Source organism: Pinus tabuliformis, chromosome 5_2, assembly GCF_031772625.1.
Source record: "Pinus tabuliformis cultivar Carrire ecotype Pingquan chromosome 5_2, CPIR1, whole genome shotgun sequence".
Classification (NCBI taxonomy): Eukaryota; Viridiplantae; Streptophyta; class Pinopsida; order Pinales; family Pinaceae; genus Pinus; species Pinus tabuliformis.
In genome coordinates this window covers 1,134,540,947-1,134,685,125 of record NC_142306.1, presented here as the reverse complement: position 1 = coordinate 1,134,685,125, position 144,179 = coordinate 1,134,540,947, and the positions used below count along the sequence as shown (strand labels likewise).

The following is a 144,179-nucleotide window of genomic DNA, read 5'->3' as shown; positions in this document are numbered from 1 at the left end:
AGCTCATACCAAGTTATAAGCATAATTTGAATTCTCTTGAAAATATGTGATCTTTGAGTCATCAAAGCAGAACAAATTTGGACCTTCCACAGCCAATCATGAAATATGAAACCTATTGGTATAGGTATCTAACACAGGGCAAGACATTTGACTTGGCTAGAATCAAAGGAAAACAAGTCCTTGTAGGGTTTGATGATATCTAAATTTAATCTTTCCATGATTGCTTTAGGCATTAGGTTATGGGATACCCCTGAATCTAACATAGCATTATGTAAGATTTTATCATGAACATTTAAGCTAATGTAGAATGGAGGGATACCCCCTTGTTTATGTTTGCCATTTACTTCTGGACCAAATAATAACTAAGGTTTATCATCATTAAGGTTGACAACATCTTCGCCTTCATCTATGTTTAGTATTTCAGTGATTTGTGCTTTGTATGATTCATTTTTCACTGGCTTTGTCAATGGAACTGATATTTTCAATTTGGCTATCTCAGTCTTAATGTTGAATGGCAATTGAGTTTTGCTTGATTGTATGAGATCTTCCTTAGCAATTGTGGTCTGTGTACTTTTATCTTCTTTATCAGCACTTGGTAACTCAGTTTGTGTACCAACAGTTTTGTTTTGAATTTTCTTATTTGGAATAGTTTGAGTAACAGTTGAAATTTGAGTTTCAGCTGAAGTTATGTCTATAATTTTTGGGCTGGAAGTCTCCTGAGTTCCTCTAGGGAGAATTTGTAGAACTTTGGTCATAGGAGCTTCTGCTATTTTTTTAGTTTGGGTTTGGACCGATTTCTTAGTGGGAACTTCTATATTCTTTTTTCTTCTAAGGATATATTGTTTGTGAACTTCATAGATAGTAGATTCATAGCCTTGTTTGTAGTCAAAGGACTCTCCAGATTCTAATTGTAATTGCTGTAACATATACAATTCCTGTTCTTCCTCAGTAAGAGAAACAACATCTTCATTTTTAATCCCCAATAGCTTTATCTGGGTGTCCTCTTCTTCATGGTTTTGTGAACCTTCAACATAATTTTCTTGGAAAGGTGGTCTAACCTGTTGATCAAGTATAACATCTCTTGTTTTTCCAGTATTAGGATTTTTCCTAAAGTTGGGGTTTCTAATTGGGAGTCCTTGTTGATTTTCCCACTGAGATTTTCTTTCCATATTTTCTAATCTATCCATTATTCTTTCTACACTTTTAGCTAAACTGTCTATCTTACCATCTGAAGTGGATGGTTCCTCTTTAATGGTAACTCTTTTCTCATTTCTCATCCTAGCTCTCTTAGCTAATAAATTGGCTTCTACACTAACAATATTACTTTGCATTTGTTCCAATGTTTCAGGGTTTCTTTATCTCAATTTGTAAGACATATCAGTGTCAAAACCATTAGGAAATTTGATTAGTGCCAATTCTGGTGGAGGTTTGATATTTGCAGGATTGCATTATAGACACTGTTGAACCTAGTACAATAGTCCTGAACAGATTCATTAGGAGCTCTTCTAATGTTTTCATATTCAGACAATATTTGCAAAGGGTTTTTTTTTTCTTTCCCATCCATTGATAAACAATCTATGTAAAGCAGTTAAATCAACAATATGATTAGCAGGTAAACCTTTAAACCATTTTTTGACATCTCCTGCTAATGCTTGGGCAAATAATCTCATTTGCACATCAGAGCCATCAATCTCATGTAACTCCAAATAATCAGTCATTTTATTCACATGTTGTTGAGCATTATATTAACCAGTAGCATCAAACATAAAGATTTTACTTTGGTAGTCTTGGGGCATGGCATGTAGTGACGCTGGTAAGACCAAAGGTGCATATTTGTCTGCCATGGCTAAGTCTTTGACTTGACTAGGAGGTAAAGTAGTGGTGCTTGAAGAAGAACTTGAGATGGCTGTAGATGAACTAGATGAACTTGAGATGTTTGGTTGGAAAGGAAGTTGAGGCATGAATGGTTTTGGGGAATGAACTGTAGTGGATATTATAGGTGAGGTGGTAGTAAATGAAGCTGTATTTACAGTTTTTGAAGACTCTGTAGAAATTTTAGGGGTAGCAGCAGTTAGGGCAGCTAATTCAACTGATTATTGAAGATAGGCTTCGTCTATATGCCTTATCAAAGTTGAGGTTAAAGCTTCTAGCTTGTCAAAAGTATCCAAAACATGTTGATCTAAATCAGGATGTATAGGAACCTTCTTTGATTCAATAAATTGAATAAAATTGGGGTCTATTACAGTATCATGAATTGAATTTTCAGATTTTGTACGAAACAAAGAAAGCTCAAATGATAAATCAAATTGAATATCCTCTAAACTTGATAAGTGTTTAGGAAATGAATTTGATTTAACTAACTCACTATTACTTTCTTGGCTTTCTACCTTTTTTGCTTTTCTCAAAATTCTGTCAAGATCATCAACTATTATAGCAGGTTTTGGATCTAGATGTGCCCTGGTATAGTGTGTTGTTTTGGAAGCCAGAATTTTAAGTTTTTGATGAAACTTTTTAACAACCCTAAAATGACCTTAAGACTAAGAGATTAGATTTTAAGATTTCCTTTAAGGTTTATTAGACTGAGGATTGTTCCCCAGTATGGTCGCCACTATGTTATCACTCTAAAATTTCCCTAGGGTTGTTATCTTGTGTCAAAAGAAATATTAGAGGTAACCACAAACCTACTTTTGAGATCAGGATCTAGCCTTCCTAATGCTCAGAGAGGGCTCTCTCTTTATGATTTAACTTTGTTGAGTTAATTGATTTTAGGCTAGTTATTTAAGCTTGATTGGGTTTTGACTTTGATTTGGTGGTGGAATTACTAACTTAGATGGATAGAGGGATGTCCTTTACCATTGGGCTATGGGGTCAAGTGTCAAGAAAACAGGACTGAATCAGGTTCTAAAGATAGTGTTCACAGGGCAAGGTAGCTGAGTAAATTCAGATCTTTTAGGCTGGATGGTGAAGTGGTTTTCAATCGGGGTCAAGGAGCAGTTAAGAATTCCTCAAACCGGATAATGAGGGAAATGATAGAAGTCAATCGAAACTAGGGAGCAATGAAGGATTCCCTACTCTGGATATCAGAAGAAAACATGAAAATGAATAATTGTTCAAGACAGAGTGTACTTAAACAAATTTTGTAATAATATTCCAGTTATTTCATTCAATTTAGATAACATGCAAGTATGTGAAACACTTAAGAAGATAACAATTTGAAAAACAGAAAATACTTCACTGAAGTGGCCCAACACATGAATCTTGTAATGCAATGCCTTTATTACTCAATCCAGTCTGCTGACTTGAAAAATGATACAATGAACCCTTAGGTTTCAGATCAATACAACTATAGAAATGTTTAGCAATCCACCTCCTATACTTCGAATTATGAAGTATTTATACAAAAAATTATTACAAAATATCCTAAACTATTTTAGGAATTATTCAAGGAAACATAAATATCTTCATGCAAGAAGATAGAGACAGATATGTAACTGATGCAAGCTGTCCCTCTTTTATTGTTTGCTACTGGGTCTTCTTTGATATTACGTCGCTTTTTCTCTTTAGTTGTTTGTCTTCCACGTTGACTGTTCTTTTACTTTGACTTTTGACTGATACTCTTTCATATGATACTCTTTGACTTAGCTGATCTATTTCTTTTCTTTCACTGCTCTGCATCCACTATTTACCTTGCATTTTCACAGTAAATCATTTAATTTTTCCCAAGTCTCTGTATCTGGTAATTTAATATTTACCATTGTTCTGTAGACTTCATCAGCTTCTGTGTATTTTTCAAAGGTGGGCTTGTTTACAAAAAGATGTTTTACCTCATGCTGGAGGTAAAAGAGGTTCTCAAAAGTCTGGTAAAGAACCTTTCATATAGGCATCCCTTTCATAGAGGAACTATTGGCTTGCTCCTTTGCCACTTCTCTAATTCTTTTATCATAGTCTTCATGTGGCATTAACTTGTCATTTATTACCAATGGATTAGGGAGACCTTTCTGCCTCAAAACATCAAATTTGAACATGAACCTGCCTATAGCTAGCTCCATGGTTTGGCATTTGTCCTCAAGCTGCATCATTAAGTTCCTCTTGGTGATTACCTTCTTCACCTCTAGTATAGTGCCAGTTCTGTCAGCTATGCCAAGTTCCTACAATTCATATTTATTCTTTGAGTTAAGAATTGGATTATCCTTGAAGCTTCTTCTGGCATATTTCCAAGTTCGGCCTTAACCCTTTGAATTGCTTCACCAGCCTCTTTGACTAAATCATTTTGTTCAAAAATAACTTGTATAGATGGCCAAATATCATTGACAAAGCCCATAGCTGCTCTTTTGCTTGGGCAAGTGGCTCCTTCAATGTTAATTCCTTTTCTAAGTTCTTTATCTTCTTAGTCAACCTGTTTGACTTCTGTACTTCATTTTTATGCATGATTTGAGCCAGTTTCTTCTCATCCTCTAGACTTTTCATTTGTTCTTTAAGTCTATTTATTTCAGTGGTCTGAATGGACATGTCCTCCATGGCTTTGACCAGTTTCGCTGCTTCATCACTAGGATGAATTGTTGTTGTTGTTGAATCTGTTGCTGATGTAGTTGTTGTTGCAGTTGGAAGTGTTGTAGCTAGTGGAGTTGTTGGGGCCAATGAAGCTGCCAAAGTTGAAGGAACTATTGTAGTAACTGTAGGAATAACAGTGGCAGTGGCTGTCTCAAGGCTGGCTTGTTTCAACTGTATTAACTCGTCCAATTCCTTCTCCATTTATTTTAATTGAGCATTTAGCTAGAGAATGAGGTCCATCATCTCATCTTTTTGGGTTTGGCTTTCTAGGACCTCCTTGGTTTGTGGATGTTCAGAAGAAGGTAACTTTAGTTGCTTCTTTAAAGCAGCAATATCCTCATTTTTCTTCTTTATTAGTTTTTCTGCAACCTTGATATCATTTGGATTATATCCAATTTCAATTACCAAGTCTTCTAATGACTTGATTATGTTATCTTTTTCCTGTGATGATGCTTTCTCTAGCTTAAATTGTGTTGTGATGTTGTCTAGAGAGTTTTGAAGCTTTTGAACACTTATGGCCTTGTTGGTCATTGTTGAGTATATCATTTCACCTGCCTACTTATGGAATTCAATTTGATCAATAGGGTGAACATCCTTGGCCAAAACTTCAAACTTTGTCTTCCTGTAATTTGCTAAGGTTTGGACTATAGGCTGCAAAAAGGTCATTAACATTTTACGAGTTTTAATGTCAAAGGATGACATTAATCTATTTTGATTGCCAAGTGTTTATTTGAAGTACTAGGCATATGTATCAGCCTTCAATGCCTCATTCCTCAACTTGATTTCTTTGTACTTCTTTTTTATATCTTTCTCTTTATCCATTGGTTTATTGGACGAAGAGACTTAAATACTAAGTTGTTTTTCAATAATCTGAGTATTTGAGGTGGAAGGTTGATGAGTTTCCTTTGAAACTGCTGGAGATGTATTATTTTTAACCACTGTGTCAGTATCAATGATTTTAACTGTTTCAATGGTCTCCTCTTGCCCATTTATAGGATTAAGCTTGGGATTCTTCCTGTACATGATTTCAAACCTGTCATATGTAGTATCCATTTCAGAGCTAGAGCCTTTTTCCCTGGTTCTTTTTACATTTATGTCCTGCATGGCTGGAGTCTGTAGAATGGGACTAATACACATCTGTTCATGTAGGGTTGGAACTTGCAGAAAGGAACTAGTATTTATCTGTTTTTCCACGTCCAATAAGGTATTTTCCAACCACTCTGACTGGTTGGCATATCTTTCAATGTCCGGCTTGAACTCATGCATAAAAGGGCTTAATTTGAACTTGAGTCTTAACTTGTTTATGATTCCATTAGGGTCATACTGCCACATAAAACTGTTGTTGAACTTCATTTGCTGTAAAATTTTATTTGCTTCTTGTTCATCTTCCCTATTATTACAAATAAAAGGGCCCAGTTGGTTTTTGATTTTGAACTGTGTTTTCTTCCTAGCTAACAGAAAATTGACCTCATCTGAGTTTATGATCTGCCTGAAATACTCTAATGCAAATATCCTCATGGGGAGGTATTTGGGGAGCTTGTAAGGAGTGAGCTAGCATCCATATATCCTGATTTTAGTGTGGTCCTAGTATAGATACCAGTCTCCTACTCTATTGTTCTTAGACGACTACAAAACTCTTTTTATCTCATCATTGATTCTGGGTTGATTGCTAGCGGTTAGCATGTTTACAACTAGATGAACAAAGGAATCAATGAACTCTTTATAACTGAAAACAGTGGAATATTTTTGGATTAAGGGTGTCCAAAAGATGACAGATCTTGGATGGCCCTTAGTGTCCAACTTTTGGATGCTAACTGGAAACTTGTCTGACTAGAAATACAGGAACATGTGGAACAATATTGAAGAGTATTTGAATACTCTTTCATTTGGCAGTCTGATCAATTGATCATGGATTCTATCTGCCAAGAACTAGGCAAAATTGAAAATTGCAGCTGGAGGCTTGCCTGGGAAAAAAATAGAGAGGAAAGCTAGTACAGGTTCATCTACAAACTCATCAGTAGTATACCCTAGGATACAAGACAACATGGTTACAATTTGTCTGGATTTTTCAGAGAAAATGGTGGCAGAGTATGGAGGACTGTCTGTAGGAGTATGAGACTCTTCTAGGATGAAAGTCTGAAAGATTTGAGCCCTCTTGGGAAGGTCCAGCTTGATGTAAAGTTCAAGTAAGGCTTCAATGGAAAATGGGGTCTCATTTGGGCTTCGCTGGATTTGCAACATTTGATTTATGGACTCAACAATGATTGTAAATAAAATTTGTTGGTCAGGAGAGACTATGGCTCTTTGAATTGGGATATAGCAAGCTTGGCAAAAGTGGATGATTTCTAGGAACAAGTATACTTGTGGGAAGAAGTATTTGGGCAAATTTGATTCCCATAGATGAATGTCATCATTTTGGTTTAGGTATTTATCTTTACTCTAGCAGTGGAACTTAAATAGGTGGCTAGAGGTAGATGTGTCTTTAATTTGGAAATCTTTGTCTGCTAATGGGAGGTGGTCAATGTCCAGGTGAGGGGTTTGCATGGGTTTTTTCACTCAGAATGCTTTGAAAATCCATAATTTGGTTTATTTTATTGAATTATTCTTTCTGTGGCTTAGGAACAAGCTTAGGCGCTCTGGAACAGTAGTAAGGGCGAATATAATCTGCAGAAATAGAGCCTTTGGATGCACAGTGGGTTTATTCTAGTTTGGCAGGGTCTTTTAATTAATTTAATCAATTAACCTTTCATTAATTATTGTGTAGAGCTTTAAACAAAGGGTCGTTCTGGTTCTTTCAAGAATACCTGGAAAACAAAGATTTGGTGTGCAATCAGGGTTGTATGGTAGCAGCAGAGGTTTCTGAAGCTTGAATTGTCTGTGTGCTACTTCAATTTGGAATCTGCAGGGTCTTCAGGTTGTAAATGGGTTGAAAACAGTTGAACAGGGTTTCCGGGTGTTGGAATTGGTTGACAGAGGCATTTGCAACGAAAAATCAGTGAAAAGAGTGAAAAGGGGGCTTTTTCAGCTTTTAACTAACAATGGTTAAATTTTGGTGCGGGATTAACGAATGAATAGTGAGTGGTTTTCTTTTACGTGGGGAGGCGGTTTTATGCCATATCGCACCGCTTTTGGGTGGAGGGCGGTATTTTTTGAGAGCACGCGATACAACGTGGTGCTGCCACGTAGCGAAACATGGTTTGCTTTTATGCGAGGAGGCGGTTTTATGCCATATCGCACCGCTTTTGGGTGGAGGGCAGTATTTTTCGAGAGCACATGATACAACGTGGTGCTACCACGTAGCGAAACAGTGATCGGCCAAAACCGCGAATCTCGCGTGCTTTTGGGATTTTAAGTGTCGGACAATGGGAGCGCGTGATATGGATATGGGCTGTCAAATCTAGAGGTGGGATATCGGAGGGCTATCATGCGATGGAGTTGTGAGGGCAGAGTTGGGGAGTGGGGTCGGTTTTAATTACAATGAAATGTAATTAATTAGAAAGTAATTAGGGGATTTTGATATATGAGATGGGTTAATAGGGTATCGGGGAATTATAAAAATGGGGGGTTAAATATATACAACGGGACTATGGGTTAGAAAATAACATAGGGGTTAAGTTTAAAGGGTATCGAGGAGGGTTTTTAATGGGGCCCGACACATTTAACCTTTCAAACTTAGGATAAAGGGGTTTTAGTGGGTTTTTAAGGGAAAAAGGGAAATTAATAAAGGGGGGGTATTATTTGTGATGGGAATGGGTTTCACACTAGGGAAAGGGGTTTTGGGAAGGGGAAATGGAATGAAATAAGGGGGAAGTGGAATGAAGGGGAGGGAATATTTTTACAAGGGAAAATACCTCTTTTGAAAATGAAAAATAATGAATGGAAAAATGAAGGGAAATTAATAAAGGGGTTTAGTGAAATGACCTTTGCCTTTAATAATTCCTCCTGAAAATGAAACATAGGATCAAGTATGATGAAGGTGCACTTGAGCTAGCAACCTTGTGCATTTCTAAAACTTCTTCTACCTACTCTTTATTTACCCTAGCATTTTCTCTTCATTCATTGGGTGCATTTGAGCTTGCTGACCCTTCATTTATTTTTATCTGATAAACAAACTATTTAATTCTAACCTTATAACTTCCAATGGCTCAAATTAAACTGATGAGCTCATTATTATTCTCTACCTAACTACTGATCTGCCAAGATTAAACAGTTTGGCTAGATCTTTATTTTTTATCTATTAACATGAAATTTAAAGCATGAATGAATCAAGTTTAAACTACTTTGACCATTATGGATTTGTGGCATTTTTGACAAACTGCACACAATATTATTTTGCAAAGTAAAGTAAAAAATGAGTGGCATTTGAATTTTCACACTTTTAGAATCTATTTTGATCTCTTTTTGTGGGGTTCGTATCTTTTACTTTTTTATTTTAGTCCTTTTATTATTCTTTTAGCACTTACCCTCTTTACATTTTTTATTTTTAATATGGGAAAACATTTTGCAGAAAGCAAAAGTATGTACAATATTACAAGACTAACCATAGCCAATTCAAAATTATGAATCCTATTATTATAGGACCCTAACAGCCAGGAAGCTTATTCGTTCACTGATGGGTTCTCTAGATACCATTAGATCAAAATCGCGCCAGAGGATAGGAGCAAGACAACCTTCGCAACTGAGTGGGCGTGTTTTCTGTACAGTGTAATGCCTTTTGGATTGAAGAATGTGCCTGCTATTTTCTCACGCGTAGTCGTTGCGCCGTTCAAGAAATTTATTCATAAGTTCCTGCAAGTGTACTTTGATGATTGGACTGTGTTTGGGCTGGTAAAACGACATGTCGCCAGTTTACGCCTGATGCTAGATACTTGTCGAAGATACTAGATCACGCTGAATCTGAAGAAGTGCCTATTTTGTGTTCCTTTTGAGACCCTTCTGAGTCATATGGTTTGTAGACAGGCACTGATGGTAGATCCCGCGAAGATCGCGGTGATAATTAACTTAGAAGTGTAGTGCCATGCTCTAGTTGACTAACAGTGATATGACACTAACATTCATTTAGCCCTAAGGCCCACTCATTATTCTTTGAGGACCTCAGGTTGAGGATCCAGGCACATGACTCTATTATTAGTGGTTGAGACGTTTATGTATGTTCTCCATTGATGTTATGATAAAGATAACATTAATGGTTATGTATGTTATCTATTGGTATTATGATGATTGTAGCATTAATGGTTATGCATGTTCTCTATTGATATTATGGTGATTGTAGCATAAATGGTTATGTTTGGTCTCTATTTAACTTATGATAATGATGGCAATAAAGGATATGTATGCTCTCTATTGATATCATGAGGATGATAAATTTGATGGATAGTTATATTTCTATTGATGTTACGATGTTGATAAATTGATGGATATGTAGGTTTCCATTGATATTTTGATGATGATAGCCATGATGGATGTATCCCCTATATTAGCTACTTACATTAGTTCTGGTTCACAATGAACAATGATGTGCATAACCAGGTGATGGTAATAATGCTATTATGACAATGACTAACACTGAAAAAAAAACCCGATTACTGATTATTATTGAGTATGGCAGGAAACCACCAGAGGCACTTGTAGAACCTCTATTTTACACCCATTTGTCTACCATTTTCCTCCACTTTTCCTTATCTTTCCTTCACTTTTGCCTCATTTCCACCATAAAACCTCTCAGATCATTACATTCAGTGTCAATAAGCATGATCAAGCAAGTTTTGCTAATGGATGACTATTTGTTTAGTTTTTGACTTACTTGCAGGAATCCCGCAGCTATCTGATGATCCCGCAGCTATCTGAAGATCCTGCAGCCTTTTTGTTAAATACTATGATCCACGTGTCGGTTTGCTAGATGGGCCACATGGGCACTCAGGTATCAGTGTGGTCGAGGTTCCTATCCTATTGTTCCAACCTTCCACGTCACTTTCATCCATGGTCAAAGCTGGTTTAACCACGGTCAACTCAAAGTGGTTTAACGGTGTTTGAAAGCTATTTGGTCACGTCATCTCCAATGGTGATTTGTCCAGGTTCTAAAGACGGCAGGGGACACAATCCAACAGGGATTTATTATCTATGATGACAGGAACCACCAAACTCGTCCACGCAACCGTGATGTGTCCAAGGACCATTAATACGCATACTGTTTTATTGTTTTTCTGTTAAATAGTTGTACGCGTAGGATAACTTAGAAGCTCCTATAAATTGATGCGTCTGCGTACGCTCAAAGAACTTTTGGATTAGTTGTATTTTGCGGCACTCGTGTTGAATTTAGAAGCGTTTGTGAACTCTGTTTTCTAGTGCTATTCCAGCACTCTGTTTGTAAACTTTTTGCAAATGGAGAAATCAATATAGCACTGTTTTGAAGTTTCCAGATCTTTGAGTTCTCTTGTGGCTGAATGAACAGAGGGCCCCTGCTCATCTCAGCCTTTGTAAAGTATTTCATGTGCAGCATTTCATTATTTTCTCATTTGTTTCCTTAAGCATGTATAGTTTTATTTACTTGTTTTCCTTTATTTTCAGCTGATCAGTGTTATTTCTTTGCAGGTTTCTTTTAGCCCGGGATTTATTTTCATATGTGTTGTGTTTGCTTTACAGCTAATGGTATTTGAAGTTGACAATTCAAGTGCTGCCTTTGTCTTTATAGTTAGTTTTTAATCTTATTTCTCAAAGAGCTGTTAACATACCTGAATGATCTTCATCATAAACTACTATCTTTTAAGATCAAAATATCACTAACTTGCAGCTTGTTTGGGTGCTTTTTGGACTGTTCTTAAGCTACTTTCTTTCCTTACTTTACACAGTACATGTGCTTTGAAGTATTGAGTTAGAAAGAGTAAATCATTACCACTAGTCTTTAAAGTAAAAGTTTTGATTTTAAAGTGTTTCCTAGACTATTTCCTCACTACTTTCTAATCATGCTTCCCATAGTACATATGGCTGAAGTAGAGTATTAGGAATAGCAAATTATTATCATTAGTCTTTCAAGCATATTTTTCTCACTTTTATAATTCCACTTAAGCTACTTTCTTTCCGTGCTTTACACAGTACATGTGCTTTGAGGCATTGAGTTAGGGAGAGATAATCTTCATTCTTGGGTTTTAAAAGTGACTCTCTTTTTCCTTTTATTAGCAGCAACTTGAACGGTGTCTAGTGCCATTGGTAGTGGTCATTTGCTTTCAAGTTTATTTCAAGTCATTTCAATTTCATTAATTCATTCCAAGCATTTCCTTTCAAGCAAATAGTTAGAAATCACTCAACACACACTTCCACTCATTTAGAATTCACTCTACACACACACCATCACTCACTTGTGTATAAATTCTCATTCCATCTAGGAACATAATTAAACCGCAACAACACCCCCCAACGATAAGAAAAACTCTAAGAGGATACTTAAGTACATATAGTACACCTTCACTTCATCAGCTTACGAGCCCCGGGTTGACAATAAATACTAGCAATTTAGATAACACTAAATTGACTAAACATTTTGGCGCCGTTGCCGGGGAAGTGAAATTAAGTAGCCATATTCTTAGAAGAAAAAAATATAAAAAAAAAAAACAACAACTTCAAGGAAAGAAGTTAATAACCTATCTAAGTATGCTCTCCTCTTGCACTTTGAAGTGATCTGGAGGATCAGAAAGGAGAAAGTTATTAATCTAATAGTTTCTTAAGTATGCTCTCTTCTTGCACCTAGAGTGAACTGGAAGATCAGAAAAGGAACTATTTAACTTGACTTGAGGATAAAATAAAAATGACATGCATAGAGCTAGAGATTCTAGGGGAAGGTTTTTAGCTAGAGCTCGAAGTTCAATTTTTACAAGTCCATCTGCTTCAAGAGATAGACAAGAGATACCTCCCTTATCTCCAACCGAAACTCCTAGTCCTGAAATTCAAGAACCAAGAGTTGACTCTCCTATACCTTCTATTGAGTTTGAACTAGGAAGAGACTCTTCTCTTTCCCCCACCAGACAACCAATTGTAATTGAGGAAATAGACTCACCTGAAGAGGAAGGAGAAATCTCTTCTCATTCACCCTTTGTAGAAGAACCAGAAGATTTTGAAATCCCTAGGAGAATCATCATGGCAGAGGAAGAAGGAGGCGGTAGAGGTAGAGGTAGAGGAGGAGGAGGAAATAACAATAACAATGGAGGAGGTAGAGGTCCCATTGGAGGAAATAGAGATGGGGATAACACATTTGGGTTTCCCATTGTTGATGAGGACTCCCGAGCCACCATGAAAAACATATCACCATCCGTCCTCCCAAATTTTCATGGATTAAGAACTGAGGACCCTGAAACATTCTTGTTTGAATTTGAAGTTGTGTGTCGAACTTATGACTATCTGGATGATACTCAGAAACTCAAACTGTTCCCATCAACATTAAAAGATCAAGCTTTGAAATGGTTCATGGGATTAGTTACTCAGTCCATTAGGACCTGGGATGAAATGAAACAAACCTTTTTGGATAGGTATTTGGACTATTGTATGCCTACTGATCATAAGGGTGAAGTTTTTAAAATGATGCAAAAAGAAGATGAGAGCTTAGAAGATTTACTTGAGAGATTTCAATATAATCTAAAAAGAGCAAAAATGAGCACCTTGGATGAAGAGACCTTAAAAGCCCTCTTATTAAAAGCCATTAGGGATGAGTGGATAGATATCTTAAACATGATGGGGAAAGGGGATATTTCTCAACTTCCTCTCAGTGAGATAGCAGAACTATGTACCCATCTCTCAAGAGGCAAATCAAAAACTCAAAAAGGGCCTAGAGATCCTTCTCTCCTTAGGGCAAATAAATCTGCAACAGGATCAGTGAGTAGGGCTGAAATCGGTAATATGCTAGATGAATTTAAAACTGACATCTTAGGGAGTCTTAGTGAACAAATTGATACCCTTAAGATTCAGAATAAACAAAAGGCAGAAGCCGAGGCTATGACCATTTTTTGCCCGAAGTGTAGAAAGAAGCATGCTTTAAGGGAATGTCCCTTGGAAGCACAAGTTGTGGAAACCTGTGTAATTTGCTCAGAAACCCATGAGACCAAGGAATGTCCTTCAATCCCTGGCCTCAAAGCAGTCTTTCAAGAAGATCCAAGTACGCTTGAATCTCTTTGTTTTGTTGCAAGGAAACCTTGGCAGGGGCAGCAAAATCAAGGGTCTAACAACTCTATGAATTTCCAGCCCCCACCAAATTGGAATCCTTGGCAACAACCTTGGTCACAACCACAAAATCCTTTCCAAGCATGGTTGCAAAGCATGCAAATGCAAAATCCTTATGGGAGATTTGCCCAATTCTATCAATATCCTCAATCCTTTCAGAATCAGCAAGCTCCCCAACTTCCAAATCAAGGTCAACAATTGTCATTACCATTCCTTCAACAACAATCTCCTCCACAAAATCAAAATTCTCAACTCTTGTTACAATCTCAGCAGAGGCCAAATCAACTTCCCTCTCAACCTCAACCAAACCCCAATAATAGGAATCCTCAAAATGCTTATGTGATGGAAGGTCAACCACTTATGGAAGGTCAACCATTCCCTACCTATATGGTTGTCCCTCTCAATGAGGTCCAACTCAGATCAGGTAGAATCTTAGACCAACCTTCTACAAGTACTCAACAACCAAGCATTTCTGAGGAAGAATCTCTCAAAGCCAATAAAGGTTCTGAAGTATCCCTTCAAAACCCAAGCATTAAAGAAAAAGAAAAAGAATCAATTCCCTTAGTAGAGCAACCTACATCTTCAACTATTCCTCCTTTTCCTGAAAGATTGCAAATTGATAAAGGAGTGGAGAAGCAGATTTGGTTGCCTGACTATAGCTTTCTAGATGAATTAAAAAATGTCTGTATCAAGATCCCCTTGTTAACAGCCATTAAGGAGATTCCCATTCTAGCAAAGACAATAAAGGAGATGAGTTTGAAAAAAACAATAAAAAGAACCAGAGACACAAAAAGGATACATCTAGTTGGAAAAATTGCAGACATTATGATGGGTAAAATTACCATGCAAAAATATGTAGATCCCGGTAGCCCTATTGTTAAAACTCATATTAATGGGGTTGAAATCCCAAATACTTTGATTGACTTAGGAGCCGCTATCAACATTATGAGTAGACAGACCATGGATCAGTTAAAACTTCCTAATCTTCTCTTTACACCTACTTTGCTGCAACTTGCAGACAGATCAATCATTAAACCTGATGGTGTATTGGAAGACATTCCAGTCTCACTAGACTCTTGGGAGTATCCAGTTGATTTTATGATTTTAACTCCCAAGAACAATCTAGGAGGACATCCTCTTATTTTAGGAAGACCTTGGCTGGCCACAGCTGATGCTTTCATAAGTTGTAGGTCGGGAGACATGTATATATCAGATGGTAATTCTACCAAGAAATTCAACTTGTATCCTCCCGCAAAGGCAATAACAGAAATAGGAGAAGATGAGTGGATTAATGATGAGGAAACTCTTCAACCTGTTCTAACCATCTCTGAAATCAGTGAGGACAGTCAAATTCTAAATACATTAGAAAATTTTGAGGCACCTTTAGAATATGACTCTTCACAATTCCAGTTAGATGCAGATATTGAATATCTCTCCTCTAGACAAATGTCTCTCTTCTCAATGGAAGAGTTTGGTAGTTCTTCAGTTGAAATCTTTCCAGGAAAAACATTAAACATTAACAAAAACTTGGAAAGACTACAACAAGAAGAATTAACTAAACTGTTGCAAAAACATTCCACTGCCTTTGCATGGGAATATACCGACATGAAAGGAATCGACCCTAAGACTTGTATTCATCATATTTACATTGAAGAAAACAGCAGACCTATTAGGCAGCCACAAAGACGGATGAATCCAAATCTTAGGGAAATTGTGAAAGAAGAACTTCAGAAATTGCTCAAGGTAAACTTCATTTACCCCATTTCAGATAGCCAATGGGTTTCTCCCTTGGTTATAGTACCCAAAAAGAATGGTAAATGGAGAGTTTGCATTGACTATCGAGAATTGAACAAGGCAACCTTAAAGGATCATTTTCCTCTACCTTTTATTGATCAGGTATTAGACACTTTAGCAGGTAAAAAGTATTTCTCATTCTTGGATGGTTTTAGTGGTTACAATCAGATTCAGGTAGCACCTGAAGATCAAGACAAAACCACCTTTACTTGTCCTTGGGGGACTTTTGCCTATCGAGTACTCCCTTTTGGTTTATGCAATGCACCAGCCACATTTCAAAGGGCTGTACTAGGAATTTTCTCAGATCTGATTCATGATTGTGTAGAGGTTTACATGGACGATTTCACAGTCTATGGTAATACATTTGAAGAAGCTTTGGCAAATTTGGAAAAAGTACTGGTAAGATGTAAGGAAACAAATCTTTCTTTAAGTCATGAAAAGTGTTTTATGATGTTTACTGAAGGGATTGTTTTAGGACATCATATTTCAGGAGATGGAATCAAAGTTGATAGATCTAAAGTAGAAGTCATCTCTAAGTTACCTGTTCCAAATTGCCAAAGAGATGTTAGAAGTTTTCTTGGGTTTACTGGTTACTACAGAAGATTTATTGAAAACTTCACGAAGATAGCATCCCCTCTTTTCAAATTACTTACCAAAGATTGTGAATTTAAGTGGGATCCTGAATGTCAATCTGCCTTTGAAGCTTTAAAATCTAGAATATCTGAAGCACCCATTTTAAGGGGTCCAAATTGGAAACTCCCTTTCCACATTTCTACTGATGCTTCAGATACAGCTTTAGGAGCTGTTTTGGGACAAAAGGATTTGATCCCTTATGCCATTTATTACACGAGTAAGAATTTGACTCCTACTGAGTTAAATTATACTGTTACTGAAAAGGAGTTTCTAGCCGTTGTTCATGCTATAAACAAGTTTAGACACTATATAACCGGCTATGAAACCTTTGTCCACACTGATCACTCTGCCATTAGATACCTCATGAACAAACCAGTCACTAATGGTAGAGTTACAAGATGGCTTTTGCTTTTACAAGAATTCAACATAACTGTGTTAGATCGACCAGGTAAGCAGAACACAGTAGCTGACTTCTTGTCTAGAATCCAAAACACTAATGAGGACTCTCCGGTAGAGGACAAATTTCCAGATGAGTATTTGTTTGCAGTAACTACCAAAACCCCTTGGTATGCTGATATTGCTAATTATTTAGTTACTGGAAAATTACCTTTACATTTATTTCCTAATGAGAAAAGGAAAATCATTCAGGATAGTTCACTTTATTCTTGGATCTCTAATGAATTGTTCAGAACAGGGCCAGATTTGATGATCAGAAGATGTGTACGAGAGGATGAGATGCCTGACATCCTTAAAGCATGTCATGACGAACCTTGTGGCGGACATTTTTCTGATAAGAGGACTGCCTATAAAATCCTTTCATCAGGATATTATTGGCCTTCTCTCTTTAAGGATGCAAAGCAATATGTTAAAAGGTGTGACAGTTGTCAGAGAACTGGGAGACCAACTCTTTCAAATGAAATGCCACTACAGCCACAGGTATGCATCGAACCTTTCGAGAAATGGGCTCTAGATTTTGTTGGACCAATTAATCCGCCATCCAAGCAAAATAGATATATACTGGTTTGTACTGATTATGTTACCAAGTGGGTAGAAGCTATAGCATTAACTTCTGCTACTGAAAATTCAGTTGTTCAATTTCTTTTCAAGGATATTTTCACTCGTTTTGGTGTCCCAAGAGAGATTGTAACAGATCAGGGAAGCCAGTTTACATCAAGGATGGTGGAAAAGCTGATGGAGGAATATAAGATTAAGCATAGAACATCTACTCCATACCATCCGCAAGCGAATGGTCAAGTAGAATCTACAAATAAAGTTCTTGAAAGCATCATCACAAAGACTGTTCATCTTCATAGAAGAGATTGGGCAGAAAGGCTTCCTGAAGCCTTATGGGCCTATAGAACTACATGGAGGAACACTACAGGACATTCTCCCTATGAACTTGTTTATGGGAAGGAAGTCCTGTTCCCCATTGAGTTCCAAATCAAGACCTTCAAGATGGCAGTTCAATTGGGGATGAGCTTAACAGAAGCCCAGAAGCACAGAATGGACCAGTTAAATGAACTAGATGAAATGAGACAAGATGCAATTCTAAGAACCGATCTAGTTCAGCACCAAAGAAGCAAATGGCATGATCGACATATCAAAGAAAAGAAGTTTCAAAAGGGTGATTGGGCACTATTGTTTGATTCAAAATTTAAAGACTTCAAAGGAAAATTTCAAACTCATTGGCTTGGGCCATATGAGATTGATGAAGTCTTTAGCAATAGAGCAGTTAGAGTGAAGACTATTGATGAACTTCAAACTCCCTTTATTGTGAATGGCCACCGGTTAAAAGTCTACCACAAGCCACTCTCAAGAGAGGAGTTTGTTAAGTTATTCCAAGGCGATTCTGAAATGAGGCTGGTGGAGAAGAATTCTTCTCCTCCATCAGCCTAATCTCTGTTTCAATTTCAATTCCAAAAAAAAAAAAAAAAAAAAAAAAAAAAAAAGAGAAAAAAAAAAGAAAAAAAAATGAATAAATGTATGAACCTGAAAACCAATCTCTGATTGGCAGTCTCATGCAGAAAACATAAGGTGAAAATCAGGATCACCTGACACCTCATGTTTTCCAAAAAAAATTCTCTCTCTTTCATTTCCATTTCATTTATTTCATCTCACCATTTTCTTTCATCTTACCATCTTCACTTCACCTCACTGCTTTTCACTCATTCATTCATTCATTCATTCCATTTCACTTCATTAATAAAGTTTTTTTTAGGCAACTAAAGTATTTTATGCAGCTAGAAGACTTCATTACAGTTTCTGCAGCCATTTGACAATCCTGCAGCCGATTAGCTTTCCTGCAGCCTTCTGTATCTGCACAAGAAACACAGTTTGTCTGAAGAAAATATTTACAGTTCAAAATCATCAAAGACAAGGAGAAAAGATCATGTGCTAGCAATAAAGTTAACAAAAGGTTAGTAAATCATCAGAAGCCAAATCGAATGTGATCCGAGGTATGTTCAAAACTCTAAACCTATGGTTGTTTCATTATGCGAACTTTCTGGGTTATGTTTTGTTGGCCACTAAACGTAATGATTACCCATTGTCTTTTTCCCATGCGACTACAAATCTCCGAATCCTCCACGTCTACCAGCTCATAATAACCACGATTTTTGAAATTACATGTGGCTGTTTCGGTCATTAAGGTCTTATACCCTAATGACGTAACCTACCGCATTACGTCTCTCAGCTCTCGTTCCGCAGCCATGTGTCACTCCACATCCGAAATTGGAGAATGTAGCCGTTCCGTTCGTCATTTCAAAACCCTCTATGTTCATAACACCCTATTCCTCGCCATTATCTCCCTTGTTCCGTTTTCACTCACTACGATTACCTCCATAAACCATCCTCTGTTTTCCCTCTGCCGTATAGCCGTAAACCTGTAATACAGTCGTATTACGACTGTTAGCCACTGTTTTTTACCGTGTCCACGCTAATTCCACCGCTTAACTCTAAATTCAAGCCGTGAATTCCCGGTGTCTGAGACTGTTTATGCACCGTATACCCTCTGTTCCACAGAGTCTGAACAGAGACCGAGAAGTTACTGTGTGAAGTTACGGAGTTACTGTGTAAGGTCACCATCAAATTTGTGTTTAAACAAAGCTGAAGAGTCGATGGGAAAGCTTCTGAGGGCTGAACCGGAAGGTTCGAAATTCTTGGAGGCATATCCACAGGTTGAGGAGGCACTACAAAGAGCCAATTGGTTACAATGTATCAGAAAGTTTAAGGGCTACCATAAGGAAGTAACCAAAGCCTTTGCAAGATCGTTTATGGATAAGGACAGCCAGGCAAAGGTGGGAGATTTAACAGTTACAGTCAGCGAAGGAAGCATAGCAAGGGCTACCTCTCTTCCACAAACCGGTGAACGTTGGTTCAAAAACCGGGCAGTCCAGGATCAACAATGGAAGCGGATTTTTAAAAACCCAGGTATGGACACAAGTGTTTTTACCAAAGGCATTCCAATTTCCCATGTTAAAGAAGAATGGAAAATTCTATTGTTATTAGTACAAAAGTTTTTCACCTGTGAAGGGAGATTTGGAGTGTTGTATGTCTATCATGGTAAAATTATGCTGCAGTTCCAAGGAGAGCATGATATAAACCTTCCTTATTTCCTATTTCAAAGCCTTAGGAAAATGTGTTCCATGGCTCAACGAAATCCACGAAATGTAGAAGCTTACCTCTGTCACCATGGTCTTGTAAAGTTATTGATAGAAGAACAGTTAAAAGAAAAACGAGACACATGGGAAAAATTCCTTGTAAGGAATCATTTTGCAGAGCCTGGAGAGTCTTCTATACCTAGAAAGAGCAGAAAGAAGAGAAGGGAAAGTATCTCTGAGACTGATGTCTTCGAAGGACAAACTATAGAAGAAATAGAAGTCCATCATCCTGAGCCTGAGATTGAACCCACTGAAGACAGTGCTCAAGAGGTCATCTCGGAAACCCTCGCTGAACTTGCTAAGGAAGCTGCCAAAAAGAAAAGAGAGGACAAAAAGAAACAAAAACAAGATAAGGGGAAATCCATAGTCCGAGAAACTGACCGGACCCCAGAGCATTCTAGTGGTGAAGAAAGAGATAACCAGCCTTTAGCACAGAGGATAACTAAACTCCATGAGAAAATTGCCCTCTCTGAGAAAGTAAAAGCTCAAAAACCAAAGGAAAAGGCACAAAAAGAAACACATAGTGCTACCACTGTAAGAAGGAGTAGTAGATTGCAGAATAAAAGGAAAACCACGAGGACACTCTTCGTTGATCTTAGCACACCTGAGAAGGGTGCTACACAAGCAGACCTTGAGGATAGTCCATCATCACGTGAGGCAGCTACTCCTCCAAGAGAAGACAGTCCGTTTCAGCCGGAGTTTACAACTGAAATTGAGCATGAATATAGTCCAAGGAGGTCACCAATTGTTGACCCAGTTCAACAAGAGGTGTACAACTATTATGAGACATTGGAGCAAAACACTGCTGGCCCAAGTAATGTCATACCTCATGAACAGCAAATAGATTTACTTAGACAAGAAATCTATGAACTGGAAGTGCTGAACCGTCACATTAAACAGAGAAATGAAGAAATGAAGCAGCAAGCTGATATTGCCAAGGCAATCCAAGATAATACCTATCTTCACATGAGCATGTGGCAGAAGAAACATAACAGACTCAAGAAGAGATGCAGAAGGCTGAACAGAGCCTTAATTAATTTGAAATTCAGATGCATGTTCAAGAGGCCAAAGGTTAATGTTTCTACACAAAGGAAGAGAAGGAGGTTGGATGTCCTAGCTGAGGCATCCCAGCAGATGGACTGAATTGTGTTTTCATTGCATGAGGACATGCAATACCCTCGGAGTGGGGGTATGTAGAACCTCTATTTTACACCCATTTGTCTACCATTTTCCTCCACTTTTCCTTATCTTTCCTTCACTTTTGCCTCATTTCCACCATAAAACCTCTCAGATCATTACATTCAGTGTCAATAAGCATGATCAAGCAAGTTTTGCTAATGGATGACTATTTGTTTAGTTTTTGACTTACTTGCAGGAATCCCGCAGCTATCTGATGATCCCGCAGCTATCTGAAGATCCTGCAGCCTTTTTGTTAAATACTATGATCCACGTGTCGGTTTGCTAGATGGGCCACATGGGCACTCAGGTATCAGTGTGGTCGAGGTTCCTATCCTATTGTTCCAACCTTCCACGTCACTTTCATCCATGGTCAAAGCTGGTTTAACCACGGTCAACTCAAAGTGGTTTAACGGTGTTTGAAAGCTATTTGGTCACGTCATCTCCAATGGTGATTTGTCCAGGTTCTAAAGACGGCAGGGGACGCAATCCAACAGGGATTTATTATCTATGATGACAGGAACCACCAAACTCGTCCACGCAACCGTGATGTGTCCAAGGACCATTAATACGCATACTGTTTTATTGTTTTTCTGTTAAATAGTTGTACGCGTAGGATAACTTAGAAGCTCCTATAAATTGATGCGTCTGCGTACGCTCAAAGAACTTTTGGATTAGTTGTATTTTGCGGCACTCGTGTTGAATTTAGAAGCGTTTGTGAACTCTGTTTTCTAGTGCTATTCCAGCACTCTGTTTGTAAACTTTTTGCAAATGGAGAAATCAATATAGCACTGTTTTGAAGTTTCCAGATCTTTGAGTTCTCTTGTGGCTGAATGAACAGAGGGCCCCTGCTCATCTCAGCCTTTGTAAAGTATTTCATGTGCAACATTTCATTATTTTCTCATTTGTTTCCTTAAGCATGTATAGTTTTATTTACTTGTTTTCCTTTATTTTCAGCTGATCAGTGTTATTTCTTTGCAGGTTTCTTTTAGCCCGGGATTTATTTTCATATGTGTTGTGTTTGCTTTACAGCTAATGGTATTTGAAGTTGACAATTCAAGTGCTGCCTTTGTCTTTATAGTTAGTTTTTAATCTTATTTCTCAAAGAGCTGTTAACATACATGAATGATCTTCATCATAAACTACTATCTTTTAAGATCAAAATATCACTAACTTGCAGCTTGTTTGGGTGCTTTTTGGACTGTTCTTAAGCTACTTTCTTTCCTTACTTTACACAGTACATGTGCTTTGAAGTATTGAGTTAGAAAGAGTAAATCATTACCACTAGTCTTTAAAGTAAAAGTTTTGATTTTAAAGTGTTTCCTAGACTATTTCCTCACTACTTTCTAATCATGCTTCCCATAGTACATATGGCTGAAGTAGAGTATTAGGAATAGCAAATTATTATCATTAGTCTTTCAAGCATATTTTTCTCACTTTTATAATTCCACTTAAGCTACTTTCTTTCCGTGCTTTACACAGTACATGTGCTTTGAGGCATTGAGTTAGGGAGAGATAATCTTCATTCTTGGGTTTTAAAAGTGACTCTCTTTTTCCTTTTATTAGCAGCAACTTGAACGGTGTCTAGTGCCATTGGTAGTGGTCATTTGCTTTCAAGTTTATTTCAAGTCATTTCAATTTCATTAATTCATTCCAAGCATTTCCTTTCAAGCAAATAGTTAGAAATCACTCAACACACACTTCCACTCATTTAGAATTCACTCTACACACACACCATCACTCACTTGTGTATAAATTCTCATTCCATCTAGGAACATAATTAAACCGCAACAACACCCCCCAACGATAAGAAAAACTCTAAGAGGATACTTAAGTACATATAGTACACCTTCACTTCATCAGCTTACGAGCCCCGGGTTGACAATAAATACTAGCAATTTAGATAACACTAAATTGACTAAACAGCACTCGCACATGACAAGTTGACGACACCTGGTTTGATGAAAATTTATATTATTTTATCTTTGAAATTCTAATCGATTTTGAAACCTGCTATATATGTTTATCTATATTCTGATGATATGGTAATGGTTGCAGGCACATATGAGTTGCTTGGCCGAATGACTCACATATGGGTGATGGGGTTGTACAAGTGGATGGAACTACATGGGAGGGGTGGGACAGTGTCCCTGATCTCACCCACTAGCACTCCCGCCGTGACTTGGGCTAGAAGGGTTGAAACACCTTCGCCTTGAAGATCACGATGCCATGAGGGCAGGTTCCCAAGTTGGGTCGCTCATGAGGATTTTACCGGGGGGCGCGCATCAAGGCGGATTCCTTGATCCCCGACACCATTAGTCTCACTATAGCAGGCAACATAAGAGATGATAGCGGTCTATGATGTTGCACCTATACTTTCCCCTCGTAGTCACTGAATGCTTGAAGGGCAAGTGGCGTGGCACCCTTGGAACTTCAAGGGAATTTCTTGAAGGGCACGACCAACCTGGCACCCTTGGCATCACAAATAAAATGTTAGGCGTGGCACCCTTGGAACTTCAAGGGACTTTCTTGAAGGGCACGACCAACTTTTCACCCTTGACATCACAAATAAATTGTTAGGCGTGGCACCCTTGGAGCTTCAAGGGAAGTTCTTGAAGGGCACGACCCAAACTTGGCACCTTGGAATCATTAAAAATAAATAAATTAATAAATATAATGAAAACTAAGAAAATTTACATCAAAGGGTAAATGATGTTAGAAACCGAGGTAATTAAATAAAAAATAGAACTTGGGTTAAGAGGATCATAGGTAGAAATAAAATAGATTACATTAAAAACTCTACCCTTCCCATGTTGGAAAATATTAGGTAGATTATGTAGCTTAATTAGGGAAAAAGGGTAAAGAGGAACATATTATAAGGATAAATATTAATCCTAAACTAATTAAACCTAATTAAGAGAAGAGGAAGGTGAATTAAAATAAGAATAATAAATTAAATTTAGAGAAATGTAGAGAACCTCATGTGGCAACAACCAACATAAGAATATTCATCTAAGAGATAACTTGAGTTAAATTAGGGAGTAGACAGGGGATCAAATCTTGACTCATTAATTGACTTTTAGTAATGAACACAAATTAAGGAATAAAAAGGGGGATAAAGAGGCAACTAGGAGAAGAAATAGGAATCTTGTTGAGGTGAGGAAAATATTAGTTTTAAATTAAAATTTAAGTAAATAATTTTGGGAGACCCTTGATGAGAGAGTGACACTTGGGTGGGTGAATAATCAAGCTATTGAATTATAAAAAAATAACTAATTATGCATGACATGCCAAGTGTCACCTATGAGGACTCCTATAAAAGAAGGGGCAAGCCATGAGAGAAGGGACTTTTTTGGGAGCCCTATTGTTGGATGGATGAGATGATGTCAAAGCAGTGATTACGATCCTATAGTGAGTTTGGTGAGGTAGAGGATTTTAGAGAGGGGACTCTTGAGCCAAGGAGTGCTCTCCTCTACCAGCTATTGCAATTCTCCATTGTACAACCCCATTGCAGCTCGGGGGTCCGCGGGGAAGAAGAGTACCCAAGGAGTAGGCTGGGAGGTTAACCGGTGGGTCATCGCATTCAGATCAAGTACATCGCCATTCATTCACGGAGGTGACCGACAACAAGGGAATACTAGCAACAACAAAGCAAATGGAGTCTCGTCTTCTGGTGAACGGTACATATGTGTTGCAATACTATTTTGGTCTTAGTTAAATGTATGTAAATGTTATGATATGTTTCTTGAAATGAAATCCTAATGTGTTTCTCTTCTAGTTTCATTTTGTTGTGATTTTAAAGAACAAAAAATGTATATAGTCTGGATAGGGTGCTTACACTTGGTATCAGAGCTATGTTGAACCCTTGAGACCTATGGGCCCATGCATGCATGACTAGTTTTGTTAATTATCTTCTTTTGATCAACTATGGCATGGGGAATTTGGGTAAATTGTATGAAAAACAAGCCAGGACCATAACAATTTCTCACATGTTAATGTCCCAACACCATAACAATTTCTCGCATGTTAATGTCCCATGGCCTGTCATTAAATTTTTCAATTAACAAGAGCAGCAGTCAAGTTGAATATTAGGAAGCCTATTTTAATGTTGCATACTTGGTTGCAAAGGAAGCATAACTATATCCACTCAAATTGACTTTTCAAAAAGATAATAAAAAAAAAAAAACTGCTGAATCTTTGACGTTTTAGTTTTAGACTTGAAAAAAAAAAAAAAACCAGCTATCATATAAAGAAGGTTCGTCCCTACAGCCGAATGCAAGCAGTGCAATATAGGAACCCATTTCATAAGACATATTTCATTATTTTTAACACTCAAGCTATTTATAATTTTCTTAAAGTTTGAGTTTATATGTCCATTCTTTTGTTAGTGGTTGAACATCCCTTGAATATTAGTACTGCATCATCATGAAATATTGCCTGTAGATCATTTGCAGACGACTGATCTTCCATTATTGTGTTACTATTTTGTTGTAACTTGTGTATTATAGCATTTCGTTTTTTTTTTTTAAGCAGAACATTCAGTAACATCTGAGTTCATGTCCTTTAGCAAATTGAGATGAAAACAATTGATGATTCCCAAAATCCCAATGCAGATGTGTTCCATTTCTTTTATGATTTACTTGCCAGTAATTTTGACCTTAGTAGGAATGTAGAAAAGCCCACACAGCTAAAACTAAGAGCTTGCTTTAGAATGATTGCAAGTTTGACTAGAATTGTACAAAACTTAAGCAGAAAATTGCTAAGGATTAAAGTGTTCCAAGGGAAGACGTCTCAGTTGTGATATATATATATATATATATGTGTGTGTAGAGGGTTGGTCCATTTGTGGGTGTATAAAAGAGGCAGGTTGACTGTTGACAAATTGCCTCAACGCAATTTCGCTGCATGGAATGCGATTATTATAGGATATGCACAACATGGGCTAACAAAGGAGGCCCTTGAGCTCTGTTCAGAAATTGAAATCACAGGAATGAAACCAAAGACATAAATAGGCAAGGAGTTTTTGACAATTAAACCTTTCTGGTTTTACAAAAACATTTCTGAATGGGGATATTATCTGGGAAAGTTTTCCATTGGGAATTCTCAGTTTACATAAGATTTACACCTCAAATTTTTTATTTTTTATTTTTATTTTTTATTTTTTTTTCTTGTAAAAATTATTTGCCATAATCACCTTCTTCAAATTGCTTCAGAAACACTATCCGAAAGAGATGTAGCAATGTCTGGAAGGTACATAGACTCGTGCTTCTTTTCTTCCCGACACCAATATTCAATGCGCAGGCTTACACTTCTGAGAACAACTAAAGCTTTTTCTGGAAATTGACCCATGGCTGACTCACCAGAGAGCATCAAAGCATCAGCACGCTGCCTTACTGCTTCTGTCACATCAACAACCTCAGCTCTTGTTGGTATAGGATACTCTATCATTGACTCAAGTAGCTGAGAGGCAACAATAACTGGCTTGTTGAGTTGCCTGCATAGCTGGACTACGTGCTGCTGGACAGCTGGAACTTGCTCAAGTGGAATTTGTGCACCAAGATCCCCTCTTGCCACCATGGCACCATCAGATGATTTAATGATATCTTCTAGATTCTTGAGAGAATCAATGCTTTCAATTTTAGCAATGACACCAATATCACTATCACGAGATCGAGCAGCAATATAGCTTTTCAAATGTTTGATTACTTCTGCTGATTTCATAAAAGATATTGCAATGAAATCAACACCCTCTGCGATTCCAAAATCTATATCAAGCCAATCCTTGGAAGAAATTGTGGGAAGCATAGCATTCCTCTCACGCACCAATCTGCCCTGCCTCCAAAATGTAAGGTTAGCACGTGGCAATAGCAAACCAGGATCTGTACATTGGCACTTCACATCTGGACCTTGTTTCTCAATCACCTCAAACCTTACCATACCACCATCTACAACTAGTTCATCGCCAACTTTGACATCTTCTGCAAAGCCATCGTAATTGACTTGGATTGTGTGAGGTGGAAGAGACCCATTGAAAGCACGAACACTGAAAGTCCAAACTTCACCGTCCTCGGCTTTAACTGATGCAGCGCCTTCAAGATCCCCCATATGAATCTCAGCCCCCTCTATATCCATCATAACAGCCACTGCATAACCCTTCTCTTCGTTCAATTTCCTCACATTCCTGATAACATTGTGATGCCAATCCCTGGTACCGTAGCACATATTAATCCTCGCCACATTCATCCCTTCCATGGCCAGAGCTTCAAGCTGTTCGAAACTACAGGAAACGGGCCCAATCGTGCACACCAGCTTCGTCCTTTTCGTACTTCGAAACCCGTTTTCCTTCAAGTCAGCCTCCGTTACGCTGTCCACCTCTATAACCGATGGCGCCATTGCGGCACTTTTCTTGACCATAACGCCATTAGAAAAACCGTTATTGTTATTTGCGATCTCTGGCTCTGAAATCACTGGAGATTTACCGGTTTCCAGTACTGCGAAGATCTTATTAATCCGTAGCTTTTGCCTGGGCTTTGGTGGCCGCCATTGAAGGCTTTTAACGGAGGAAAGCGTCGGGATTCTAACCTGGAGCGGGGAGTTGTGAATCGAAAGTGGATTTTGCATCAGCTGCGCCATTAGCTTGAAGGTATCAATTCGAGGTCTGTTAGTGCCCTATATGCTTAAAAATTAAGCTCAGAAACGCCTGGAAGAGCGAATTTGAACGATTTAGCACTTCCTCAACATTCCTTGAAGCAGAATGATACATATGTGAACCCAGCCTGCCAACAAAATATATAAATCAAATCTGTAGGAATTTACAGGGTAAGTTCCACAGAAAGAATACCAAAAGGACACCGCTCACAACCAGATCTCAAATCAATACACCAGTATTTTTGACGTGGTTAAAACCCTCAGAGTGCAAGGAGGGAAACAGTCCACGGCCTGTCCCAACGTGGGTACTACAGGCAATTTATTAATCAAAGAATGAAAATTTACATAAGCTTCTCTCATGCACGGATTACCCGAACAATGACCCTCCATGCGCTTTAAATAGAACTCATGGACCAATCGGGTGTCAAGCCACGGATCAAGTGTCGGTAATACCGAGGTGAGAGTGAACCGTCGGATCACTACATATCGTGACCGTCGGATTGTAAGTTACAAAATGTACAACGGTAAAGAAACACACTTTACCTAACTCTAACCTAACTCTATACTAGACCAAGTTGAACTTAACTATATCCTATGTGTCGGAATATCCTAACATCCCCCCTTAAGAACAACTTGGGATAGGATTGAAGGATTTACAAATATGACACAATAGGAGAAGGAAGGAGGCACTAGAGCCTATCCCCCCTTAGTGACAACTTCCTGAACTCCAAGCATATATCGAAGTTTAGTGAACTTCGCCTCTGTGAGAGCCTTTGTGAAGATGTCTGCAACCTGATCATCTGTTGGACAATATTGCACTTCAAGAACATGGTCATGAATGAGCTTTCTGATGAAGTGCATGTGTAGTTCAATGTGTTTGCTGCGCTGATGCTGGACTGGATCTTTGCATAGCTGAATGGCACTTTGATTATCACACCAAAGTGTGGTTGGATGCTGCTGCTCAAAGCCAAACTCTGATAGGATCTGACGAAGCCACAAGGCTTCCTTACTAGCTTCCACGGCACCACGATACTCTGCTTCTGCTGACGAAAGAGAAATGGCAGCCTGTTTCTTACAAGCCCATGTAATAGGTCCTGAACCAAGAGTGAAGACATAACCGGCAGTAGACTTCCGATCATCAGGGTCACCAGCCCAATCAGAATCAGTGAAACCAACTAACAGAGGAGCTGCTTTGGCACTGTAATGAATCCCAAACTGTACTGTACCTCGAACATAACGAAGTATTCTTTTAGCTGCTTTCCAATGACTTTCACGGGGGTTTTGCATAAAACGAGCAACAAGGCCAACAACAAAGGAAAGATCAGGACGAGTATGGGTTAAATACAAGAGTTTTCCGACAAGTTGACGGTATAAGGTAGCATCAACTTCAGGAGAAGTACAAGAGACTGAAAGTTTGACTCCAGACTGAAAGGGAGAAGGGGCTGGCTTACAGTCTTCCATGTGAAAATGACGAAGAATATCACAAGCATACTTGGACTGGGAAAGGAAAATACCCTCTTGGGATTGCAAGACTTGAAGACCGAGAAAATAGTGTAAGTGTCCTAAGTCTGTCATTTCAAATTTCTTTTTAAGGCTAGACTTCACATGGTTTATAAGGTTGGGATCACTACCAGTAAGAATAAGATCATCAACATAAAGAACAAGGATGATAAGAGAGTTGCCCACTTTCTTGGTGTAGACAGTATTGTCAGAATGACACCTAGAAAAGCCAGATTCTAAAAGAAAGCTATCCATTTTGGCATACCAAGCCCGAGGAGCTTGCTTGAGGCCATAAAGGGATTTCTTAAGTCGACAAACAAGGCTGGAGTCTGTTTGTATGAAGCCAATGGGTTGTTCCATATAGATTTCTTCCTGCAAGTCCCCATGCAAGAAGGCAGATTTAACATCCATTTGATGGACTTCCCATTTTAAAGAGGCAGCAAGGGAAAGAACAAGGCGGATAGAGTTCATTTTGGCAACAGGGGAGAAGGTTTCAGTGTAGTCAATGCCTTCAACCTGTGAAAAGCCCTTAGCAACGAGACGAGCTTTATGTTTATCAACTTTCCCATCTGGTCCATACTTGGTTCTGTAAACCCATTTACATCTAACAAGTTTGCGTCCCTTTGGTAGAGGAACAAGATCCCATGTATCATTTGTCATCAATGAATGATATTCTTCATTCATAGCTGCTTCCCAATGTGGATGGCCTGAAGCTTCTGCAAAAGTGTCAGGATCATGATTTACTGGAGCTTGAGCCAGTAAAGAAGAGGCTCTTTCAAACTGAGAACGTGTACGTCGCTGATCTGTAGGATCACCGGCAAGATCACCTGCTGCATCCCGAGTAGCACGGACCCATCTTGGAAGTTGAGGATCCTGAGAAGGTGGGGGAGGATTATCATCCTCGCTTTCATCATCTGAAGAAGAAATGTTTTCAAAAGTAGAAGAGATAGGAAGAGGTGGCACATCCGCCGGACTAGGCTCGCAGGCCGATTTATTTTCATCAAATTTTACATCTCTTCTAATGATAACATTTTTGGACTTAAATGGAATAAGTCTATAACCTTTTACATCTTCAGAATATCCAACAAAAGTACATTTCTCACTCTTAGGTTCTAAAGCTTTATGCTTTTCATCTGGAATATGGGCCCATGCTTCACTTCCAAACACACGAAAGTGACTTACATCTGGTTTAATGGAACTCCAAGCTTCTTCTGGAGTGATATTCTCTAGAACCTTAGTAGGAGTGCGATTGATTATATAATTTGCACAATTAATTGCTTCGGCCCAAAAACTAAGACTGAGTCCTTTAGATTGCAGCATACAATTAGCCATTTCCTTTAAGGTGCGATTTTTCCTTTCAGCTACACCATTTTGTTGTGGAGTGTATGGAACAGTATGTTGCATTTGAATTCCATTTTCGGTGCAAAAGTTGATGAATGTGTTTTTAACATATTCTCCACCATTATCAGTTCTTAGCTTAAGAATTTGATGTCCAGATTGTTTTTCAACAAATGCTTTGAAGGCCAAAAAAGTGTTAAATACTTCGCTCTTGAGTTTTAAGAAGTATACCCAAGTGCGTCTGGAGAAATCATCAATGAAAGTTAAGAAGTACTTGCAGCCAGAGAATGAAGCAACAGGAAGAGGACCACATAAATCACTGTGCACAAGCTGTAAAGGGGCTGAGGCGTGCCAAGAGGCACGTTTGTCAAAACTGTCCCGATGATGTTTTCCGAGTACACATCCGGAACAAACACCATCTCTGCAAGATACCATAGGAAGACCTGTCACCATATTTTCTTTACATAGATGCTGAAGGGAGCGATAGTTTAAGTGACCAAATCGCTCATGCCAAAGTTTGCTCACTTCATCATTATGAGCAACAAATACTGAGGGAAGATTTGATGACCCAAAGTTGTGAAACTTATACAACCTTTTGGAATCATCAGCAAGACCAGTAGCTAGAATCTGTTTAGGATCTTTTAGATCCTTGATTACAACATCATGAGGTGAAAATTCAACAATTTTACCTTCACCTGAATGAGTTATCTGATAGACAGATAGAAGGTTGCAGGATAAGGTTGGAACACATAATACATCATTAAACTGACCATTGTCTAGATGAACAGTTCCAGTCCCTACAACATTAAGAGATCTATCATCACCAATATATATATTTTTGGTGTTACAATCATTTAAAGAAGAAAACATGGCTTGGTTTTTGGCCATGTGACAAGAGGCTCCAGAATCAATGAGCCACTCATGAGAATGAGAAGAAGAAGAAGATACATTTAATGCATAACCAGACTGAGATGATTGACAGAAAGTGCCATTCCGGAAGTTGAAGTTGAAGTAGGCTCCACATGGATGTTATGTTTCTTCATTGCGGCTTCCAAGGCTTCCATCTTCTTAAAGCATTTAGATTCTAAGTGGCCATCTCGATTACAATGTCTATCAGTCTTCTTCCATTTGTTTTTATTGGTCTTATCATTTTGCTGAAATGATCTTTCATTTTGAGGCTGAGATGGTTTAGGACCATTCTTTTGAGGATATGACTTCTTAGGATTCTTTGAATTTGGTTGCTGCTGGGCGGCTAACGCTTTCGTGGAAGAGTTTCCAAGATTAAGAAGACCAAGGTGTAAGAGTTTTTCTTGTTCTCTTATTAAGGAATCACAAAAGGAGTCAAAGGAAGGGGCCTTGTAGTCTTGTCCTTGACAAATGAAAGCTTCCCTTGTAGAATGGAAAGTGGAAACAAATACAGAGTAGGCTGGTCCCAACTTAGTAAGGATGGAATAAATAAGGTTACCATCTTCTTTCTTAACTTTAACACCTTCCAAGAGATATCTAAGGGTCTTGAATTTGGACAAGAAATCTTCAATGCAAGAAAAATTATTAGGATCCAAAGTAAGCAGCTCATTTTCAAGTTGATGGGCTCTAATTTCATTTTTAATCCCAAAAACTTTAGCAAGTTTTTCTAATGCTTCATGAGGAGTCTCAAGTCCTGCAATGTGGAATCTAAGATCAGGAGAAATAGACATCCCTATCAAACCACGTGCTTGATCTTGTCTATTTTCCCATTTTGCCGCCTTGTCTTCATCTTTTGGTTTCTTCTCTTGGTTTGTGGCTATTCTGAAGAGACCTTTACTTCTAAGTAAATCTTCCATGTAGGCTACCCATTGGAAGTAGTTAGTGCTGTCAAGAATGACTTGGCATGGACTTTCCATTTAAAAAAAAAAACTGAAGCTGAAGATGCTGAAAGTAAGTGTTCCAACGGATAGATCTCGAAAAAATAGGCGGTTTTAAAAAAAACGGCTCTGAAAAAGGCTTCCGGATGAAGAAGTTATGGCTTTTTGAAAAAAAATTGTTGACGTTGCCGGCAAAGTGCGCGAATGTGCGGGAATGAAAAAAAATCCGCCCCCACAAAATGGAGACTTGAACCCAAGACCTCTACTCTCTTAAAATAGCTTTGAACCAATTGATCTATACAAAAAATTTGAGAGAGAGAGAGAGAGAGAGAGGGGGGGGGGGGCCTTGGTTTGCGTGCTTGCCTTGAGAAAGCTCTTTTTCCCTACAAAACACAAAACACAAAACCCAACACGAATATGCAAAGAAAAACGAACCTTGCGGCTCGAAGTTAGCTTTAGCCAAAAAAAAACTAGAAATTTTAAAAAAAATCTCAAAGTTAGCTTTAGCCGAAAAACTAAATATTTTTCTCAATGTTTCTGATTTTCCGAGATCACACTAAGGTGCAGGGAAAAGAGCATACGCATGAGAAAAATCCTTCTTTTCTGTTTCTGATTTGCCCAAATCGCACAGAGTCGCAGGGCAAAGAGCATACGCAGAAATGAAAGGTATAGATCCGGTTAAAAAAAAAGGCTAAATAAACTGAGACCGAAATAAGCAGAGAGAAATTAACAGTAAACTGCAAAAAAAACATTGTATACCTCCCGATCTGAAAAATGACGCAGCTAGGGCTACCGGAAACCTTTTCGCGTGAAACGAAAGGGGTTCCTCACTGGAACAGATGCTCCGAACGCAACAGAGCAGTCCTCTCGGCCCGAAAGCAGTCAGAAACAGCAGATCTAGGAAACGACAGCCGCATGCAGTTCTACCGGCTTCAGATTTGGATCACCAACGGACGCGACCCTCAAATAGCTCTGATACCATGTAGGAATTTACAGGGTAAGTTCCACAGAAAGAATACCAAAAGGACACCGCTCACAACCAGATCTCAAATCAATACACCAGTATTTTTGACGTGGTTAAAACCCTCAGAGTGCAAGGAGGGAAACAATCCACGGCCTGTCCCAACGTGGGTACTACAGGCAATTTATTAATCAAAGAATGAAAATTTACATAAGCTTCTCTCATGCACGGATTACCCGAACAATGACCCTCCATGCGCTTTAAATAGAACTCATGGACCAATCGGGTGTCAAGCCACAGATCAAGTGTCGGTAATACCGAGGTGAGAGTGAACTGTTGGATCACTACATATCGTGACCGTCGGATTGTAAGTTACAAAATGTACAACGGTAAAGAAACACACTTTACCTAACTCTAACCTAACTCTATACTAGACCAAGTTGAACTTAACTATATCCTATGTGTCGGAATATCGTAACAAAATCCAGATTTTACGCCTCTGCCCTCTTCCAGAGCCACAATTCCGGTGCCTGCCTTGACCACGCTGGCAAATGTGAATTCATTCAATCTCATTCGTGCTCTCTGCATCCGCCCAAATAATTTTAAGGCTTCCTCTGCGGGTCCATTATGAGCATACCCAGTGACTATGGTGGTCCATGTGATTGCTTCCCTTGATATAAAATATATATATATATATATATATATATATATATATATATATATATATAGTATAGATCCGATCTTTAGAAAAAGGCTAAGATCTTACCAAATGCCAGCTTACAAGGCAAGCATAAAAAAAAAAGTAGCTGTGCCTTTAGATCGATCAAAGATCGAGCCTTGCAACAATGAAGTTTAAAAGTAGTTAATCACCAACTTATGACATGTAAAGACAATGTCAATATGCAACAAAATGAAGACAGATCACCAAATCTTCTTAGCTCCAATATGCTGGTCTCTTATGCAACGTTACAGTTTTTGGTAAGCACGAAATCTGTTGCATAATTTCTGGAGAGCTGCAATTGAATGTTGCATTGCATTCAGTTTCATGTCCCTTGACATAACCTGGTAGTCATTTCCGTGCATCTTAATCAGTCGACCAACATAGACACGCTGCATAGTTGTGAGCCTTTGTAAAGCTGCAGTTTTTTCTATCCCTCCGTCTTTTGCCAAATGCAAATTTCAGATCATCCTCTTCTAAGTCACTGCCACTGTCGATAACTTGAAACTCGGGATCCTTAATTTCACCATTGTCTTCATTGGGCAGATTCGGCTCCGGCGACTTCTGCAAGCTTTCAACCTCGACAATGTTCTCACAACGGCTTACTGCCTCAATCCAATTTGGATTAGAGGCCACCTTGAACGAACGATAGATTTGAATAACGGTGCTAATCTCGTCCCACTTTCCACTTGTCAGTTCTCCGAGCTTTGGAGAGGCAGGCTTGAAAACATGTGGCTTAACCCTTGAAAGACACCTATGCTTTCATCAAATCTAGTAGTGATATTAGATATTCAAGATAAAGGGTTTCTTGAACTGATGTTGAACTGGAAGTGCAACAATGAGTGGCCTGCGAAATTTCTTGAACTGATGTTGAACTGGAAGTGCAATAATGAGTGGCCTGCGAAATTTCTAATCATCAGATCTTATTTTGTATAACCCACGTTGATTGACACGTATAACCATTTGTGTCATATTTTTATTTGTTCTTTAAGAAAGAAACAGTTTCCAGATTCATTTTCTGTTCTCAAAAACATAGAATAATGTCCTTTTTCAATAATGCTCTGGGCGAATTCAAGAATATGAGAAAAATTTGATTTGAGAAATCCAATATTACCGTTCTGATTTTGTTTCGTGATGGCTATTTAGAAATTTACCTGTTTATGAATTAACACTGTCCACGATTTTCATTCTCCTTGTTACATCTTGTCCCTTTAATGTCAATTTAGAACTTTGGTTCAACCCAACAGTTCAGAAAGCGAGAGATGAGGATGAAATATAATTATCCATTTAAATTAAGTAAATAAAAATAATCTCACCCGCCAAATAAAAAAAAAAAAATTATAAAATTATTTTTCAAGATAAATCATTGTATTATGGTGTGAATTCATGAGATTGATGTCATTGCATTTATGGTTTTACTTCTGTGCAACTATAAATGATTATTCATCGACGTTGTTTATATTGTTATGATTCATGCATGTTATATTAGTAACTGCATGTAGAACTCAGAGGTTCTATTCATAAGTTATTTCCTACGCTGCAATAAAGTGTAAATGAAGAACCCTCCGGATTTGATGTCCTATACTTTTAAAGGAATGGATAATCGGTGCATTGCCTTGAAGACTAGATGTTACATAGAGAATATTTGACTATAAACATAAGGTTCTACATATTCAAATAAAATAACCTTAGATTGAATAAAAGATACAATATAAGGAAGAAATAAAATAACCTTAGATTGAATAAAAGACACAATATAAGGAAGAAATAAAATAACCTTTGGTTGGTTGAGACCAAACCTCGTTTGCAAATGGCTAGATAATGTTGCAGGCACATTACAAGGTTTTGAACAATGCGTGAAAAAAAAAAAAAAAAAAAACCTGCATATGGCAACATGGCGAAAGAAACGAAGAAGCACTGATGAGGAGAGGTGGAGAAAAAAAAAAAAAAAAAACCTGCATATGGCAACATGGCGAAAGAAACGAAGAAGCACTGATGAGGAGAGGTGGAGATATCAATATATCTCTAGATATTTTGCATTTGCGTTCATGTAAGTGTATTCATGTACTCATGCAACCATATATTGAACTTTAGGTCTAGATAATGTTAAAAATAGAAAAAGAGATTTTAGCGTGTCCATATAATTACTTTTGAAGTGCTTCAGAATTTGTCTTTCAGTATGTAGTGCAGAATCCCTAATGTGGTCAACGAGACTTTTATTTAGCCCAAATTGTATTTAAAGGAAGCTTCCATGAAGGTTGTTAAATGTTTATTTAAAGTTTATATGAAGGTTGTTGAAAATGATGGCTTGGAAGTTTATTTGCAAAAGTTATAGAAATTTAAGAAATATATTTGTTAGTTTAAATGCTTATTTAATGAAAGTTTACATGAACATTGTTGAACGAGAGTTGGAAGTTTATGAGCAAAAGTTATGGAAGTTTATGAGCAAAAGTTATGTTTATGAAATATTTTTGTTAGTATGTACTGAGTAGTATGTTTAATTTTATTGAATGATGATAAATAAAGTGATACATGGTTATGTTTTTTTTTTATATGTAATGTAATAGGAATATTGTTAAGTAATATGGTTAATTTTATTGAATGATGGTTTGGAGTTTTATATGTAAAAGTAATTTTATGAAATATTTTAGTATGTAAATTAATATAAATATTGTTGATTAATATGTTTAATTTTTAAAAGTCAATAAAATGTTAAACTAAAATAATAAAACATGTTTGTTTCATTTAGATTTAAAATGAAACTAAAATTCTAAGAGCAACCATGTTAGAAACATTAAATAGACAAAAGTAAAAGGAAAATGATATATATTAGACCAACTTAAAAAAAAATAAAATAAATAGAGCATTCATTAGCAAGAGAAAATTCTTGGTAAGAGGTCACATTTGAGTATTTCTTGTCTAAGAAACACTAATATTGACTTGGTGGAAGACTAGTAAGTTACAAGTGAAAATGTAATTCCTTACTATAAATATCTTTGGTTTACACAAAGGCGCTGCATTGATAGCCAAATATGAGGGGTGGGGGATTTTTCTTTTTAAAAGAGAATCACTAGTATGGATAATGAAGGAAGAATCATTTCAAACTAATTGTTAGTGATTCATAATTGATCAACTATGGCTAGCATGATTCACCAACATGAATCCTAAAACTATTTTTAAGATATAACCTTTTTTTTTATGTGCTTATTACTATTATGTGATTACCAATCATTGTAAATTCAAATTCAAACAAGCTTGGTGCTGCAAATGACCAAAGTCAATAACATGCGAAGGATCTGAAATATAATGACGTAAAACAGAAACATGAAACGCATCATGCATACGTGCTAAAGATGGAGGTAAGGCAAGCCTATATGCCACCGACCCTTTCCTTTCTAAGATTTCAAAAGGTCCCTCAAACCGTCCCATTAATACTCGATCCTCTAGTCGGTCCCAACTGAGAGGTGTTCTGCAGAATCTTCCATATAAGAACCCAAATGGTGCCCTCTTGATGGAATTCTGATAACTACTTTGGAGGACACCAAAGAGATGCGTCACTGTTTTCCTTACCTATTCCAAGGACTTCGAGACGAAGTCTATTATTAAGAGGGGGTGTATGTAGTGCCCCGCTCTAGTTGACTAACAGTGATATGACACTAACATTCATTTAGCCCTAAGGCCCACTCATTATTCTTTGAGGACCTCAGGTTGAGGATCCAGGCACATGACTCTATTATTAGTGGTTGAGACGTTTATGTATGTTCTCCATTGATGTTATGATAAAGATAACATTAATGGTTATGTATGTTATCTATTGGTATTATGATGATTGTAGCATTAATGGTTATGCATGTTCTCTATTGATATTATGGTGATTGTAGCATAAATGGTTATGTTTGGTCTCTATTGAACTTATGATAATGATGGCAATAAAGGATATGTATGCTCTCTATTGATATCATGAGGATGATAAATTTGATGGATAGTTATATTTCTATTGATGTTACGATGTTGACAACTTGATGGATATGTAGGTTTCCATTGATGTTTTGATGATGATAGCCACGATGGATGTATCCCGTATATTAGCTACTTACATTAGTTCTGGTTCACAATGAACAATGATGTGCATAACCAGGTGATGGTAATAATGCTATTATGACAATGACTAACATTGAAAAAAAAACCCGGTTACTGATTATTAATGAGTATGGCAGGAAACCACCAGAGGCACTCGCACATGACGAGTTGATGACACCTGGTTTGATGAAAATTTATATTATTTTATCTTTGAAATTCTAATCGATTTTGAAACCTGCTATATATGTTTATCTATATTCTGATGATATGGTAATGGTTCCAGGCACATATGAGTTGCTTGGCCGAATGACTCACATATGGGTGATGGGGTTGTACAAGTGGATGGAACTACATGGGAGGGGTGGGACAATGTCTCTAATCTCACCCACTAGCACTCCCGCCGTGACTTGGGCTGGAAGGGTTGAAACACCTCCGCCTTGAAGATCACGATGCCATGAGGGCAGGTTCCCAAGTTGGGTCGCTCATGAGGATTTTACCGGGGGGCGTGCATCAAGGTAGATTCCTTGATCCCCGACACCATTAGTCTCACTATAGCAGGCAACATAAGAGATGATAGCGGTCTATGATGTTGCACCTATACTTTCCCCTCGTAGTCACTGAATGCTTGAAGGGCAAGTGGCGTGGCACCCTTGGAACTTCAAGGGAATTTCTTGAAGGGCACGACCAACCTGGCACCCTTGGCATCACAAATAAAATGTTAGGCGTGGCACCCTTGGAACTTCAAGGGACTTTCTTGAAGGGCACGACCAACTTTGCACCCTTGACATCACAAATAAATTGTTAGGCGTGGCACCCTTGGAGCTTCAAGGGAAGTTCTTGAAGGGCACGACCCAAACTTGGCACCTTGGAATCATTAAAAATAAATAAATTAATAAATATAATCAAGAAATGAAAACTAAGAAAATTTACATCAAGGGTAAATGATGTTAGAAACCGAGGTAATTAAATCAAAAATAGAACTTGGGTTAAGAGGATCATAGGTAGAAATAAAATAGATTACATTAAAAACTCTACCCTTCCCATGTTGGAAAATATTAGGTAGATTATGTAGCTTAATTAGGGAAAAAGGGTAAAGAGGAACATATTATAAGGATAAATATTAATCCTAAACTAATTAAACCTAATTAAGAGAAGAGGAAGGTGAATTAAAATAAGAATAATAAATTAAATTTAGAAAAATGTAGAGAACCTCATGTGGCAACAACCAACATAAGAATATCCATCTAAGAGATAACTTGAGTTAAATTAGGGAGTAGACAGGGGATCAAATCTTGACTCATTAATTGACTTTTAGTAATGAACACAAATTAAGGAATAAAAAGGGGGATAAGGAGGCAATTAGGAGAAGAAATAGGAATCTTGTTGAGGTGAGGAAAATATTAGTTTTAAATTAAAATTTAAGTAAATAATTTTGGGAGACCCTTGATGAGAGAGTGACACTTGGGTGGGTGAATAATCAAGCTATTGAATTATAAAAAAATAACTAATTATGCATGACATGCCAAGTGTCACCTATGAGGACTCCTATAAAAGAAGGGGCAAGCCATGAGAGAAGGGACTTTTTTGGGAACCCTATTGTTGGATGGATGAGATGATGTCAAAGCAGTGATTACGATCCTATAGTGAGTTTGGTGAGGTAGAGGATTTTAGAGAGGGGACTCTTGAGCCAAGGAGTGCTCTCCTCTACCAGCTATTGCAATTCTCCATTGTACAACCCCATTGCAGCTCGGGGGTCCGCGGGGAAGAAGAGTACCCAAGGAGTAGGCTGGGAGGTTAACTGGTGGGTCATCACATTCGGATCAAGTACATCGCCATTCATTCACGGAGGTGACCGACAACAAGGGAATATTAGCAACAGCAAAGCAAATGGAGTCTCGTCTTCTGGTGAACGGTACATATGTGTTGCAATACTATTTTGGTCTTAGTTAAATGTATGTAAATGTTACGATATGTTTCTTGAAATGAAATCCTAATGTGTTTCTCTTCTAGTTGCATTTTGTTGTGATGTTAAAGAAAAAAAAAAATGTATATAGTCTGGATAGGGTGCTTACAAGAAGCATCGAGGAGTGTGAAACAGCTGCGCGCTACCCTAGGGCATACTGGATATTACAGAAAGTTTATCAAGGGCTATGTTTAGATCACCACACCTATGGAGAAGTTGTTGAAAAAGGATGTCACATTCTGTTGGAATGAGGACTGTAAGAAAAGATTGGATTTATTGAAGGAAAAGATGGTCACCACCCCGATTTTAGTCTTCACGGATTGGAAAGAGGAGTTTCATATACATGTCGACGTGTTATGAAACCAGCTCAAGAAAAGATAGAAAAGATAGATCAACGCCTTAGAATTCAGCCTCTTCGAGGGGGCAACCTCCTTTACATTACATAAATGAACAATTCTTCGATGATACAAATGAAAGGACCTCCTTCCTATATATAGGAGTCTAAGGGGTCATAACATAATTAGAGGCGACATAACAATAATAATGTAAGGGCACAATAATAACAATAGTGGGCTTCTATGGGGCACAATAGTAACAATATGGGCACTACATGGGTACATCAATATAATAAGTGGGTTGTACTAATAACAATAATGGGTTACACTAGTAGTATAGGGGCCTAACATGCCCCTCTCCTTCAAAAAGCATTGTCCTCAACGCTTGAGTAGTTTTTGATGCTTCGGTATAAAATTCTTGTCCTCCCATGTGGAATCTTCAGTGGGTAAGTTCTTCCACTTGATGAGATACTCTGAAATTGATCGATTTCGTAGCTGTCGGGTTCTTTTTTCTGTGACTGCTCCAAGTTCCAATATGATTTTACCTTCCTTTTCAATTTCTGGTAATATTGTTTGAATTGGGATCTTTTGAAACTTTTGAATAAGTGGCCATATTTCTTCGTCCTTCTTCCATTCATCCCTTGCTTCGTTTATCCAATCTAGTTGGATAATAGAAATAGCACAAAAGAATGCTTCCACATCCTCATCCTTGAAGAGTCTTTCCATTCAGTAAGGTCGCCATTTTTTAAGTGCATGTAATATTGCCAACATTTCCTTCTCATAAATAGCTTTCTTGAGATGTAGTAGTAAAAATACCCAATCACCTACATCAAAACATTTTTCACTACGATGTTGATCTACCTGTTGTTTCGTTTGATTTTGCACCGAAGTGGTGTTATCCTTTAAAATTTGGAGAACTTGTTGTTGATGCTCGATGTGATCTTTCACTGCTTGAACCTTTTTCTTCTTGCTATGTCCTTCTATCTCTAGAGTTTGAAGAGTGGTAATTTCTTCCAATCCTTTACAAGATATGGTTGGATTCATTTCTTGATGCTCGATGTGATCTTTCACTTCTTGAACATTTTTCTTCTTGATATGTCCTTCTATCTTGATAGTTTGAGGAGTGGTAATTTTGACCAATGAATTACAAGATATGATTGGATTAATTTCTTCTTTCTTGATGTGATCTTTCACTTCTTGCACATTTTTCTTCTTGATATGTCCTTCTATCTTGAGAGTTTGAGGAGTGGTAATTCTTGCCAATGCTTTACAAGATATGGTCCGATTCATTTCTTCTTTCTCTGGGGTGGGGTCTTGGCGTATATCTTATTCTTTTGATGTTTCTTGATCCTTTTCTTCCTCCTCTTCATATTCTATGTAAAATATTTTCTTCTCAGCACACTTATGACCTTTAGTGCATTTGCTATCACAATTATAACAAAGCCCTTTTTCTCTTTTTTCTTCCAATTGTTGTGGTGTAACCCTTGTAGGTTGTGGAACGCTAGGAGAAACAACACTTCCATGTTTATAGTTGTGAGGGGTATGCTTCCTGGTTTCCATAATTTTTCTTTCCACTATGTCACAAAGCCCTTTTACTCTTTCCAATTGTTGTGTTGTTGCTCCAAAGAAGGTGTTGCTCTTTGTATCCTCATAATGTGCTATCATTTCCTCCATGAAAATTGACCACGTAACAAGTTGTTTACGAGAACAAAGCCCTTTGTACCATAAAAATTGATCCAACTCTAAATATGAAGATGCAATACATACATTTTGTAACAGTGGTACACCATGTAGATCAAAATATTGTTCCATTTGAAGTATCCAATTTACCGGATCCTTGCCATCAAACATCCTCATCTTGCTTTTTCTTGATTTTAGGAGCTTGATTCTGAAACGACTGTAACTCTGTACTTTCAAATCTTTAAGTTCTGAAATTGCGATCTGTAGTAGCCCTCTGTGTCCTCCTTCTAATGCCACTAGTCTGATCCAAATTGGATTCTCCAAGAAAGAGTTATGCACAATCTCCCAAGATGACCTGATTATAGACCTTTCCAGAAGAGCGAACTTGTATGAAGTGCCACGTGTCACTGTTTCGACCTTTGGCTCTGAAAAATATCTACAAGAAACTACAGTCTGTCCTCTTTCTGTACCTTCTTACGAAATTTCAATTCGATGATCAGAGAGAAAGTTATGATGATTTCCCCAGGTCACCTGTTTGGAATGTAATTAGGAGTCTGCAAAAAGACCGACTTCCTTAGATCATATCTCTGCAAATATAGCGCGAAAAACTCTGAAATTCGGACCTGAGGTTTAGCGCGATTTCTTCTCAAATGGGTTTTTTTTGCAACCTTTGAAACGTCGCAGAAAAAAGTTATAGCGAAAATGCCACGATGACCTATTTGGAGCAACGAAACCCTAGAATCCAAAACTCTGATACCAAATGTTATGAAACCAGCTCAAAAAAAGATAAAAAAGATAAATCAACGCTTTAGAATTCAGCCTCTTCGAGGGGGCAACCTCCTTTACATTACATAAATGAACAATTCTTCGATGATACAAATGAAAAGACCTCCTTTCTATATATAGGAGTCTAAGAGGTCATAACATAATTAGAGCCGACATAACAATAATAATGTAAGGGCACAATAATAACAATAGTGGGCTTCTATGGGGCACAATAGTAACAATATGGGCACTACATGGGTACATCAATATAATATGTGGGTTGTACTAATAACAATAATGGGTTACACTAGTAGTATAGGGGCCCAACATGTTTGATTATTCTTTTAGCACTTACCCTCTTTACATTTTTTATTTTTAATATGGGAAAACATTTTGCAAAAAGCAAAAGTATGTACAATATTACAAGACTAACCATAGCCAATTCAAAATTATGAATCCTATTATTATAGGACCCTAACAGCCAGGAAGCTTATTCGTTCACTGATGGGTTCTCTAGATACCATTAGATCAAAATCGCGTCGGAGGATAGGAGCAAGACAACCTTCACAACTGAGTGGGGGTGTTTTCAGTATAGTGTAATGCCTTTTGGATTGAAGAATGTGCCTGCTATTTTCTCACGCATAGTCGTTGCGCCGTTCAAGGAATTTATTCATAAGTTCCTGCAAGTGTACTTTGATGATTGGACTGTGTTTGGACTGGTAAAACGACATGTCACTAGTTTACGCCTGATGCTAGATACTTGTCGAAGATACTAGATCACGCTGAATCTGAAGAAGTGTCTGTTTTGTGTTCCTTTTGAGACCCTTCTGGGTCATGTGGTTTGTAGACAGGGACTGATGGTAGATCCCGCGAAGATCGCAGTGATAATTAACTTAGAAGCACCGAGGAGTGTGAAACAGCTACGCGCTACGCTAGGGCATACTGGATATTACATAAAGTTTATCAAGGGCTATGCTTAGATCACCACACCTATGGAGAAGTTGTTGAAAAAGGATGTCACATTCTGCTGGAATGAGGACTGTAAGAAAAGATTGGATTTATTGAAGGAAAAGATGGTTACCACCCCGATTGGAAGGAGGAGTTTCATATACATGTCGACGCATCATGCATAGTGCTGGGAGCAGTACTAACACAGGATAGCAGAGGAGACTTGGACCATCCTATAGCGTTCGCAAGCAGAAGGTTATCCAAGGTGGAGAAGAACTATTCCACCACCGAGCGCGAAGGGTTAGCCATGGTATACATGCTCCAGAAGTTTAGACACTATTTGCTAGGAGGCCATTTTAAGATGTATACAGATCATTCTGCGTTGAAATACCTGGTCAATAAGCCTGTGTTGGGGGGAAGAATCTGCAAGTGGCTGTTATTGTTCCAGGAGTATGATTTTGAAGTTATTGTGAAGCCTGGACGACTAAACGCAAGACCAGACCATCTGTCGCGCATCGAAACTGGGGAAGAGCCAACTAATTTGGAAGAAGGATTGTTTGACGCACAACTATTTGCAGTGCGCATTGTGGATGGTCAATTTGAAGATATCATACACTTCCTAATGATAGGTGTTGAGAAGGTAAATCCCCTCTACGGATAGAGGCGATCCCTACTAGCCCAACAGGGGTCTAGCAACAATCACACAATGCTGCCACGCATGTTCCTAGTTACAATTAGACAAGAAGTAAAGAGCACCTACTTGGATTCCTGCGCTGTCGTTTGTCGAGGGGATGTTTCCCTTGCTCCTTCGCTTCAGCTGGTCATAGTCTTCCGCGATCCCCGCGAACGGACACCTGCACACACGAAGGGAAAGCAAACGCAAGCGTGAAATCTAGTAAAAGTAACTATATGCCAGTCAGAAAAGACATAATTCACATTTATCCATTGCATAAACAAACGAGAATGGAACAATAATAGCAGTCATCTATTATTAATCAGAATAGAGAAGAGTACAACCAAATGTTCTGACGTCGATAAACTTCTCAGGAGGGATCAGTCAGCATGTATCTCAAGCATTCACCTTTGAGGATGGTTCTCCCAAGACAAACTAGTCTCTCTCTCTCACACAAATGTCACAAACAAACTTCCCAAAGCAATCAATCACTTCCACTCCTAACACACCACACCTATAGCAGCAATCTGAGCACTACAAGCTCTTGTATAATCCAAGCTAAGTCTAGCTATTTTCTAACCAGCTGCTCATGGTAATGGTGGAAGTCTATATAGGAGAAAGAGTCTCCTAAAAAGGTGGAAGGATGAGCTTATCTTCAAGGGAAGTAGTTGCAAAAGGTCGAACAGACATGCCATAGAAGGGAGTCGACATTCACAAAGCTAACAACCAAGCCTGGAGAGATCTGGAAGGCTGGTTGTTTGAACAAATTCGCCCAAACTGGATCAGCGCGGATTATATGGAGACTGCCGCGCTGTCAGCACATGACAACAACTGAACAAGCCATGTCAGCGCGGAAGGACACGTGAAAGCCGCGCTGTGCGTCATCGCGGAAAAGTGATGTTCTTCCGCGATGGCAGCGCACGAAATAGACTGTGGGGCGCTGGTCATCGCGGTTATTTTAGGAACAGACGCGCTGATGCACAAAACTTTGGAAAAATGGGTTTTTAGCCAGTTCAGGGAGCAAACATTTAGTGATTGTGACTTCTTGGACATAGCAGGGTGACTGACAGGAAGGCAGTGATAAATTACTGTGTAACAGATGCCCCCTAAAGCATGAAGACCGAGAGAGTGGGAGGGGTGAAATGCTTTACAACACACGCCGAACTGGAACACCACCAGGAAGTACCGAAAAATCTCTGACAATCATGTACACGCAGTCTAGGTATGGGCGCAGCCATCCAAAAGACATGCAAGACCGGTCTATGGTATGGACGCAGCCACCCAGCTAAAGAGACCATAATAAAGACAAGGTATGGTCGCAGCCATCCATGAAGACTAGGTATGGGCGCAGCCATCCATCGATGAGTCATGTAATGATTATCCACAAAATCGCAGCCTGGACCACAGTGAGCAAGGATCCAGGGTCTTGCGCTCCATCTCGACCCGAACAGAGTACAGGTCCACACATGTGAATACAGGGGTTGGAGTCGAACATGTATGAACATCGCCTGATTACCGGTCAATGATGAGAACCGTTAACAGACGCGAGAGGTACCACCAATAATGACAATGGCCCTCAAGGTACTATAGGTACAATCCGTAGCGTGTGAATCAATGAGTTGGTGTCGAACACCCACGGAATCATTCGATCGTAGGTCAATGATGTAAACCTTGCGTCGAACACGAGGAACCTGCCATTGAGGCATGCAGGCTCCAAGGCACCTGGAAGGAGTCTCTAAGTCACTTTCTCGGATAATGAGTTGAAGTCGACGAGAAGTGGCCTTGATCGAAGGTGGGCCATAATGATTCCCACATCAGCGACACGAGACAGAGGTATAATAATTTGTGATGAGATAGCGAACGAGGTTGCTTTGTGGCAGAGGACAACTTCTCTTGAACACATAACGGCACTATAACGGATTTGGCAGTACTTGACATCAAATGAGCAGCGGGTAGGATGATGATGGCAATAAACAGATGAGAGGTCAAATAGGATGTCCCAAACCCATGGAGGTTAGTGAAAACGAGATGAGATGACCCCACCTAGACACGAAACAGCGGAGTGCCGTGTTCAAGAGCGACGTACTGCCGAGACGACTGTAATCAAAGTTCCATTTTCCCCACCTTTGCAGGCAGGTACCCCGATTATTTTTGGACGACAAGCTTGACGGGGTAACATATGCTTGATGTGTGTCATGTTGACAATATCTGATGTCATTGAGTGTTTAACGAGCCTGACAAAGGAAAAACTCGGCTTCTTTTCTTGTTTCGAGAGTCTGAAAAGAATGCGGAAAAGGAGGCTCCAGGGGGGTCCTTTTTCGTACAGTTGTGTCTCTCGAGCCCGAAAAAGTATAAAACTGTGCTCGAAAGAACCGCCCGGCCATTACAACCGAGGAGTACTTTTCATAAATAGTGTCGCCGACCGGAAAAAGTAAAAAAGTGGTCGAAGACACGTCGTTTTAGAGCCAATATCGAGTGCGAAACGACAAGCACCCGGCGATCTTTTTGGTTTAACGGTCGGAAAAAGAGCTTAAAAACGACCGCCTTTCGTTCCCTTTAACGAGCTGAAAGGGAGCTCGGCCATCTTCTCTTGTTTAACGTCGGAGAAGAGCTTAGAGACGACACTTTGGGAATCACATGAATCGTGGACTGTCATGACCAAGCTGCGATACCTGTACCTGCACAAGGGCACTACCCGCATAAATCCATTCGATATACGTAAAAAACATATTGAAACATGCTTGAAAACAGAACCAAGGCTAGTTTTATGGCAAAAAATGGTAAAAACCCAAAAAATATGGTAATTTAGGAGTTTTTACTATAAATAGGGGGGGGTAATAAGTCATTTTTACCATTTTACTATTTGGAGTGCGAAGAACGTGGAGAAGCCAAAAAGTTGACGGAGCGATTTCCAGCCCATCCGGAGACCATTTTCAGATCTGCTTCTTCCAGGTAGGTTCCCATTCCTTTGCCCTGCATTCTGGTTCATTTTAGGAGTTTTTTAACGGTCGAATAGGCCCAATTGGGCATTTTTTATTTGCATGGGTGCGCCCTCGGTCAGCGCGGAAATTGCCCACGGGATCGCGCTGATCGAAAAATAGGCAATGTAACCAACTTCGGGTCAGCGCGGAAAAGGCGTGTTCTTCCGCGCTGACCTCGCATTTTTAACAAAGAGCTGCCATTGTCAGCGCGGCTGTTTCTAAAACAGTCGCGCTGGCGCGGAAAAATTTTGTTTTTTTTGAAAATGAACGTGAATTTTTACCTGGAAGCACTTCTGATCGGTTTTATTGTTCATGCAGGACATCATGGCTTTTCAATGGCAAGAGAGAGTTCACGATGTGGAGGATGTGGCTGCTTGGGGAGACGTAAATTGTTGCAACGCCATGCGGGCGTGTGGATTCATGAAATTCTTCCTGACGCCGCGTCTAAGGGCCCAACATGATTTGCTGGAGCTGCTGATCAGGGCATGGAACCCGGTGGACCAAAAATTCACCATCCGCGGTCACGACATCGAGTTCGATCATATGGACATCTTCTTCTTGACTGGGCTGTCGCGCCGAGGTGGGAGGCCCATCTTAGAGGGGCAGCGACCTAGCGGTGGTACCCTGGATGACTTAATGGCTGAGGTTTGCCCAGGGGCAGTAAAGACGCGGAGTGGGAAGTGCTCGATCCCCACAGTGAGAGACATAGTGTTGCGCACCATCCTGTTCATGGTGACCCGGGCAGCGGGCAGCATGGCGAACCATGAGGCGTCCAAGACTCATCTCCTACTAGCCCTCGAGTGTCTCGAGCCTACCGTGTTCGACTGGTGCACTGCAGTGTGCAACAATATGAAAAGGCAGTTGAGCAACTGCCGTCGCGGAGAGACGAAGCAGTTCGGGTATGGATCGATCCTGGTCCCGCTTATTCTGGAGCGAGTACCAGCCATGCGGCTGCAGTCTATGGCTGTGGATGCCCCCAGAGATCCTCGAGAGACGAGGGCCACTCGGTGGGCTCGGATTATGCCACGTGGGGGTGGCGGCCGACCACATAGCTGGGGGGTATATTTCAGAGACTGGTTGGACCAACAGGAGATCTTCGTACAGGATTGGCCATATGCAGGGATGGATTTCCGCAATGATCCTGACTTGGTGCTGCCTCCGGGTGAACAGTGGGATGATGCAGGTATGACACTTTTTGTCTTTTTGAGTTTTGTATATTTTTTTTTTATTATGTACATGTCCTAATAAATGTCTTGTCACGCAGATGTAGGGCCTACTAGACCGATTGGCCTGGCTGTCACGGCACGGAGAGAGGGCCCAGGAGCCGGAGCTTTGGCCTTAGCCCCTCCAGAGGCCAACACGCCAGAGGTTGTGGCTCGCAACCTTGAGGGGTTGCTGGAGGGGGTACCGGATTTCCAGGGGGTTGAGGAGGTCCCTGTGGAGCATCAGATCCACACAGTGGGTGTGGAACCCAGAGTGCACCGCCTTCTGAGGCGGGTAGCACGAGCGGCCGTGTACTACAGAGAGCACCACCCAGCCGATTAGTCACCTAGGTTTTATTTCCACTGTTTATTTTGAGACATTATGACTCGGATGTACTGAGATTTTGGGACACGTACTTCTATTTTTGAGCGCCTCAGTGCGCCACACGATATATATATATATACATACCGGTTTTTGGACGAGTCGTTGTTACATATGATGATGTGTTATCTGTATTATGCGTTTGTTTTAGTACAATTTGTGATCTTATGTATGGATTCGCATGACACTCGACTCATGGATTTTATATGTTTAATGCAAGCTTAAAAACACACGTGCAAACTATGCTTGGAATGACTTATTTACATATGCTTATGGTCTTACTATGCTGTTCTTTCCTTCTTTGTATGATGTTTATCTGTTTCGCAAATGTCTGTCTAATACACGATTTGCCAATGCATCAGTCAACGTATTTAATCGTCTTGGAATATGCTGATAAGTAATGAAATCAAAACTCCGTTCTAACAATCTCACACGTAGGTATAACCTTAATATGCGCTGGTCTCTGACGGAATATTGCCTGTTTAGTTGATGGACCACCAACTGGGAGTCCAGGTTTACCACTAGCTCTCGGATGCCGAGGTCAACTGCTTCGGCAAGCAATTCTATTACAGCACTGTACTCGGCAACATTGTTAGTGGTACGACCTAGGCACACACCCTGTAGGTTTATCAACTCCCCGTGAGGATCGTAGATCACCCACGCTGCCGAAGACAAATTACAAGTACTACGGCAGGCACCATCAGCGAAACCAACATAAGGAGTACGAGACATCTGCGCAGGAAAGAGAAAGCATAATAAGGGGCAAAAACACGCCTTCACACCAAAGCAAAAGAAACTCATGCAATAAAAACTCAAAACACACGTATATACAAAGTGACTGTGAGCAGTTATGCATAGTACTTCTTCAGATAGAGTCCATTTCGGGGCTTGTCAAGAGGATTCCCTTCATAATCAATCAACTCATATGCGCCCTTTTGTAAAACACGTTTCACGATGTAGGGGCCTAACCACATGGATTCGAGTTTTCCTGCCCCCAGCTTATCCTTAGCTTGATCGTAGAGCAGTACTAAATCTCCCTCAACAAAGGAACGAGGATGAATATTCTGATCGAAGTGAGCCTTGACTCTCTTCTTCTGCGCTTCAATAGCCAGAGAGGCCAAACGACGAGTCTCGTCTAACCGTTCTAGGTAAAGAAGTCGTTCCTCCACCGAAGTGGTGTTGGGAAGCAACTCGACAGCTAATTTTAATGAAGGAATCTCACATTCGACGGGAAGGGTAGCCTCCAGTCCATAGACCAGTTGAAACGGGGTGAAACCGGTGGCATCCTTCACAGAAGTCCGGTAGGCCCACAAGGCTGGGAAAAGCATTAGATGCCAGTTCGACTTGTGCGTATTGACGGTGCGTTGAAGCATGGTGATCAAAACTTTGTTCACAGCTTCAACTTGACCGTTAGATTGAGGATAGTAGGGTGACGAACTATCTTGACGCAAGCCTAACTGGTTTGTTAACTCTGTCATCATATGATTTCGGAAATGCTTTCCATGATCTGTAACGATAGCCTGAGGGACTCCGAAGCGAGTGATGATATGATTGAATAGAAACTGCGCCGCTGTGTGACCGTCTTCGTTTAATGTAGGCATTGCTTCGGCCCACTTGGTGAAATAATCCACGGCAACGATAATGTACCCATGCCCCCCGGCCGAACGAGGGTTACAGGACGTATAATCGATGCCCCATTTGGCAAATGGACCTACGGTTACCACAGGGTGCAGTGGTGCAACAGGTGCACGCATCTTCCGGTGGTAAACCTGGCATTCATGGCATGCGCGTACAGCAAGGATACAATCCTTGAATATAGAGGGCCAGAAATAACCAGCGCGGAGGATCTTTTGAGCGGTAGCGTATCCGGACATGTGGCCACCACAAGCGCCGGAGTGGCAGTCATTCATGACTCGCTCAGCTTCCTCGAGGGTTAAGCATCGGCGAAGAAGGGAATCGACGCCGAGGCGGTACAGGGTGTCGCCCAAAATGCGATACGGTTGAGCCTGATGACGGATCCGTCGTCGGGCTTCTTTTGATGTATTAGGACGAAACGAAGACGTTTGTAAATATACAATGATGTCTCCGTACCATGGGTCGAGAGTGCTGATGAGAAAGAGTGTTTCATCCGGAATTCGCTTCTCTAAATGAGATGGTGCAGATTGAGATGGTAAGGAACAGAGCAGTTCAGCAAAGACCAGGGATTTCTTGGACTTGGCGGCAGTAAATTCCAAGTCGAACTCTTGGAGGATTACGATCCACTTCGAGTATTTGCCCCCAGCAACTGACGTGATAAAATATAGGTCATGGGGTTGCAGTCAGAGATCACGGTCGTTGTGCGCAACAAGATGTAATGACGGAAACGTTGGACGGCACATACAGCAGCCAATGCCAACTTTTCGACATATGCATAGCGAGTCTCCGTATCAAGGAGGTTGCGACTAAGATAGTATACAACGTGCTCTGAGCCATCGTCATCATCTTGCACTAAAACCATGCCGATGGTGGTATCGGCGGCGGCCAGATAAAGGGTGTAGTCACGGTGGTAATTTGGAGGTCTTAGGAGCGGAGCTGAGACCAGAAGGTCTTTAAGATGCTCAAAAGATTGCTGAGCGATAGCGTCCCAATGAAAGGGCGTGTCTCGCTTTAGTAATCGCGTGAAACCCTTGGCCACCTCGGCATAATTTGGGATGAATCGTCTGAGAAAATTGGCTTTTCCCTGCAAGCTTTGTAATTGCTGTAGAGTGGCAGGGGGAGGAAGATTCACAATGGCCTCGACTTTAAGGGGATCCAAACGGATGCCTTCTCGGGAGACGATAAACCCGAGTAGTCGGCCAGATTCCACGCAGAAGACACACTTATGCGGATTGAGTCGAATACGGTAGTGTCGACAGCGAAGGAAGATTTCGCGTAAATGAGATGGATGGTCTTGACGTTTAGCTGAATGAGCGGGTAGATCATCCAGGTAAGGTTGTACGATGTTTCGGATATCATGAAAAGCATACGACATCGCACGCTGGAAAGTGGCACCGGCATTTTTAAGACCGAAAGGTAGCTTCTTGTAAGCGAAGGTGCCCCAAGGACAAATGAAAGCGGTCTTGTGCTGGTCTGCGGGGGCTATGTTGATCTGGTTGTAACCAGAAAAGCCGTCCATGAACGAATAAATTTCGCTTCCTGCGCAATCATCGATAAGCTGATCAATAAAGGGCGTAGGAAAGTTATCTTTTGGACAGGCGCGATTGATATCGCGATAGTCAACACAAACCCGAATAGTGCCCTGTTTTTTATTGACAGGAACTATATTAGATACCCATTCCGTGAGGGGAATGGCATAAATGAAACCAGCTCGAAAAAGCTTTTCAACTTCGGCCTTGATGGCTGCAGCCTTTCGAGGGTGCACCGGGCGTAAACGCTGACGAACAGGCTTAGCCCCAGGATAGGTAGGGATTTCGTGCTCCACGATACTGGGGTCAATGCCGGGCATTTCTTCGTAAGACCATGCGAAAACATCACGAAATTCACGAAATAGATCTGTGTAGATTTGAATTTCCTCGGGAGTACATGTGACTCCAATATGAATATTTTCGACAACTCCTGTTTTGACAGAGATGTCGATAGCCAAAGTTTGTGTAATGTTACCCATGTTCCCTTCCGAGGACACTTGATATAACTGGATAGGTGTTTGGAGAGGGATATGTGGGAGACATGAAGCAAACTTTCCGAGACACGTGGCCATTTCCGAATAAGGAGGGAGGAACGAAGAGCGATGGTGGTGATCAAACCAAGGGAGCTCTTCGGGAGACATAGTCTCGATAATAGCCTCGTCGGATGGGAATGATTCTTTCAGGGGGTCCGAGGTGGCCTTTTCTCCCAACCAGGGAAAGGTTTGAGGTGAATCGGGAACGCTGCTTGGAAAAGCAGGTCCGGAGGTTGAAGCCGATGCAGCAACTATTTCGATGTAGTTGAGCTCGGCTGGGCTCAACGGCATCATCTCGCCCCATGAGTCTTCTTGATTCACGGGAGGGAGAACCCATGGATCAGAATGCGTCCTGATCATGTTAACGGAGGCGAGATTTGGAGGTGGGAGGGGAAAGACTCCCATCAAGGAGGGATCTTTAAATAATCCGGCACCCACACTCTCGAGCGATTTGAAGGTATGCTCCACGAATGGTACATTCCCTTCAGAAGAGGAAGCAAAAAAGGACAGCTGGTCCACCGTGACGATTTTTCCTTGATGGGGAAAACGAACGACACGGAATAAGGAGGAAGCCACGGCCTGCATGGCATAAGTCCAGCTTCGTCCTAGAAGGAGGTTGTAAGTGAGGTTAGCGTCAACGACTTCAACCTCGACTTCTACAGTTTTGCCTTCTAAAGAGATAGGTAAACGCGGGAGGATACCAAGTGGACGAGATTCTCTTCCATCGAACGCCTCTAGGGTGGTGGGAGACTGGTTCAGAGCAGGCGAACCAAGAGCCTTCCAACAAGCAACTGACATGATGCAGGTTGAGGCTCCCTCATCAATGACAGTACGGTGAATCGTCTTGCCTTTGATGAGAACTTGTATAAGGAAGGCCACCTGATGAGGTAATCTCTGCGTGAAACCTTCGAGGTCGAAAGAAATGAGATCCGAATCTGCCGGGTCGATGCCACCAATTGCTGATAGCAGGGACTTCCTCTGGGAGGGGCAGCTCTGGAGGACTTCTAACGCGGACATAGCAGACGGAGCCTGAGCTAAGTCCTCGACAATGCTATAATGCTGTGCGGCACGAGCATTGGGGTTATAAGATGACTTCCTGAGTACACCTTTGGGAGGGGGTCGGGGGATCGTCTCGGTGCTGGGCCGTTCAATGTGAAGAGGGCCAGAACTAGACGCGGGAGCGCTGGAGGGGACCTCCGGCTCCTTCCCGGCTGAAGATGGATATTCTTTCGTTCGAGTCGTGACGTGGACGGGGATGGTTCCTGCCATGAATACTTGAGAACCGAACGAGGAAGAGGATTGAGAAGGGTCTGCCACCTGATGCGTCTGCTGGGATGGGAAAGGCTCTTTAAGCACGGCGGGGGACCCTGAAGCACCTTTTAAAAGCCGACTAACCTCGGACCGCCTAGGGCAGTCCTTGGTGTAGTGATCCTCCTCGCAAATGAGGCAGGGATACTTAGGCTTCCGCTTGGCTCCGTCCTCGGTGGGAGGTTTAGGAGAATTTTGCTTAGGTTGTCCGGATTTTTCTTTGGCCTTTCCTTTCTTTTTGCCTTTCGAGGATTTGTCTGCCGCGGTGGACTGAACGGCATTTACCTCGGAGGTATTCCCAGGAATAGATGGGCTCTGAGAAGCATTCTCGTTAGAGGCGTTTTGTTTCTGCTTCCCAGAGTTTGCGGTTGATTTCTTACTTGGTGAATTCACGGAGCCAATAACTCCATCCACAGACGGTTTCGGTGGAGCTTTGGTTTGTCCGTGCCTCGGGGCATCTGGCAAATAGTCATACAAAGTACCTGACTGAGAATATACTAAGTCAAGGTATTGAGCTCGCGCAATCGCTTGCTCTTCAGTTACACACGCCCCCATTGCAATATCTTTGGCAATTTTAGGAACAAAGGACGTGGTAAACCAGTCGGTCAGGAGTTGATCGGGAATCCAAAATTTAATCAAACGACGGCGCCTTCTCCATTCATGTATATGATCAGAGATGTGCGTTGCCGTATCCTGTTTTAGAGACGTGAGCAAATGGGTCCCAGTCTCGTACCGAATGGGTAACTGAAAATGAGTAAGAAAGGCCATAGCCAACGAGTTAAAGTCTGAAAACATACCGCGATTAAGTTCGATGTACCATTTTGCGGCTGAACCAGTGAGGGTCCTCTGGAAGAGGCGCAGTCGGATAGAATCATCAAGCCATGAGTTAGATGAACACCAAAGGTGATAGGTCATTACGTGGGCTTGAGGATCCTCTCCGGCTTTGCCGTCGAACTTTGGACAGTCACCTGGTATTTTGGTCGGAACCGGTGGCCACCATGAGTTATGCAAAATAGGATCATTTGTTAACTTGGACACATCGGGTAGTTCCAACGTAGCCAAAAATGGTAGCTGCGGGTTGAAGGACATCTGTGGCTGAGGGTTCGAGGCGATATTAGGGTTCCACCCAGATTGGGGTTGCCCCCACGAACTTTGTCCAGACGGACCTGGCCCGAAAGGACCGGCCGCATAGGAATTTTGTCCCGATGGACCTGGTCCGAAAGGACCTGGCACATAGGGAGTTTGTCCGTAGGAGTTTTGTCCGTGTGCGGACGACTGTCCCTGTGTTTGCCCCCCAGCTCCCCATGAATTAGCAGCTTGCCCGCCAGGTTGACCATATTGATAATTTTGATAGGGAGTGACCTGTGGTCGCTGATAATTTTGGTAAGGAGTATACTGATTTTGCCCCTGGGGTTGCTGGTAGCCATGTGACTGCTGGGTCGCATACGGAGCTTGGTAGGCAGGCTGCGTTTGATATGGAGGTTGATAACCTGTTTGAGTCTGAGGCCCAGAGTATTGTCCTTGAACCGGTTGAGGTTGGACGACACGTCCCGAAGGTTGACTTGGTCGGATTCGAGATGGACCTGGTTGGCCAGCAGGATAGCCTTGCTGAACGCCAGGTTGTCCATGTGCCACCAAGGGCTGTCTTCGCGGAACGGGTGGTCGAATTGGTTGAATAGCTGGTTGACGCTGAGGCTGGCCAGCTTGTCCAGGTTGACGGTGAGGGTAGACCCCGGGTTGATTTGGCTGTATAGACGGTTGGTTCGTTTGTCCCCCACTGTAACCAGGTTGGGAAGAGGGTTGGGCTTGCTGTACGGCAGGCTGCCCTCTTGGGTATATAGGCTGGGCAGAGGGTTGCGCCCCTTGCCCAGAAGGATTTGTGTTTCGAGGGGTAGGTGGGCCCTGTTGAACATAGGGTTGTCTACCCTGGCCATAAGGATACCCTTGCTGGACGGCTGGTTGATTTGAGGGATTGTAAACTGAGCCAGTTGGTCCAGAGGGGTACCCTGGCTGGAAACCAAGCTGGTCTTGAAAAGACGGTTGCTCTGGCTGCCCAGTAGGTTGATTCTGATATGGGTATGGCGGACCTCCCATGTCCATAGGTTGTTCCTGGTAAGGTTGACCTTGTGGGTGCCCAGATTGTCCTGGGTCAGGCAGGCCATATAATGGTTGCCCTTGAGGGGGCTGCACGTAGAATGACGGGTCGTGATTGGGTGGTCCTATGGGCTGCCGAGGAGGGTCTCGGTTTCCAAAGTACTTAGTAGTGTGGTCATACCTGACATTCAAGGATTCCTCGTTCTCTTCGAACGGGTGATGAGGGAGACCTGAGATTTCCTCAAGGAACTCACCATTTGCATCGAAGAAGAAAACAGGACCATCGTAATCTGGGTCTGTTATAGGTTCCCCATAAGCATCATACGGTCCTGATCCTGGAATGCCTCCAACAAAAGAACCAGCTTGAGGAACTTCAGACGAGGGAATCGGCGCAGCACTGACGACCGGAGTCGAACGTGCTACACAAACAGTAGGTTGAGCGGGAACTGAGGTGACGATCGGGTTGAGTTCTGAGGTGAGGGGGGGGAAAAGAGGCTGTGAAACAAAAGGGCCAATCGAGGCCGCGAGAGAAGGATCCCATATGGTGGTAGAAGTTGTTCTAGCATCATACCTATCCCTTAGCGATTGATATCGTGGAGGGAGGGGAGATGAAGACGGGATCGGGGTCTCAATGTCTGTGACCGCGGGTGTCTCGATGTCTGTGACTGCGGGTGTCTCACCCGTGCTGGAAGCTGCCCCCTCCATTGGAGATGACATACCTAAAGGGGTACGGGGGGTTTGGGGGGTATCCCAATCTTCTTCCCAGACGGGATTCCAATCCTCCAAGTAATCTGGGTTGCCTGGGGACCGTACGTTAATAGGCTGGATACTCGGAACAATGGGAAGAGTACCGCCTTCAACTGGTACCTCGGGAGCAACAGAGGATTGAGAACCTTGGTCACTTATACCGGGAGGTGATGGGTCAGCCAGGATGACCAGACCCCTTAGAACTCTTAAAGGAAACTATCGATAAAAGCCTACTCAAAACTATCGCACACAAGACCTAAAGGGGAGATGTTATCGTGGCCAAATTAATTTTTTAAGACGCAAGGACCAAACTTGACCTTTTCATATTTCAGGAGTCGAGAAAAGGACAAAGATGACTCCAGTCTCCTTCGAATGTTTAATGAGCACGAAGTGACAAGACGCTCACAGGCACCTTTTCGTTTAGGGAGTCCGAAAAGGATCAAAAGTGACTGCTCTGGAACTTCTAGGTAGAGGGTGTGCCAAACTCTTCGCAAAACCACAGAATACTTTTTAGGGTACGGGTGGTCAATCTTCGTGAATGCTGTGTTCACTGCATTGCGAATTGTAGGGCGGCCGACTCGGCTTCCTATGGATAAAGGATAAAAGCCTAGTGGAGTCTCCCTATATACTCGACGGTACGTGGGAGCGCAGTCCGTATTAGACCACTATCGAGTCACAGAAGGAGGAATCACCCAACCCAATGTGAAACAACAGTGACTATGTTTTAAGACGCCGGAACACGTCTCTAACCTAGACCTCTAAATATTTGCGTTTAGTTCCAATGCGTTTTTAGATTCATTTGGTTCATTTTATAGTTGATCTTGAGATTAAGTTTCGATTTCAAGCTCTATCGTATGTTCGCTCACAATTACTTAGATGCAATCTATATGCAAAAGAATTTCGTTTCGTTCGATGAATTCTAGCTACGAGAGGGCAGAGAATTTTTGAAACAAAACGAAAACAAACAAACAAGTAGCTAAATGCAACTAAAGCGAGGAAAGGAAACTTTTCTTTTGAAAATGGAAATCAATGAAATGTTCTTTTCCTTCTCGAATTTTAAAACAAGCTACTAATTCGTTTCCTTTTATTGACATAACACACCTAAAGGAATTTGGAGGAACTTGAACACCAAGTAAACTACTTAATGAGAGCACACGAAGTTCCCAAAACACTCAACCAAAGTCTCGAAATCAAAGGGAAACAAGGTAATGCACGAGCTATGTGATCTAAACTCTGCAAAACAAGCAAGGATTGCAAGCAAGGAGGAAGCGCAAAAGATGACTTGGAAGCACAAACCAATACACTCTAACAATCACTGAAAAAATGCGAAGAGCGAGTCTAGAATGAGCTGGTCAATCAAGCAAACAGGGATCCTTGCGGGAGGCTTGACACACACACGGCCGCTAGATGTCCTAGGGTTCAGAGCGTGAAATCAAATAGAGAAAAGCAAACATCCGATGGACCAGAGTTGCAACCAGTCAATTAGAGACTCAAACACAATCCAGTAATCGCGAAAGTCAGGACGAAAACGTGAACCAAGCAGCTAGAAGGGAAGTTGTTTGCAAACTTAAAACCAAACAAAACGAAACCCTATGGAGTTGAGCTTCGTAATCAAACAGTTCAAAGTTCAGAGAGTGAAAAACAAGTCATCAGACAAGTGGGGAGAAGCAGGGAAAGTCACAGCAAGAGGTTCAGGAGGTCAAATTGGACAAAAAAAAGTTTTTCAGGCTCAGCGCGGGTAGCCTTCAGCAACTTTGCGCTGACAGGGGGAGGCCTTCAGCAACTTTGCGACGTCAGCGCGGAAAGTCAGGGAAAAAGCGCGCTGCCCTAGGACAAACGAGGTCAGCGCGGATATAAGACACACAGACGCGATGACCGAAATCGCAAAGAAGAGGGGGCGCGATGTCAGCGCGGAAGAACACGAATAAAGCGCGCTGCCCTTGAAAACGAGGTCAGCGCGACTGTTAGACGTACAGGCGCGATGAAGAGAAAACCAAAAGAACAGGGCCGCGATGTCAGCGCGACTGTTCCGAAATAAAACGCGCTGGGAGTAAAAAACAAGGAAAGCCAAAACAAAAACTTCCCAAACCAAAGGCAGGAGCTTTTTAATAATAAAGACGCTTTCCAGAAACACCCAGAAAGTTCATAAGCCACAAAAGACAATCCCAAAAACCCACAAAGAGATCAATCAAAGCCAAACACAAAAGTGGACTCAAAAACAAAAAGGCTGATCCCCAGCGGAGTCGCCAAATTGTTGAGAAGGTAAATCCCCTCTACGGATAGAGGCGATCCCTACTAGCCCAACAGGGGTCTAGCAACAATCACACAATGCTGCCACGCATGTTCCTAGTTACAATTAGACAAGAAGTAAAGAGCAGCTACTTGGATTCCTGCGCTGTCGTTTGTCGAGGGGATGTTTCCCTTGCTCCTTCGCTTCAGCTGGTCATAGTCTTCCGCGATCCCCGCGAACGGACACCTGCACACACGAAGGGAAAGCAAACGCAAGCGTGAAATCTAGTAAAAGTAACTATATGCCAGTCAGAAAAGACATAATTCACATTTATCCATTGCATAAACAAACGAGAATGGAACAATAATAGCAGTCATCTATTATTAATCAGAATAGAGAAGAGTACAACCAAATGTTCTGACGTCGATAAACTTCTCAGGAGGGATCAGTCAGCATGTATCTCAAGCATTCACCTTTGAGGATGGTTCTCCCAAGACAAACTAGTCTCTCTCTCTCACACAAATGTCACAAACAAACTTCCCAAAGCAATCAATCACTTCCACTCCTAACACACCACACCTATAGCAGCAATCTGAGCACTACAAGCTCTTGTATAATCCAAGCTAAGTCTAGCTATTTTCTAACCAGCTGCTCATGGTAATGGTGGAAGTCTATATAGGAGAAAGAGTCTCCTAAAAAGGTGGAAGGATGAGCTTATCTTCAAGGGAAGTAGTTGCAAAAGGTCGAACAGACATGCCATAGAAGGGAGTCGACATTCACAAAGCTAACAACCAAGCCTGGAGAGATCTGGAAGGCTGGTTGTTTGAACAAATTCGCCCAAACTGGATCAGCGCGGATTATATGGAGACTGCCGCGCTGTCAGCACATGACAACAACTGAACAAGCCATGTCAGCGCGGAAGGACACGTGAAAGCCGCGCTGTGCGTCATCGCGGAAAAGTGATGTTCTTCCGCGATGGCAGCGCACGAAATAGACTGTGGGGCGCTGGTCATCGCGGTTATTTTAGGAACAGACGCGCTGATGCACAAAACTTTGGAAAAATGGGTTTTTAGCCAGTTCAGGGAGCAAACATTTAGTGATTGTGACTTCTTGGACACAGCAGGGTGACTGACAGGAAGGCAGTGATAAATTACTGTGTAACAATAGGAACTGCCCCGGAAGGATACACCGTCTAACAGAAGGAGTTAGTGGTGTGTGCGACATACTTTTCTATTATTGCTGGGCATCTGTACAAAATGGGGTCTAGTGAGATATTACGACGGTATGTAATGGAGTTTGAAAGGAGAAATATCCGTGCAGACGCTCATGGGGGCGCTGCAGGAGGGAATTATGCAGGGAGAGTGACTGCGCAAAAGATTCTACGTGTAGGGTTGTGGTGGCCAACCCTCCATCAGGATTCAAAAGTTTACTGCAAAGCGTGTGATGTGTGTCAAAGAACTAGCAGGCCATTGCGGAGGGATGATCTGCCTTTGAATCCACATATGACATTACAACCCTTTGAGAAATGGGCGATAGATTTTGTGGGACCCATCCAACCCTAAGGAAAGACAGGAGCAAGGTACATTATCACCGCGATAGAGTATTTGACTCGATGGGCGGAGACACAGCTGGTGAAGGATTGCACAGGTGCGACTGCTACGAAGTTCCTCTTTGAGTATGTACTGACGCGATTCGAGTGTCCAAAGATCTTGATGAGTGATCGCAATATGCACTTTCTGAATGAAATGATCAACGCGCTAACGGAGAAATTTCAGGTATATCACCAGAAGAGCACGCCTTATCACCTGCAGGCTAACGGGACGGTGGAAGCATTCAATAAAGTGTTGGAGAATGCGCTCACCAAGGTTTGCAACACTCAGTGAAGTGATTGGGACCTATGCATACCCGCAATACTATGGGCCTATCGGACGACGTGCAAGAAGCTGACTGGACAAACACCCTTTAGGCTTGTATATGGTGTTGAAGCAGTGATGCCCATGGAATACATTGTGCCTAGTCTGCACATAGCAGCATTCACGAGTATGACGGGTCGTGGAGCCCTGGAAGAGAGGCTCGTGCAGCTGGATGAGCTTGAGGAAGAAAGATTTCTAGCTGGATTTCACCAACAGGTCCAAAAGCAGCGAGATAAAGCATGGCATGATTGGCACATTAAGTTGCGCACCTATAAGGTAAATGACTTGGTTTTGTTATATGAAAATAAGTTTGATAAATTTCCAGGAAAATTCAGAATGCACTGGCTAGGGCCCTATGTCATTAAAGAGATTACCGATGGAGGAGCGTTGCAGCTGGTCAAATGAATGGAGATCCCTTTCCAGGAAAGGTGAATGGCAGTCACTTGAAGCCATACACCGGTGGTCCAACTATGTGACAATATGGAGGTAGCACAGTATTAGCACTCCAGGCAGCTGAAAGGAGGTGCGGGACTATAGACTACACTACCCAGGTTGGGGAGCTGCGTGATTGGAGGATTGTGCGAAGCAAGGAAGTGTCATAGGGTTCGTGACATCGCGAAGGGAGTTGCGCTACCCAGGTGGAAATCGCGCAGGTCGACTGGAAAGTGACGGTTAAAGTCACTGTTCATGATTTGATGGTAGAAATGCGGCCAAATGGAGCGAGCAGTCGGCATTTAAGACATAATTTATGGATCAGATCCTTGAAAATCTGCTGCCAATCTGACATTAATGAACCGAATTTGGGGGGAATGGTCGGATTTGAATTCAAAATGCCCTATAAATTACAAGTGGTTGTCCAACGAAAAACACTTGGCATTTTGAGAATTGAGTTGTTGAGCTCTCAGGCGCACATGAATCGCGAGCACTTCGAACTTCTGATAGCCAGTTCAGTATTTGAGACATTGTCGAAGGAGACATAAGAGTTCTTGTAGAACATCATGTCGGCGCCCATAGAAGCTATAGATACCGAAGCAAAGGAGTCGGTGCCGGAAATTGAGATGGAGGCAGAAGTAGCTGCTCCAGAGGTTGCCGAAGTATTAGCCGAAGTCCCCAAATCACTAAGGACGCCGAGACCAAAGCCGACCCCAACCAAGGAGAGTGCGAAGGATAAAAAGGGCAAGCAACTTGCAATACCGTTGTGCGCATCGCCAAGAAGAAACCCACCGAAGCCTACCACACAAGAGAAGGGAAAAGCCATCAATTTGGAGCCGGAGGAGGAAGAAATCGAAGACATCCTGATGGATGATGAGGATGTGGGAGTAGATGTGGAGGAAGTTGAGGCCCAGGGTGCTGACCCTATCACTCGGTTGCCTGAGTATGTCCCTCCGCGGAAGGGCAAGGCCAAGGTGCCGAAAGATATCGATGAGAGAAAGACCCCCTTGCAAACCCCTCTGTTGCCGGATGAGATTGTTTTCGAAGGACCACGCTTGGCGCGGGTTCTGCTATTAAAACTCGAGGATTAGGACTTGGTTGATCATGAGAAGTTCCCACACCTGGAAATCGAGAAACTGATGTGCTACATCATCGATACAACCATCGGAATGACCGCATTGGAGCCGCGGAGGTGGCTCAGAGGAGTAGACAAGGCAGGGTTGCTCAACCTGCTTTGGGTGCCGCACTACAACCGCACCCCGATTACAGTATTGGTCATCAAGCAGCTGCTATGCTTGGTGCATGATGGGTGTCTATGGCTGGAGGAGCCAATACCCATCACTGACAGATTGATCCACAGGATCACACGATTGCCCTACATAGGAGAAAATCTGGCCATGATATTTGGCGGAAAAGGTGGTGAGCAGGCCCTCACGGAGGCCATGAAAGAGAAGTTTAAGCTGGTAAAGAAGCCACGTGGATATGCCATATCCAGCATCTGTGACCCTGCTGTAAAGGTGGCTACACATATTTTAGCAGGGAAGGTGATGAGGAAGTGTCGCGTCGACGAGGTGCCGGCACCTGTCGTCGCGCTAGTAGCCCAGTGTGCCGAAGGAGTCCAGTTCAACTGGTTGGACTATCTTTGCGGAGAGTTCCTAGCAAACTGTTGCGAAGCACAGGAGCTCAGTAAGACGTTCCACTACATGTGGCTCTTGCTGTTGATTGTGTTGGTAGCATGGGAGCTGCTAGAGGATAGCCAATTCCCTTTAGTTGCGCCAGACCTACCAGAAGCAACAAAGTACACTTCGTTGTGGGCGACCAAGGACGCGTAGCGAATCAAGGACAACAAGATCTTCTAGATCTTGATGGAGATGAACATTCGCATGGCCATCAATCGCAAACCATGGTTGTCACCTACAGTGTTTGCCAACCTGTAGGGCTACGCAGAGTTCAAAGCAGATTTTCACCATGTGGCCATCAGGGCGCGGAAGGACCCTGTGCAGAAGTGGTATGACTTTCCTTACCTGGCAACGGATGACGCCATTGATGCAGTACTTGATTGATGGCCGATAGAGTGGCGCACCACAACAAACTTGGTGGTGGGAGGAAGCAAGTTTGCCGCATAGAGAAAGAAGGAGGAGGCCAAGCTAAAGATGACACAGTTGGCTGAAAAGAGAAAAAAGGAGGTCGCTGACAAGGCCCAGGCGGAGCACGATGCCGCTCAGTAGACAGAGAAGAAAACGGGTGGAACAGAGTGAGGCTCTAACAAAGGCGCAAGGTTGCCTTCACCTGAGACAGAGGAGGAGACGGACGAGCAGACAGAACAACACGATGCGAAACCACAAGCAACATTCGCCCGCATCAAGTGTCCAAGGGAGCAGGAGAAAGGAGGGTCCAGGAAGAAATCAAAGGCTACTAAGACATCACTGGACCCAATCACGCTAATAGAGGGTGATTTGCACGACATCAGTGACACGATGCAGGATGTCACCGTGGAGGCCCTACAATAGTTTGAGCAGCAGCAACAACTAGTATTGGGGGCTATCCAGACACGACTGCAGGAGCTGCAAACTCGCGCATCACAAGTTGGCACGGTGTCTACTAGCCTTGCTATCGGCACTTTAGAAGTTGCCGAGACACTGCACATGAAGGCCTCCAGCGCGATAGTGCTGCCGGATGGAGCATTGACCACGAAGAATGAAGTTGACAACTCCACTATCAGCCCCCTAAAGGGAGTAGTGTTGAATCTGGCAGTGCTCCCTAGCGAAGCGCTCCACCTATTGGAGGATGGAGTGATCACAGAATTGAGGGCCCGAGAGCACCATGCCCTCCAGGTGATTAGTGAGCAGCGCATTAACAATGAGCAGATGGTACTACAACGAGATTTTGCCATCGCCACTGTGACCAAGGCGACCAATCAGAATAAGCATATAATGCAGGCCGTTGAGGAGGCATGCCGAATGGTCCTAGAGTTAGCCATCCCTGAGGAAGAACCAGTCAAGGTGCACATCCACAAGTTGGCTACGGGGGTGCATGACACATGTACATAAATGGCAAGGGTTCAGTTGGAGTTGAACCTGCAGATCACAGAGTTACAGTTGAAGGCCTAGCCTTCAACTCCGCCAGAAGTAAAGGAGTAGTGGGCGACCACTGTCACAGAAGCAATAGCAGCGGTTGACAGTGCAGTAGTGGACTGCACGCAACATTTTGAGCAGTCGTTCGAGGTCCTGATGAGCTTGCAGGAGGACCCCAATGTACAGTGACTAGAAATAGAAGCGCGTGAGCTACAACAACGCTATGATGAAGTCAAAGGCATAGCGCGAACCGTCACGCTCACACAGAGATTGGTCAAGTTGTAGGAGGCTAAGCAGTTGAAGGAATAGGTGGATGCAGCGCTACACAAGGAAGCAATGCTGAAGGCACGACTGAAGTCCTGGCTGGATGAGGCTTACATATTGACAAACTCCATTGAAGGAAAGCTTGCGACTCTGCAAGCAACTCAACAAAAGCTTCAGGCCGACTATTCAGGAGCAGTGACCGAACAAATGGTTGAAGACACGAAGCAGGCAGCCGCACAATGCACTGTTGAGGTTGCGGTCGTACGAGTTGCGCTGGGAGCTCTTCGTGCTAAGATCTTCGCGCCTGCTGAGTGACTCGAGGGTGAGTCATGATGTTTGTGTTGGGGGCCTGTTGGGAACGAGATCCCCCAAGGACAGTTTTGGGGCTAAAAGCCCATGTTTTGGGTCAAATTTTATAATAAAATTGTAAAGTCTCCGCATTTTATGGTCGCGGAGCGCGAAGGTGTCATGAGTCATAAAGGGTTGTTCGCCCTTAATTTTGTAAAGTAAAGTCGGCTGTAAATATCTACCCATGGTCCGCGGACCATGGGATTGTATAAAAAGAGTTAAGTAAGCTCTAGGTAGTTCAGAAGAGTCACAAGTTGTAAGGAGTCTTGAGTGATAAGGAGAAAAGTCTAAGTTTCAGGTCTTAGTGTAGGTAGAGGCTCTATAGCGGAGTATGCAGAGACCTAGGGTAGAAGTCCGTAGCTGAGTTCACGAATCCCTGCAGCTGTCTGCATAGAGAAAATAGAGTCTGTAATAATCTGAAAATATCAATAAAAAGAAGTATTCTACAATTTCTGTCTTTGTTTCCTGTTAATGCATCTTGTCATATTGTGTATAAATTTCAATTATAATGCTTATGCAATGCACGAATGTATGTAATTACGTTGGATAATTAAACACAATTAAGGATATCTATTTACGCGGGGTTAACTGTGATTGTTTACTAAGATAAGTAAGAAACTTAAGCTAGTTTTGGAATTTGTTCTATACGCTACTTTAGCAGCGCGAAAGTGCCTGAACCATAGGTCAAGGCTGCGCGAAGGTCGATTGTACCCCTTCACGGGGGTATTGAAGGGCAGAATAAAGGGCTAGATTGACAGAGCCCTATAACTTAATGACCTGCGCGAGAGTAGGAATAAAAGGAATAAATCGACATCACGACCATCTCAGGGTGCGAAAACTTGGTTCCAACATCCCCCCATACTGCTTCGGGTGAGACTTCGGTTCGTGCTCCGTGGGCTGATGCCGAAAGGGCTAGTAGTGTAGGGATTTGTTTAGCTAACTAATGTTGAATCTAGGTCAGACCCCACCAAGCCAAGAGACAACAATGACAACAACGCTAAAGCAGATGCTATTGTCACCACCTTTGAGTTCCCAACCGGGGATATCAGAGGCGAAGCTCCTATGAAAAATATTCCTCTATCATCCTTACCATCCTTCTAAGGGATGATTGTGGAAGACTCGAACACCTTGTTATTTGAATTTGAGGTCTTATGCAGGAGTTATGACTATATATCAGATGCTTAGAAACTGAAATTATTTCCTGCTACTTTAAAAGGAGCAGCCTTGAGATGGTTCATGGGATTGGGCTCCACTTCTATTCGAACATGGAGCGATATGAAGGAGACATTCTTATCAAAGTACCAAGACTATTGCAGAACCAGGGACTTAAGGGAGGAAGTATTTAGAATGACACAAAAGGAGGATGAGAGCCTGGAGGACTATGTAGAGCGGTTCCACTATAATTTGCAGAGGTCTAAACACAATGATTTAGACCATGAGATCTTGAAGACCATATTTATCAGAGGAATGAGGGACGACTGCCTTGATACCCTGAACCTACTAGGAAAAGGGGATATATTTGTTGGGATGGGGTCCCATGGGGTCAGTTTTGGGGCAAAAGCCCAAGTTTTGATGTAAAAAGATGTAAAGTCTTTGCAAATTGTAGTCGCAGAGCGCGTAGCTAGTTAAGAGTCAAAAAGGGTTTTTACCCTCCTTTATGTAAAGTTGAGTCGGCTTTTGAGATCTACCCATGGTCTGCAGACCATGGGATTGTATAAATAGGTGTGTCTTAGAGAGTTTAGGAAAAAAGGAAGAAATCTATGGGTACGAGCGAAGAAGTCTAGCGTAGAGATAGAAGTCTTAGAGGAAGAAAAGGCTCTGCAGCTGAGTGCGCAGAGGCCTAGAGTAGTGTTTGCAGCTGAGTGCACGGACCCCTGCAACTGAGTGCGCAGGGAAGTATTGAGTCTGTAAACCTATATTGAAGATCAATAAAGAAGATTATTGTAGAAATTTCTATGTTTTAGCTCTTTACTTATGTTATGTATGATTGCGATATATGCTATGATGGAATGATGTCTTTATAAAATAATGATGTATTGATGCGCGAATTTACTTGATCCGTCTTATTATTTGAACACAATTAATGTTAAGTGATTACGCGAAGATCATAACACTGTCTGTTAAAGTTATCGAACACTTAGGTGGATCTGAGTAAATACTGGTCTAAAAGTAATCTATGGTGTGTGTAAGTAGCTAATTCGCCTGTTTAAGGTCCGCAAAAGCCAGTCGTAGACCTTCGCGGAGGTCTAGAGGCTGATTCGAGGAAGTTACTGCCGTAAGCCATAAGTGCTTAAAGATCTACGCGAAGGCAGATCTAGGTCGCAGAAGGACATCACACTGATCTTTGGGTGCAGAAACTTGGTTCCAACATCCCCCCATACTACTTCGGGTGAGACTTCAGTCCGCGCACTGCGGATTGATGCCGAAAGGGCCAGTAGTGTAGGGATTTGTTTGGCACAACTAACTCTGAACCTGGGTCAGGACCCCCTAAGCCAACAAATGGTTCCGTTGTCAGGATCAAGATCTACATAAAGAGATGTGTGATGTCGCATCAATGGAATCCGACTAAGAAGGAAATTGAGAAGTGGTTGGATAGAAAGATCCACGAATTCGCGGCGCAGGAAAACAGGAATCCACGCCTGACAAAAGAACAGTGGTTGGACAAATATCTATACACAGAAATACATGAAATTTTCTTCTAGACCTTCCCGATTGAACTATATGAGTGGATAACTTAATTGGTAGACAAACAAGGGAGGTGGAAGCTTGACGGTCCAATAGTGTGAACTCCAGAATTAGTGCGAAGGTTGGAAGCTTCTGAAGATAAGATCGTGCGCATTGTTGACCATTTTCTTGATCGGGTTATAGGAGGATTTGTTACAGAGTTTGCGGTCGACACCTCAGTTAGTTACTGTGAAGCAGAGCAACGTTTCTTCAAAGGACTGCGAGGTAAGTACCTAAGATCTTTGAATACTTGGATTAAGATTCTATTGTGAAAAAAATGAGTTATGCCACTACCTTGATGTTTGGAGCTACGCGAAGTGGGAAGCTCTTCAAGGATAGGGGAGAACAGGCCCTGAATATATCTCGTTGATTGAACCTCCTGTGAGTGACGACGAGGGAGCAGCACAGGCTTCACCGCAGAGCATTGTCTAGTTGATAAGGTAGGGTTTTCCACGGATACCTCATCCATCCACACCACCTCCACCACATACACCTTCGCCCACACCGTGACCACCACCACCGTTGGTCAACATGTCAAATACAATGAAGTTGCTAGTTTTCAAGGGCTTAGGAAGTGAGCATTCGTATCAGTTTTGGTTTGTTGCGAAGGTTGTGTTAGCTTTGTTGGCATTTGGCCCAAAAATAGATCCAAAATACCCCCCAAAGTCTCCAAAGTTGCTTAAAATCATGCAAAGAGATCCAAAAATGCTTGAAATTTTCAACAAGTACTTAAGATCATCTCAAGATCGAAACAAGCAAGGGAGAAGAGCCCTTGGAAGTAAAAAAAATGCACTATCGGGAGGCCAAAACACTGAAAAATCAGTGAAAAACTACATATCAGAGGCTCTAATGGTCGAGGCACAACAGCCATTAGATCTGGCCGATCAATGGCCCAGATCTAAGTGGCTAATTGCAATCGGCGCTATCATAGAGGAGGACTTACGGAGGGGCGTAGGACACCACCGATTAACGCTCTACGATGATCGGATCAGCGGGTCGCATCGGCGGGAAACATATGCTGTTTTATATATATATATATATATATATATATATATATATATATAAGGCCCTGTTACACAGTTATTTGTCACTGTTTTCACTCCAGTGCTTCTACTGTGTCATGTGTCCAAGTCAAACATGCTCATATTAGACAAATGCTCTCTAATGTTGCCAAATGGCCCACTTTTCTTAAGTTATCTGCCTCATTGCGTCTGTGGACTAAATATACGCACTAAAGGGCGCTCCTAAATAGTCCAGATGCACTGCCAGCGCGGAAGTACACCTGATTCCCGCGATGGTCCGATTTCATGTCCCAGCGCGAGGTTGTTTATAATCTTTGGCGATGATCTGACTAGCTACGTTATTCACTAGCGATGTTAGCGCTATAGATCAGTTATGCCCCCGCGATGATCCAGATTGGGCGAATTTGTTCCAACAGTCGACCTTCTAGATGACTCTAGACCTGGTTGTTGGCATAGTTTGTTACCCCTTCCTTTCTCTAGCGTGGCTGTTCTGTCATTTGTGCTACCTTCCTTGAAGATAAGCTCACTCTTCCACCTTTCATGGAGACTCCTCCGCCTATTTAAACTCTCACCATTGCTATGCATTGCTAGTTTCTGATAGTTTGCTATTTGAGCAGTGCTGTTAGTGTTTGTGAGTTTGCTAGATAGCTGGTGTGAGTGTAACAAGTGTGGGATTGTTGATAACTTGTGGAAGGTTGTGAAGTGCCCTTAATTTTGTGTAAAACTTATGAGTGAGAAAGACTTGTATGTTGGGAGATCCATCTTCAAAGAGTGAATACTTGAAGAACAGGCTAGCTGGATCTCTCTGAGAAGGCTTGTGACGTCAAGACTTTGGTTGTAAGCTTACTCTTATTTCATTATTAATACAATCAATGATGTCTATGTCTTGTATGTAATTTACATGATAGCTCATGACTTCTTGACTTTGTGAGTAAATAGATCATTGTTGCTTTCCGGTTACGTGCTTTGTTGTATTTCCTTTGCATTGTTCGAAGTTGATCACTCGTTAAGGAGAAGGAAGCGGAAGCTTGAGCAGCACAATGGAACTCCATCGACCACTGGTTGAGGTAGGCCTCCAACTATGACTGTTTAAGGAAAGCTATTGTTGATCTGTCCTTGTTTGTGACTAGACCCACTCTAGGGCTAGAGGGGTTGCCTCTGTCCGCAGAGGGAACACTTTCCTGCATCACAAATTGGCGACTCTGCTGGGGAGCTTGACCTTTGTTCTTTCTTTGTTTTCTCTTGTTTTTGGTTTTTGATTTGGTCTCTTTTGAAGTTTGGGGATTAGTTATCAGTCTTTTGAGTTTCCTGGCTTGATCTGGGAAGTACCTCTATTTGATTGAAGGATTGACTGCTTTTGATTTGGGAGTTTTGGTTCACCTGTCATTGTTTTGAAAGTCATCACAGATTTGAATTTAACAGTCACGCTGTCATCGCACTCACCCTTTTGTAATATCTTGTGCATCGCGTAATTACGCCTCACAGTCGCGACGGTTCTGAGAATCCGACCATCGTGGAAAAGTCGTGTACTTCCGCGCTGACATCACTCTGTTGCTGCGGCTAGTGCTTTATCAACGCTTGTTGCTTGTGTATTACCCGCGCTGATTGTTGTAGAATTGATTTTCTCAATTCTGCCTCCTGAGTCCATCAGTCCTGCTGGTCCCTTTCTTTTTTCATTTGCTTAGTAGCTTGTTTTTCACTGTTTATGGTTAAGGCACTCTTTTGTGAGCTTTGTTGTATGAATCTTGCTTTTTTACTTATGTGACCTAGCCCTTTAGAAGTTTCGTCGAGAAACCATTTGCTTGGGTTACTTGTCTGTTCAAGGTTCATCCACAACCGTCTTATTGGTTTGCTTGAGGCTTTTTCACTGCTTGTTTTCTTGTTGGTTGATTTTTAGTGTCGATCGTTGAACCAATTTTTTTTATGTTGATTCGATTTCTTTGCTACCAAGCATAGATCACAATTGTTTGGATTGATCAGTTCACACTTGCTTGTTTGTATCTTTAAATTCACAAAAAAAAAGAAAAATTAAAAGTTTGCATTCATTTAGCATACGAAAGTGAAAGTACATTTGCATTACGAATTTTCATGTTTGAGAAATTGGAAAGCAAATTTTAAATCTTTCATTAGTAGTATCGATGCATTGTGAGATTAGTGTATTGATGCATTGTGTTTCTTAGAGTTTTCATTCGCTTGTCTTGGTTTGTGAATGAACTCTCTACCTTTCTATAAGTAGGTGTTCATCGAAATGAAAAATGCTTTACTCATTCTAGCTGCATCCTAGGTTTTTGTTGTATACATACGGTAGGGCCTGGAAACTGAAACATAATCCAAGATCAACTCTAAAATGAACTGAATAAATCTAACAACGCATTGGAACATAACACACACTATTTAGAGATCTAGGCTAGAGACGTGCTTCGACGTCGTTAAACCTAGTCACTTTTGTTTACACTCAAGGTTGGGTCATTCCTCTTTCTGTAACTCAATAGTGGTCTAGTACGAAATTGTGCTCCCATGTACCGTCGAGTATATGTTGGGAGACCCCACTAAGTTATCATCCTTTATCCTCAGGAAGCCGTGTCTGCCGCCTTACAAACCGTAACGCACCAAACACAACATTCGGAAAGATTGACTGCCGTACGGAAGTCCTTGGTTTTCATATCAGTGTGTTGTGGTAAAAACACAACCCCCCTATTTTTGACTTGTTTACTTCAAATAATGGGGACCCTTTCTATAAATTTTTTGGCTAAACATCTTTTTGAATTTTTATTTAGTTGGTTACCCTACGTTTTTGTTAATTTTTTATTTTATTTGGATTCTTGTTTTGATTGCTTTGTTAGAATCAATTTTTTATAAGCTTCCCATTGACGCTTGTTTTGCCTCATTTGGTCAACTGGTTTGAAAATGGTACTCCTTTGAAGTCTCATTATTTATCTAGCCTGGGTTAAAAAGGCATAAAATGTACAATATTGCATTTTGTAAATAAATTAGTTCAAAAATGCAATTATTTTAAATATTAACCCTCAGTTAGTTTTCACTGACATTTTTCATTTCGACTTATGCAGCCAAATCATTAAGCATCTGAATTTAAGAAATTTACTCAAATTTCCAAATCAATTACTAATCTTAAAAAATCAGAGTATCTAAGTGACTGTAGTTTAGATAATTTCATAACTAAATTTCATTAAAATAAAATCAAAACAAAACATTAATTTTATATATTAAATCTCAAATTAATAAAATTAATTATTATATAAAATATAATTAATTTAATTAAATTAAAATTTAATATATAAAATAAATTTAATCGCATCGAGAGTTTACATCGCATCGGGGATTTTGCATTGTGACAAGTTTTAAAACCCCCGATAGCCTCCTTCCCCGATCTCCGATATGTGAAAGCTTTTGGAATTATTAAACTTAAGTCTCATTGATCACATCGGAGCTTTCGTGCGAAACAAGTTAAACACCCCTCCCGATCTCCCGATGCCGATTCCCCGATCATTAAAAGGCATTAAAGACATTAAGCATAAGTTTTATTACATTTTGGTTTTTGTTTTCCAAACTCACTCATACGTGAGTGGAATGAACATGGAGTGGTAGGTTAGTGTATTTTTTTTAATAGTTTAAATATTAATATTTAAATTAATTAATATATGTAATATAATTAATTTACATAAATTAAAATGTAATTATTATTTAGATTAATATTATATAGTTTGTAAATAATTAATTATATATTAGTTAGTGAAATTAATATTAATTAATAATTAGTTTAGTTTATAATTAATGATTAAATTAGAATTAATTATTAGATAATTAGAATTCTAATTTAGGATTAGATTTTTAATTAAAATTCTAATTTTTAGCTCAGCAACAGAATTTCCAGATTTATGCTAAATTTCATCCATCAACTTTGGAAGCTCATAGATTGAGTTATACTTGTCCAAATGAGGCCCCGGACAGCTCATTGGAAAGATAAAATCAAAGAGAATATTTTTGAGGAGGTTTCACTAACATACTTGATCATTAATTGGGTCAAAAATCATGCAGAAGATCAAGCTCCGAATTTCTAAAACAAAATCAATTTTCTGAGTTATTTTCTGCATTTTCATTTGTCCAAGCCTCTTCTAATTGCAGATCCATTGGTTAATAATATCCTTGGCCAATTAAACCATCTCAAACATCAATAGAGAGCTTATATTTTATTTTCAATTATTTATTTAATTGAATTTGATTGGATTTATTTTAATGCCAGAAATAATATTTTAATTTTATTGTTGCATCTTAATTCATTTTGATTTCTTTTTGCAGGAAAACAGTAGAAGAAATATGGAGAAAATGATCTCAATCAATGAGAAGGCTCCAACAATTAAAGATTGGAATTTTGAGCAAATAAAATTGGATTTAGCAGATTTCTCTTCAACAAACTCTTCTCTCAAGAATTCCTTCACAAATATTATAAATAACAAATTGCAGAATGTAATAAAGGGCTGCTCTCCTCTGCAATTTTAGACTTCTAAAAACACTACTGTAATAGGAATTTAGAATTGTAGGAGAGAGGAGAGAAAATCTCAGATCTGGGGATTATTGAGGATTTTCCCTTTGTATCTTGAATTATGCATGAAGGGCAAAGTTTGCACTATTGTGGCTTTAGCTTTTAAAGTAGAAGTCCAAGCAATGTAAAGCACTGTTGGAGATCAAGGACATAGAAATGGATGCAATAAATTGGTATTTCTTATACTACTGTTTCAAATATCAGTTTCATTTTTATGATAACATGAATGTCTCATTTTATTCATGTTTGTGCACTATTGTCAATATGGGTAATTTGCTTCAATGTTTTTATTATGTATATCTGTTCTTATGGAATAAATTCTGATTTCTAAGTAACTATTTGCTCAGAAATTTGTCTTATAAAACTGATTTATTGAATGGTAATGTGTTGTGAACTATTTCCACATACTATTGTTTAATTATTGGATTTACTGATCTGATAATCAATATCATTTTTGTGAACTACTTCCTGCGTGTTGTTGGTTTATTATTTCAGTTAATATATCTCAATAGGATGTGTTTTGGTATCCATAATGTCAGTTAATTGAACTACTTCATTAATTTGATATTCATTATAAACAAGACATTTAAATCTCAATATTTTAATTATCTTGCTCTTGGTTGGGTTAGATTTATATTTGCCTAATTAAGATAGGATTAATATTAGTTTATTTTTGCTTGCACTATAGAATAATTTTGCAAATTAGAGTAATTTATACATTCTTTTAAGTCTTCTCTGCAAAGAGGCAAAACTTTAGTTGTGGCTTGGCTGAACCCAAATCAGCTTAAGGGTCATTCTCTTGCCTGATCAGCAAGAAGTGATCTGATATCCCTGTTTATTGGTAGTTAAAGATACATCATAAACCAATAGCGATAGGGAGAAGGTAATTGGACCTAGTTAAACCAGTCGGAGCCACCACACCAAACGGAAAAGGAGCTGCTTTAAGGTCCGGACCGGGTGGTTATCCCCATTGTTGTTGCAGCGATTTTCGAGGCATCAAAAATTTTGGCGCTAGAAGGAGGGCCTGAGAATTTTTGTCTATTGGAGTCTTTTCAATTTAACACTTTATTTAATTATGATGACTCCTCTTAAACTTCCAATTTGGAGTTGTATCCATGGACGTGCATCTTCCAATACTCCACCCGAAGTGGTAAGACTCTTGTCTCAGGTAAAATTCAATGGTAAGAGAAATTCTTCTGCTTTTAATCATGTCTTTCAATTTATTCAAAATGTTTCAAATTATGATTTTCAAGGAATTGGTGAAGGCATCTTATGCAGAGTCTTTACTCTCACATTTGTGGCAAAAGCCAGAAACTGGTGTAAAACTCTTCCAGTTGCTTTAATCCACAGCTGTGATCAATTTGTTTCAATTTTCATTTGTAAATTTGACGGCTATGATTATGAACATGTATGTGATGAAATTGAATATCTACGAAGGTTTGAAAATGAGTCTGTTAATGATTTTAATATTCGATTTCACTTGAATTATTTAAGATTTAAAGTTGAAGATAAACCTACGGAAGAAGAATCATTAGATTGGTTTGAATATATTTGTTCTCTTCCAACCATTCCCAATTCATATGAAATTAATTCAAGTTTTGTTCCATCCTCTTCCAATATAAATGAGAATCCCAATTTGGATGTGCAAATAAATTGTGATGAAGTGGTTTCACAAAGCTTAGAAGATATTTCTAATCAAATGCAAGAAGACAACAACATCAATTTTGAAGAAGAGTCGCTTTGAAATCTGAAAGCTACTCTACAGTGAATTCAGAAAATCAGATTGCAAATCAACAACTGCAAGCAGCAATCAAAGTAAATAATAAAATGCAGACTGCTGTACAAATTTATGAATTTTTCGATGATGAGCAAAAAAGCAGCCTTCTTCAAGAAAGCAGGAGTACACAAATGAATGATTTAGAATCTGAAATTTACAATGAGCATAATGCACAAGAGTTCTCAAACAGAGATAGTTTTAAATGCATTGTTTCAGGTTCACATTTTTCCCTTTATCCTAATATTTTTAATGATGATAATTTTTTCCCTCTTGCTATTAATGATATTTCAGAAAATACAGAGGCTGATCTAAATGAATTACCATTAAGTTTTTATCAAGATAGAGAAGCAATTAATGATCATTCTTTTGCCATTAATGAACATGAAATTATTGTTCCTCCTTGTTTTGATATATTGGATAAGATAGAAGAGAATTCTAGAGAATATTGTAAAGTCATTTATGATAATTACTCTGACATCGAGGTTGTTGATTTCTATTATTCTCAAGAGAATCCTCATGATAAAATTCAAATAACATCTGAGAATGAGGAATGCTTCAATTTAGAAATTATCCCAACCAATCCTCATTTTAGAGCAACAAATTATCTTCATGGTTTCATTATTCGAGAAAACTTTCCAATTTATGATTCATATCATGATCAAGCTCCCATTCCTACTCATAATCATAATTCATTTTCTAATTCACAAGTTTGAATTCAAAATTACTCAAATTCCATAATTCTGGCCAATCCTTATGAAAATGAATTTATTTCAAAACGATCCCAATTGTGTTGTAACATTAGTTGTACAAATAGTGATTTCATTTTAGTTTTTATTTCACACTTATTTTGTTTAAATTTAGATTTATTTTTTGATTTTATTTTTCAGAATTTTAACACTTTATGCTGCCATATTGAGCACTTTATTGTCAAACACTCAATTGATGAATTGCTTTATTGGGAAATTGAAGTTTCATGTTATAACCATGAACACCAAAAGTTGTTAACATGTCAATATCTATTGATTTTCATTTCTTATCAAAAGCTTCTATTTCCTCAAAGACAATCTCAACTAGAGGATATATTTTTACAATCTGGCCAACATTTTAATTCAATTAATAATTTTCAATTGTATTTAACATATTTCCATTCATTTTTCATTAATTCATTTGAAAAATATTTGGAAACTTTTCCTTCATGGAAGATCGTCAATAATTTAACATTTGCATATAACACTAATGATTTTTTCCAGGCCTTCGAATTTAAAAAGCTCATTTTCACAATCGGGCCTGTTATCTCTTTCTTTGAACATTTCCCAATCATTAATAGAGATCCATCCAGATTTCTATGATCCAATTGGTATTCAATTGGAAAGGAAAATTCAAGAGAAAGAGATTTTAAATAAGTTACTAACAATAACAATAACTGTACATTCTGATTTCATATTTAATTTTCTTAGTTCAATAAGATTTCTATTTTTATTACTAACATTTGAACTGTACATACATGCAGGAATTAAAATGAGAAAATGGTTACACTGGAAATATGACTATACCTAGTCATTTTCATGTATATGGTTAGAATAGGAGTAGAATTAATTTAGTTAGTTTGTTTTATGTAGTTAATTTATTTTCAACAATTCTGTAGATATAAATAAAACAAAGCAATCAACCCTTCTCATTCATGTTCAGTGAAAACATTTTCTTCCTATCAGAAAGTTTTATTTTTGTTTTCCTTTTTAAAATTTCTTACAGCAATGCCTCTACCCATGAATACATCTCTGCCTATTTCGAATAATGTATTGACAGAATATGCACCTGGCACACATTTAAATCTGTGTTGATATTTTTCTACAATTAGTGGCTTTATCCCATTCTAATCTTTAGTTTATTATTTGATGCTACAATACAGATCATATTTATTTACTAAATGCATTATTGAACAATCGCTATAACAATACAGATTCTTCTCAAAATTATTCATAATAAGCGGAGGTAATAAATTGTTGTTTCAATGCAAAAGGGAAGCCTATTTTTATATTTATTTCTGGTAAAGTTTCTGTTTTATGAACATGAATGATTGATTTCATTCAACTTGATTGCTCACTCTAATTTAGGATAAATAATGAGATGATTTTGAACAAAGTTAAAATTTTAATCGAAGGAAGGATTTGAAGATTTATGAGGTAAAATCTGCAGACAATTTCCTTCCAGGTACGCATTTACAAGTTCGTTCTCATCTCTTATTAGTTTCTATTTTTCTTAGTTTATTTTTGATTCGTGTTCTGTTTTATTTGCAAGTTTTTATTTCTTTTCAAAACATAAAGTAAGCAGTAAACCCATTTCAAATTTGCAATAGGTTCAGGGAAATTTTACTTTTGATTCATTAGAATTTAAGCATTTTTTTTAACGTTGCTTTTATTCACTTAGAAAACCCAATTGAAATTTCAAGGAATATCATAAGACCATTCACATCATAAGATTTCATCAAAAGTAGTTCTTAGCATTTATTTTGATAACAAATTGCTCATAAAAGACCTCCGATGTATTATCTTACTCATATGCCATATCGCATTTCGCATATTGGAGCTTTGCAGTTGAAGTATACTTCCATTATCGTGAATCACCGATCTCTGATAATCGACTTTACCAATATTGCGATGACCACATAATTCCGGACCTGATATGAAATTCAAATCAAGTTTAAAAAATATCGCGTCTGTTTAATCACAATAATGGTAGGAGCATAACTTTAAAAGGGCCGATGTTTCGGATCTGATATGTTATTAAAATCCCATCATAAAAAGTTATCGGGTCCGCTCTTCATCGCATATCGGCATCGCAAGAAATATATTGTGTTACATCGGATGCTTAAGTTTGCCAATCGCCGATTAGTTATGATATCCATCGCATCGCCCATATTGCAATCGCTTCATCACATTTTTATGGCCATATCACTATTCCAAATTTGCAATGCGCAATGTGCAATGTGCAAAATACAAATTGCGAGATGCGATGTGCGATATAAGAATTGCAGCATGACTGTCCCCGATTCGCAATATAACAGCTCTTCAATAGTGTGATCACTACATCTCATCGCACATATTTTCTTCGCATGATCTCATATCTGCAATTTGATATTTCAACCACCGATGCAATAGCTTCCAATGCATGCCTTTGAGCCATTAACATTTAATCGATATATGGCATAGCAACAAAGGTGAAGTCTTGCAAATTAAACTTGAAGCATGGTGAAGAAACATGTTATGTGAATCATCCGATACGGCGATGTGTTATTTTAAAAGCGAGCTTGGGTAACCACTATGGGAAAAAAGCAATTGATGACAAATTTGCAGCATACAAAAATCATTTCAATTTCTCATACATTTTAGTTTTAAATATATAATTCCATAATTAAAAATGGAATTCAAGACCTCTCTATCTTCATATTTAAATTTTATTATCTTGGATTTGGTCTTGATTCTAGACAATTTATAAAATCATGGAGTTTATATGAAACTTATAATATTTTGAGAAACATTCGTTACTGCAAATTCTCATTCTCATTTCTGATGCATTTCTTTTAATTTCAATTCCCTTGAGCACTAAGCATTCCATTTTTACATTTTACTGCTTGCTTTAGTGTAAATAAAATAAATAATGATTTTGGGTTATAGGATTTTGGTTAGTTTGACTTCTTCATGTTTTTAATGATAATTAAAATAAGAAGTCAGCTAGTTTGGAGAAACTGATACATTTCAGGTAAGATCAAAAACAATTATCCAATGGTAAGATTCATGTACCCACTTTCATTAATTTCCATTTCGTTGCTTTAGTTTCAGTTTTGTTTTTTGATATATAGATTTGTTTTGCAGCTCTTCATAAAAACTTTCAATCCTCTATCGGATCATATTTTCGAAGTCCTATACTTTTCTCCCAACTTTATTTCAATAAGCAGCGATAATCTTCATCGAAACAGCTACACCAGGAAGTTTCTGAACCTTTAGTTTGTTTCTTTAAGCATTCCTTTTATTAGAAAATGATCAAGATGATGCTTTGAAACAAGAAGATTGATATCAGACAGAAAGTTTTCATTGTGGCTGAGTTTTATCGTCACTGCTATCCAAAAAGCCTAAAACACTTACAACCATGCAAGGTATGATTTTTCTAAATCTCAACATAAGAAGGAATGATTACATGCTTATTTTCTTTTTCTTCATATTGTTGAAGAGATTGGTATAAACATTCTTATTGGAGTTTATCTTTTGAAACTTGGATTTTCCTTCATTTTTCAAATTTCTTCATCTTTATTTTTGTTTGTTGATTTCTTTTTCACTTTCGCATAAGAATTCTTTTCCTTTGGTTTTCACTTTTGTTTTTGGTGACTTTTCCATGATTATATGGAAGGCCTACTTGTTACCTAACAATGGTCAGCGTACATAGAGAAAGATAGTTAATAGTCACCTATTAGTTTTTTCTTAAATCTCTTAGTAATGTTTAATTTTCTTATTATAAAAGTAGACATATTTAAGGAAGAGATTACCAATCAAGAGAAGTTGGAAAAGTATCATAAAATATGAAAAATTTCTTTTTCATCAAATTGTAATCATTTTGAGATTTCAAAATTTCATTATGATCTTTCAAAGTTCTATTATCAGTCAAGAAAAGTTATTTTTAACCAAGTAAAGACACTTACAGCAAAGCACCTTTAACTCTGAAATTGTCATTCTTAACTCTTAAGGAGTGTTATCGGGAAATCTAGTGTCTATGCAGAGTTGCTAGTCCCACTAAGGCTGGTAGCTACCTTAGAAACAAAAAAACTAAAACCACTTTTGTTTTCCTTTATGAGAGATAGATGAGAGGGGAAAGAAGGAGACCAACCTCTATCTTGCGCTTGGTTCCTTGCTTGATTCCTCTCCCTTCTGATAGATCTTTGCCACTCGCTTCCTCGTCTACCCAACTTCAAAGAGCACTTGTAGAATCTCAGCAGCATAACACTATCCGAGAACAGAGATCTACTATCATAAACAATATAGGACTAGATATATATTGACCACACAAATGCATATATCATCAATCATACAAGAATGTGGAGGAAAACTTGAATAGATTTATTAATAATCAAGAATAGCAAAGAGGATTACAACCCATTGTTCTGACCCAGCGTCATCCTCTCAGCAAGAAATCCCTTCTTCACCTCATGAAACGCTTAGATCACCCAACACTATGATGTTACACCAAGAAACCAGCAGCACTTCTTTACAAGATACAAAATTCCAGCCTCTGGATCTCTGGGATGAGGGATCCATATATATATGTTTGCAAGGGGGTGAGTTAGCTTTTGAGATTTTATTAGTGTCCTCTCTCTGATAGTTCTTGATTCCACTTGGAGATTGATAATATCTTACTCATCCCTAGGCAAATGCAGAGAGGCAATTGTCACAGGAGAAGTTTCTGGAAGATTCCATGATCCTCCACCTTGTAGATTGACCCTGCCATTTGTCCACTCTCACCCATCGCACCCCAAAGAAGGGATTTTCAGTATGCATCGCACATACCATGTGCATTTAGGTGGGATGCAGCGCACTTTGACCATGGAGCAGGTGAGATGGTCCAGTTTTGACCAGTTCCGAGTAGTTTTTCATGGAGAACTTCTGGGAGATGCTGTAATCAGTTGACCTTGTTCTTTTAGGGGTTAGAACAACACTTTTAGGGACTTAAGAGCCCTTGGTTTATGGACATTTATGATTGAGGTTGCAGTGCCCAAAAATGTCTATAACAGTTGCCCCCTAAAGCATGAGGTCGTTAATCTTTTTTGATGTCGGGTGAAATGCTTTATCATGAGGATCCAAAGTTTTTTCAAGCTGGAAGGCGATCTATAATAAGATACAATACAACACATTATCTTCATAACATTTTCATGATCTAGCTGAGGTGGGCATTCCCATGCTCAGCTTTATAAATTCATTTTCATGTACATAAGACAGACAATTGTCTGTGTGCAGACTGGTGATTCTGGTAGAGCCATCATCCCTTGGATTGGATAATTATCTGTGCAGCAATGATGTACATTTGATGTCCTTATTTTCCTGAATATATATCGCAGCCCAGATGGATGAAACTAGATCCGAGGTCTTCAATCTCGTTCGATCTTCACTCAAAGTACAAGTCGATCCATGTGAGAGATGTTCTGGAGTCGAACATGGAAAGACATCCCCTGATTACCAGCCAATGATGTAAGCTGTTAACAGGCGCGAGAGGAATCACCGATAATGATGATGACCCTCAAGGTACTACAAGACAATTCACGTGGTGTGAATAAGGGACTTGGCGTCGAACACCACGCAAAATCTTTCGGTCGAAGGCCATTGATGTAAACCTGTCGCCAGAAGTGAGAAACTTGCCATTGAGGCATGCAAGCTTCAAAGTACTGAAAGGGTTGTTCCTAGATCAACTTCCTGGATAATGAACTGATGTCGACAAAAAACGATCTGTCATAGGAGGGCCTTAGTGAATCCCACATCAATGACACGGAACGGAGCAAATGATTTTAATGGAGGTGAAAACAATCTGACGACATAAGATTCAGGGTGGCGGTCGTGAAAGAATGGAGCGTAAATGTATTGCAGTGGATGAGACATAGGTGAATTCTCTGAGCGAATTCTCTTGAACATATCGGCGACACTGACATGATGGATTGGTAGCGTTAACCCCAAATATGGATGGTGTGATGGACCAATGGTGATATGACCAGTGAACGGAACAACCCAACTCGACTCGGATGCGGAGTGAAAGTGTCATGTTCAAGAGCGACTTGCTACCAATAAAGTTTCTTCAGGTTTTCTTCCCAATTTTCCCCAGTCATTGCTGACCAGTACCTCTTTATTTTTGTCAAGCTTGAGGAGGATAACATATGCTTGTTCTATAATCTGCCCTTCGGGCAAACCCATCGCTATGTTTTAACGAGCCTAGCGATAGTGAAACTCGTTCTTGTCTGTATGGACAAGTTTGTCGCTATTCGGTTTTAACGAGTTTAATGACAAAGATAACTCGATCCTTTTCAATTTTAGAGAGTCTGAAAAGGGACGTAAAGAAAACTCCAATAATCCTTTTTCGTCATATAATCCCTTAAGTCCGAAAAAGTATAAAACAATACAAAAGGGATGATTTTTCGGTATTTTTAACGAGCCGAACAAAACAAGCGCTCGATCTTTTTGTGTAATAATCCCTCAGGTCCAAAAAGATTAAAATCTAAAGGAGGGATAGCACTTCCGGTCCCTTTAACGAGCTGGAGAGGCCAATCGCTCGGCAATCTTTTCATATTTTACGAGTCAGTTGAAAAGAGCTTAAAGGAGACTCGTTTTTTGAGGAACGAGTGATAAATTTGGGTAGCAGCTAATTCCAGGTAAGGTTTGGAATTTTCCAATCATGGCAGCGTCACAAGGATGGCTAACAGGATCACTCTTCGCAGCTGTTCCTCAAAAAGGGTAAACAATCAAATGGAGGTGAATGATCGGCCAAAATAGAGTGGAGGTGATGATGAGAACACGACCAAGGCTTCAAAGGCTGATGATAATACATTCACGATGGTTATTTACCAGGAATTGGTTCAATTTTTAAATGAGCTTAAACTCTGGGGAAACATTTGCTCATTGCTTATGTTTATTTTTTAACGAGCTTGAATTCCGCGTTAAAACTGCTCGATCCAGTCGTATAATAAGGATGTCTCATATAACATGGCATTTTTTTAAAGCTTTGCCTTGCATCCTTTCTTTGTGCAAGTTAGGAAACGACCAATCCTATGAGTTTAAAGTGTTAGAGGACCTACAAATTTAAAAAATAAATGGCCGCTCTTTGCTTGCACGCCAAAAGGTTTGCATGCCCCCAGGTATAGCGAAGTAGAGTTTCCAGGTTACCACTCAATTTGCAGACAAAACATTTGTTTTATCGGGAAAGGCCTACCTTTTAACAGAGGTATCTTATTCCGGTTTAACCCCATTTTCCTAAATGGACGGGTGTGTCAACCAGTGATATATCCTTCGCGGAAACCTACTCTATACCCAAGGTTTTCCTGTTGAAACAGGCCAGGGTGCATGCCTCCTGGGTTTCAGTCATGTCCTCCGAATCACTCGCGCTCATCTAGCGGACGGACTAGGGATTGATGAGACATTCCTTGCATGAAAAGACCATTCAGGGATGGTATTTGACTATTTACTATGTGTGAATCGGGAAATGAAAGCTGGTCTACGAGCTTGACCACTCTTCCTTCATGCGGAAAACACATTACTCTAAAGAGTGAGGAGACAATGGCTCCCATGTAATAAATATAGTCGCGTCTAAGGATTAGATTATAATCCAGGGGTCCTTGGACTACCATTACGTTCATGTGAATGGTTTTCCTTCTCAATGTTATCGGCACATTGGGAAGGATCCCTAATGGTTGACTAGTTCCTTTGTCAAAGCCTGTTAGATTTCTCATTTCAGGCAAAAGCGATGGCGAACCAAGCACTTTCCAAGTAGTTGAGGAAATGATACTCACAAAAGCTCCTTCATCTATGATGGTACTGGCCATGACCATTCTATATATTTGAGCAATGATTTGAAATGGTACACTAGCCGGTAAACGGGGTCTGCCTAGTAGATTCCAATCGAAGGAAACAACTAGGTTGCTTGGAGGTGGGATTGAATAGACGACCGGATATGACTCTAACGAACTTTCTTCCTGCGGTAAAGGAATGGGTAGATTGCCCCCATGTTCATCAGAGTCTGTGCTTACGAAGAGAATTTGGACGGTGTCGTTCTTTTTCTCTCCGGTGACTGTATCATCTGAAGATGGATCCTCTGAAGGCAAGACCGGGTCAACTGCCGCCTCGACCTTTTGAATTTCGTTTGGTATAGATTCAGATGGTTTATCTTCAATGATAGATGCTTCGGCCGACCACAACGGCGTGTCGACCGGATTTTCAACTAGTGACGGACTCGGTAAGAGCTTCTTATATCCAGTGGGAAGTCATAACGGTGAAACCGGATGGTCGTCCAAAACTCTTTTAGCCTCGTCTAAGAAGGGACAACGGTGGACGGCGTGATCGCCTTCACACAGTTTACAAGGAAATTTACATTTTCCTTTTTGTCCAGGGGCTTCACTTTCACTAGTTGATGGTGTATTTTCAACATGATCATCAGAGGTTGATGACACCAGATTGTGCAAACGAGGAGACCAGTCCCTTAAGATCCGAGGGATGCAAGGACAATCTCGATGATAGTGGTCTCCTTTGCAAATGACACATGGCGATTTAGGCCTGGATGGTGCAGTGTGTGGATTTTCGTCAGACGATGCCTGGTTTCCCCTTTTCACCTTTGGCTCCTTCTTCTTCTTCTCCTTCTTCTTCTCAGTTACTTGATTTTTGGCTTTACTAGCTTTATCAAGCGAAGAGGAAGGAGGAGAGGGAGAACTGGACGAAGTAGAAGGTTGGGGGGTAACTTTGGTATCGTTTAGTTGCTGACTTGATTGTTCAGGAATCATGGTGTTCTGAACAACGGAGGTCGAGAAGAGCCATACAGGCAAGCCGATTATCAATCCGGGAAGCGACAATGTGGCCATATGGGGTGCACCAACATCTCCCCAAGAGGAGAAAGGAATAGGATTTCCCCCAAGGGGAACTCCTTGGTTGGTGGACTCCATTTTTCTCAACCTAAGACCAACGTAGGAAAGGTGATGTTTATTCCGATTAAAATAAATTTAGACGCTTTGACACAACTTGTTTTTTCAATTTTTAAGAGTCGAGAAAAAACAAAAGATGACTCTAGTCATCTTCGATTTTTAATGAGCTTGAAGTGACATGTGCTCAAATGGACCTTTTCCTTTAAGGAGTCTGAAAAGGAACGAAACAGACTACTCTGGAAATCTAGACAGAGGGATTACCAAACCAATCACAAAACTGCAGAATACTTTTTACGGTACGACAATCAATCTTCCCGAATGCTGTGTTCAGTGCATTACGATCGATAGGGCGACAGACACAGCTTCCTATGGATAAAGGATAAAGCCTATTGTGGTCTCCCAATATATACTCGACGGTACGTGGGAGCACAAGTCCGTACTGACACTTATCGTCTCAAAGTGGAGGAATCACCCAACCAGCAATGAAAACAACAGTTACCAGGCTTTACGACGCCGGAATACGTCTCTAGACTAGACTTCTAAATATTGTGCGTTAGGTTCCAAAGCGTTTTTAGATTCATTAAATTTATTTTACAGTTGATCATGCTTAAGAAATTTGCCTTTCAGGTTCACCGCGTGATGTAGATGTACAATTCTTAAAATCCAATCTAAGATGATAAACAATCATTTAATCTTCCTTTTGCAATGAAAATCCTAGCTACTAAGGAAAGAGAGACGATATTCTTTCAACATAGAGCAGAGAGCACTCACTATATGCACCATCCTAAATCAAACCAACAAACAATCTAAATGCAAATGCACATGCATGTATTTGTTTTCAGCATTCTTAATGTGTGAATGATAAGAAAAAAGCTAAGCACAAATCTGAATTATTTTTCAAAGCGACATTACTAACAAGCTTCTTTTCAAGACAAAATGAAGACAATGACGACACTTTGTTATTTGGAATTAAAAACTTGCTTTCGACACTTGAAAAACTATTAACTTAAATCAAATACAAGAGTAACAGTGTAATCGACTATCAAGAACAATCGACTTCTCTTCTATGATTGAAAATGACACTTGCGACACTTTCAAATCAAGAAACGACAGTTCAATTACGCTACTTCTTTGTAAAAGAGAACCGAAAATGGATCGCAATACATAAAAACATTTACAGTTCTTTGCACAATAGAGGCGGAATAATGGCAAGGAAGGGGGTTTCAACAGAGGTATACTGACTATAGACAGCAAAACTCCTGAATAAAGCTGAAAAGAGTGAACACAGAAACCAAAATCTAAGAGCAGAAGAGGTCTTGTCTGATCAGCGCACCTGTAACACAGGGAAAGTGAGATGCAGCGCACCTACCACACTCGGGAAGTGCGATGCATCCAGATTCCAGAGAAGAGACAGTGCGATGATCCAGGGACGAGACTTCAACTGGGTTTCGGGTCACAGTTTGCAGCTCAGTTCAGGGATTTAGGCCGAGCAAGTGGTAATCAATAAATCAATCACAGGGGTAGATCTAAGGAGGTTACTAGAGCCACCACAAGGGCAATTAGAGAGCTTGTAAATCAATTGTTCAGTTCATAAACACAACCCGGAGATAGACTGAAGCAGCATTGATCTACTTTGCACTTGCATAGAAAATACAGTTTGAAGGCTAGCTGGCTTGACTTCAGGCTTCATTTATAAGTTTATAAAGCAAACAAATATAGACAAACAAACAACCTATTCACTCCCCAGTGGAGTCGCCATTTTGTTATCGGGAAATCTAGTGTCTATGCAGAGCTGTTAGTCCCACTAAGGCTGGTAGCTACCTTAGAAACAAACAAACTAAAACCACTTTCGTTTTCCTTTATGAGAGATAGATGAGAGGGGAAAGAAGGAGACCAACCTTTGTCTTTTGCTTGGTTCCTTGCTTGATTCCTCTCCCTTCTGATAGATCTTTGCCACTCGCTTCCTCGTCTACTCAGCTTCAAAGAGCACCTGTAGAATCGCAGCAGCATAACACTATCCGAGAACAGAGATCTATTATCATAAACAATATAGGACCAGATATATATTGACCACACAAATGCATATATCATCAATCATACAAGAATGTGGAGGAAAAATTGAATAGCTTTATTAATAATCAAGAATAGCAAAGAGGATTACAACCCATTGTTCTGACCCAGTGTCATCCTCTCAGCAAGAAATCCCTTCTTCACCTCATGAAACACTTAGATCACCCAACACTATGATGTTACACCAAGAAACCAGCAGCACTTCTTTACAAGATACAAAATTCCAGCGTCTGGATCTCTGGGATGAGGGATCCATATATAGATGTTTGCAAGGGGGTGAGTCAGCTTTTGAGATTTGATTAGTGTCCTCTCTCTGATAGTTCTTGATTCCACTTGGAGATTGATGATCTCTTACTCATCCCTGGGTGAATGCTGAGAGGCAAGTGTCACAGGAGAAGTTTCTAGAAGATTCCATGATCCTCCACTTTGTAGATTGGCCCTGCCATTTGTCCACTCTTGTCCATCACACCCCATAGAAGGGCTTTTCAGTATGCATCACACCTACCATGTGCATTTAGGTGGGATGCAACGCACTTTGACCATGGAGCAAGTGAGATGGTCCGGTTTTGACCAGTTCTGAGTAGTTTTTCATGGAGAACTTTTGGGAGATGCTGTAATCAGTTGGCCTTGTTCTTTTAGGGGTTGGAACAAAAATTTTAGGGACTTAAGAGCCCTTGGTTTATGGACATTTATGATTGGGGTTGCAGTGCTCAAAAATGTCTATAACAAGGAGTCAATGATTCTCCCTGTCCCAAAGAGTCTTATTTTTCTAGAGTATAACCTAGAAATATATTTAAACTTAAAAGATAAGACGTCTCATCATGAGCCTTCTTACCATGATCATAGGGGAAAAATAGGTTGACATTACCAACACTGCTAAACAAACCAGGGTAATGGCTTATGATTGCAAACAATTATAAGACAAGGGGTCTCATCACGAGCCAACTTGTTCAGTCCAATTTTAACCAGTGAATGGCATTGTCAACTATCTGGCTACCATACCAGGACAATGACTTTTAAGATTTACTTAAAAAATAAAAATAAAAAATAAAATAAAAATAAAAAAGAAACATATATAAATGGATTTATCTCTAGGTCAATAATTCTTGAAGAGATGGGATTCTGAACCATTGATGATTAAAAGGTAACCCTGTCAAGACTATAGATGTTTGCTGGCAGCAGTGGCTCTATCTGTGACAAATGAGTATATTTTAAAAGCTAAGTTATAAAGTGACCCCTGCTTTATTTGTTCAACTAATTAATGACTGATATAGAGTTTTACAATATTTTAATTTATGAGAAATTTTGAGAAATATTACAGTTAGATGATTCTTGTTTTTATTTAGACTAATGAACCTAGTCAAGCATTTCAAACATAATTTTCTCTTCTTTAATTATTTTTACTTTAATTTTAGGAAAATATCATTCATATCAAACATAGATAACTGGTTCTTCTCTCGTGTGTCGCCATTGTTGTGGTAAAAACACAACTCCCCCATTTTTGACTTGTTTACTTCAAATAATGGGGACCCTTTCTATAAAATTTTTGGCTAAACATCTTTTTGAATTTTTATTTAGTTGATTACCCTACGCTTTTGTTAATTTTTTATTTTCTTTGGATTCTTGTTTTGATTGCTTTGTTAGAATCAATTTTTTATAAGCTTTCCATTGACGCTTGTTTTGCCTCATTTGGTCAACTGGTTTGAAAATGGTACTCCTTTGAAGTCTCATCATTTATCTAGCTTGGGTTAAAAATGCATAAAATGTACAATATTGCATTTTGTAAATAAATTAGTTCAAAAATGCAATTATTTTAAATATTAACCTTTAGTTAGTTTTCATTGACATTTTTCATTTTGACTTATGCAGCCAAATCATTAAGCATCGGGATTTAAGAAATTTACTCCAATTTCCAAATCAATTACTAATCTTAAAAAACCAGAATATCTAAGTGGTTGTAGTTTAGATAATTTCATAACTAAATTTCATTAAAATAAAATCAAAACAAAACATTGATTTTATATATTAAATCTCAAATTAATAAAATTAATTATTATATAAAATATAATTGAATTAAAATTTAATATATAAAATTAATATATATAAGATAAATTTAATCGCATCGGGAGTTTACATCGCATCGGGAATTTTGCATTGTGACGAGTTTTAAAACCCCGATAGCCTCCTTCTCCGATCTCCGATATGTGAAAGCTTTTGGAAGTATTAAAATTAAGTCTCATTGATTGCATCGTAGCTTTCATGCGAAAAAAGTTAAACACCCCTCCCGATCTCCCGATGCCGATTCCCCGATCATTAAAAGGCATTAAAGACATTAAGCATAAGTTTTATTGCATTTTGGTTTTTGTTTTCCAAACTCACTCATACGTAAGTGGAATGAACATGGAGTGGTAGGTTAGTGTATTTTTTTTAATAGTTTAAATATTAATATTTAAATTAATTAATATACGTAATATAATTAATTTAAATAAATTAAAATGTAATTATTATTTAGATTAATATTATATAGTTTGTAAATAATTAATTATATATTAGTTAGTGAGATTAATATTAATTAATAATTAGTTTAGTTTATAATTAATGATTAAATTAGAATTAATTATTAGATAATTAGAATTCTAATTTAGGATTAGATTTTTAATTAAAATTCTGATTTTTAGCCCAGCAACAGAATTTCCAGATTTATGCCAGATTTCATCCATCAACTTTGGAAGCTCATAGATTGAGTTATACTTGGCCAAATGAGGCCCAGGACGGCTCATTGGAAAGATAAAATCAAGGAGAATATTTCTGAGGAGGTTTCACTAACAGACTTGATCATTAATTGGGTCAAAAATCATGCAGAAGATCAAGCTCCGAATTTCTAAAACAAAATCAATTTTCTGAGTTATTTTCTGCATTTTCATTTGTCCAAAGCCTCTTCTAATTGCAGATCCATTGGTTAATAATATCCTTGGCCAATTAAACCATCTCAAACATCAATAGAGAGCTTATATTTTATTTTCAATTATTTATTTAATTGAATTTGATTGGATTTATTTTAATGCCAGAAATAATATTTTAATTTTATTGTTGCATCTTAATTCATTTTGATTTCTTTTTGCAGGAAAACAGTAGAAGAAATATGGAGAAAAAGATCTCAATCAATGAGAAGGCTCCAACAATTAAAGATTGGAATTTTGAGCAAATAAAATTGGATTTAGCAGATTTCTCTTCAACAAACTCTTCTCTCAAGAATTCCTTCACAAATATTATGAATACCAGATTGCATAATGTAATAAAGGGCTGCTTTCCTCTGCAATTTTAGACTTCTAAAAAAACGCTACTGTAATAGGAATTTATAATTGTAGGAGAGAGGAGAGAAAATCTCAGATCTGGGGATTATTGAGGATTTTCCCTTTGTCTCTTGAATTATGCATGAAGGACAAAGTTTGCACTATTGTGGCTTTAGCTTTGAAAGTAGAAGTTCAAGCAATGTAAAGAGTTGTTGGAGATCAAGGACATAGAAATGGATGCAATAAATTGGTATTTCTAATACTACTGTTTCAAATATCAGTTTCATTTTTATGATAACAAGAATGTCTCATTTTATTCATGTTTGTGCACTATTGTCAATATGGGTAATTTGTTTCAATGTTGTTATTATGTATCTCTGTTCTTATGGAATAAATTCTGATTTCTGAGTAACTATTTTTTCAAAAATGTCTTATAAAATTGATTTATTGAATGGTAATGTGTTGTGAACTATTTCCACATACTATTGTTTAATTATTGGATTTATTGATCTGATAATCAATATCATTTTTGTGAACTACTTCCTGCGTGTTGTTGGTTTATTATTTCAGTGAATAGATCTCAATAGGATGTGTTTTGGTATCCATAATGTCAGTTAATTGAACTACTTCATTAATTTGATATTCATTATAAACAAGGCATATTTAAATCCCAATACTTTAATTATCTTGCTCTTGGTTGGGTTAGATCTATATCTGCCTAATTAAGATAGGATTAAGATTAGTTTATTTTTGCTTGCATTATAGAATAATTTTGCAAATTAGAGTAATTTATACATTCTTTTAAGCCTTCTCCGCAAAGAGGCAAAAGTTTAGTTGTGGCTTGGCTGAACCCAAATCAGCTTAAGGGTCATTCTCTTGCCTGATTAGCAAGAAGAAGTGATCTGATATCCCTGTCTATTGGTAGTTAAAGATATATCATAAACCAATAGCGATAGGGAGAAGGTAACTGGACCTAGTTAAACCAGTCGGAGCCACCACACCAAACGGAAAAGGAGCTGCGTTAAGGTCCGGACCGGGTGGTTATCCCCATTGTTGTTGCAGTGATTTTTGAGGCATCAACACACTGCCAAGGTGTATATGCAATTTTACGAGTTTGTCTGGTAAACCTTTTGCCTAGTTCTCTAGAGTAGTCACTTTTGTTCCTTTCCGGACTCCCTAAAAGAAAAGGTCCATTTGAGCGCTTGTCACTTCAGGCTCATTAAATATTCGAAGGCGACTAGAGTCATCTTTTCGTCCTTTTCTCAACTCTTTAAAGATGAAAAGGTCAAGTTTTGTTCTTGCGTCATAAAATTTACTGCCCACAAAATATTCCTGGTAATAGTTCAAGTTCTTAGTTGTGATAAGAGTGTTTCTCAGGCTCGTTCCCGATGGCAACAGTCCCCGAGTCTACCGGCCAAGGTCTTCCCCCAGATGGGAACCCTGGTCCGTTTCCTCCTTTTGGAAATGCCGGTGCTCCGTATATGGCAACTCTGTCCTTGCCTGGGTTAACCATCGGTTTACCCGTTTGGTTGTTTTCAACCTCGGTGGTCCCGAGTGTCATGACTCCTGTTCCACCGTCTCCTTCGTCTGAACCATGACATGTTGATTCCAAGGTTGAGCCTACGCCTTCTTCCCCTGTTTCTTCCTCCTCCTCTCCTCCTCCGCCTGGTGAAAGTTTCACATCTAGTAACCAGGAGGCTAAGAAGAAGAAGAAGAAGATGAAGAAGAAGAAGAAGTCCGATAAATGCGAGGCCACCTATGCAGCTACTGCTCCAAGTACATCTCAGGTCGGAACACCTTCTGCTCCTCCGCGGAAGGTTAAGTTTCCTTGTAAATTGTGCAAGGGTGACCATCTTCTTCGTGATTGTCCTGGCATTCCTAGGATCTTAGAAGTATGGTCTCACGATCCAGCTCGTCCCTCATCGTCCTCTGAAGCTCATGGCGATGCTACCCTATCAACTGGCAACGGTAAGAAGAAAGGGAAGATTCGATTCCCCTGTAGGCTATGTGAAGGCAACCATCCCCTTCACCTTTGTCCACTTATGGATAAAGCTTCCGCCGTTTTGGAAAGTCTTATAGCTTCTTCACCCCAACTTCCCGTTGGTTATCAGAGGCTCTCTTCAGACCCTCTCCCCGTTGACAAAGAGATTGACTTAGATTCTTCTCTTGTCCGTCCTCCTCTTTCCGAACCTGGCTGTGCTACGCCTGTTCCAGACCAACCATTGGTCGGAGAGAGTGTCGACTTGGGTTCACCACCTATTGATCACTCTGTTTCGGAAGAGTGTCATGCTCATGTTCTTCTCGTCTCGTCAGATTCTCCTGAGTCCGAGAACGACCCTCCTATCCCTGCTGATCAAGGGGGTCCTCCTTCGGTTCCTGTAGGGCAGGGGGGCAATCATACGGTTCCCCCACCAAGTAGTTCGGTCGTTTCCTTCGACTGGAGTCATTTGACTGCATTCCGCCTTCCATCCTATGTGCCTTTCCAGATTATAGTACATGCCTATGATAAGGCAGTACCTGGCACTATCTTGGATGAGGGTGCGTCTGTCAGTCTTATGCCTTCCACTACTTGGCAAGCCTTGGGCTCCCCACAGCTTGTGCCAGTCACGCAGAATCTGTTGGCATTTGACGGAGGAACCAGTCAACCTTTAGGGATCCTCCCGAAGCTTCCGATTACTTTGGGGGGTAAAACCGTCTATATAGATGTAATGGTTGTCCAAGGTGCTTTAGATTTCAGTCTTCTCCTTGGCCGTGACTATGTTTATGCCATGGGGGCCCTCGTCTCTTCACTTTTCCGTGTGGTTTGTTTTCCACACGATGGAAGAATGGTGACCATAGATCAATTATCATTCTTTAGTCCCCTGGTGCCTCCTGCGCAGTTGTCATCCCCTCTCGGTTCTTGCTCGCAAGCAGTGCCTTCCTTGCCACAGGTCAATTATGTGGCTACCTGTTCTGTCTTCGCCTCTGCTGATGATCATGTAGATGGTCTGGTACATCATGTACTGGGGGCATTGGAACCCGATCTTTCATTAGTGCCTCATGACATGTGTTCCTCCCAGAGTGCGTTTCTTCCATCCCACGAAGACCTCTTGGGAGCCATGTTCTTGTATGGCCCATGAACAAGGTGTCCGAGGATAGTTTTGATCTTGTGTCGCCCTCGTTAAAAAACAAAACAAGGTGCCTGAGGATAGTTCTGATCTTGTGTCGACTTCGTTAAAAAACGAAACAAGGTGCCCGAGGACAGTTCTTATCTTGTGTCAACCTTGTTAAAAAATGAAACAAGGAGTCTTGAGCACAGTTCCTTCTCTTGTGTCAAGCACGTTACAAAATGAAACAAGGGTTATGAGGATAGTTCTTTTACTATGTCAACCTCATTAAAAAATGAAACAACTCCTTCTCCAAATTGAGTCTTTGATTAAGATATCGTAAAATCCAAGTCGAGTCTTTCCAAGATCTCGAATATGAACTTTCATTCCATCCACCTCGTTGAATGCAATGAAGCTTGGGGGGCATGTACCTCGATTTGTGTCATTATGCTGAGGGCATGCGAACTTATAACAAGCATAGTTTTTCGTTTCAAGCTTGTGTAAACATGAAACTGAATCCAAGCAGAGTTCTCCATGGTTCAAGCTTGTGTAAAAATGAACCCATACCCGATTTATATCTCGTGATTGCCGTTTATCTGCTAAATTATGCTAGATGAGCCTTGGTTGTTTCATTCCATTGCCACCATCTCTTTCGCTGATCATATGCTTTCACTTGATTGTTTATCCTTTCTTGAGGAACTACAGCGATGAGTGGTTTTATTAGCCAGCCTCTTGACCATTACATGTTTTGAGCAGTTCCACCATTGCCGGAACTAGTTGCTACCCTTTATACCACTCGTTCCTCTAGGACGAGTCTCCTTTAAGCTCTTTTCTGACTCGTAAAAGATGAAAAGATTTCCGAGTATTTTTCCCTTTTTGACTCGTTAAAGAAAATAAAAATGGAGGTCTACTTTTAGCTCTTTTTTGACCATTAAAAGATGAAAAGATTGCCGAGTTTTCCCTCTTGACTCGTTAAAAGAAATAAGAGGCGGTCGACTTTAAGCTCTTTTCCGACCGTGTAAACACGAAAAGATTGTCGGGCCTTTGTCGTTTCAAGCTCATTATTGGTTACGAAACGACGTGATTTCGATCGCTTTTCTACTTTTTCGGATCGAAGTCACTCATTACGAAAAGTACTCCTCGATTTTAATGGTTGGGCAGTTCTTTCGAGTATCATTTTATACTTTTTCGGGCTCGAGAGACACAAATCTATGAAAAAGGACCCCCCTGGAGTTTTATTTTCTGTGTCTTTTTCAAACTCTCTAAACATGAAAAAGACTCTGAGTTTTACCTATGTCGGACTCGTTAAACCCTGACGACATTGGACTCGTCACCATGACGAGACTCGAGCTTCTCCTCCCTAGGGCTCGTTAAACTATTACTAGGTTGGATTCAACTAATGGTCGAGTTTACATTACAAGCATGTGCTATCCCCTTCAAGCTTTTTTTAAAAAATAATAGGGGTACTTGCCAGAAATTGTGTGGAAAATTTGGAAATCATCATTGGCAGCTAGTCACTCTTGAACATCGACACTTTTGCTTCTTGTCGGGTTGGGACATCCACACATCGTCATTTGGCCTTTCGTGGGTTTGGGTTACCATTCAGCCTCATTCCATCTGATTCATGCCGTCTCCATTGAGCCTCTAATCCCTTGGTACTTGAATGCTGCCACCCTCCGTAGTCGTGTCGCCGACATGTTCAAGAGTATAATCCTTCTGCAGTTTACACCCTCGCCTTCTCTCTGATACTTTGTTTCACCATCTACTGCTTGTTCCTTATCTCGTGTCGTTGATGGGGGAAACATTATGGCCCTCCTGCGACGGGTCATCTCCTGTCGATATCATCTCATTATCTAGGAGATTGATCTAGAGATCCCCCCTTGGTACCTTAGAGCTTGCATGCCTCAATGGCAAGTTCTTTGCACCTGACGGTCGACTTTCATCATTGGTCGTTGATTGGGTGATTCCACGAGTGATCGACTTCACCTCTTTTTTCACACTTCATGGATTGTGCTAGATAGTACCTTGAGAACCATTGACATTATTGGTGGTTTTTCTCGCGCTTGTTAACGGTTTTCATCATTGACCAGTAATCAAGCGACTTTCTATTATGCTTGTTACACAGTAATTTGTCACTGTCTCTCTGTCAGTCTCCCTACTGTGTCATGAAATCAAATCAATCATGCTCATGCTCTCTAATCTGGCCAAATGACCCACTTTGCCAAAGTTTTTCCATCATCGCGATTGTTATTAAAATAACCGCGCTGACTGGCGCCTCATAGTGCAACGAATGCGCTGCCAGCGCGGAAGCACACGTGTTTTCTGCGCTGGTCGAATTTCATGAGCTCAGCGCATCCTATGTTGTATTGAGTCGCACTGACACAACTTTCTCTGTTATTCAGATGCGATGTCAGCGCTCCAGTGCAGTTATACACCCGCGCTGATCCAGTTTGGGCGAGTTTGTTCTAACAGCCAGCCTTCCAGATGACTCCAGACCTGGTTGTTGGCCTTGTGAATGTCGCCCTCCCTTCTATGGCATGTCTGTTCGCCATTTGAGCCACCTTCCTTGGAGATAAGCTCATCCTCCCACCATTCATGGAGACTCCTTCTCCTATTTAAGCCTCTACCATGGCTATGAGCAGCTAGTTTGGACAGTGTGGAATTCATAGTGCTTAGAGTGCTGCTGCTAGTAGGTAGTTGGTGTGACAAGTGTGGATTTGCTAGAGAGCTTAAGGAAGGTTGTGAGTATTGCTTGTGTGAGAGAGAGTTTTTGTCTTGGGAGATCTACCTCCAAGGGTGAATGCTTAAGAGACTTGTTTGCTGGACCCTCTTGAGAAGGACTCAACGTCACAACTTTGGTTGTACCTTTCTCTATTATTGATTAATAATAGATGACTACTGTTATGGTTCCATTCTCATTTGTCTTTGTAATGGTTAATGTGAATACATCCTTTCTGACTGATGTATAATTGCATTTATTAGATTTCACGCTTGTGTTTGTATTTCTCTTCATGTGTGCAGGTATCTATCTACGGGGATGTGGAAGATCGTGACCGGCCAAAGCGAAGGAGCGAGAACGACATCTCTTCATCAAACAACAGCGTTGGAATCCAAGTAGGTGTTCATTGCCTATCTTTTATTTGCAATTAGGAACTTGCATAGTAGCACTGATTAATTGTTGCTAGACCCATTCTGGGCTAGTAGGGATCGCCTCTATCCGTAGAGGGGATTTACCTCTCCAATAATTTGGCGACTCCGCTGGGGAGCTGGCCTTTGTCTCTTTTTGTTCATCCTTGCTTTGAGTTTGATTGTTACTCTCTTTTCAAAGATCAGGGGTTAGTCCTCTGCTTTTAACCTTCCTGGTTCAATCTAGGAGGTGCCTTAATTGTTTAAAGAGTTATTACCTTGGTTTGGGAGTTTTTGGCTTGTTTGTGCTTGTTTTTTAGCCTCAGCGCAGTTTATATCAAAACAGTCGCGCTGACAGCGCATAGCTGTTTCTTTGACTTCGTGGTCATCGCGCTTGTACGTTAAACAATCACGACGGTTCTGATATCGAACCAACGCGCTTAAGCCGTGTACTCCCGCGCTGACAGTGCTTTGTTGCTACGCGTGACTTCTGGTCAGCGCATTGTTGCTGAGTGTTACCCGCGCTGATCCTGTAGAATTGAATTTGTTTCAATTTTACCTCCTGAGCCTGTTGGTTTGACTATCTCCTACTCTTTCTACCTGGTTTATGAATTGATTTCTATTGTTTGAACTGTGAAGCACTTGCTTGCAAAGTCTTGTCAGGCGGATCTTGTTTTGTGACCTGTGACCTAGTGTTATCATCCCGTTTTCGCTGGATCGACTTTGTTTTGTCACTCGTTCACAAGATTCGTTACTACTTGCCTTTGCCTTTACAAAAACCTTCCTCTTTTTGCCTTCTTTGCTTGGTTGTTTAGGTGATTGTCATTGAACCAGTCCTTGGATTGTTTCGATTACTTCTCACTACCCAGACACGGATCACAGCTGCTTGGGTTCAATTGGCTCTTTTCACGCTTGTTGTGTTTTTCATTGAGTGATTTGATTTCTCTTTACTCGGTGTTGCTGTCTCTCAAAATTCATTTTAAGTGCATTGTGCCATTGGAAAAAGAAATCGAACTAATATCTTTTGCATTCAAATAGTTAATGGGAAAAAGAACATTTCATTGATTTGTGTTCTCGAAAGAAAAAGTTTCGTTTCTTTGCCATTAGCTGCATTAGATTGTTTGATTGATTGAGTTCATTTTGTTTGATTGAAAACTCTTAACCCTCTCATAGTTAGAATTCATCGAACGAAATGGTGTTCTTTGGCATATAGTTTGCATCTAGGTAATTGTGAGAGATCACACGATAGGGCCTGAAACTGAAACCTAATTCAAGATCAACCATAAAATAAACTGAATAAACCTAAAAACGCATTGGAACTTAACACAAACATCTAGAGGTCTAGGCTAGAGACGTGTTCCGGCGTCTTTAAACATAGTCACTATTGTTTCACATTACGGTTGGGTGATTCCTCCTTCTGTGACTCGATAGTGGTATAACACGGATTGTGCTCCCACATACCGTCGCGTATATAGGGAGACCCCACTAGGCTTTTATCCTTGATCCATAGGAAGCCGAGTTTGCCGCCTTGTGAACTGTAACGCACCGAACACAACATTCGGGAAGATTGACTGCAGTATGGAAAGTCCTTGGTTCTCATACGATTGCCAAGGTGTATATGCAGTTTTAGGGATTGCTTGGTAAACCCTTTGCCTAGAGTCTCCAGAGCAGTCACTTTTGATCCTTTTCGGACTCCTTAAAAGAAAAGGTGCCAGTGAGCGTCTTGTCACTTCGTGCTCTTTAAACATTCGAAGTAGACTAGAGTCATCTTTTCGTCCTTTTATCGACTCTTGAAACATGAAAAGGTCAAGTTTAGTTCCTGTGTCTTAAAAATTTATTCGGCCACGATAACATCACCTGGTTAGATCTTGTGTGTGCTAGTCTGAGTAGGGTCCTTTATTGTTAGTTTCCTTTAGGTCTTGTGTGGGGTTTGTGATCCTGGCTGACCCGTCAACTCCCGTTCCAAGTGATCAAGGTTCTCCATCTTCTGCTGCTCCTGAGGTACCAGTTGTAAGTGATACTCTTCCTGTTATCCCGAGTATCCAACCTATCAACTCGTGTGCCCCGGGCGACGAAGATTACGAAGAAGATTGGAACCCTATCTGGGAGCCTGACGAGGACGATATTCCTGTTACCCCTCCTGGTATTTCGTCCCCAATGTCTACTTCCCACATGGATGAGACATCTCCTACCGCAAGTGAGACGCCTGTGGTGTCAAATGTTGACATTCCCATCCCAACTACTTCTCCACTCCCCCCGCGTTTTCAGTCTCTAAGGGATAGAATAGCTGCCAGGAATCCTGCTACGACTATGTGGGATCCTCGTGTCATTCCCACCACGGAACCCTTTGTTTCACAACCCCATACTACACCTGTTACCTCAGTTCCCATGAATCCAACCGTTTGTGTAGCACACTCGACTCTGGTCGTCAGTTCCGTGACATCGTCTTCGTCTACAAACACTGGTGCTGATCCCTCTCACGGTCAAGTGAGTAATGGCCAGCCGGAACTTTCGTCTAGAGTCGTCGACCCTGCACAAAGTGCTCCACCCTCTTCTGGTCCTGTTCCAGGAGGGGGGCCATATGATGCCTATGGGCAAGCTGTTCAGGACCCGAATGCGCAAGGTCCACTCTTTTATTATGATTCTACTGGTCAATACCTCCAATTCACTCAGACCATGCCTCTTCAACCTTTCGTTGAAGTTTCGGTACCATTATCCATTGCTTGGGACTCCAGTACTCATTCTTTTCATGGGGGCCAGGCAATCCCTACGCAGCCTCAAGGACCGCCTAATCAAGGCCAGCCACCTTATGTGCAAGCCCCCCAAGGGCAACCACTTTATGGCCAGTCTTACCTAGGACAATCTGGGGGCCCACAAGGACAACCCTATCAGGGACAACCTTCGGCCATTGGTGGTCCATCATTTTCCTACCAAAGTCAACCTTCTGTTTATCCGGGGCAACCTGGTACCCAGCAAGGTTACCCGTCTGGACAACCGGGACAGCCTTACATCCAACAAGGCCAACCGGGTCTCCAGCAGGGTTATCCCTCTGGACAAGTTGGGCAAAATTATATTCCTCAAGATCAACCAGCAGTCCAATAGGGGTATCCTTCTGGGCAAGGGGGGCAACCCTACGTACAGCAGGGCCAACCCACTGCTCAATCTATGCATCCTCCTGGGCAAGGGGGGCAACCCTACGTACAGCAGGGCCAACCCACCGCTCAGCCTGTGCATCCTTCCGGGCAAATGGGCCAGCCTTCTATGCAGCAAGGCCAACCCACTGTCCGCCCTAATCATCCATCTGGACAGGCTGGCCAACCGCAAGGTCAACCGGCCGTCCAGCCTGCTCGGCCATTTGTTCCGCAAGGACAACCCTTGGTTTCTCAAGGAAAACCTGGCACCCAACAAGTACTTCCTTCTGGGCAAACAGGTCTATCCCAAACTCAACCGGGCCAACCTTCTGGCCAGATGATCCAAGCCCAACCGGTTCAAGGAAATTATTCTGGGCCCTAAACTCAAATGGGTTATCAAATGCAAGGCGGGCCACAGCCCCAACCTTCTTACCAAGCGCAACCTTCTTATCAGGCTCAGTATGGAGCTCAGCAAATGTATGGCTACCAGCAACCCCAGGGGCAAACTCAGTTTACCCCTTATCAAAATTATCAATAGATGCAGGTCACTCCTTACCAAAATTATCAGTATGCTGCACCTGCAGGTCAAGTTGCTAATCCATGGGGTGCTGGGGTGCAGAACCAAGGTCAACTGTCTGCATATGGACAAAATCCGTATGGACAGAACCCCTACGGGCAAAGTCCCTATGGGCTAGGCCCCTTTGGGTCAGGCCCATCTGGACAGAGTCCATGGGGGCAACCACCACCAGGTTGGAACCCTGGTACTGCCTCGCTTCCACAACCACAAATGTCCTTTAACCCTCAGTTGCCTTTTTTAGCGACGTTGGAACTTCCGGATGTGTCCAAGTTGACGAATGACCCCATTCTGCATAATCCGTATTGGCCACCAGTTCCAACTAAAATACCCGGTGATTGTCCAAAATTTGATGGCAAAGCTGGTGAAGATCCTCAAGCCCATGTCATGACCTATCACCTCTAGTGTTCATCGAACTCATGGCTTGATGACTCTATCTGGCTCCGCCTCTTTCAAAGAACTCTCACTGGCTCAGCCGCTAAGTGGTACATTGAGCTGAATTGCGACACATTTCAAGATTTCAACTCGCTGGCTATGGCATTCCTAACTCATTTTCAGTTACCCATTCGGTATGAGATAGGGACACATCTCCTCACGTCTCTCAAACAGGACACGGCTACGCATATATCTGATCATATACATGAATGGAGAAGGCGTCGTCGCTTGATCAAATTTTGGATTCCTGATCAACTCCTGACCGATTGGTTCACGACTTCCTTTGTCCCTGCAATTGTGCGGGACATCGCCATGGGAGCTTGTGTAACTGAAGAGCAAGCTATCACGCATGCTCAGTACCTTGACTTAGTGTATTCTCAGTCGGGTACTTTATATGATTATTTTCCAGACGCCCCGAGGCCTGGACAGTCCAAGGCTCCGCCAAAACCATCTGTTGACGGAGTCATTGGTTCTGTAAACTCGTCATCGAAGAAATCGGCCGCGAACCCTGGGAAGCAAAAACAAAATGCTTCTAATGGAAATGCTTCTCAGGGCCAATCTAATTCTGGGAGTACCTCCGAGGTAAACGCCGTTCAGTCCACCGCGGTGGATAAATCCTTAAAAGGGAAAAAGAAAGGGAAAGCTAAGGATAAAACCAGACAGCCCAAGCAGGATTCCCCTAAGCCTCCACCCGAGGAAGGAGCTAAACGAAAACCTAAGTATCCTTGTCTCATCTGTGATGAGGATCACTACACTAAGGACTGCCCAAGGCGATCCGAAGTTAGTCGGTTATTGAAAGGTGCTCCTGGGACTCCTGCCGTGCTTAAAGAGCCTTTCCCTTCCCAGCAGACTCAAATGGTGGCAGACCCATCTCAACCCTCTTCCTCGTTCGGCTCTCAAGTGTTCATGGCTGGAACGATTCCCATCCATGTTTCTACTCGAGCGAAAGAATATCCTTCTCCTGCCGGGAAAGAGCCGGAGATCCCCTCCAGCGCTCCTCCGTCCAGTTCTGGTCCTCTCCACATCGAAAGGCCCAGCGCTGAGACGATCCCCCGACCCCCTCCAAAAGGTGTACTCCGGAAGTCGTCTTACAACCCTAATGCTCGTGCTACCCAGCACTATAGCATTGTTGAGGACTTAGCTCAGGCTCCGTCTGCTATGTCCGCTCTAGAAGTCCTCCAGAGCTACCCCTCCCAGAGGAAGTCCTTGCTATCAGCCATTGGTGGCATCGACCCGGCTGATTCAGAGTTGATTTCTTTTGATCTCGAGGGTTTTACACAGAGATTGCCTCACCAAGTTGCTTTCCTTATACAAGTCATCATCAATGGCAAAACAATTCATCGTACGGTCATTGATGAAGGTGCCTCAACTTGCATCATGTCTATTGCTTGCTGGAAGGCTATTGGTTCTCCCACTTTGAGTCAGTCTCCTACGACGTTAGAAGCCTTCGATGGAAGAGAGTCCCGTCCTTACGGTATCATCCAATGCTTGCCCATCTCTTTGGAAGGGAAGACGGTAGAAGTGGAGGTCGAAGTTGTTGACGCCAATCTCACCTACAACCTCCTCCTCGGACGAAGCTGGACATACGCCATGCAAGCCGTGGCTTCCTCTCTGTTCTGTGTCATTCGTTTCCCTCACCAGGGGAAGATTGTCACGGTGGAACAACTCTCCTTCTTCGCCTCTTCCTCTGAAGGTAATGTGCCATTTGTGGAGCATACCTCTAAGTCACTCGAGAGCATGGGCGCTGGACTTTTCAAAGATCCCACTTTAATGGGAATCCTTTCCCCTCCCACCTCCGAATCTCGCCCCTATCAACATGATCTCTCTACGTTCTGATCCGTGGGTTCTTCCTCCTGCTAATCAGGAAGACTCTTGGGGTGATATGATGCCGTTGGGTCCTGCCGAGCTTAACTACGTCGAGATTGTCACTGCATCGGCTCCCCCTGCTGAACCTGCTCTACCGAGCAGTGTTCCCGATTCATATGTTCATTTCCCTTGGCTAGGAGATGCGGCTACTTCGAATCCATTGAAGGAAATTTTTCCTTCCGATGAAGCCATCATAGAGACTATGTCTCTCGAAGAGCTCCCTTGGTCAGATCACCACCATCGCTCTTCGTTTCTCCCTCCCCATCCGGAAATGATCGCATGTCTCGAGCGGTTTGCTTCGTGTATCCCATCCCCGCCCCTTCAAACACCTATTCAGCTTTACCAAGTGTCTTCTAAGGGCAATATGGGTAACATCTCGCAAACCCAACCCATCGACATCTCTGTCAAACCAGGGATTGTTGAAAACATTTACATTGGAGTCACTTGTACTCCAGAGGAGGTTCACCTCTATACTGCTCTATTTCGCGAATTCCGTGATGTCTTCGCATGGTCCTACGAGGAAATGCCCGGCATCGACCCCAGTATCGTGGTGCACGAAATACCGACGTACCCAGGGGCTAAGCCTGTCCGTTAGCGCCTACGCCCAGTGCACCCTCGAAAGGCTGCAGCCATTAAGACCGAAGTCGAAAAGCTTCTCAAAGCCGGATTCATTTACCCCATTCCACTTACGGATTGGGTGTCTAATATAGTCCCTGTGAATAAAAAGCAGGGCACTATCCGGGTCTGTGTTGACTACCATGATATCAATCGTGCCTGTCCGAAGGATAACTTCCCTACACCCTTCATCGATCAGCTTATTGATGAGTGTGCCGGGAGCGAAATTTACTCGTTTATGGACGGCTTCTCTGGCTATAACCAGATCAACATTGCACCCGCGGATCAACATAAGACAACTTTTATTTGTCCTTGGGGAACCTTTGCCTATAAGAAGCTCCCTTTCGTTCTCAAGAATGCCGGCACCACATTCCAACGTGCAATGTCTTATGCCTTTCATGATATTCGTCACATTGTACAGCCATATTTGGATGACCTGCCAGCTCATTCAGCCAAGCGTCAGGACCATCCCTCTCATTTTCGCGAAATTTTTATCCGCTGTCGACACTACCGCATTAGGCTCAATCCTCATAAGTGTGTCTTCTGCGTAGAATCAGGCCGACTACTCGGGTTCATCGTCTCCCGAGAAGGCATCCGTCTGGATCCCCTCAAGGTCGAGGCCATTCTGAACCTTCCTCCCCCTGCTTCTTTGCAGCAATTGCAGAGCTTGTAGGGCAAAGCAAATTTTCTTAGACGATTCATTCCGAATTATGCCGAGGTGGCTAAGGGTTTCACACGGTTATTAAAGCGAGACACACCCTTTCGTTGGGATGCTATCGCTCAGGAGTCTTTCGAGCGACTCAAGGACCTCCTTGTCTTGGCTCCACTCTTAAGACCTCCGAACTACCACCGTGATTATACTCTCTATCTAGCTGCCGCTGACACCACCATCGGCATGGTTCTGGTGCAAGATGATGACGACGACAATGAGCACGTTATCTATTACCTTAGTCGCAACCTCTTGGATACGGAAACTCGTTACGCTTATGTCGAGAAGTTGGCATTGGCTGTTGTCTGCGCCGTCCAACGTTTCCGGCACTATATCCTGTTGCGCACCACGATCGTGATTTCTGAATGCAACCCAATGACGTACATCTTGTCGCGTCAGCTGCTGGGGGGCAAGTACTCGAAATGGATCGTAATCCTACAAGAGTTTGACTTGGAATTTACTGCTGCCAAGTCTAAGAAGTCTCTGGTCTTTGCAGAATTGCTCTGTTCTTTGCCATCTCCTTCTGCACCATTTCGTTCGGACGAGCATATCTCGGATGAAACGTTGTTTCTAATCAGTACCCTTGACCCTTGGTATGGGGACATCATCGTATATTTGCAGACGTCTTCCTTCTGTCCCAATGTATCGAAAGACGCTCGACGGAGGATTCGTCATCAATCTCAACCCTATCGCATTATTGGCGATACCCTGTACCGCTTTGGCACTGATTCTGTTCTCTGTCGATGCTTGACTCTCGAGGAGGCTGAGCGGGTGTTGAATGACTGCCACTCTGATGCTTGTGGCGGCCACATGTCCGGATATGCCACCGCCCAGAAAATTCTCCGTGCTGGCTATTTCTAGCCTTCTATCTTCAAGGATTGCATCCTTGCCGTCCGCGCATGCCATGAATGCCAGATCTACCACCGGAAAATGCGTGCACCTCCTGCACCACTGCACCCTGTTGTTACCGTTGGTCCATTTGCCAAATGGGGCATCGATTATACGTCCTGTAACCCTTGTTCGGCCGGGGGGCATGGGTATATCATCGTTGCCATGGATTATTTCACCAAATGGACCGAAGCGATGCCTACATTGAACGAAGACGGTTACACAACGGTGCAGTTTTTGTTTAATCATGTCATTACTCGGTTTGGAGTCCCTCAGGCTATCGTCACGGATCACGGAAAACATTTCCGTAATCACATGATGACGGAACTAACGACCCAACTAGGCTTGCGTCAAGATAGTTCGACGCCATACTACCCTCAATCCAATGGCCAAGTTGAAGCCGTGAACAAAGTTTTGATCACAATGCTCCAACGTACCGTTGGTACACACAAGTCTAATTGGCATCTGATGCTGTTCCCCGCCTTGTGGGCCTACCGGACCTCTGTGAAGGACGCCACCGGTTTCACCCCTTTTCAGCTAGTTTATGGACTGGAGGCCACCCTTCCTATTGAATGTGAGATTCTTTCGTTAAAGTTAGCTGTCGAGTTGCTTCCCAACACCACTCCGGTTGAGGAACGGCTTCTTTACTTAGAACGGCTAGACGAGACTCGTCGCTTAGCTTCTCTAGCTATTGAAGCGCAGAAGAAGAGGGTTAAGGCTCACTTCAACAATACCATTCAACCTCGTTCCTTTGTTGAGGGAGATCTTGTACTGCTCTATGATCAAGCTAAGGATAAGTGTTACACAGTAATTTATCACTGCCTTCCTGTCAGTCACCCTGCTGTGTCCAGAAGTCACAATCACTAAGTGTTTGATCCCTGAACTGGCTTAAAACCCATTTTTCCAAAGTTTTGTGCATCAGCGCGTCTGTTCCTAAAATAACCGCGATGACCAGCGCCTCACAGTGTATTTCGTGCGCTGCCATCGCGGAAGAACATCACTTTTCCGCGATGACGCACAGCGCGGCTTTCCCGTGTTCTTCCGCTCTGACATGACTTGTTCAGTTATTGTTATGTGCTGACAGCGCGGCAGTCTCCATATAATCCGCGCTGATCCAGTTTGGGCGAATTTGTTCAAACAACCAGCCTTCCAGATCTCTCCAGGCTTGGTTGTTAGCTTTGTGAATATCGACTCCCTTCTATGGCATGTCTGTTCGACCCTTTGCAACTACTCCCCTTGAAGATAAGCTCATCCTTCCACCTTTTTAGGAGACTCCTTCTCCTATATAAACTTCCACCATTACCATGAGCAGCTAGTTAGAAACTAGTGGGAACTAGCTAGACTTAGCTTGGATTGCACAGAGCTTGTAGTGCTCAGATTGCTGCTATAGGTTTGGTGTGTTAGGAGTGGAAGTGATTCATTGCTTGGGGAAGTTTGTTTGTGACATTTGTGTGAGAGAGAGAGAGTTGTTTGTCTTGGGAGAACCATCCTCAAAGGTGAATGCTTGAGATACATGCTGACTGATCCCTCCTGAGAAGTTTATCGACGTCAGAACATTTGGTTGTACTCTTCTCTATTCTGATTAATAATAGATGACTGCTATTATTGTTCCATTCTCGTTTGTTTATGCAATGGATAAATGTGAATTATGTCTTTTCTGACTGACATATAGTTACTTTTACTAGATTTCACGCTTGCGTTTGCTTTCTCTTCGTGTGTGCAGGTGTCCGTTCGCGGGGATCGCGGGGGACTGTGACCAGCCGAAGCGAAGGAGCGAAGGAGACATCTCTTCGTCCAACGACAGCGCAAGAATCCAAGTAGGTGCTCTTTACTTCTTGTTTAAGTGTAACTAGGAACATGTGTGGCAACATTGTGTGATTGTTGCTAGACCCCTATTGGGCTAGTAGGGATCGCCTCTATCCGTAGAGGGGATTTACCTCTCCAACAATTTGGCGACTCCGCTGGGGATCAGCCTTTTTGTCTCTTGAGTCCACTTTTGTGTTTGGCTTTGATTGATCTCTTTTTGGGTTTTTGGGATTGTCTTTATTGCTTATGAACTTTCTGGGTGTTTCTGGAAAGCGTCTTTATTATTAAAAAGCTCCTGCCTTTGGTTTGGGAAGTTTTTATTTTGGCTTTCCTTGTTTTTTACTCCCAGCGCGTTTATTTCGAAACAGTCGCGCTGACATCGCGACTCTGTTCTTTGGTTTTCTCTTCATCACGCCTGTACGTCTAACAGCCGCGTTGACCTCGTTTTCAAGGGCAGCGCGCTTTATTCGTGTTCTTCCGCGCTGACATCGCGTCCACTCTTCTTTGTGATTTTAGTCGTCGCGTCTGTGTGCCTTATATCCGCGCTGACCTCGTTTGTCCTAGGGCAGCGCGCTTTTTCCCTGACTTTCCGCGCTGACGTCGCAAAGTTGCTGAAGGCCTCCCCCTGTCAGCGCCAAGTTGCTGAAGGCTACCCGCGCTGAGCCTGAAAAGCTCATTTTTGTCCAAATTGACCTCCTGAACCTCTTGCTGTGACTTTCCCTTCTTCTCCCCGCTTGTTTGATGACTTGTTTTTCACTCTCTGAACTTTGAACTGTTTGATTACGGAGCTCAACTCCATAGGGTTTCGTTTTGCTTGGTTTTGAGTTTGCAAACAACTTCCCTTCTAGCTGCTTGGTTCGTGTGTTCATCCTTACTTTTGCGATTGCTGGATTGTGTTTGGGTCTCTAATTGACTGGTTGCGACTCTGGTCCGTCGGATGTTTGCTTTTCTCTATTGATTGCGCACTCTGAACCCTAGGACATCTAGTGGCCGTGTGTGTGTCAAGCCTCCCGTGAGGATCCCTGTTTGCTTGATTGACCAGCTCGTTCTAGACTCGTTTTCGCATTTTTTTCAGTGATTGTCAGAGTGTATGGGATTGTGCTTCCAAGTGGTCTTTTTCGCTTCCCCCTTGTTTGAATCCTTGCTTGTCTTGCAGAACTTAGATCACATAGCTCGTGCATTGCCTTGTTTCCTTTTGATTTCGAGACTTTGGTTGAGTGTTTTCGGGAACTTTGTGTGCTCTCATTAAGTAGTTTACTTGGTGTTCAAGTTCCTCCAAATTCCTTTAGGTGTTTTATGTCACTGAAAAGAAAACGAATTAGTAGCTTGCTTTAAAATTCGAAAAGGAAAAGAACATTTCATTGATTTGCATTTTCAAAAGAAAAGTTTCCTTTCCTCGCTTTAGTTGCATTTAGCTGCTTGTTTGTTTGTATTCGTTTTGTTTAAAAAATTCTTTGCTCTCTCGTAGCTAGAATTCATCGAACGAAACGAAATTCTTTTGCATATAGATTGCATCTAAGTAATTGTGAGCGAACATACGATAGAGCTTGAAATCGAAACTTAATCTCAAGATCAACTATAAAATGAACCAAATGAATCTAAAAACGCATTGGAACTAAACGCAAATATTTAGAGGTCTAGGTTAGAGACGTGTTCCGGCGTCTTAAAACATAGTCACTGTTGTTTCACATTAGGTTGGGTGATTCCTCCTTCTGTGACTCGATAGTGGTCTAATACGGACTGCGCTCCCACGTACCGTCGAGTATATAGGGAGACCCCACTAGGCTGTTATCCTTTAACCATAGGAAGCCGAGTCGGCCGCCCTACAATTCGCAATGCAGTGAACACAGCATTCACGAAGATTGACCACCCGTACCCTAAAAAGTATTCTGTGGTTTTGCGAAGAGTTTGGCACACCCTCTACCTAGAGTTCCAGAGCAGTCGCTTTTGATCCTTTTCGGACTCCCTAAACGAAAAGGTGCCTGTGAGCGTCTTGTCACTTCGTGCTCATTAAACATTCGAAGGAGACTAGAGTCATCTTTTCGTCCTTTTCTCGACTCTTGAAACATGAAAAGGTCAAGTTTGGTTCCAGTGTCTTAACAATTTATTCGGCCTCGATAACATTTCCTGGTTAGATCTTATGTGCGCTAGCCTGAGTAGGTTTCGTGTTCGTCTGCTATGGCAAATTTTCCGGGATTCACTAACCCAGGTTCCCCCTCTGATGGGAATCCAGGACAATTCCCTCCTCTTGGGAATGTTGGTGCTCCGTACATGGCGACGTTGTCCCTACCAGGGTTAACTGTCGGGTTGCCTGTGTGGTTGTTTTCAACCTCTTTGGTCCCTACCGTATCGGCTGTTAGTCCATCAGTCCCTCCACCTGAACAACATCATGTTGATCCTAAGGTGGATCTCTCCCCTTCGACGCCTACTTCTACGTCCTCAGCTTCCGCTTCGCTTGGTGAAAGTCTTGACTCGAGTAACCAGGTGGCTAAGAAGAAGAAGAAGAAGACCAAGAAGAGAAAGTCCCCTAAGGGAGAGCCTACACACACAGTCCCCCTCTCAAGTCCAGCTATCCACTCCAGTGCACCTGAAGTCGGGTCACCTTCTGCTCCTCCGCGGAAGGTTAAGTTTCCTTGTCGATTATGCAAGGAGGACCATCTGCTTCGTGATTGTCCTGGCATTCCCAGGGTACTAGAAGTATGGTCTCACGATCCGGCCCACCCTTCATCGTCCACTGATGATCATGGCGATGCTACCTCATCAGTTGGGAATGGTAAGGAGAAAAGGAAGTTTCGAATCCCCTGTCGACTTTGTGAAGGCAAACATCCCCTTCACCTTTGTCCCCTCATGGATAAAGCCTCTGCTGTGTTGGAAAGTCTTGCTGCTCCTCCGAATCCATTTCCCGCCGGTTATCAACGTCTTTCTACAACTGTAGATCGCGCCCTTGTTGACAAAGAGATTGTTTCAGATTCCTCTTTTGTCCAAGCCCCTCTTCCCGAACCTGGCTGTTCCCAGTCTGTTCCAGACCCGCCGTTGGTCGGAAAGAGTGTTGATTCGAGTTCACCTCCTCTCAAGCACTCTGTTTCGGAAGAGCAAAATTCTCATGTTCTTCTCGTCTCCTCAGATTCTCCTGAGCTTGATAAAGGTTCTCCTGAAACCTCTCCGGAGAATTTAGATTCGGTTCTTTCCGAGCAGGGGGGCAACCATATGGTTCCCCCACCAAGTAGTTCGGTCATTTCCTTTGATTGGAGTCATTTGACTACCCCTCCCCTTCCATCCCACGTGCCTTTCTGGGTCACCGCCTATGCTTGCAATAAGGCGCTGCCTGGCACTGTGTTAGACGAAGGAGCATCGGTTAGTCTTATGCCCGTTACTACTTGGCGAGCTTTGGGTTCCCCATCGCTTGTACCTGTCGCACCGCATCTCACCGCGTTTGACGGAGGAACGAGTCAGCCATTAGGGATCCTTCCAAAGTTTCCTATTACTTTGGGGGGCAAGACTGTCTATATAGACATCTCAGTTACCCAAGGTTCTTTAGACTTCAGTCTTCTCCTTGGTCGTGATTATGTGTATGCCATGGGAGCCCTTGTTTCTTCACTTTTCCGTGTGGTTTGTTTTCCACACGATGGAAGAATCGTGACGTTCGATCAATTATCGTTCGTTCGTCCACAAGCCCCTCCGGCGCACTCGTCCTTCCCTCCCGGTTTTCATCCACAAGTTGCATCTGCCTCGCCGCAAATCAACTACGTGGCCACCTACCCCGTGCCCGTACCCAGTGATGACACCATCGTGCATAGTGTCCTGGGGGCATTAGGTCCTGATTTCCAAGATGTCGGCCTTCCCTCCGGAGCCACTTTCTTGGGGGCCTCCACTTTCCGTTCATTATGATGGGGTCTGGTTGGAGCATAGTTCCTTTCCGGTGTCAAGCTCCTTAAAAAATGAAACCAGGTCTGGTGGAGCATAGTTCACTTTCCTATGTCAAGCTCCTTAAAAAATGCAACTAGGTGTCGGAGCATAGTTCCTGATCTTGTGTCAAGCTCGTTAAAAAATGAAACAAGGGTTATGAGGATAGTTCTTTTACTGTGTCAACCTCGTTAAAAAATGAAACACCTCCCTTTCCAAATCAAGTCTTTTGATTAAGATTTCGTAAAATACAAGTCGAGTCTTTCATAGATCTTGAGAGTGAACCTTCATTCCATCCACTTTGTTGAATGCAATGAAGCTTGGGGGGCATGTACCTCGATTTTCATTATTATGCTGGGGGCATGCAAACTTATAACAAGCATAGTTTTTCATTTCAAGCTTGTGTAAACATGAAACATAATCCAAGCAGAGTTCTCCATGGTTCAAGCTTGTGTAAAAATGAACCCATACCCGATTTACATCTCGTGATTGCCATTTTTATCCGCTGAATTCTGCTAGATGAGCCTTGGTTGTTTCATTCCATCGCCACCATCTCTTTGGCCGATCATATGCTCTCACTTGGTTCTTTATCCTTTCCTGAGGAACCGCAGCGATGAGTGGTTTTATTAGCCAGCCTCTTGACCATTACACGTTTTGAGCAGTTCCACCATTGCCGGAACCAGTTGCTACCTTTTATACCACTCGTTCCTCTAGGACGAGTCGCCTTTAAGCTCTTTTCTGACTCGTAAAATATGAAAAGATTGCCGAGTATTTTTCCCTTTTTAACTCGTTAAAGAGAATAAAAATGGAGGTCTGCTTTCAGCTCTTTTCTGACCGTTTAAAGATGAAAAGATTGCCGAGTCCCCCTCTCGACTCGTTAAAGAAATGAGAGGCGGTCGCTTTTAAAGCTCTTTTTTCGACCGTTTAAACTAAAAAGATTGCCGGGTTTTTGTCGTTTCGCACTCGATATTGGCTCTAAAACGACGTGTCTTCGACCACTTTTTTACTTTTTCCGGTCGGAGACACTATTCATGAAAAGTACTCCTCGGTTGTAATGACCGGGCGGTTCTTTCGAGCACAGTTTTATACTTTTTCGGGCTCGAGAGACACAACTGTACGAAAAAGGACCCCCCTGGAGTCTTCTTTCCCGCTGTCTTTTCAGACTCTCTAAACAAGAAAAGACGCCGAGTTTTTCCTTTGTCAGGCTCGTTAAACATTTGATGACATCGGACATTGTCGAAATGACACTCTTCAAGCATATGCTATCCCCGTCAAGCTTGTCATCCAAAAATAACCGGGGTACCTGCCAGAAATGGTGGGGCAAATGGAACAGTAATCATAGTCGTGTCGGCAGTATGTCGCTCTTAAACATGGCACTCTTCTGCTTCGTGTCCGGGTGGGACCATCTCATCTTGTTTTTCACTGGCCTCCGTGGGTCTGGGTTATCCTATTTGGCCTCTCATCTGCCCATTGCCATCATCACTATACCCTTTGCTCATTTGATGTCAAATACTGCCACATCCGTTACAGTGCCGCCGTTATGTTCAAGAGAAGTTGACCTCTGCAACAATGCAACCTCGTTCGCTATCTCATCACAAATTATTATACCTCTGTCTCATGTCGATGATGTGGGAATCATCATGGCCCACCTTCGATCAAGGCCACTTCTCGTCGACTTCAACTCATTATCCGAGAAAGTGACTTAGAGACTCCTTCCAGGTGCCTTGGAGCCTGCATGCCTCAATGGCAGGTTCCTCGTGTTCGACGCAAGGTTTACATCATTGACCTACGATCGAATGATTCCGTGGGTGTTCGACACCAGCTCATTGATTCACACGCCACGGATTGTACCTATAGTACCTTGAGGGCCATTGTCATTATTGGTGGTACCTCTCGCGTCTGTTAACGGTTCTCATCATTGGCCGGTAATCAGACGATGTTCATGCATGTTCGACTTCAACTCATATATTCACATGCTTGAACTTGTACTTTGCTCGGATCGGGATGGAGCGCAAGACCCTGGATCCCTATCTTTGAGGGCCGGGTTGCGATTTTGTGGATGATCATTACATGACTCATTGATGGATGGCTGCGCCCATACCTGAGTCTTCATGGATGGCTGCGACCATACCTTGTCATTATTATGGTCTTTTTAGCTGGGTGGCTGCGTCCATACCATAGACCAGTCTCGCATGTCTGTTGGATGGCTGCGCCCATGCCTAGACTGCATGTATATGATTGTCAGAGATTTTTCGGTACTTCCTGGTGGTGTTCCAGTTCGGCGTGTGTTGTAAAGCATTTCACCCCTCCCACTCTCTCGGTCTTAATGCTTTAGGGGGCATCTGTTACACAGTAATTTATCACTGCCTTCCTGTCAGTCACCCTGCTGTGTCCAGAAGTCACAATCACTAAGTGTTTGATCCCTGAACTGGCTTAAAACCTATTTTTCCAAAGTTTTGTGCATCAGCGCGTCTGTTCCTAAAATAACCGCGATGACCAGCGCCTCACAGTGTATTTCGTGCGCTGCCATCGCGGAAGAACATCACTTTTCCGCGATGACGCACAGCGCGGCTTTCCCGTGTTCTTCCGCGCTGACATGACTTGTTCAGTTATTGTTATGTGCTGACAGCGCGGCAGTCTCCATATAATCCGCGCTGATCCAGTTTGGGCGAATTTGTTCAAACAACCAGCCTTCCAGATCTCTCCAGGCTTGGTTGTTAGCTTTGTGAATATCGACTCCCTTCTATGGCATGTCTGTTCGACCCTTTGCAACTACTCCCCTTGAAGATAAGCTCATCCTTCCACCTTTTTAGGAGACTCCTTCTCCTATATAAACTTCCACCATTACCATGAGCAGCTAGTTAGAAACTAGTGGGAACTAGCTAGACTTAGCTTGGATTGCACAGAGCTTGTAGTGCTCAGATTGCTGCTATAGGTTTGGTGTGTTAGGAGTGGAAGTGATTCATTGCTTGGGGAAGTTTGTTTGTGACATTTGTGTGAGAGAGAGAGAGTTGTTTGTCTTGGGAGAACCATCCTCAAAGGTGAATGCTTGAGATACATGCTGACTGATCCCTCCTGAGAAGTTTATCGACGTCAGAACATTTGGTTGTACTCTTCTCTATTCTGATTAATAATAGATGACTGCTATTATTGTTCCATTCTCGTTTGTTTATGCAATGGATAAATGTGAATTATGTCTTTTCTGACTGACATATAGTTACTTTTACTAGATTTCACGCTTGCGTTTGCTTTCTCTTCGTGTGTGCAGGTGTCCGTTCGCGGGGATCGCGGGGGACTGTGACCAGCCGAAGCGAAGGAGCGAAGGAGACATCTCTTCGTCCAACGACAGCGCAGGAATCCAAGTAGGTGCTCTTTACTTCTTATTTAAGTGTAACTAGGAACATGCGTGGCAGCATTGTGTGATTGTTGCTAGACCCCTATTGGGCTAGTAGGGATCGCCTCTATCCGTAGAGGGGATTTACCTCTCCAACAATAAGCTAGGGGCAGGCAAACTCGAATCCATGTGGCTAGGCCCCTATATCGTGAAGAGAGTTTTGCAGAAGGCGCATATGAGCTGATTGACTACGAAGGAAATCCTCTCAACAAGCCCCGCAACGGGCTTTATTTGAAAAAATACTATGCATGATTTCATGCACCTAGTTTGTACATACGTGTGTTTTTAGCAAGTGTGTTATGTGTGCATGATTTCACGTTTTGCTTTGGTGTGAAGGCGTGTTTGCCTCTTATTATGCTTTCTGCTCCTTGTGCAGATGTCCAGTGCACCTTATGTTGGTTTCGCTGATGGCGCCTGCCGTAGCACTTGCAATTTGTCTTCTGCGGCATGGGTGATCTACGATCCTCACGGAGAGTTGCTAGACCTTCAAGGTGTGTGCTTAGGTCGTACCACTAATAATGTTGCCGAATACAGTGCTGTAATTGAGTTACTAGGGGAAGCAGTTGATCTCGGCATTCATGCATTGGTGGTGAACCTGGATTCTCAACTTGTCGTCCATCAACTCAACAGGCGATATTCCGTCAGAGACCAACACATTCTAAGGCTGTATCTACGTGTAAGATTGTTAGAAAGGAATTTTGATTACATCACATATCAACACATTCCGAGACGATTAAACACGTTAACTGATGCATTGGCAAACCATGTGTTAGACAGGCATTTGCGTAACCGATAAACATCATACAAGAAGACATATAAAGCATAATAAGACCGTAGAATAAGCATATGTATATAAATGAATCCTTTTCCAAGCATAGTTTGCATGTGTGCTTTTAAGCTTGCATAAAAATTAAAATATGTGGGTCGTGTGTTATGCAACTGATACATTAGATTACATTTGTATTAGACATCTGCATAGCATATAAAAACATCATCACATGTGAAAGATCCATCCAAAATCAGTATATATATATATATATATCACGCGGCGCACCAAGGCGCTCAAAAAATAAGTGTATATGTCTAAAGTCAAGCCGGTGTCCTCAGTACATTTGAGACATATGTCTCTCAAAAAAACATCAGTGGAAATAAAACCTAGATGTCTACTGTGGTGGGTTATGCTCTCTGTAGCATACGGCTGCCCGTGCCACCCGCCTCAGAAGGCGGTGCATCCTGGGTTCCACCCCCACTGTGTGGATCTGAGATGCTATAGGGACCTCCTCGATCCCCTGGTAATCTGGCACCCCCGCCAGTAAGCCCTCGAGGTTGTGTGCCACAGTCTCCGTCGTATCAACTCCCGGAGGAGCCAGGGCCAGGACTCCAGCACCTTGCCCCTCTCTCCGTGCCTCTGGGGCTAGACCAACGGGTCTCGTGGGTCCCACATCTGCACACCATAACATTCATCAAGACATGTACATGAAAAATAAAAAAACATTATAAAAGATAAAAAATTAAAAAGAGATCAAGTGTCATACCTCCATCGTCCCAATGCTCTCCCGCGGGCAGTGGCATGTCGGGATCACCGCGGAAGTCTATACCGGCATATGGCCAGTCCTCTACGAAAATAACCTGCCGATCCAGCCACTCTCGAAAATAAACACCCCATGCCACTGGGCGGCCGCCACCTCCGCGCGGCATGACATGGCCCCATCGACTGGCCCTCGTCTCCCGGGGACCTCTGGGTGGATCCACGACCATATCCTGTAGCTGTAAGGCCGGTACCCGCTCCAGCATGAGCGGAAGTAAGAGCGACCCATAACCGAACTGCTTCGACTCACCGCGTCGACAGTTGCTCAGTTGTCTCTTCATGCTGGTTGTTACTGCTGCCGCCCAGTTGAATATGGTGGGCTGTAAACACTCGAGAGCTAATAGTAGATGGGTCTTTGAGGCCTCATGATTGGCCAAACAGCCCGCTGCCCGGGTCACCATAAAGAGTATGGTCCGAAGGACGATGTCCTCCACTGTCGGAATTGCCACCTTTCCACTCCGTGTTTTACGTGCCCGTGGGCACACTCGAGCCATGAGCATATCGAGGGTCTCACCGCTGGGTCGTTGCCCCTCCAGAATGGGCATCTCGCCCCGGCGTGATAACCCAGTCAAAAAATAAATGTCCGTGTGATCAAACTCGATATCACGGCCTCGGATCGTGAATTTTCCATCAACTGGGTTCCAGGCCCTGATCAGGAACTCTAGAAGATCGGGCTGCGCTCGTAGGCGCGGAGTGAGGAAAAATTTGAGCACCCCGCATGCCCGCATTGCATTACGGCACCCCGCATCGGCATAAGCTGCTATATCTTCGTTATCATGAGCTCTCTCTTGCCAAACAAATGCCATTGTGTCCTGCATGACCATAAAAAACTATTAGAGCACTGATCGTTGGAGTTTATACGTTCAAATTGTTAAAAATATAACTTCACGGCGTCAGCGCGACTGTTTTTAAAACAGTCGCGCTGATAATGGCGCCCTTTGTTTTTTTCCTTGGGTCAGCGTGGAAGCACACGTGTTTTCCGCGCTGATCCGGAGGTGGTGTGTGTAAAAATTAATCGATCAGCGCGGACCCGATGAGGAAATCCGCGCTGACCGAGAGCGCATCAAAGCTCAAAAAATTTGCCCAAATGGCCACTTCCCACCGTGGAAATGCTGCAAAAAAGGCTCAAAATAAAGCGCAGGGAGAGGAGAACCTACCTGGAACAAGTTGCAGGATGGATGGTGTCCGCACGGGATGGAATTCGCTCCGTCAACCTCGCAGCTCCACAACGTTCTCCACGGCTCAAAATGGTAACAATGGTAAAAAATTTCTTTTACCCCCCTATTTATGGTAAAAAATTTATAATTGACTATGGTTTTTCATAAATGTGGGTTTTTGTCATGTTTTTACCATGTATTTCATGCCAATGTCGCTCTGCTATGTGTTTTATGCATGTTTTACTATGTTTTTTAACATGTCGAACAGGTTTACGCGGGTGGTGTTCTTGTGCAGGTTCTCGAAACCGGCAGGGTCACGACGGTTCTATGTACACTTGGTCCCAAAAAACGTCGTCTTCAAGCTCTTTTCCGACGTAAAGCAAGAAAAGATGGCCGGGTTCCCTCTCGACTCGTTAAACGGAACGAGAGGCGGTCGCTTTTAAAGCTCTTTTTTTGACCATTTAAACTAAAAAGATTGCCAAGTGTTTGTCGTTTCGCACTCGTAATTGGCTCCAAAACGACGTACTTCTGACCGCTTTTCTACTTTTTCGGGTCGAAGTCACTACTTACGAAAAGTACTCCTCGATCGTACTGGTCGGGCGGTTCTTTCGAGCATTGTTTTATACTTTTTCGGGCTCGAGAGACACAACTTTACGAAAAAGGACCTCCCTGGAGTTTTCTTTTCCGTTGTCTTTTCAGACTCTCTAAACAAGAAAAGACGCCGAGTTCTTCCTTTGTCAGACTCGTTAAAACTTAATGACATCGGCCACCGTCGAAATGATGCTTTCCAAGCATATGCTATCCCCGTCAAGCTTGTCGTCCAAAAATAATCGGGGTACCTGCCAGAAATGGTGGGGAAAATGGAACTGTAATGATTGTCGTGTCGGCAGTATGTCGCTCTTGAACATGGCACTCGTCTACCTTCGTGTCTGGGTGGGGATTTCTCATCTTGTTTTACACTAGCCTCCGTGGGTTTGGGTTATCCTATTTGACCTCTCATCTTCTCATTGCCTTGTCATCATGACCTTTGCTCATTTGACGTCAGACACTGCCAAATCCACTGTCGTGCCGCCGATATGTTCAAGAGAAGTTGACCTCTGCAAACTTACCACTTCCCTCTGATGTCTCACACAAAATATTTTTATCCTTCTCTATCTCGTGTCGATGATGTGGGAAACATTATGGCCCACCTTCGATCAAGGTTACTTCCTGTCGACTTCAGCTCATTATCCAGGAAAGTGACTTAGAGACGCCCTTCAGGTGCCTTAGAATCTGCATGCCTCAATGGCAGGTTCTTCGTGTTCGACGCGAGGTTTTCATCATTGGCCTCCGATCGAATGATTCTGCGGGTGTTCGACACCAGCTCATTGATTCACACGCCGCGGATTGTACCTATAAGTACCTTGAGGACCATTGTCATTATTGGTGGTACCTCTCGCGTCTGTTAACAATTTTCATTATTGGCTGGTAATCAGACGATGTTCATGCATGTTCGACTTCAGCTCATGTATTCACATGCTTGGACTTGTACTTTGTTCGGGTTGGGATGGAGCGCAAGACCCTGGTTTTTGTCTGTTGCAAACCAGGTTGCGATTTTGTGGATTATTATTACATGACTCATTGATGGATGGCTGCGCCCATACCTGAGTCTTTTGGGATGGCTGCGACCATACCTTTTTATCATCATGGTCTCTTCAGCTGGGTGGCTGCGTCCATACCACAGACCTTTTCGTATGTCTTTTGGATGGCTGCGCCCATGCCTAGACTACGTGTAATAGAGATATCAGTTGTACATACGTGCAGATTCTTCCTGGTGGTGTTCCAGTTCAGCGAGTTTTGTAAAGCATTTCACCCCTCCCACTCTCTCGGGCTTCATGCTTTAGGGGGCATCTGTTACACAGTAATTTGTCACTGTCTCTCTGTCAGTCTCCCTATTGTGTCATGAAATCAAATCAATCATGCTCATGCTCTCTAATCTAGCCAAATGACCCACTTTGCCAAAGTTTTTCCATCATCGCGACTGTTATTAAAATAACCGCGCTGACTGGTGCCTCATAGTGCAACGAATGCACTGCCAGCGTGGAAGCACACGTGTTTTCCGCGCTGGTCGAATTTCATGAGCTCAACGCATCCTATGTTGTATTGAGTCGCGCTAACACAACTTTCTCCGTTATTCAGATGTGATGTCAGCGCTCCAGTGCAGTTATACACCCGCGCTGATCCAGTTTGGGCGAGTTTGTTCTAACAGCCAGCCTTCCAGATGACTCCAGACCTGGTTGCTGGCCTTGTGAATGTCGCCCTCCCTTCTATGGCATGTCTGTTCGCCATTTGAGCTACCTTCCTTGGAGATAAGCTCATCCTCCCACCATTCATGGAGACTCCTTCTCCTATTTAAGCCTCTACCATGGCTATGAGCAGCTAGTTTGGACAGTGTGGAATTCATAGTGCTTAGAGTGCTGCTGCTAGTAGGTAGTTGGTGTGACAAGTGTGGATTTGCTAGAGAGCTTAAGGAAGGTTGTGAGTATTGCTTGTGTGAGAGAGAGTTTTTGTCTTGGGAGATCTACCTCCAAGGGTGAATGCTTAAGAGACTTGCTGGCTGGACCCTCTTGAGAAGGACTCAACGTCAGAACTTTGGTTGTACCTTTCTCTGTTATTGATTAATAATAGATGACTACTCTTATGGTTCCATTCTCATTTGTCTTTGTAATGGTTAATGTGAATTACATCCTTTCTGACTAATGTATAATTGCATTTATTAGATTTCACGCTTGTGTTTGTATTTCTCTTCGTGTGTGCAGGTATCTATCTACGGGGATCGTGGAAGATCGTGACCGGCCAAAGCGAAGGAGCGAGAACGACATCTCTTCATCAAACAACATCGTTGGAATCCAAGTAGGTGTTCATTGCCTATCTTTTATTTGCAATTAGGAACTTGCATAGTAGCATTGATTGATTGTTGCTAGACCCATTCTGGGATAGTAGGGATCGCCTCTATCCGTAGAGGGGATATACCTCTCCAACAATGCTCGACCTCAGCACATCCATTCGCATGCTAGAATTTGTACTATGATCGGATGGGTTCAAGACCCCGAACTCAGATTACCTATGTTCGGACTGCGTGGATTGGTTTATGATTACATGATTCATTGATGGATGGCTGCGACAATACCTGAGTCTTCATGGATGGCTGCGACCATACCTTTATCATTATCATGGTCTCATTAGCTGGATGGCTGTGTCCATAATACAAACCTATTTCATATGTCTTTTGGATGGCTGCGGCCATGCCTCGACTACATGTACTTCATTATCAAAGATATCAGTTGTACTTGCATGCAGGTTCTTCCAGATGGTGTTCCAGCTCAGTCAGTGTCGTAAAGCATTTCACCCCTCCCACTCTCTTGGGCTTCATACTTTAGGGGGCATCTGTTACACAGTAATTTGTCACTGTCTTCACTCCAGTCCTTCTACTGTGTCATGTGTCCAAGTCAAACATGCTCATATTAAACAAATGCTCTCTGATGTTGCCAAATGACCCACTTTTCCTAAGTTATTTGCCTCATCGCGTCTGTGGACTAAATACGCACACTGAAGGGCGCTCCTAAATAGTCCAGATGCATTGCCAGCGTGAAAGTACACCTAATTACCACGATGGTCCAATTTCATGTCCCAGCGTGAGGTTGTTTATAATCTTTGGCAATGATCTGACTAGCTACGTTATTCAATAGCGATGTCAGCGCTATAGATCAGTTATGCCCCCGTGATGATCCAGATTGGGCGAATTTGTTCCAACAGTCGGCCTTCCAGATGACTCCAGACTTGGTTGTTGGCATAGTTTGTATCGCCCTCCTTTCTCTGGCGTGGCTGTTCCGTCATTTGTGCTACCTTCCTTGAAGATAAGCTCACTCTTCCACCTTTCATGGAGACTCCTTCTCCTATTTAAACTCTCACCATTGCTATGCATTGCTAGTTTCTGATAGTTGGCTAGTTGAGCAGTGCTGTTAGTGTTTGTGAGTTTTCTAGATAACTGGTGTGAGTGTGACAAGTGTGGGATTGTTGATAGCTTGTGGAAGGTTGTGAAGTGCCCTTAATCTTGTGTAAAACTTATGAGTGAGAGAGACTTGTATGTTGGGAGATCCATCTTCAAAGAGTGAATGCTTGAAGAACAGGCTGGCTGGATCCCTTTGAGAAGGCTTGTGACGTCAAGACTTTGGTTGTAAGCTTACTCTTATTTCATTATTAATACAATCAATGATGTTTTCCTATGTCTTGTATGTAATTTACTTGATAGCTCATGACTTCTTGACTTTGTGAGTAAATAGATCATTGTTGTTTTCCGGTTACGTGCTTTGTTTTACTTCCTTTGGATTGTTCCAGGTTGATCACTCGTTAAGGAGAAGGAAGCGAAATTTGGAGCAGCGCAACAGAACTCCATCGACCACCGGTTGAGGTAGGCCTCCAACTATGACTGTTTAAGGAACGCTATTGTTGATTAGTCCTTGTTTGTGACTAGACCCACTCAAGGGCTAGAGGGGTTTCCTCTGTCCGCAGAGGGAACACTTTCCTGCATCACAGGCCCAAGCATTGAGCGATCAGCAATTGTGATCAGATCGCATCGCTGTATCGCATCCACACTATACCATGAGGCGTGGCCTAGGCACGGGCATGTGTGCGACCCGATGGGCCGGACCCGACGAAATTATATGCGACAGCTGATAAATTTTGAAGTCTGCGTGAAGACCTACTTTTAATGTATTTTAATGTATTTCGTTGTTTAAACGAAATTCAAAGGAACACATGACAACACCATTTCGGGTTCGGGAATGATATTATATAATATTTTAGGTCTGGGGAATGCCATATTTTAGTGTTTTTGTGTATTTTCGTTGTTATAACGAAATACAAAAGGGAACTTGGCAGCACCGATAGCGATACAGCCTAGACCCGAAAGGGTTTCAGAGTTAAAATATATACTGTTTTAGGTCCACCAAAGTCTATTTCACGTGTTTTTCAGCGTTTTTGCGGGTTTCCAAATACAAGGAAAACACACAGGAGCAGGCTTTTGCGAATTGCGATGGCGACAAGGGCGGACCCAAGAGAAGAATAAATCAGTGTTGAAGACCTTTGAAGTCTGAAATGATAGAGAAGGCAGGATTTCGCAGTGATGGCTTTGTTTACTGTTTAAAACAGAAATATACATTGTTTTCAATAGAGGTCCACCATAGGGGTAGCGTTGTTTTGCTATAACAGAAGCATGCATTGTTAAATCATTGGAAGGGCCACAACGCGCTGCAACCCGAATCAAACAAGATTAGGGAGCATCAACAACACAGACAGCGCAACAAAACCACATCAACAACTGATCATGGAGCATCAATAGTACTGCCAGTGCACCCAAAATATCTGAAAGTTGTTATTCCTCTGTCAAAAGGTGGAAAAATCTCCAAGCCGTGCTTATCTTCAGGGAATCAAACGGTTAAGGGATAGATTAAGACTCCGAGCTTTCTAGAGAGCTTAGGAGCATTGTAAACAGGCTATAAGTAGCTAAAAGTAAAATGTAATATGAGTTCAATTTCTGGAGACTAATGAGACTTTGCTACTCAAGCTTCTCATTTTCATTCATTAGTAATACAAGCTTCTTTTGCTGTTATATGTTCAATGTCCATTTTCTCTTCTGCTCTAAGCTCGCACTTGAATAGGTTGTTCATGTTTCTTTTGTGTCTAATGCCAGATAACTGTCATCTTATCTCTGCGTTGATGAATTAGATTAGCAAGATTCTTTGCTGCCTATAGCTAGCCATTCATATGTGGTCATATGCATCCGCCGGTACAATCAATATTCTCTTTTGCTGCCTGTAGCTAGCCATTCATTTATGCTTATGTATGCATTTCCAGGTATGATCAATATTCTCCATCCATTCATTGAATCTACAAACTATTGAGCATTAGTGGTCTAAAGCCTTGTAAGCTGAGGGTGTTCATGCATGTCTTAAGTTAAAACATAGTTGAAATGGTTATCTGGCTTGATCCAAAAAATCATTTATTCCAATAGTTCAAAGAACAATATTGAAGATTATATGTTACCAGGCATCTCCGATCTACAACCTAGGAGAGTTTCTTGGAGTGATAACATAATTGGCGCCATTGTCGGGGAGAGGAAACTGAAGCTCAGCTTCCCTGGGAAACGACATAGATCCAGCTTTGATGATAGACAAATTCTGGGCACTTTTCTGGTTGTAATCATCTATCTGGCGACTCTACTGGAGGCCGAACCTCTTGGCGACTCCACTTCATAGTTTTGGCTCAGTTTGTGAGGCATACTCGGAGAAATCCTCAGAAGCTACAAGCTGACCCAGTACTTGACCCTGAAAAAATCATCAAAGAGAGAAAGGTATTGTAGAAAGGAGCATCAGGTTCAGGTAAACCTAAACAATCTCCTATATCTCTTTAAGAAAGGCCTGTAATAGAACAAATATATGTTGAGAGTATAGCTTCTAATACTAGCAGCGAAGAAAAACTCTTAGAGATTCATAAAGCTCCTTATTCTTTAGGTTTTCCTTTTGTTGTAAGCCCAAAGGAAACCTCACCTCCTATCCATCATACTCCTTTAGTCCTGTTAGTCACTCCTCAGCCCTCTATCATTCAAACTGCTAGTACTCTTTTAGCCACCACAGCTATGGCAAGTCCACAAGCACCTACCAAAATGGAAAGAATCATAGCTGCTAGGTATGGACCTCTAGTACTACCCACTCCTTTGAATGCTATGCCTACTGGAGAATATCAGAAGTATATGCCTAAGTTCACTGGAACTGAAGGTGTTTCAGCTGAAGAACATCTTGAGTCATTCTATAGCTATGCTGATAACCTGGACATTAGTGAAGATGATGTTTGGATGAGAGTCTTTGTCCAAAGCCTAGATGGAGAGGCTAGAAAATGGTTCAGGGAACTGACCCCAACATCTATAGCAGATATTGAGGCCTTAGATGATGCATTCCTAAAGCATTGGGGGGATAAGAAGGATCTCCTTTACTACCACACTGAGTTTGGGAACTTACAGAGGGAAAATGGTGAGCTGCTGTTTGATTTTAATAAGAGATTTAACCGCATGTACAACAAGATACCAGTTGAAGTAAAACCCACCACTACCTCTGCTAGACTCATCTATGCCAATGCCTTTGATTCTGACTTCTGTTTACTGTTGAGGGAGAGGCGATGTGCTTCTTTGGATGATATGCAAGATGCAGCCCTGGAAGTAGAATCAAACATCATGGCTGCAGAAAAGCTCAAAGGTAATGTTGATAGAAGAAGACAAAGGGGTGAGCCTTCATCATCTTCAGATCCCAAGATCGATAAAATGGCCAAGATGATAGAGTCATTAGCCTCTGAAGTTTCCAAATTAAAGGTTGAGCAACATTCTAGGAAAGGAAGGGTTCCTAATACCTTTGCTCCTCCAAATCCAAATCCATATAGAAGACCTAATGAGCAGTTGCAGATTTTGCAAAGAAACAAAGATGCCAATGAAGACCAAAGGGTGAAGGTCCCTTTTCAGAATGTAGTCATGGAAGAAGAGAAGTTTGAAGAAGATGATGAGATCCATTGTATGGAAGACAAAGGTAGCGCCACCTTTTTAACCAAAGCTGCCTATGAGAAGTCATTATTCAATGGCCAGATCACCCAAGAATGGGATGGTGAAGTTGTTCTACAAACTGAAGATCAGCACCAATATAATCTGAGGTCTATGATGAATAATGTCAAAGAAATTCCTGTTCATAAAGCTGTTGTCCCTGCAAAACAACAAGCTAATAAGCAGGAACAACGAACAGTTGATCCTATTATCCTCAAAGCTCTAGCCATAGAGGTAAGAGGCCTTGACAAGTCCCATTCTTCTTTCAGTTTTTAATTAGAAATTCAGAAGCCAAGAATACCTATGCCTCTGATTGAACCAGTGAAGAATGAGTCCTTCAAGAAATCTATCCTTGAGGCTCTTGAGCCTAATGCCATCCAAGCTTCCACTGACTATGTAAAATTGCAAAATGACCAACCAGTTGTTATTCTCAGCCCAATAATTCAAAATTGTGAAGACAACTCCCCATTATTCTATGTTTCTTTGTCTATTCATGATGAAATCCTTCACAATTGCTCTCTAGACACTGGAGCCAGCCATAATTCAATGCCCAAGCCTTTCATGGATAAGCTCGGTCTTGACATTAACAAGCCTTATCAGTTGGCCTCTACGTAGCTTAAAAACCAGTTTTCCAGATCACATAGGAAGAAGGCCCACAGATTTGGCACATGTTCTTTAATGGGGCTTGCTTTAAGGAAGCTGCAAGAATAGGTGAAATCCTTGTGTTCCACACACAAGAATGCATTGATTCATCTTTTATATTAACTTTTCAGGTCACAAATGACACAACAGAGTATGAAGCAGACCTTATCATTCAGCAGGTGTACAAAACCTTTCAAGCAAAACATCCAAGGCTGAAAGTATATAGAGATGAGGTGAAATATAGACCATCTTTGCCTGGTAATACCAAATGCTGGAAAGTTTTTGAAGTAGAGGATCAAATCAATAGGCTTTTGCAAGTATTTGATTAATTGGTTGATATGCACATTGACCAAGAGAAAGAAACCTTTCATAGAAAGGTAAAAAGGGTCAATTTTCAGTTTGGTGACTGTTTTCTCAAAAGGAATGCATCAAAGGAAGGAGGAGATGTTTTTGATGGCCCATTCAATGGGCTGTTCTTCGAACTTTATTTTAGTTAAGGATTTCGAGCCTTGGTATTGTAAATATGTTGCTTTCGAGTTTTTATTTCAAGCTAAATCGACTCCATGCCCAATGCAACACTAGGAGGAAGATTTGATCTTGTTTTTTACAGGAAAGGCATTGATTTATAGTTCTTGAAACCTCACAGGGAGGCTTTCATCCCTAGAAGGAGCCAGTGTTAGCTTTATTGGCGTTTGGCCCAAAAATAGATCCAAAATATCCACAAAGTCTCCAAAGTTTGCTTAAAATCATGCAAAGGGATCCAAAAATGCTTGAAATCCTCAGCGAGTGCTTAAGATCATCCCAAGATCGAAACAAGCAAGGGATGAGAGCCCTTGGAAGGGCAAAAATGCATTATCGGGAGGCCAAAACATTGAAAAATCAGTGAAAAACTACATATCGGAGGCTCTAACAGTCAAGGCACAACAACTATTAGATCTGGCTGATCAACGACCCAGATCTAAGTGGCTAATCGCAATCGGCGCTATCACAGAGGAGGACTTATAGAGGGGTGCAAGACACCGCCGATCAGTGATCTCCGATGATTGGATCGGCGGGTCGCATTAGCGGGAAACATATGCTGTGTTATATATATATATATAAAAGGCCCGAGCATTGAGTGATCAACGATTGCGATCAGATCGCATCGCTGTATCGCATCGACACTATACAATGGGGTGGGGCCTAGGCATGGGCATGTGTGCGACCAGATGGGCCGGACCCGACAAAATTATATGCGACAATTGATAAATTTTGAAGTCCACGTGAAGGCCTACTTTTAATGTATTTTAATGTATTTCGTTGTTTAAACGAAATATAAAGGAACACATGACAACGTCGATAGCGATACAGCTCGGACCCGAAAGGGTTCGGGAATGATATTATATAATATTTCAGGTCCAGGGAATGCCATATTTTAATGTTTTTGTGTATTTTCGTTGTTATAACGAAATAAAAAAGGGAACTTGGCAGCGCTGATAACAATACAACGTAGATCCGAAAGGGTTTCAGAGTTAAAATATATACTGTTTCAGGTCTGCCAAAGCTGATTTCACGTGTTTTTCAGTGTTTTTCGTGGATTTCCAAATACAAGGAAAACACACAAGAGCAGGCTTTTGCGAATTGCGATGGCGACAAGGGTGGACCCAAGAGAAGAATAAACCAGTGTTGAAGACCTTTGAAGTCCGAAAGGACAGAGAAGGCAGGATTTAGCAGTGATGGCTGTGTTTTCTGTTTAAAACAGAAATATACATTGTTTTCAATAGAGGTCCACCACAGGGGCAGCGTTGTTCTGCTATAACAGAAGCATGCATTGTTAAATCATTGGAAGGGCCACAGCACACTGCAACCCGAATCAAACAAGATCAGGGAGCATCAACAGCACAGACAACGCAACACAACCACAACAACAATTGATCATGGAGCATCAACAGTCCTGCCAATGCACCCAAAATATCTGAAAGCTATTATTCCTCTGTCAGAAGGAGGAAAAATCTCCAAGCCATGCTTGTCTTCAGGGAATCAAACAGTTAAGGGACAGGGGACATATTAAGACTCCGAGCCTTCTAGAGAGCTCAGGAGCATTGTAAACAGGCTATAAATAGCTAAAAATAAGATGTAATATGGGTTCAACTTCTAGAGACTAATGAGTCTTTGCTACTCAAGTGTCTCATCTTCATTCATTAGTAATACAAGCTTCTTTTGCTGTTATATGTTCAATGTCCATTTTCTCTTCCACTCTAAGCTCGCACTTGAACAAGTTGTTCATGTTTATTTTGTGTCTAATGCCAGATAATTGTCATCTTATCTCTGCGTTGATGAATTAGATTAGCAAGCTTCTTTGATGCCTGTAGCTAGCCAACGAGTGATAAGTGAACTATTCAAAAATCATGAGAAATTAGTCAGTTACGACTACCTCTCATGGAAATGGTCATACGTGAATGACTTAATGCAGTTGAATCCCAAAAATGATATCTAATATAATGCTCTGCGTAAAACCCCCATACTTAAATTCAAAAAGAGTAAAGGGATCTCTACTTGAATGGTTCATGAGGCAAAATACTTGCTAATGTTTTGCAAATGGGGTAGCAAGCTAAGTGAGCTTGATTGTGGGGAAAAGTCCACAGTTAAGTGCGCTTGAGCCAGAGGCGATCTGGGATGGGTGACCTCTCGGGAAGTCCTGGTTACTAGGTGCAAGCCTCGTAAGTGATGATTAACGCTATGTGATTCATTTCAGTAATTTCAATCCCACTTCTTCACCCCTGTGAGCATCACCCGATGCAATGAGTGCTAAGTGAACTATTCAAAAATCATGAGAAATTAGTCAGTTACGACTACCTCTCATGGAAATGGTCATACGTGAATGACTTACTTAACGCAGTTGAATCCCAAAAATGATATCTCATATATGCATCTGCCGGTACAATTAGTATTCTCTTTTGCTTCCTGTAGCTAGCCATTCATTTATGATTATGTATGCATTTGCCAGTATGGTTAGTATTCTCCATCCATTCATTGCATCTACAAACTATTGAGCATTAGTGGTCTAAAGCCTTGTAAGCTGAGGGTGTTCATGCATGTCTTGAGTTAAAACACAGTTGAAATGGTTATCTGGCTTGATCCAAACCATCATTATTCCAATAGTTCAAAGAACAATATTGAAGATTATATGTTACCAGACATTTCCGATCTACAACCTAAGAGAGTTTCTTGGAGTGATAACAGGTTGTATGGACAACATAATAAATTACAGATGATAAGATAAAGAAGGCGCAATTGGTTATCACTTTGCAGGATCGTGGGTTGACATGGTACGTTAAGTACTGCAATGATAATCCGTTGGCGTCATTAGCAGATACTCAGACCGCTTTGAACAAATAATTCGGTAAGCATAAGTCTGCCTCGCAATCGGTAATTGGATTTAAGGAAATCATAATGAGGCCTGGTGAAACGCCATGGGAGCTAGATCAAAGGCTGAAGTGCAGAATCCGCGAACCTAATTTGAATCTCATAGATGGTCAGCACCGCGATTGGTTTATAGCCGTGCTCCTGCCCCACTTAAGGATTTCTTTATCACAACAGAATATAGGAACTTAGGTGAAAGTGCTGGAAATTGCAATGCGATTGCATGAAACTCCTATTCAGGATGCTTCGTTGGAGGTTCAACAGATACACGCGGAACTATAGAACCTTTGCTTGGAATTGCAGAGCTTGAAAAAAGAAAAAGCGACACGATCGGAGGTGCGCGAAATAGTTTGGTGTCTCAAGTGTAAAAACCAGAGGCATGATAAAGATCATTGCCCTGTCTTCACGAACTACATCATAGGGTGGGGGGGCTAATGCCCCTGAGGCAGGAAGATCTAGTAGGACCAAGTGCGGGGCCCGTGCTACAGTGTGCTACTTGTCAAGTGGTTGAAAAACATGTCACAGATAATTTTCATTTGTTGCAAAAGTTTGTGCAGACACCACAACAATTGTTCTGCGATTTCTGCAAATCGGCGGGCCACGATGAGCCTCACTGTCAAAGCTATGACTTAATGATGGAGAGGATGCCTACATATCGAATGCAAGCAGAAACTCGGCCTCCGTATCAGGGCGTTGGGGGAGCGCGTGGAGGATATCAAGGACATGGATGAGGCTGAGGAGGAAGAGGACCTAGTAGGGGTCGTGGGGAGGTTATTTTCTACAATTGCGGAACACCAAGACATTACGCACGAGAGTGTATGAATCAGACATGGCTGTCATGTCAATATTGCACTTAGTTTGACCACACAATTGAATAATGTCCTGTGTTGATGGCCAAGATGCAGGAGAAGAAGGCGCAACCTCAACATCCTACCCAAAACTTACAGATGATGAGGGCCAAACCCCGCGAAGAGGACTCAAATGTGAATATCGTGCTGTGAAGCGGGAACACCACTGGTGCTGATAAGGGAAAACAACCTGAAGAAAGTGGATGGGTCCGCAAGTCCCCAGAAAAGTAGAATGGTTTCGATCTGGAGCATGTGAAAGAAACATTCATGGAAGCGAAGAAAAGCTTCGTTGAAGCCTCTACCTCAGGGAGTCAGAACAAACTTCCAAACACCAGCGCGCCTACAGAGGTTGACCCCTATGTGCTTACCACCTTCTTGGAGACTTGTATGAAACTACTGCGCGATAGCAAGGCTGTGAAAGGACTACAGGAATTGATAAACAAGTGTGCCAGTAAGGATAATTCTCCTGATGGACCCCACGTAGTCAAAAAGATTGGTAAGCATAAGGCAAGAACAGGGCGCGAGATGAGGCTTACCACACAAATAGGAGACTATGAGATGGACCAAGTTATTTTGGATTTGGGGTTTGACGCGAACGTATTGCCTAAACAGACCTGGGAGAGAATGGGGAGACCTGTGCTACAGTGGTCTCTGATTCAACTGAGGATGGAAAACCAACAGAAGATTATCCCCATGGGACGATTGCAGGGAGTTACCATAGATATAGAAGGTGTGTGTGCGCTGGCTGATTTTGAAGTGATAGAAATTGTTGATGACAACAATCCATACCCTGCGCTCCTTGGAATAGACTGGGCTATTGATATGAATGGGGTAATCAATTTGAAGAAGCGTACAATGTCGTTTGAAAGAAAATCGCTCCGCGTTGTAGTACCATTGGACCCTGCAGAAGGACCGCGCTATACTGAACCAGTCTGTGACTATGAAGAAAGCAATGATGATTTGAATCATATCTATAAAATAACAATGCGAGACCAATATTGGGTGAATCCAATGGTTGATGGACTGATTTCATGGGACCGTGAAAGTTCCTGTACCTTGGATTCAGATGAAGAATTGGAACATTGGAAAAACAGGCTGCACGAAGTATCCACACTACGCAGCAACATGATGACCAAAATTGCTGCGCTGTGTCATCAAAGGTAATAAATTTACCTTATTACGATAGTTTAACTAATATAGATAAATTTTTGGTTGCTTTTGAAAGAGAATTTCCAGAGGATCACTGCTTTCAGGCATTGGATTTGGCACTGCGCTCTACGCTTGCTCACAATTGGTAACTGGATTTAAGGAAATCATGATGAGGCATGGTGAAATGCCATGGGAGCTAGATCAAAGACTGAAGTGCAGAATTTGTGAAGCTAATTTGAATCTCACAGATAGTCATCACCTCGATTGGTTTATAGCCACGCTCCTGCCCCACTTAAGGATTGCTTTATCACAACAGCAGATAGGAACTCAAGCGGAAGCGCTGGAAATTGCGATGATATTGCATGAAACTCCTATTCAAGATGCTTCGTTGGGGGTTCAACCGATACACGTGAACTGTAGAACCTTTGCTTGGAACTGGAGTTTTTGAAAAAAGAAAAAGTGGTGCAACTGGAGGTGCGCGAAGAATTTTGGTTTCTCAAGTGCAAAAACCAGGGGCATGATAAAGATCATTGCCCTATCTTCGCAAACTATATCACAAGGGGGGGGGGGCAATGCCCCTGAGGTAGGACGCTCCAGCAAGACCAAGTGCGGGGCCCGCGCTATGGTACGCTATTTGTCAGGTGGCCGGAAAACATGTCACAGATAATTTTCATTTGCTGCAAAAGTTTGTGTAGACACCACAACAATTGTTCTGCGATTTCTGCAAATCGGTGGGCCACGATGAGCACCACTGTCGAAGCTATGAATTAATGATGGAGAGGATGCCTATGTATCGAATGCAAGTAGAAACTTTGCCTTTGGATCATGGCATTGGGGGAGCGCGCAAAGGATATTAGGGACACGGATGAGGCCGAGGAGGAGGAGGACCTGGTAGGGGTCGTGGGCAGGTCATTTTCTACAATTGTGGAACTCCAGGACACTACGCGCAAGAGTGTACGAATTAGACATGCCCATCATATCAATAATGCACTCAGTTTGACCACACAATCGAAGAATGTCTTGTTCTGATGGCAAAGATGCAGGAGAAGAAGACACAGTCTCAACATCCTACCCAAAAATTATAGATGATGAGGGCCGAACCCCGCGAAGAGGACCCATACGTGAATATTGTGCTGCAAAGCAGGAACACAACTGGTGATGATAAGGGAAAATAACCTGAAGAAAGTCGATGAGGGAAAAGTAGACTAGTTTCGATCTGGAGCGCACGAAGGAAACATTCATGGAGGTGAAGAAAAGCTTCGTCGAAGCCTGTACCTTAGGGAGTCAGAACAAACTTCCAGACACCAACGCACGTACATAGGTTGACCCCTCTGTGCTTACCACCTTCTTGGAGACTTGTATGAAACTACTGCATGATAGAAAGGCTATGAAAGGACTACAGGAGTTGATAAACAAATGTGTCGGTAAGTATAATGCTCTTGATGGACCCTAGGTAGTTAGAAATATTGGTAAGCATAAGGCAAGAACATGGTGCGAGATGAGGTTTACCACACAAATAAGAGACTATGGGATGGACCAAGTTATTTTGGATTTGGGGTCTGAGACGAACGTATTGCCTAAATAGACCTAAGAGAGAATGGGGAGACCTATGTTGTAGTGGTCTTGGATTCAACTGAGGATGGTGAACCAGCAGAGGATTATCCCCATGGGACTATTGTTGGGAGTTACCGTAGATATAGAAGGTGCATGCACGCTGACTGATTTTGAAGTGATAGAAATTGTTAGATGACAACAATCCATACCCCGCGCTTCTTGGAATACACTGGGCTATTGATATGAATGCGGTAATCAATTTGAAGAAGCATACAATGTCGTTTGAAATTAAATCGCTCTGCGTTGTAGTACCATTGGACCCTGCAGAAGGACCGCGCTATACTGAATCAGTCCGTGACTATGAAGAAAGCGATGATGATTTGGATCAGATCTATAAAATAACAGCGTGAGACCAAGACTGGGTGAATCCAACGGCTGATGGACGGATTGCATGGGACCGCGAAAGTTCCTATACCTCGAATTCAGATGAAGAATTGGAACATTGGCAAAACAGGATGCACGAAGTATCCACACTATGCTGCAACATGATGACCAAATCGCTGTGCTGTGTGTCATCGGAGGTAAGAAATTTACCTTATTACGATGGTTTAACTGACGTAGATACATTTTTGGACGCTTTTGAAAGAGAAGTTTCAGAGGATCACCGCTTTTAGGCATTGGAGTTGGCATTGCGCACTATGCCTGCTCGGTGGTGGGGTACACACAAAGACAACTTTGATGAGTGGTGCGATTACAGGAGGATGATGAGGATGCAGTTTGGTCGCCCTAAAGTACGATTAACCGAGGAATATGATGGGAGAAATGATCTGTGCGATCATTTGGCAAAATGGACTAAAGTGTATGGAACAGAGCCGCAACCAAAATGGGTGCATTTATTCTGTCACACTCTGGACATAATCCCTATGAATTGTTATTTGGAAACAGAGCTTTTCCACGACACTGTGGAGTAGGATATCTTAAGAGAAGGATTTTTGATGACCTTCAACTTTGAAGATGGGTTCGAAAGCATTGATGAAGCGCTTCAGGAGGTTAAGGCAACGATCTTCTGAATTCCGCAGGATCCTTTGGAATTGGTTCAACCAATTGGAGCACCTAGCTATGCCACACACTGGAATGCTATAATATGACTGCTGAAGTGGAGGATGAGAATCCAAGGAATATCAATATCCCAGAAGTGGAAGACCACCGCGAGGTTGAAGGTCCGCAGATAGAGAACCTAGATATCACCGTGCCACTAAAGACTAGGCAGGTAAACATTGGTATTGAAGCGAAGCCTAAATTCGCAAAGATCAGAGATTATTGGGATGATGCCATAGTGGATAAAGTTTCTGAGTTACTCCGTGAATACTAGGATCTTTTTCCTACAAAATTTTTGGATTTGAAAGGAAACATAGGTGATTTTGGAGTGATGAAAATAACTTTGAAACCAGACGTGAAGCCTGTCAAGCAGAGGCCATATTGCCTTAATCCCAAATACAAGGAAAATTTCTGCTTGGAATTGGACAAGATTCTTGAAGCATGTATTATTGAACCAGTGGAGGAATCTGATTGGGTGAGCCCAATGATAGTTCAGGAAAATAAGCAGAAGGGAGAGATAAGGATTTGCGTAGATCAAGGAAAGCTTAATGATGCTTGCGTTCACGATCCTTTCCCGACACTGTTTACTGATGAGGTACTGGACAATGTTGGATGACAGGAGGCCTCCTCATTTATTGATGGGTTCTCTGGATACCATTAGATCAAGATTGCGTCAGAAGACAGGAGTAAAACAACCTTCACAACGAAATGGGGGTGTTTTCAGTACACAGTGATGCCCTTCGGACTTAAGGATGCATCAACGATATTCTCTCTCATAGTCATTGCAGCGTTCAAAGAATTCATTCACAAATTCTTGGAGGTATATTTTGATGATTGGATAGTGTTTGGGCTAGTAAAGCACCATGTAGCTAGTCTGCGCTTAATGTTGGATACGTGCCGAAGGTATCAGATCGCGCTGAACCTGAAGAAGTGCTTATTTTGTGTCCCCTTTGGGATTTTGTTGAGTCATGTGGTATGCAAGCAAGGAATAATGGTGGACCTTGCCAAGATCGCGGTAATAATCAATTTGGAAGCCCCAAGGAGTGTTAAACAGTTGCACCCAACGCTGGGCCATACAGGATATTATCGAAAGTTCATCAAAGTTTATGCCCAGATTACCATACCCATGGAAAAGTTGCTGAAGAAGGACGTTGCATTCTGTTGGGATGAAGAATGTCAGCGTAGTTTAGATGTATTGAAGGAAAAGATGGTCACTGCACTGATCTTGGTCTTCCTGAATTGGAAGAAGGAATTCCATGTGCACGTTGATGCCTCATGTATTGTATTAGGAGTAGTGCTGACATAGGATGTTGAAAGAGAGATGGATCACCCTATAGCATTTGCAAGAAGAAAATTATCAAAGGCTGAGAAGAACTACTCAACGACAGAGCGCGAGGGATTGGCTATGGTATATGTGCTCCAAAAAATTTGACACTATTTGTTGGGCAGACATTTCAAGATGTACACAAACCACTCTGCCTTGAATTACGTAGTCAATAAGCCTGTGTTTCGGGGGAAGATATGCAGATCACTGCTGTTGTTTCAAGAATACAACTTTGAGGTAATTGTCAAGCCAGGAAGGTTGAATGCAGGACCTGACCATTTGTCGCGCATTGAAACAAGGGAGGATCCTACTAATTTGGAGGAAGGGTTGCTCGAGGTGCAGCGCTTCGTGGTGCGCGTAGCAGACAATCGCTTTACAGATATTATCCATTTTTTGACCACAGGGATGTCTCCAGAAGGCTACACTAGCCAGCAAAAGAAAGAATTGGTAGTATGTGCGGCTGATTTCTTAGTAATTGTCAGACATTGGTATAAAATGGGATCGGCAAGATACTCTGACGGTATGTGCCCGAATTCGAAAGAAACAACATCCTTGTGGAGGCTCATGGAGGAGCTGCACGAGGGCATTATACAGGAAAGGAAACAACGCAGAAGATTTTGCACGTTGGGTTATGGTGGCCTACGCTACATAAAGATTCTAAAGCATATTGTAGGGTGTGTGATGCATGTCAAAGAACAGGCAGATCATCGTGGAGGGATGAGCTGCCTCAGAAACCTCAGGTGTCGTTACAGCCCTTTTGAGAAATGGGCTATTGACTTTGTAGGACCAATCCAGCCCCTAGGTAAGAAAATAGGTGAGCGCTACATCGTCACTGTGATAGAGTATCTAACCAGATGGGCGGAGGCACAATCTGTAAAGGACTGTACAGGGGCTACAATAGCTAAAGTTTTGTTTGAATATGTGCTAACTAGGTTCATGTGCCCAAAAGTATTGATGAGTGACCGTGGTACGCACTTCCTCAACGAAACGATCAGTGCGTTGACAAAAGAATTTCAGGTTTATTATCAGAAGAGTACTCCATATTACCCCCAGGATAATGGAACAATGGAGGCCTTCAATAAGATATTGGAGAATGCACTGACAAAGATTTGCAATGTGTAGCAGAATGATTGGGATGTGTGCGTATCGACAGTGTTATGGGCATACAAGACTACTTGCAAAAAACTAACAGGTCAGACACCTTTCCGATTGGTCTATGGCGTAGAAACTATGATGCCTATGGAATATATCGTGCCTAGTCTATGCATAGCAGCCTTCACAAGGATGGTGGACTGCGGAGCCTTGGAAGAACGGCTCGCGCAATTGATGGAGCTTGAAGAGGACAAATTCTTGGCTAGATTTCATCAGCAAGTACAAAAGGAATGTGAAAAGGCATGGCACGATCGACACATCAAGCTGCACACATTCAAGATAAATGACTTGGTTTTATTATATGATAGTAAGTTCACTAAATTTCCAGGAAAGTTTCAGATACACTGGTTGGGACCATATGTCATCAAAGAAATCATAGATGGGGGCACGGTTCAGCTCACAAAGCTGACAAAGATCCTTTCCCGGGAAGAGTAAATGGGAGCCGGTTAAAGCCGTATGCAAGAGACCTGGCTCAATGACTATATGATGGTAGGACAATCTTAGTGCTTTAGACAATTGTAAGGGAGTGCGAGACTATAAACTATGCTGCCCGGTTTTGGGAGCTACGCGACAGAGGGGTTGTGCGGAAGAGGGTGATGTCACAATGCTAGAAGCAATGCGAAGGGAGCTGCGATATGAAAGGAGATACCGTGCAACACAACCCGAAAAAGACTATTAGGGTCATTGTTCATGATTTGACAGCTAGGAGACAGTTAAGAGGAGCGCAGGGGCAGCATTTAAGGCTGAAATCTTTGGAGATCTGCCGCCAATTCAACATTAATGGATGGATTTTGGGGGGAACAGTCAAATTTGAATTCAAAATACCCTATAAATTACGCGTGGCCGTCCAACAGAGAACACTTTGCATCCTTAGAATTTTTGTGTTGTGATGTATGTTTCTTATGAATCAGAAGTTTTTCGAGGATTTGGTCACAAGCTCTGTGTTTGATAATCTACCTGAGGACACCCAACAATTTATTCGTAGCACTATGTCAGGACCAGGAGAGACTGTAAGCACTGGAGGAACTGTTGTCTCCGAAGGAGTGACCGTAGAAGTTGTAAGCATGGAAGCTCCGGCTCCTGTGCCTACGGCGCCGAGGTCGCCTAGGCCAAAGCCTATACTAGCGTGCCAGACCCACAAGCCAAAGAAAGATAAGTAGAAGAGGCCAATGCCAATGCGTGAGTCACCTAGAAAGCACTCTGCTACCCAGGCACAAAAGAAGGACAAGAAACCTGAGAAGGTTGTAGACTTGGAGGTCAAAGAGGGCGCTGAAGATATCGACACTGAGGGTGTGGAGCCCATCTCCAAGTTGTCGGAGTATATCCCTCCGCGCAAAGGAAAGGTGAAGGTCACCAAGGACCCAAATGTGGAGAAATTCGGCATTCACATGCCCCTGTTGCCAGAAAATATAACCTTTGAAGGTTCGTGCTTGGCGAGGGTTCCCCTTTTAAAGATGGAGGACTGGGACTTGGTTGACCATGAGAGGTTCCCCCACCTCACAATGGAGAACTACATGAAACGGGTGTATTACAAAGAATCTAGTGTCACTACGTTGGAGCCAGTTGAGTGGATTCATGGAGTAAATCAATCAGGGTTGCTGAACCTACTGTGGGTGCCCCACTATCACTACTCCAACATCAATATCACCTACATAAAGAAACTGCTGACTCTGGTGCATGATGGGTGTTTATGGCTTGACGCACCTATCCCCATCACAGACATGCTTATCCACTGGATCACGCTCCTGCCAACAAAAGGCTTGAATTCGACCATTGAGTTTGGCAGAAAGACAAGCGAGCGGGGCTCGGCAGAGAAAATGAAGGCGAAGTTTGAGCTTATCAAGAAGCCGTGCGATACTCCATAATATCCATCAACAACCCTGTGGTGAAAATTGCGAAACAGATACTAGCTGGTAAGGTCATGAAGAAGTGTCGCGTAGATGAGGTTTCGACACTCGTGATCTCGTTAGCTGCACAATGCGTGGAGGGCATGCAGTTCAACTGGTCGTGATAGCTATGTAGCGAGTTCCTTGCGAATTGTGGCGAGGCTCAAGATGAGAGCAAGACCTTCCACTACATGTGGTTGCTGCTCTCTATTGTGCTGGTCACTTGGGAACTGCCGGAGGACAGTCAATTTCCCCCATTGGAGGCAGGTTTGCTAGAGGCTGCACAATTTTCCTCCCTTTGGGCGATGAAGGACCCCACACGGGTCACTGAGACATTTTTTTTTGGGTTTTGATGGAGTCGAGCATTCGCATGGCCATCAACCAGCGACCACAGTTGTCCACAACTGTGTATGAGTAGTTGTTAGAGTACGCAGAGTTCAAGGCAGATTTCCACCACGTGTATATTAGGGCATGGAAGGATCTAGAGTATAAGTGGTTCGATCTGCCATATTTTGCCACAAATGATGCGATTTAGGAAGTCATCAAGCGGTGGCCAACAGATTGGCATTCTCCATCTGACCTGGCCACGGGTACCAACAAAGACTTGGGGAGTTCCGTGGAGAAGAAGAAGAAGGAGGCAACGAAATAGACAATCGAGAGGTTGGCCGTGCAACGAAGAAGGAGGCTAAGGAGAAGGCCCGATTAGAAAGAGAGCGTGCTACAAAGCAGTAGGCTGAACAAGAACAACGCGACTCCGAGCGAAGCGGTAAATCCCCTTTGCTCCAGACCGAGGAAGAAGAGAAGTTAGCGCATGGCGGTGGCAGTGATGAAGGATAGAGCACTCCATTCTAGGTCAAAAGGTACAAAGAACAATAGATGGAGGGGACTCGAAAGAAGTCCAAGGCGACTAAGCCACCGCTGGATCCCATTACGCTGACAAAGGGTGACCTCGACGAGATCGGGGATAAAGTGCGCGACACCATCGTTGAACTATTGCAACAATTTGAACAACAACACCTGCAATCATTAGGTACTATTCAGAAGGATCTGCACGAACTGCAGATCTAGACCAACAAGATACAGGTGGGAGCAGGTCAGGTGGGGTGCAGACGAGCTTGGCATTAGGGACAAGTCAGGCTGCAGAACTTGTCAAGCCAGTGGACCTCAGGACAGTTGTGCTACCAGAAGGGTCCCTGAGCATAGAATCGGCCAATGACAAGGTCATCGTAAGCACTCTGAAGAATATCAGCCTTGACATTGTAGCGCTCCTTGACGAATATTTTCACGCACTACAAACTGGTGTGACAGCAGAATTGAGAACGCGGGAGCAGCACGCCCTCAATTTAATCAGCGAGTACATGGTGAACAATGAGCAAACGTGTGCTGGAAAGATAGAGGCCCTAAAGGCAAAAGAAACTATCCAGGCACAGAGCGCCCAACTGCGGTTGTGGTGGTAGAAGCATGCAGGACAGTGCTGGAGTTTTACATACCTAAGGAGGCATTGTTTGAGGCTAAGATCTAGAAACTTGCTGTGGGCGTCTGCGATGCTAAGGCAGAGGTGGCCAGAGTTCAGTTTGAGCTTAATATGAAAATCACTAAACTGGAACTTAAGTCACAACATTTGACTCCGCCAAAAGTTAGGGAACAACACGAAGTTGCTGTCAAGGAAGGGATAACTACTGTGTATGCCACAGTGGTTGATTGTACAACGTTGTTTGAACAGGCCATGGAAGTGGTGACGAGCTTGCAGGAGGATCCCACCGTGCAGATACTAAATACCGAGATTCACGAGCTCCAGCAGCAGTACGATGAAGTAAGGGCGACGATGCGCACCATTGCTACAACACAGTGCCTTGCCAAATTGTAGGAGGCAAAGAAGCTCCTTGCATAAGTGGAAGTCGCGCAGAAAAAGGAAGCAGTCCTTAAGGCTAGGTTTGGTCCTTGGTTGGACGAAGCCTACCTAATCTTAGTCAACATACAGGAAAAGTTGGTGAGCTTGCAGCTTATGCAACAGAAAATCAAGCGAGTTGGTGAAGGACCAGCCACAGAACAACTGATGGAGCAAGACAAGTAGGCAGCCATGCAGAGCGCGTCTAAAGCAGTGGTTATATAGGTCGAGCTGGGGGATCTTCGCAGCAATATCACCATGCCAACTGAGTGACTCGAGGGAAAGTCACAACCTTTGTGTTGGGGCCCTATTGGAATGGGGTCAGTTTTGGGGCCAAAGGCCAAGTTTTGATGTAAAAAGATGTAAAGTCTCCCAAATTGTGGTCGTGGAGCGTGTAGCTAGCTAAGAGTCAAAAAGGGTTTTTACCCTCCTTTATGTAAAGTTGAGTCGGCTTTTGAGATTTTACCCTCCTTTATAAACAGGTATGTCTTAGAGAGTTTAAGAAGAAAGGAAGAAGTCTATGGGTACGAGCAAAGAAGTCTAGCGTAAAGATAGAAGTCTTAGAGGAGGGATAGACTCCGCCAATGAGTGCGCAGAGGCCTAGAGTAGTGTCTGCAACTGAGTGTGCGGACCCCTGCAGCTGAGTGCGCAGGGAAGTATTGAGTTTGTAAACCTATATTGAAGATCAATAAAGAAGATTACTGTAGAAATTCCTGTGTTTTAGCTCTTTCCTTCTATTATGTATTGTGATATATACTGTGATGGAAAGATGTCTTTATAAAATAATGATGTATTGATGCACGAATTTACTTGATCTATCTTATTATTTGAACGTAATTAATGTTAAGTGATTATGCGAAGATCATAACAGTGTTTGTTAAAGTTATCAAACACTTGGGTGGATCTGAGTAAATACTGGTCTAGAACTAATCTATGGTGCACGTAAGTAGCTAATTCACCTGTTCAGGGTCTGCAAAAGCCAGTCGTAGACCTTCGCGGAGGTCTAGAGGCTAATTTGAGGAAGTTACTTCTGTAAGCCATAAGCGCTTTGAGATCTGCACAAAGGCAGATCTAGGTTGCAGAAGGACATCACATTGATCTCTGGGTGCAGAAACTTGGTTCTAGCATCCCCCCATACTGCTTCGAGTGAGACTTCAGTGCGCACACTGTGGATTGATGCCAAAATGGTCAGTAGTGTAGGGATTTGTTTGGCACAACTAACTCTGAACCTAGGTCAGGACCCCCTAAGCCAACAATATCGCAGGAACCATTCACTAAAATTATAAATCTCTGTCTAAGATGCTCTAGATGATTGTCTAAGGGGAGAGGCACAATTCGAGATGCCTCTACCTGAATACAAAAATTTGCAGGCGGAGGAGTAACCAGAGCAGAGATCGGGAATTTGTTCGAAAATTTCAAGATTGATATCCTCAGTACTCTATCTACCCAGATAACGACAACACAAATCAAGAAAACACAAGCAGAGGCTGATACAACGTTGGTGGTGTTCTGTCCAAATTGCCGGAAGAAACATCCCTTGAGGAAATGCGAATTGTACAACATCAGCTTGTGCAATATTTGCGATCTTGAACATTCGAGAGGTCAATGTCCGGAGCTTCCTAGACTGAAAGCAGTACTTAGAGAGTCAAGTGAAGAAGTGTAGTCCTCTTATTTCATCGCACCAAGGAGACCATGGCAGCCACGACCTCCAGGTATGTCCCAAGATTTTTCTTCTTTCAATTCGTGGAACAATGCATATAATAAATGATTAAAAAAATCAAAATCATAAGTTAAAAATAAAAAAATAAAAAATGTAAAACTAGAAAAAAAAATCAAATGAAAATGAATAAAAAAAAGAAAAATAAAATCTAATAACCAAAACAAAAAAATCGAAATCTAAACTAAGAAGAATTAAACTTAAAAAAAGAAAATCGAATGTCGCAAAGATTAAAAGGACCTTTTTATTTTTTTTAATTTTTCTAAGAAAATCAAACATAAAATAAAATTTGAAACAATGAATGAAACCAAAAAAAAATTCAAAATGTTAGAAACCTAACCCTAATGAAACATTAAAAAAAAATCAAATCTAAAACCTAACCTACCTCATGCGTATACAAGTGAAGTAAAATAAAATAAAATAAAAGGTCGAATCGTTTGTTTTGTGCATATGCAGGTCTTTGACGGGGGTAGGAGAAGGGATACGCAGAGGAGCTTGGAGGTGTAGCGAGAGGAGGGAAAGAGTCGTGGGATTGGAGTGATGGGAAGGATGATACATGCAGATGGAGAGGAACGAGGCGAGGGTTCGAAATGGATGTGGGTAGCAGGCAATGTTTGAGGAACAAAGTAGTGGGAAATACGCAAAATAGAGTGAGGGCTGCAGACAGGTAAGGGCGAGGAAATCACGGGGAGAGGGAGCCGCAGAGAAGGACGAGGGAGCTACATGGATCTCCAGGGTTTGATGGCGAGGAAGGAGTTGCAGGTATGGAGGGTTTACAACAATGATGAAGAGAGAGCTTGGAAGGTTGCAGATGGGACAAAATTAAAGAAGGACATTGGCAGTAAGGAGAAACGACGAAAGGGTTAGAAAAAAAAAAGAAAAACATAGAAAACAAAGGGAGATTGGAGTATTGAGGGTTGAGGGAGCTCGAGCAATAGGGAGAGGAAAGGAAGCTACGGTTTACATGACACATTGATGGGAGGATCCACTTGTTTTTTTTTTGCAGCAGGGTATGGAAACATATTAGGGATAGAGGCTAAAAAAAATTCAAAAACTCTTTGCAGCAAAGAAAGTAAAAAACCCCATGCAGCAGACAGGTAGCTAAAGAACCTAAGAAAAATTTCCAGATTAAAATGTTATACTTCTGCTTAAGATTTATCAGTGAAACCCTTATAAAATTTTTTAGATTAAAAGAAAATCAAACCCTTGGACTAAAAAATAATGCCCCTACAAAATGGTATTAAGGCCAGATCTTACCCTCTAGGGCCTAGATATGGTTTGAAATCAAACTTATGTTTTAGATCTGCAACCTCTACCTGAAAACAAAAACACCCAGGACCCAGATATATAAAAATAAATAAATAAATAAAACCCCATAAACCCAAGTCAGAAAACTTAGAAAAATATAGATTTATGCACAAAAATGGTAGATCTATCAGAGTTGAGGAGTATGAGTCCAACTCCACTCCCAGATCTGATAATTTAAGGTTCTCAACAACGATATCTATCAATTTCCCACACAAAAATTAAATTTTTAAATTCTAAAGGAGGTGCTTAGCTTAAAATCCTTCGGATATCACATAAAATCTTATGATAAGCCCGGAGCTAACTTAGTTGGGTTCTGCAAAACAAACAGATCGAGAGTTGGCTGATCCAACTGAAAACTTTTCTGAACGTCCAAGGATCTAAAAATCAATATCTTCCTACAAAACTCAATCCAACCATTAAAATAAAGCGGGAAAATGATAATAAAATTCAGACAAATAGAGGTATTTGCTATTACATTCAAATTTTAAATTAACATTTAAACCCCAATGATCGAGCAAGATACCTGTACTCAAATCACTCTTCAGAATCTATCATCAATGGCTTAAAAATAATTATGCATGAAAACAACACATCTTACAATAATTCCATGAAGAGTAACACCAGCGAAATTTAACCCCAAAGTCTTTCTTTATTATCCAGAAAAAGATTCCACAAGAGCTTTTTGCTTAGCACATGACTCAAAGATCGGATCTATCAATTGACAAATGGCTTCCTATTTAAAGATAAATTCTCCAACGGCTAGTTCGAGTGAACCTCGTCAAAGCAATTTTGACTGTTGATGAGGATTAAAATTTCTTTTAATCCCATCTGTCAAAATATTTAATTCTTGAGGAAATTCGCATTTTTCAATTAAATGTATTTTAATTAATTCAAAAATTAAATTTTTGACTTAATTTTCCCAAAATTTTGACTTTGACTTAACCGCAGGGATAAAAGGTTTAAAATTTATCAAAACAATTAATTTACCTTAGTTCCTAGACCTCTTAAAATTTAATTTTTAAGGACCGACGAATTTTTCCTTTTGAGAATTTAAATTTACCTAGGACCTAGAATTAATTAAATTTTTGGCTTAGGATTTTAATTAATTTTTGGCGAGAAAAATTAATTAATTAACCTATGAGGGGATAAATTATTTTTCCAACCCTCAAGACACTTTACATCGTGATTGTCATATTTTTTACATCATAAGGGGGAAACCCATTTGTAATAAACCCTCACCGACTACCCATTTTTGCGACACAAATATAATCCAGGAGACCAAGCAATTTGTAATAAAATAACCTAACCAAATAGTTAGGATTATTCATAAATTACTTTTACATAGACTCAATCTATAAAAGTAGAATTCGCCTAAGATCCCAGTGACAAAATTCATTCTGGGTTTCGGGTAAGACTGAAAGAAAACTCTGTCGACCATTCGAGAATGGATTGGTGAGACAAAAAACCTCCCAGAATGTAGATCATCACCAGAAAAGTAGATTTACCTAGGCCATTACATACACGACACAATTCTGCTGAGATAATTTACATCATATACATTTAGAATGAGTTTACATTATAACATGATGATCAAACTGATGATGATAGATGGACGACACAAACACATTGATCAGGTGTTATCCCTTTTGCAAAAAAATGGGGTGTACTGCTATGGGTTGTTGACACATAGTGGTGAATAGGCTGGTAATGTAGGGTTTTGTTGGTTAGTGTAGCTAACTCTGAACCTGGGTCCAAGCCCCCTCAAGCCAACGCTGGGATATGGTGGCAAATTGTGCATAAAGATTCTATTGAATATTGTAGGGCGTGCAATGTCTGTCAGAGGACCGAGAAGCCATCGCGAAGGGATGAGTTGTCTTTGAACCTGCAAGTCTCGTTACATTCATTCGATAAATGGGCAATTGATTTTGTGGGACCTATTCAGCCACTAGGAAAGAAGATAAGCACATATACATCATCACGACGACAAAATACTTGACCGGTGGGTTGAGGCGAAGCCCATGAAGGATTACAGCGTGACTACAACTGCAAAGTTTATATT

General features: G+C 41.6%; 2 pseudogenes; both read right to left on the bottom strand.

Annotated features, from left to right (window-relative positions):
• Nucleotides 1–26,219: 26,219 nt before the first annotated feature.
• On the bottom strand, nucleotides 26,220–27,668 carry LOC149163191 (pyruvate kinase isozyme A, chloroplastic pseudogene; annotated as a pseudogene).
• A 6,609-nt stretch (nucleotides 27,669–34,277) lies between these two features.
• Nucleotides 34,278–116,177, bottom strand: LOC149163190 (uncharacterized; annotated as a pseudogene).
• Between the last annotated feature and the right edge of the window lie 28,002 nt (nucleotides 116,178–144,179).